Genomic DNA, 144,179 nt, shown 5'->3' with positions numbered 1-144,179 from the left:
CCAGCTTTGAGCATGAATATTGTATCAGGGTCTTGCTTAATGCGAGACGGCTACTCATTTAAGTCAGAGAATAATGGTTGTTCTATTTATATGAGTGATATGTTTTATGGCCATGCACCGCTGGTGAATGGTTTATTCTTGATGAATCTCGATCGTGGTGTTATGCATATTCATGGTGTGAGCTTCAAAAGATGTAAAGTTGATAATGATAGTCCGACATACTTGTGGCACTGCCGCCTTGGTCATATCGGCGTTAAGCGCATGAAGAAGCTCCATACTGATGGACTATTAGAGTCTCTTGACTTTGAATCATTTGACACATGCGAACCGTGCCTCATGGGCAAGATGACTAAGACCCCATTCTCATGAATAATGGAGAGAGCAACCGACTTATTGGAAATAATACATATTGATGTGTGTGGTCCAATGAACGTTGAAGCTCGCGGTGGCTATCGTTATGTTCTCACTCTCACCGATGATTTGAGTAGGTATGGGTATATCTACTTGATGAAGCACAAATCTAAGACATTTGAAAAGTTCAAGGAATTTCAGTATGAGGTCGAGAATCAACGTGACAAAAAATTAAGTGTCTGCGATCTGATCGTGGAGGAGAATATTTGAGTCACGAGTTTGGCACACACCTAAGGAAGTGTGTAATCGTTTCACAACTGACGCCGCCTGGCACACCGCAACGCAACGGAGTTTCTGAATGTTGTAATCGCACTTTATTAGATATGGTACGATCTATGATGTCCTTACCGACTTACCGCTATCATTTTGGGGATACGCATTCGAAACTGCTACATTCACTTTAAATAGGGCACCGTCTAAATCCGTTGAGACGACACCGTATGAACTATGGTTTGGCAAGAAACCTAAGTTGTCGTTTCTTAAAGTTTGGGGCTGCGATGCTTATGTGAAGAAACTTCAACCAGAAAAGCTCGAACCCAAAGCAGAGAAATGCATATTCATAGGATCCCCTAAGGAAACTATTGGGTATACCTCCTATCTTAGATCCGAAGGTAAAACCTTTGTTGCCAAGAATGGATCCTTTCTAGAGAAAGAGGTTCTCTCGAAAGAAGTAAGTGGGAGGAAGGTAGAACTTGATGAGGTAATTACACCCCCTCTCGAACAGGATAGTAGCGCAGCGCGAGAAGTTGTTCCTGTTGCGCCTGCACCAACTGAAGAGGAAGTTAATGATAATGATCATGAAGCTTCGGATCAAGTTACTACTGAACCGCGAAGGTCCACAAGGGCACGCTCCGCACCAGAGTGGTACGACAACCCTGTGATGGAAATCATGTTGTTGGACAACGGTGAACCTTCAAACTATGAAGAAGCGATGGCGGGCCCGGATTCCAACAAATGGCTTGAAGCTATGAAATCTGAGATAGGGTCCATGTATGAGAATAAAGTATGGACTTTGGTGGACTTGCCCGATGACCGGCGAGCCATAGAAAATAAATGGATCTTCAAGAAGAAGACTGATGCAAATGGTAATGTAACCGTTTATAAAGCTCGACTTGTCGCAAAGGGTTTTCGACAAATTCAAGGAATTGACTATGAAGAGACTTTCTCTCCCGTAGCGAAGCTGAAATCAGTCTGAATCATGTTAGTGATTGCCGCCTTTTATGATTATGAAATTTGGCATATGGACGTCAAAACAGCGTTCCTTAACGGGAACCTTAAGGAAGAGTTGTATATGATGCAACCAGAATGTTTTGTCGACCCTAAGGGTGCTAACAAAGTGTGCAAGCTCCAGGGCTCCATCTATGGGCTGGTGCAAGCATCTCGGAGTTGGAACATTCTCTTTAATGAGGTGATCAAAGCGTTTGGTTCATACAAGTTTACGGAGAAGCCTGTGTGTACAAGAAAGTGAGTGGGAGCTCTGTAGCTTTCCTCATATTGTATGTGGATGACATATTATTGATGCGGAACAATATAGAGATGTTGGAGAGCATAAAGGCCTATTTGAACAATAGTTTTTCAATGAAGGACCTTGGAGAAGCTGCATACATATTAGGCATCAAGATCTATAGAGATAGATCGAGCCGCCTCATAGGTCTTTCGCAAAGTACATACCTTGACAAGGTATTGAAGAAGTTTAATATGGAAAACTCGAAGAAAGGGTTCTTGCCAGTTTTGCAAGGTATGAGATTGAATAAGACTCAGTCGCCGACCACGGCAGCAGATAGAGAGAAGATGAGTTATGTCCCCTACGCTTCAGCCGTAGGCTCTCTAATGTATGCCATGATGTGTACTAGACCTGATATAAACCTTGCCATAAGTTTCGTAGGGAGGTACCAAAGTGATCCCGGTGTGGAACACTGGGCATCGCTCAAGAATATCCTTAAGTACCTGAAAAGGACTAAGGAAATGTTTCTCGTTTATGGAGGTGACGAAGAGCTCGTCGTAAAGGGTTATGTCGACGGTAGCTTCGACACAGATCTGGATGACTCTAACTCACAGACCGGATACATATATGTTTTGAATGGTGGGGCAGTGAGCTGGTGCAGCAGCAAGCAAGAAGTCCTGGCAGCGTCTACATGTGAAGCGGAGTACATAGCTGCTTCAGAAGCGGCTCATGAAGGAATTTGGATGAAGGAGCTCATCACCGACCTTGGAGTGGTTCCAAGCGTGTCGGGTCGAATGACACTCTTCTGTGATAACACTGGGGCCATTGCCATTGCCAAGGAGCCCAGGTTTCACCGGAAGACCAAGCACGTCAAACGCCGCTACAACTCCATCCAGGACCATGTCCAGAGTGGAGTAATAGATATTTGTAAAGTACACACGGATCTAAATATTGCAGACCCATTGACTAAACCTCTTCCACGAGCAAAACATGATCAACACCATAATTCTATGGGTGTTCGATACATCACAATCTAACTAGATTATTGACTCTAGTGAAAGTGGGAGACTGTTGGAAATATGCCCTAGAGGCAATAATAAAATGGTTATTATCATATTTCCTTGTTCATGATAATCGTCATTTGTTCATGCTATAATTGTATTAACATGAAACAGTAATACATGTGTGAATAAATAGATCACAATCTGTCCATAGCAAGCCTCTAGTTGGCTAGCTCGTTAGTCAATAGATTATCATGGTTTCCTGGTCATGGGCATTAGATGTCATTGATAACGGGATCACATCATTGGGAGAATGATGTGATGGACAAGACCCAATCCTAAGCATAGCACTAGATCGTATTGTTCGTATGCTAAAGCTTTTCTAATGTCAAGTGTCTTTTCCTACGACCGTGAGATTGTGCAACTCCCAGATACCGTTGGAGTGCTTTGGGTGTATCAAACGTCACAACGTAACTGGGTGACTATAAAGGTGCACTACGGGTACCTCCGAAAGTATCTGTTGGGTTCGCACGAATCGAGATCGGGATTTGTCACTCCATGTGACGGAGAGGTATCTCTGGGCCCACTCGGTAGAACATCATCATGAGTTCAATGTGACTAAGGAGTTAGTCACATGATGACGTGCTACGGAACGAGTAAAGAGACTTACCAGTAACGAGATTGAACAAGGTATAGGTATACCTACGATCGAATCTCGGGCAAGTTCTATACCGACAGACAAAGGGAATTGTATACGGGATTGATTGAATCCTTGACATTGTGGTTCCTCCGATGAGATCATCGTGGAGCAAGTGGGAGCCACCATGGGTATCCAGACCGCACTGATGGTTATTGGCTGGAGAGGTCTCTCGGTCATGTCTGCCTGTCTCCCGAACCCATATGGTCTACACACTTAAGGTTCGATGACGCTAGGGTTATAGGGAATTGTTATACGAGGTTACCGAAGGATGTTCGGAGTCCCGGATGAGATCCCGGACGTCACGAGGAGCTCCGGAATGGTCCAGAGGTAAAGATTGATATATAGGATGGATGGGTTTGGAAGCCGGAAATGTTTCGGGCACCACCGACAAAGTGTCGGGACCACCGGAAGGGTTCCGGAGGCCCATCGGGAGGGGCCACAAGCCCCGAAGGGCTACATGGGCCAAGTGTGGGAGGGAACCAGCTCCTAGGTGGGCTGGTGCACCCCCCACACCCAGCCCATGCGCACCAGAGAGGGAGGGAGGGGAAACCCTAGGCACAGGGGAGGCCCAAGGCCCACCTAGGGCGCCCCCCCCCTTTCCCTGCCCTGGCCGCCGCCCTCCCTCTCCCATCAGGTGGCCGTCGGCCCCTAGGGAGGGAACCCTAGGGGTGGCGCAGCCCTCCCTCCTCCTCCCATAAATAGAGAGGGGTTTTGGCCATTGGGGGACACACTTTTCCCTCTCCCTCGGCGAGGCCCTGCCCTTCTTTCTCCTCCTCTCTAACGGTGCTTGGCGAAGCCCTGCCGGGAGACCTCGTCTCTCCATCGGCACCACGTCGTCGTGCTGCTGGAGTTCTTCCCCAACCTCTCCCTCCTCCTTGCTGGATCAAGGTGCGGGAGACGTCACCGGGATGCACGTGTGTTGAACGCGGAGGTGCCATAGTACGGCACTAGATCGGAATCACACCGTGATCTCAATCGCCGCGAGTACGACTCCATCAACCGCGTTCTAGTAACACATCCACTTAGCGATCTTCAAAGGTATGAAGATGCACTCATCCCTCTCTCGTTGTTGGTCTCTCCATAGGAAGATCTCAATATGCGTAGGAATTTTTTTGAATTTCTGCTACGTTACCCAACACTTTTTACCCACAACTCGATGGCAACAACATGATGTGTGACTTGCTACCCCTTCTGTCATTGGGTAAGGTCAGCGCACGATATGAACCCAAAACCAAGGACGTCTCCCATTGCAAGAATCATAGATCAAGTTGGCCAAACAAAACCCACAACTCGAAGAGAATTACAAGGATGAAATCATGCATATAAGAGATCAGAAGAAACTCAAATAAGATTCATAGATAATCTGATCAAAAATCCACAATTCATCGGATCTCGACAAACACACCGGAAAAGAAGATTACATCGGATAGATCTCCATGAAGATCATGGAGAACTTTGTATTGAAGATTCAAGAGAGAGAAGAAGCCATCTAGCTACTAGATATGGACCCGAAGGTCTATGGTGAACTACTCACGCATCATCGGAGAGGCAATGGTGTTGATGAAGAAGCCCTCTGTATCCGAATCCCCCTCCGGCAGGGCACCAGAACGTGCCCTAGATGGGATCTTGCGGAGACAAAAGCTTGCTGCGGCGGAAAAGTATTTTCATGGATCTCTCCCGTGGTTTTGGATTTTTCGGGGATTTATAGGCGGAAGAAGTAGGGCAGAGGAGCCACAGGGGGCCCACAAGCGTGCTAGGCGCGGGCCCCCATGCCGCGGCTAGGGGTTTGTGGCCTCCCCTGGCGCCCTTTGCCTTGGTTCTCAAGCTCCCTGCGTATCTTATGTTCTGGAAAAAATCTTTTCACAAGTTTTGTTCCGTTTGGACTCCATTTAATATTCTCCTCTGAAAAGGGTGAAAAACACGGAAAAAAAAGGAACTGGCACATGGTACTGAGTTAATAAGTTAGTCCCAAAAAAGATATAAAAGGCATACAAAACATCCAAAGTTTGACAAGATAATAGCATGGAACCATCAAAAATTATAGATACGTTGGAGACGTATCATGGCTCAACTATACAGAGACAGGCATACATAACCCAGCAAAGCAGGTGTCAGTCATCAGTGAGTGTAGACGAGTCGTAGCAAGCTACAAGGACTCCATTACACCGTGTGACATTTCCCCGTAGGGACAGACACAACAACTAAGAAGGATACATGCCGGTCAACCAATGTGTCCGGAGCAGTAGCTAACTACCAAGGCTTGGTGGACACACAAAGGGGCATTTATCTATATAGAGAGCTACTAAGGGCCTACGACTAGGTGTGGAACCCCATACATATCACAGTACATCACACGTACGCATGACATACTCGATAAGCATAGATACAACAATGGCATCACAACAAAACCATACAACATCACAACATTTATGTAGAAGACTCGGAAGAGTCTTGCATAATAAGTGCATACACGTAGGGGTCACATGACCCAACACTCAATTCGTACAAGCCATGCAGAAGCATTAAGGCTGTCTGAGTAGAGACAGACGAAAGGAAAAAAGGCATAAAGCCTGAGTATCTACAGATCCCTTCTGAAAGGGCCACGTCGTGGCTGGGACACCAGCTACTCGTCATCATCGACGTCTAGATAGAACCCACCTGTTGGCTCGTGGGTCTCTTCTGCAACATTTATTAAGAAAACATGACTACAAAGGTACTCAGCAAGAATTTAGAACAGATATATCTACTCATGCACATGTATCAATAAAGGGGGTTGTGGGGTTTCATGGAACAAGCCAGCTTTGACTCTTGGCTAGTCTATACTACAACTTTAAATAGTTTTAAACAACTTTGATAAGTCGTACACGAGTACACTACCACCACAACAATACACTATCATGGAATTCCAGTCGCCCTATGAGAATGCCATACATGATACTCACACTTATCTTGATACTTTTATGAGTAGCCATTAAAGTTATCTATGAACAACATATGTCTCCAAGTAGTCCATATCCACGGACGCGGCTATTCAAATAGATCATAACCCTGCAGGTGTGTACATCTTCACACACGCTCTTGCCACTTATCTCCATATGCACTTTACGCACCTCGCGAACCTTCAGGCGGAAGCCTAGCAAGGGATTCGGTCACGACCGTTAACCACACTAATACCTAGTCCAGGTTTATCGCCTATTTGAGAGTGAACCCGCATGGAAGTCCGGCCAAAGTTTCCACTACAGCCACAAACGATGTGTGCAGGGTTCCCAAGCACACCATCCAGGTGCCACTTGGTACACCGTGCCACTACCTACCGCGTCACTGCCCACCTCTAAGGTGAGCACTATGCACGGCCTCCAGCATGACTACAAACAACAGAAACTATTTGCAACTCCTGGACCGACTACTAGGCGACTAATAAGTTTACCGGGGTCATATTTCAGGGCCCAGCATATGGTAGTAACTAGTCTTGGATTACATACACGGAACTTAGTTCCTAAGGACGGTTCCAATGAAACAACAAGCCATGTACTCCTACATAGCCTTTCATCGGTACCTTTACCAAATCAGGTTCCACACTTATTCTTTTGTCACTAGAACACATTCTTCCATTCCTGTTCATCACCCAGACGAAACAGACCTGACACAACTCTAGGCATAGCAAGCATAGCAGGATAAGACACATCATGGCTCAAGCAACTACCAGGTATGCTAGGTTGCAAGGTTTAGCTATTTACTGTGACAATGACAGGTCATGCAAAGGAATGGGTTCAGCTACTGAAGTAAAGCATTTGAAATATTTTGTCCTAATGCAATAAGTGAGAGAAGGAGCGGGAACATGGGATTTTATCGGGATGATCAAAAATGGTGCTTGCCTTGAAGATCAGAGGAAGGATACAAACTGTCAGTCGGAAATTTAGATGTATCCGGCGGGGCAGAGCCTACCGAAATAATAGCAACAATCAATATCATACAAATGCAACAATATGATGCATGATCAAGGCATGAAATGAAATGTAGCATGAGCTAGTGTGGCTATCAAAACCTTGGTTTGATGCTGATTTGAATTCAAAGTTCAAATATTATTTAAAGTAAGACATTTATTAAATCCCTTTAATTGATTTGACCTGATACTATTTCATAACTTAGTTTGTCATGCATGAAAATAGCACCATCGGATTCTTTGGATTTTTCTGATCATTTTTCATAGATATATTATTTTAATCTGAGTTACACATTATTTTCTATTATTTTTTGAAGTTTAGTATATTTTATGGAATTATTTTAAATCACATAAACTCATTTAGTGTGTCATGTGACGTCATTGGGTCAACACGCGTGGGTCTGGTCAAACCTGACTAGTGTGGGGCCACTGGTGAGTGTTACACGGGATAATCCCGCGCTAACCAGCCACTAAATGGGTATGACCCACATATAGGGCCCACTGTGAGTGGTTGTTATTGCTAATTAGCAGAGGATTCGGGTGGCCACGTCACCGCCCGCCCAAGGCTGACCGAAGGCGACCAAATCCGTGACGGAGGGCTCGTCAGAGATGGCCTAAATGCGTTGTGTTGCTCCGAGAGAACTGGAACAAAGCCCAGGCTTGGCCTCATCCGACAAAGGCGGCTAAAAGGGCTAGGGTGGCCGGAGGGGCACCCGCGACGGGCCGTGGCGGCTGCCGGAGCTCGGCCTCACGACTAGCTAGCTAGGGGGCGCAAGGAGCTCGACTAAATGGGGGGAAACAAACCTCAGCTCACCGCGGAGCTGTTGGAGGCAACGGAAACGGAGAAGGAATTCGGGGTCGGCTGGGTCGACGGCGAAGCTTTGGTCGCCGGAGATGGGGAACGGCGCCGGTGGGGCAATCCAGGGCTCGGGGGCTCGATTCCGTTGGCGTAGAGGACGGACTCGATGAGGCGGAGGTGATGAGACGCTCGGGGAAGCCTTGCTATGACCAGAGAGCTCGGTTGCCTCGAGCTCAAGCTCCTCCAATGGCGGCAGGAAGAGGAGAGGGAGGAACTGAAGGGGAGAGGAGAAATGGAGAGAGGGAGAGGATAAGGGAGTCCCTGGGGGTTTCATTCACCTTCTCGCGCTGTCATGGGAGCATCGGAGGGCGACACGGCAAAGCAGGAGGTGGAGGAGGCCGCCGTGCTTAGTCTCTCCTCTCCTAGTAGGCAGAGGAAGAAGACGACCGTGCCCCTGGTGGGTTGGGCCACGTGAGCGCTAGATAGGTTTCTTCTTTTTTTCTTTTTTCTTTTTTGTTTACAATTCTAACATTTGTTTCATTTATTTTTTTTTGGCTCCAAACTATTCCTAATATATTGAACACACTTGTGGAGTTTTAGTTGGAATATTTCCAAGCTCCACAAAATGTTTCAACATTTTATAACTCCCTGAACTAATTATAATAGTTGTTTGGGTATTTATGAGTGGATTTTATGGATTAATTAATATTCCAAAAGTATTTTAAAAATAATATCCACCCGTGTAATATTGTTTCCATTATTTATCAAAATGGATGGGATTTTATGAAGGCCATTTATGGTTCATTGAAATCACACACTGTTTAAATTAGTTTAATAAAGGTGAGGTGCTAGGGTTTCTTTAAATCCCTATTTCATTTTAAATGCAAAAAATAAAACATGAGCACAATCTTGCTAAACAACAATAAGAATTCTAGGGATGTGACAACTCACCCCCACTCAAAAGAATCTCATCCCGAGATTTGGAAGTCGTCGGGAAGAGCGCGGGGTACTCAAGTCGGAGACGATCCTCTCTTTCCCATGTTGCTTCTTTTTCAGAATGATTTGACCATTGAACTTTAAGAAACTTGAGGTTTCGACTTCGAGTGGTACGCTCATATTGATCGAGAATACGGACAGGGTATTCTCGGTATGAAAGGTTGTCCTGGAGATCAAGCATTTTGTGGTCCACTTCACGGATAGGATCCGAGAAGCAACGCGTGAGTTGCAAGACGTGGAAAACATCATGAACCTTGGAAAGATGCGGACGAAGTTCCAATTGGTAGGCAACTTCTCCTTGTTGGCAAGAATGCAAAAAGGATCAATGTAACAAGGAGCCAATTTGCCTTTGATACTGAATCAATGGGTACCCTTCAAAGGTGTAACCCGAAGGTAAGCCTTCTCGTCAACTTCAAAGGTCACAGCCTTATGATGACGATCATATTGGCTCTTTTGACGAGATTGGGCTGTTTTCAACTTTTCACGAATAATGCGAACTTGCTCTTGTGCTTCCTGGATCATATTCGGACCAAAGAGTTGCCTCCCTCTGGTTTCTGACCAATTAAGAGGTGTTCGACATCTTCTTCCATAGAGAACTTAAAAAGGGGCTTTGTCCAAGCTTGATTGATAACTATTGTTATAAGCAAATTCGACGAATGGAAGACACTTCTCCCAATTCATACCGAACGATATAACACAAGCTCGAAGCATATCTTCTAGGATTGGATTGACTCTTTCTACTTGACCACTTGATTGAGGATGGAAAGCAGTACTAAAAGAGAGATGGGTCCCCATGGCATTTTGAAAGCTTTCCCAAAAACGAGAAGTAAAAATACTTCCACGGTGTGAATTAATCTCCAAAGGAACACCATGAAGAGACACTATTCGAGAGATATATAACTCTGCTAGCTGGCTAGCTGTTATACTCTCACGAACTGGAAGAAAATGAGCTACTTTGGACAAACAGTCAATGACCACAAAGATAGCATTATTCCATTTCTTGGTCGTGGGAAATCCGGTGATGAAATCAATACTAACTTTATCCCATTTCCATTCGGGAATAGCTAAAGGTTGAAGGGTGCCAGCAGGCCTTTGATGTTCCGCTTTAACTCGACGACAAACGTTGCAGTTCGCAGCGAACTCAGCAATTTCTCTCTTCATCCTAGTCCACCAGAACCTCTGGCGTAGGTCCTGATACATTTTGGTACTACCAGGATGAATCGTGAGAGGAGATTCATGAGCCTCCTTAAGGATCAACTGCCTCAGATGTGGATTCCTAGGACTAGACGGTTCTGGAAGAACACAAAATCTTGATCATTCATAGAGAATTCCTTAGTGTTTCCGCTAGTAATATTCTCCTTGATCCGTGATATAACCTTATCACGCTTTTGGCCAGCTATGATTTGATCCCTAAGAGTAGGTTTCGCCACCAGGGTAGAAAGGAATCCTTGAGGAACAATGTGGAGGTTCAACTTTCGGAATTCCTCATAGAGATGTGGTTGACCTCGTTGTAACATCAGATTGTTACAATAAGACTTACGACTTAGTGCATCAGCCATGACATTGGCCTTCCCCGGGGTGTAAGTTATTCCTAAGTCGTAACCTGTGATCAACTCGACCCACCGTCTTTGCCTGAGATTCAATCCGGCTGGGTGAAGATATATTTCAGACTTTGGTGATCAGTGATCGCCGGGTTTTTAGTGAATGGACTATCGCTGCAAGCTCAAGATCATGCATGGGACAATTATCCTCTTGTGGACACAACTGTCGAGATGCGTATGAAATCACATGACGATCCTTCATGAGAATGCAACCTAATCCTTGTCGCAAGGCATCGCAATAGATAACAAAATCCTTAGAGAAATCTGGTGGTAGCAACACAGGTGCGGAAGTGAGGCATCTTTTCAGTTCTTGAAACTATGTTCACACTGTGGTGTCCACTCGAACTTTTTATCTTTCTTGAGGAGTTCAGTTAGACGCTTTGCAACCTTGCAGAAGTTCTCGACAAAGCTGCGACAATAGCTCGCTAGACAAAGAAAACTCCTAACTTGCTTAATCGATTCAGGTTGAGTCCAATCAAGGATGGCTTGAACTCTCCCGGGATTGACAGCAATACCTTTACGAGAGATTACGTGGCCTAGATAGGTCACTTCTGGTAACCAAAATTCACATTTTGAGAACTTGGCATAAAGACGATGCTCTCAAAGTTTCATCAATACCAGCCTTAGATACTTGGCATGTTCTTGTTCGTTCTTTTTGTAGATGAGAATATCATTGAGGTATACCATGACGAAATTATCAAGATACTCCATGAAGATCGAATTCATCAAGCGAGAGAAGGTGGCTGGGGCATTGGTTAAAGCGAAGGACATGACGGTGTACTCGTATTAGCCATAACGAGTGACAAAGGCCGTTTTTGGAATGTCCCCGTTCCTGATCTTGATTTGATGGTATCCCAACCTCAAATCCATTTTGGAGAAGACTGAGGATCCAATGAGCTGATCATACAGATCGTTGATCCTGGGGAGCGGATACTTGTTCTTTATAGTGCCCAGATTAACTCGTCGATAATCTACAACCATCCGGTCCATTCCATCCTTCTTCTTGACAAAGAGGACGGGACAAGCCCAAGAAGAAGAGCTAGGACGAATGAAACCTTTATTCAAGGCCTCATCTAGTTGTTTCGTAAGTTCGGCTAGCTCTAAGGGTGCCATCTTATAGGGTCTTCTGGCTATTGGGACAGTTCCCAGAACAAGATCTATCACAAACTCTACATCCCTATCAGGTGGAACTCCTGGCAGTTCTTCTGGAAAAACAGCTGGAAAGTCACACACTACCGAAATGTCTTCAAGTTCTGGAAGAGGACTAGCATTGAGGGAATAGAGTTGGCATTTGGCAACTCGAGTTGAGACATTAACTATCTCACCCGATGGATGGGTAAGCTGAACATTCCTAGAATGGGTATCAATTTTGGCGTAATGAGCTGACATCCAGTCCATACCCAAGATGATAATGATACCTGAGGATTTAAGGGATATCAATGATGCTAGAAAAACTAGCTTGTCTACTAGAATTTCATTGCCATAACTTATCCTAGAAGTATTCCATTTACTAGCAGGAGTTTGGACCACTACTGGAATTGGCATATCACAAAAGGACATGTTATGCAACTGCGCATAACTTTTGGAAATGAAGGAATGAGATGACCCAGTATCAAAAAGAACGGACGCTAGGTGACGATTGACAAGGACCATACCCAAAATGACGTTGAGATCATCTGCAGCTTCTTCTGCTGAAACATAATTCATGCGGCCACGCGTAGGAGTTGGATTCACATAATATGCCTTTCCCGGCTTGCCTTGCCCAACAGACTTCCCAGGTTGCTTGGCAGCGTTATTCCGAGGACACTCACGCGAATAGTGACCTAGTTCTCCACACTTGTAATAGATCACCTGATTGGCACATGATGCAGCATTGGTAGCTGGACCACCATAGGTCTTGGCTGGAGGGTTGGTCTGGTTTTCCTGAGGCGCCACATAGGATGGCCTCGGGGTATATCTTGGCGGCACAAAAGTATTTGGGATCCACACCCGGCGCTTCTGAAATGCTGAACCAGATGAGGAGCCAGGATCACGAGAGTGCTTCTTTGTTGCTTCATAGTCGGTATGACCAGTCTCAGCACTGATCGCCTTGCTAACAAGAGCTTGGAAACTGGTACATTCAGAAGACGCAGATCACGAGGAACTTCGGGGCTCGGTCCCTTGTGAAACCTTGCCTGCTTATTGGCGTCAGTTGACACCTCTTCAGTAGCATAGTGAGCGAGATTTCCAAACTCGCAGTTATAAGCATCCACAGTCAACTCTCCCTGAGTGAAGGCACAAAACTGCTCTCTCTTGCGGTCCATCAGACCCTCTGGAATGTGATGCAGACGGAAAGCTGCGGTGAAATTAGCCCAGGTGGCTGCTGGTCCGGAAGGACGCATAGCTTCATAATTCTCCCACCACAGATTGGTGGGGCCTTCCAGAAAGTAAGCAACGAAGGTCACCTTGTGAGCCTCAGCAACGTTGGCGGAACATATCTTGCGTGATATACTACACAACCAGTCATCAGCGTCGAGAGGATCTACGGAATGATGGAACTTAGCTGGATTGAGCTTCACAAAGTCATTGAGGGACAGTGAGTCATTTAGCGGTTGACGAGCCGTATTCTGCTCAATACGCTCTAACAGATGGTTGGTATTTCTCTTGTTCCTTTCTGCCTCCAGCATAACCTCCGCCAGAGAAGGCGGGTGACGTAGGTCCTCCTGAGCTGCTTGACTACCCTCTCCCTGCTCATGGCTAGGGGCACAATTGTGCGTGGTGAACACCATCCTGGCAAACAAACTCAAAACTTAGACTAGATCAACATCAATACTAGCTATGGATTAAGAATGCACTGAACAACATGGAATGTGGAAATGAACATCCGAACAACAGGGTAACAAGGAAACTGCTATATATACACCATGGTTCATACACACCATAACATAGTTCAGTACAACCTCAAACTGAAGAGCAAACTACTGAAAAGATGATACTACTCATCAGAGGCTTTTCAAGCTTCCTATACATTATTTATCTATGCCTCCGGAACTCATCTCACAACATAGTCATATTCCACAAGACACACATGACTGTGGAAATATAACTACTACAATACTACTGTTCCACTCACGAACTCAAGCATCCGCATAGAACATCTCATACAGGTTTCCTCCGTGACCTCAGAGATGAACCTGTGGATGTGGAAACACTCTAGCCTGAGACCCCTGGGAACCGTAAGGACACAGATGTGGCCTAGATCCACTGACTGGTGGCAACAGAGGTCCATGAAGAGGGGTGACACCTCCAATAGCAGGCCAGTCAACATGAGCTGGTAGATGAGTCCTAACTGGGTTCAACATCTCCATGTCTCCATAGCCTATCTGAACTACAGGTGCCAGCTATGTCAAAGTTATCCACAAACGGGCACGAGTAGCATAAAGCTCCATACGAAGGGCACGAGCATCTCGGTCTCTATTCTATAACATCTGAGTGGTAATGTGCAGCAGGGGATCCTCCAAAGAAGAATCAAAGTAGACTCCACTGAGATATCCTTCTTCTCCTGGCTGAGAAGCTGGAACATAACAGAACTCTGAATTCTGCAGTAGTGCATGTCTGGCTCTCGTGATGGTCAACATTGAATAGGCGGCATCTTGTACTGCCATGTCAATGGTTACCCCCAATCCATAAGACCGATGGATCAGCTCCTCGGCTCCAGGGTAATCTGGGAATACCCTAACAGTGTAGATGTACTGAATTTGGTTGAAATATTGGTACTGCTCCTCCACTGTATACTCTAGGCACCAGCGATAACCGGCTACTGACACCATCCTGACCAACATGGCCATGTGACCCGGTACATCGATGCACCTAGTCAGACGGACCACCTGACGAAAAGGACGGGCAGGCATCCGAAATAGAGAATAATGCAAAGGCATTAGAGCTCTAGAAATGAAATTGGGCAGCATAACGGTTGTAAATGCTCAAAAACAATTTTGAGACAACCAACAAAAGATTGGATAGCATAACCACTCAACTATCAAGTTTAAATTCCATGGTCAACAAATACTTATTTTTTTCCTTGGAACAAAAGAAAACTCGGATTGACTCTCAAACCGCTTCCCTACATTCTATCGGTTAGTAACACGCGATCGTGAGAGATAGATAAGAAACCTAGTTCTTAATACCCGTAGAAAAGATGAGGATGACCAAAACAGAATGACTTGAGAAGAGAAGCAAGAGCCTTATGTTCCCTTTGACAAACAATTCCCTTACATATAACTAAAGCATTTCTAGACTCGACTTCGACCAGTTTGGCTTGGTAATCCTACAGTCAGTCAGGCTCTGATACCAACGCTGTCGGGACCCCGATCCTAAGCCAAAGGAACCCAGCCAGTAACACATCACATCCCTTTGCGGTCTCACGCACGGTTAACCCCACGGCTGCCACCTTACATTAGCCGGGACCGTTTGTGCCTTTTGACTCACGTATGCAATTGTGTCGCTAGCATTCCAATGTCAAAGAACACGGGTCGACATAACTAGTCGTAAACTCAAGTGGCTCAACTGTACAGAGACAGGCATACATAACCCAGCAAAGCAGGTGTCGGTCATCAGTGAGTGTAGACGAGTCGTAGCAAGCTACAAGGACTCCATTACACCATGTGACATTTCCCCGTCGGGACAGACACAACAACTAAGAAGGATACATGCCGGTCAACCAATGTTTCTGGACCAGTAGTGAACTACCAAGGCTCGGTGCAAACACAAACGGGCATTTCTTTGTATATAGAGCTACGAAGGGCCTACGACTAGGTATCGAACCCCATACATATCACAGTACATCACACGTACACATGACATACTTGATATGCATAGATACAACAATGGCATCACAACATAACCGTACAACATCACAACATTTATTTAGAAGACTCTGAAGAGTCTTGCATAATAAGTGCATACAAGTAGGGGTCACATGACCCGACACTCAAGTCATACAAACAAAGTCATACAAGCCATGCCGAAGCATTAAGGCTGTCTGAGTCCAGACAGACGAAAGTAAAAAAGGCATAAAGCCTGACTATCTACATATCCCTTCGGAAAGAGCCAGGTCGTAGCTAGGACACCAGCTACTCGTCATCATCGACGTCTAGATAGAACCCACCTGTTGGCTCGTGGGTGTCTTCTACAACATTTATTAAGCAAACATGAGTACAAAGGTACTCAGCAAGACTTTAGAATAGATCTATCTACTCATGCACATGTATCAATAAAGGGGGTTGTGGGGTTTCATGCAGCAAGCCAGCTTTGACTCTTGGCTAGCCTATATTAGAACTTTAAACAGTTATAAACAACTTTGATAAGTCGTACACGAGTCCACTACCACCACAACAATACACTATCATGGATTCCTTCCCGTCTCCCTGCGAGAATGCCATACATGATACTCACACTTATCTTGATACTTTTATGAGTAGCCATTAAAGTTATCTATGAACAACATATGTCTCCAAGTAGTCCATATCCACGGACGCGGCTATTCGAATAGATCATAACCCTGCAGGGGTGTACTTCTTCACACACGCTCTCGCCTCTTATCTCCATGTGCACTTTACGCACCTCGGCAACCTTCAAGCGGAAGCCTAGCGAGGGAGTCGGCCACGACCGTTAACCACAATAATACCTAGTCCAAGTTTATCGCCTATTTGTGAGTGAACCCACACGAAAGTCCGGCCGAAGTTTCCGCTACGGCCCCAAACGATGTGCGCAGGGTTCCCAAGCCCACCATCCGGGTGCCACTTGGTACACCGTGCCACTGCCTGCCACGTCACAGCCCACCTCTAAGGTCAGTACTATGCACGGCCTCCAGCATGACTACAAACACCAGAAATTGTTTGCAACTCCTGGACCGAGTACTAGGCGATTAATAAGTTGAGCAGAGTCATATTTCAGGGCCCATCATGTGGTAGTAACTAGTCTTGGCTTACATACACGGAACTCAGTTCCTAAGGACGGTTCCAATGAAACAACCCGCCATGTACTCCTACATAGCCTTTCAACGGTACCTTTACCAAATCAGGTTCCACACTTATTCTTTTGTCACTAGAACACATTCTTCCATTCCTGTTCATCACCCAGACGAAACAGACCTGACACAACTCTAGGCATAGCAAGCATAGCAGGATAAGACACATCATAGCTCAAGCAACTACCATGTATGCTAGGTTGCAAGGTTTAGCTATTTACTGTGACAATGACAGGTCATGCAAAGGAATGGTTCAGCTACCGAAGTAAAGCATTTGAAATATTTTGTCCTAATGCAATAAGTGAGAGCAGGAGCGGGAACATGGGATTTTATCGGGATGATCAAAAATGGTGCTTGCCTTGAAGATCAGCGGAAGGATACAAACTGTCAGTCGGATATTCACATGTATCCGGCGGGGCAGAGCCTACCGAAATAATAGCAACAATCAATATCATACAAATGCAACAATATGATGCATGATCAAGGCATGAAACGAAATGTAGCATGAGCTAGTGTGGCTATCAAAACCTTGGTTTGATGCTGATTTGAATTCAAAGTTCAAATATTATTTAAAGTAAGACATTTATTAAATCCCTTTAATTGATTTGACCTGATACTGTTTCATAACTTAGTTTGTCATGCATGAAAATAGCACCATCGGATTCTTTGGATTTTTCTGATCATTTTTCATAGATATATTATTTTAATCTGAGTTACACATTATTTTCTATGATTTTTTGAAGTTTAGTATATTTTCTGGAATTATTTTAAATCACATAAACTCATTTAGTGTGTCATGGTGACGTCATTGGGTCAACACGCGTGGGTCTGGTCAAACCTGAGCAGTGGGGGCCACTGGTCAGTGTCACACGGGATAATCCCGCACTGACCAGCCCCTAAGTGGGTTTGACCCACCTCTATGGCCCATTGTGAGTGGATGTTATTGCTAATTAGCACAGGATTAGGGTGGCCACGTCACCGCCCGTCGGAGGCTGATCTGCCGCGACCAAATCCACGGTGGAGGGCTCACCGGAGACGGCCTAAACGCGTTGTGGTGCTCGGATTGGAGCGTCGAGAGCACTGGGACGAAGCCCGGGCTCGGCCTCATCCAACAGGGGCGGCTAAAAGGGCTAGGGTGGCCGGAGGGCCACCAGCGACGGGCCGTGGCGACTGCTGGAGCTCGTCCTCACGGCTAGCTAGCTAGGGGGCATGAGGAGCTCGATTAAATGGGGGGAAACAAATCGCAGCTCACCGCGGAGCTGTCGGAGGCAACGGAAACTGAGAAGGAGGTCGGGGTCGGCTGGATCGACGGCGAAGCTTCGGTGGCTGGAGATGGGGAACGGCGGCGATGGGTCGATGCAGGGCTCGGGGGCTCGATTCTGTTGGCGTGAGCTCGATGAGGTGGAGGTGATGAGATGCTCGGGGAAGCCTTGCTGTGACTGGAGAGCTCGGTTGCCTCGAGCTCAAACTCCTCCAATCGCGACAGGAAGAGGAGAGGGAGGAACTGAAGGGGACAGGAGAAATGGAGAGAGGGAGAGGATAAGGGAGTCGTCGGGGGTTTCATTCCCCTCGTCGCGCTGGCCTATGAGCGTCGGAGGTCAACATGGTGAAGCAGGAGCTGGAGGAGGCCGTCGTGCTCAGTCTCTCCTCTGCGAGTAGGCAGAGGAAGAAGACGACCCTGCCCGTGGTGGGCTCGGCCACGTGAGCGCTAGATAGTTTTTTTTCTTTTCTGCTTACAATTCTAACATTTGTTTCATTTATTTATTTTGGCTCCAAACTATTCCTAATATGTTGAACACACTTGTGGAGTTTTATTTGGAATATTTCCAAGCTCCACAAAATGTTTCAACATTTTATAACTTCCTGAACTAATTATAATAGTTGTTTGGGTATTTATGAGTGGCTTTTATGGATTAATTAAAATGCCGAAAGTATTTTAAAAATAATATCCACCCCTGTAATATTGTTTCCATTATTTTTCAAAAAGGGTGGGATTTTATGAAGGCCATTTTGGGTTCATTGAAATCACACACTATTTAAATTGGTTTAATCAAGGTGAGGTGCTAGGGTTTCTTTAAATCCTTATTTAATTTTCAATTCAAAAATAAAACATGAGCACAATCTTGCTAAACAACAATAAGAATTCTAGGGATGTGACAGTCGGTTCTATTTGAGTGCTTCCTCCATGAATGAGAGGCTGGTGAAGGGTATATATCGACATCTCCAAAAATCCAACCGCTATAGCATTATTGCCCAACTTAGTGAAACCAAAGTAAAAACTCGGTTGCACTGACTAGTGGAAAATGTGGCAAATTTAGGCTTTTTGGTGAGACCGATATATGAATCTCAGAGGGTCCGATTTTGGCTGTCCTAGGTAGTTACCAAACGCGGTTGTACCAATTTCCAAAACGAGGAGATTCTGATTTAGAAAATGGCTATCGAGGGAGTTGGCCACTATTTTTCGGTCAAACCAAAACCAAACTTGCTGGTCCCGAGATGTTAGGGTTTGGCATAGGATTTGTCTAGGGTAAAATTCGGTATTGCCGATTTGAAAATATTTGTGGCACCGAATTTGACTTTGGGGTTTTGGACAAAATATTTGTGGGAGAATTTCATGAGTATTTTTTGTGGCTAATCTCTAAGCACTTTAGCAACTAGATCATCATAGACACCTCATCCCCTTTTAATAGCATTGGCTTTCCTATGGACTCAAATGTGATTTCTCACAAAATGTAAATTGTATAGTCTTGAAGCTTGTTGCCAATAGATGCTCCTTGCATCTAGGGATTCTCCTCTTAATCCTTAGCCAATCCATCATTGAACTTATCCTGAAATATGCTAGATAGAATCATTATCCCAATGACATATATGTTGTTATTAATTACCAAAAGCACCTAGGGAGAAGTTGTGCTTTCAGGGTGGTCACCGAACCCATACAAATGGCAACCCTTGCGTCCGGTCCCGAACCCGTACACTTTGGAAACCCTTGTGCGCGGTCACTCGAACCCGTGCAAATTTCTCGAGGCAATCTGCACAACCCTAATTAGAGACCTCAATGCTTGCCCGAAGCTTTACACCATAATGATTGAGCTCCGAGACAGCACCAACCGTCTAGGGCACCAAAGCATCCAAGAGGCACAAGCTCTAGGGTGCCCAAAGACCCAAGAATAATAAGCTTCTCAAACTTCACTTCCACGTATCACCGTGGAGAACTCAAACCTATGCACCAAATGCAATTGCAAGGACACACAGAGTGCCCAAGTCCTTTTCAAATCCCAGCGCAACAACTAATGATATGGAGGAAAACGAGAAGAAGAACGAAGAAGATAACAGAAAGAACTCCAAGATCTAGATCCAAGGGGTTCCCCTCACATTGTAGAGAAATTGATTTTGTGGTAATGTGGATATAGATCTCCTCTCTCTTTTCCCTCAAGAATTAGCAAGAATCATTGGAGGGATTCAGAGTTAGCAAGATCAAAGAAGCTCAATAATGGGCGAAGAACATGAGATCAAGGGATAAGAACCAGTGGAGAAAAAACCCTCTCAAATAGGCCCTCTCAAATCCAAATGTTATGCTCACGGCCCGCACATAGGCGGTACTACCACTTCGAAGAGTGTTACTACTGCTCGGATGGTAGTACCAACAAAGTAGTGCAATGGCTAGGAGCCACGAGGCGGTAGTGCCGCCAGAGCGTTACCACCACTCGCCATAGTGGTACTGATGCTGGGCTTGCTTCTCACGGGCCTATGGAGATAGGGCAGGGAAATGGAGTGTGGCAGTACCGCAACAACGGTACTACCGTTGAGTGTGAGCGGTGTTACCACTTATAAGTTGTAGTACCGCGCACCCAGTGACACCCTACAACCACTGAGAGCGCGATAGATGCAAAAGCGACTAGATAAGCAAAAGTGGAGCGGTAGTGGACAGGCGGTACTACCGCTCATACTACGAGTCTACTGCCATGCAAACCCGACACGAAAAGTAGAGTACCGAGAAGCAGCGGTGGTACACGTGGTGCTGGACATCAGAAGTACCAGTTATAAGCGGTACTACCGCTTCCCAGAACGGTACTACCATGAGAGTGCTGCAAAGAAGCCCAAGCAAATATATGGACAGACTAAAACCTGAACTTCCATAGCTTTCGCATACGAGCTCGGAATTGAACAACCTCAAGCTTGCTTGGATAGAGGATGACAAGAGTTATCCAACAGCAATTTGCAATAAATGCCACTAGGATAAGGAATATGGCCATCCCAAATATTATTCTGCAAAATCTCCAACATCGAAAACACAAAGATGATGCATGGATAGTGGACAACAAGAGAAATCCATTTTTGATGAGCTTGAGTTTGACAAGAAGATGAACATAAACTCAAAAACCTTCCAAAGAGAAGAGTTAAATAAAAACCAATAAAGATGATGCAAGGATGCAATGGCTCAAGCTCTTTACGAACGATACGACCAAGCTACTTACTTGAGAGCCCCCTTTGATAGTACGATAGTCGATCCTAACACGGTATCCCAACTACCAACATGAGACCGGTAAAATAGAAAACCTATCTAGGGCAAACCTTTGTCTTGTGCATTATTCACTTGACTTGGATGATAACTACCGCAGGAAGGTCCTAAGGCGACACATCAATCACACACCCTTCAACCAAACTGTGTGCGGTCCATCAATCGCAAACGTGTAGTTCTAGCTCCGTCGCTAATGCAACAAACTGTGTGGGATGGGAGATCCATCAAATATAGTTTAGATGGGACTTGTGTGTGTGATGCATGACATATAGTTGGTTCTTATTATCTGTTTGCAATTATCCAAGATAACACATATGGTTAACAAAATACATATGTGTGCAAAGTATGGCATATAATTCACTCGAATAAATTGTTTGTGCTGATCGAGTAGAACACAAACGAGTTAGCATAAGAAGGTGTGTGTGAGACCCTGCAAATATTTCATTCATCATAATTGTGTGGGAAGACCAATAATAACCCTAACGATTAATCCTCACAAGCTGTGTGTGTTGTGGATACACGGTTGCTGCTAAACAATTATTAACGATTGATGAAATCATTAGCGACGCAACATAAGGAAGTGTCGTTTGCGTGTATTAATATCATGTTTTATTATTCTTACACGTCTACCTACTCATCACCCCATCCTCCTCTCTCACATTTTGTCATCATGTTGCCGCCCGAGGTTTCAAATTCATGCTTCAGCACCCCACAAGCGTTTATTTTGGCCATGCATCGGCTCGATGAGCCCGTTTCCGTGCACAACCGCAAAGGTACCCGCACAGAAAACCGCGCTACGGCTCTATATTCCTGCCCGGCTCAGCAAAATCCCCCAAAACCCCAATGTTTGTCGGTCTGCTACATAAAGACCCACGGTCAGTGACTCCACATTGCCTTCATATTCTACTTCCCCATAGCTTATCTAGTTTGCTTCTCTTCCAATCACCAATGGCACCGGCTGGTCGTTGTCGCTCATCCACTCTGCGAGAGGACAACTCCAGCTGGGAGATGATACGTCTCAAACGTATCTATATTTTTTGATGGTTTCATGTTGTTGTCTTGTCAACTTTGGATGTTTTGTATACCTTTTATATCTTTTTTGGGACTAACTTATTAATTCAGTGCGAGTTCCTGTTTTTTCTGTGTTTTTGACTCTTTTCAGATCTGATTTTGGAATGGAGTCCAAACGGAATAAAATCCCTGAAATAATTTTTTCCAGAATGGAAGAAGATCAGGGGACTTGAGGGCCAAGGCAGGAGAGCCACAGAGGGTCCGCAAGCCCTGTAGCCGCCACCAGGGGGGCGGCTACCAGGCTTATGGCCTCCCTCGCGCCCCCTGCCCTAGCTCTTTCGCCTATATATTCCCAAAAATCCAGAAAAAAATGAGGGAATCCACGAAAACACTTTTCCGCCGCCGCAAGCTTCCGTTTCCGCGAGATCTCATCTGGAGACCCTTCCCGGTGCCCTGCCGGAGGGGACTTTGGAGTTGGAGGGCTTCTACATCAACATCATCGCCTCTCCAATGACTCGTGAGTAGTTCACTTCAGACCTATGGGTGCGTAGTTAGTAGCTAGATGGCTTCTTCTCTCTCTTGGATCCTCAATACAAAGTTCTCCATGATCTTCATGGAGATCTATCCGATGTAATCCTCTTTGGCTGTGTGTTTGTCAAGATCCGATGAATTGTGGATTTGTGATCAGATTATCTATGAATTATATTTTAGTCTTTGCTGATTTCTTATATGCATGTTTGATATCCTTGTAAGTCTCTCCGAGTCTTGGGTTTTGTTTGGCCAACTATATCTATGATTCTTGCAATGGGAGAAGTGCTTGGTTTTGGGTTCATACCGTGTGGTGACCTTTCCTAGTGACAGAAGGGGCAGCAAGGCACGCATCATGTTGTTGCCATCAAGGGTAACAAGATGGTCTTTTATTGTAGATATGAGATTGTCCATTCTACATCATGTCATCTTGCTTAAGGTGTTACTCAGTTCTCATGAACTTAATACACTAGATGCATGCTGGATAGCGGTCGACGTGTGGAGTAATAGTAGTAGATGCAGAAAGTATCGGTCTACTTGTTTTGGACGTGATGCCTATAGATATAATCATTGCCTTAGATAACGTCACGACTTTGCGCGGTTCTATCAATTGCTCGACAGTAATTCGTTCACCCACTGTCTACTTGCTTTCATGAGAGAAGCCACTACTGAACACTACGGCCCCCGATTCTATTCACAACTATCGTTTCCACTTTCACTTCTACTTTGCTTTGTTTTCTTTTTGCTTTCAGTTCTCACCTTGCAAACAATCTATAAGGGATTGACAACCCCTTCATAGCGTTGGGTGCAGGCTCTTTGTGTTTGTGCAGGTACTTGTGACTTGACGCAATCCTTCTCTGGATCGATACCTTGGTTCTCAAAACTGAGGAAAATAATTACCGCCGTTGTGCTACATCACCCTTTCTGCTTCGAGGGAACACCAACGCAAGGATCCAAGGACACGGGGGAATCCTTTGCATATTTGCCAAGGAAGTCCCTAAAGACGTAGCCGTAGCAGAAGGATTCCTGTCGCCGTTGCTGAGGAGTATCAAGACAAGCATAGTCTCCCATCAACACGCTAATTTCTGGCGCCGTTGGAAGGTGTTTTGTTGTAGTAGGAAAAGTATTGCTGGCGCCGTTGCCGGGATAGGAGAGATCTATACAAGTAGGTGTCACAAACTCATCTCTTGCATTTACCTTTTTTGCCAGTTGCCTCTAGTTTTCCTCTCCCCCACTTCACATTTGTCGTTTTCATTTGCCTTTCTCCTTTCTCGTTTCCTTTTGCCTTTTTGCTGTTTTCCTTTGCCGTTTTCCTTTGCCCTTTTGCCGTTTTCCTTTTCCAATTTTCTTGCTTGCTTGTGTTCTTGTTGGTTTGTTGAAGTCATCTTGGCTGAAAACACAAAACTTTGTGACTTCTCGAGTACCAATAATAATGATTTTATTAGTACTCCGATTGCTCCAGCCACTAGTGCGGAATCGTATGAAATCAATGCAGCCTTGCTCAATCTTGTTATGAAAGAGCAATTCTCTGGCCTTCCTAGTGAAGATGCCGCATCCCATCTCAATACCTTCATTGAGCTTTGCGATATGCAAAAGAAAAGAGATGTGGATAATGACGTGATTAAGTTGAAGCTTTTTCCTTTCTCGTTGCGAGATCGCGCAAAAACTTGGTTTTCTTCTTTGCCTAAAAATAATATCGATTCTTGGGATAATTGCAAAGATGCTTACATATCCAAGTATTTTCTGCCGGCTAAGATTATCTCCCTACGTAACGATATCATGAATTTCAAGCAACTTCATCATGAACACGTTGCACAATCTTGGGAGAGGATGAAGTTAATGATTAGAAATTGTCCTGCTCATGGCTTGAGTTTGTGGATGATTATACAAATCTTTTACGCTGGTTTGAATTTTGCTTCTCGCAATATATTGGACTCTGCCTCAGGTGGAACGTTCATGGAAATCACGTTAGGAGACGCTACAAAACTCCTAGACAATATCATGACCAACTACTCTTAGTGGAACACTGAAAGGTCACTGCTAGCAAAAAGCTACACACTATAGAAGAAATTAACTCGCTTAGTGCTAAGATGGACGAGTTGATGAATTTGGTTGCTAGTAGAAATGCTCCTTTAAATCCTAATGACATGCCACTATCTTCCTTGATTGAGAGTAGCAACGCTAGTTTCGACGTTAATTTTGTTGGTAGGAACAATGTTGGCAACAACAATGCTTTTAGAGGAAACTATGTTCCTAGGCCTTTTCCTAGTAACTCCTCTAACAATTATGGCAATTCCTACAACAACACTTATGGTAATCACAACAAATTACCCTGTAATTTAGAGAGTAATATCAAAGAGTTCATCAACTCTCAAAAGATTTTCAATGCGTCCATAGAGGAAAAACTACTCAAAATAGACGATTTGGCTAAGAGCGTTGATAGGATGTCTTGTGATATTGATGCTTTGAAAGTTAGATGTGCTCCTCCCAAGCTCAACTTGGATGAAACTTTAAAAGCTATGCATGTATCCATGAATGAGAGCAAAGAAAGAACCGCCCAAATTCGCGCTAGGCATGAATGGTTTAAAAGGGTGCGTTCTAGTGATGCAAATCACGAAGATCTTAAAGTGCTTGGTGTGACTCCTCTTGAATCTTTGTTTTCACATGTCAAACCTATTGATGAAGGGGATGGATATGAATCCACTTTTCTTGAAAAACGCCCCAATGATTCGGAGTCCACCTATCTTGATGATAAAGGTGTGGAGAGTGGAGTAGAAGAAATCAATATTTTGGGTAGTAATGAAACTCCCACTTTGGATTTGAAGGAATTCAATTATGATAGTTGCTCCTTGTTTGAATGCATTTCTTTGATGCAATCCTTTGAATACTCTCCACATGCTTATAGCCAAAGAAAAGCTTTTACCGCTCATATCGTAGATGCTATGAAGAAATCTCTTGAAGAGAAGCTCGAACTAGAAGTCTCTATACCTAGAAAACTTCATGATGAGTGGGAACATACTATCAAAATCAAGATAAAAAACGATGAATGCAATGCTTTGTGTGATTTGGGTGCTAGTGTTTCCGCGATTCCAAAGTCTTTATGTGATATTCTTGGTTTTCATGAGATTGAAGAGTGTTATCCTAATTTGCATCTTGCGGATTCTACTGTCAAGAAACCCATGGGAAGGATCGATGATGTTCTTATTGTTACAAATAAGAACTATGTACGAGTGGATTTTATTGTACTTGACATAGATTGCAATCCTTCATGTCCCATTATTCTTGGTAGACCTTTCCTAAGGACTATTGGTCCTATCATCAATATGAAGGAAGGGAATATTACATTTCAATTTCCTCTAAAGAAGAGCATGGATCATTTTCCTAGAAAGAAAATAAGATTTCCTTATGAATCTATGATGAGGGCTACTTATGGTTTGAGCACCAACGATGACTATACGTGATTCCATAACCTTTTTCCTAGCTAAGGGCGTTAAACAATAGCACTTGTTGGGAGGCAACCCAAAGAATATATCCTTTTTCATTCTGTTTTGTGTTTTCCACACTTTCATAATTCTGTTATGATTGTGTTTTTTGTGTTTCTTTTTGCGTTCGTGCCAAGCAAAACCATTATGATTAGTCTTGGAGATGATCGTTTGGTCATGCTGGAAAAGACAGAAATTTTCTGCTCACTAAACGAATTTTCATTTCTTCTGTAAGAGCTTTTGAGTTGATTCTTTTTGCTTCTGATTTCTACGCAAGTTCTTCAGACATTCGTAATTTTTCAGCATTGTTGAAGTACGAGAAGTATACGAAGTATACAGATTGCTACACATTGATCCGCTGTTAACAGAATCTGTTTTCGTTGAGTTGGTTGCTTATTTTGATGAAACTATGGATAGTATCGGGGGGTATTAGCCATGGAAGATTGAAAATACAGTAACCCAACATCAACATGAGTAGAATTTAAGTTTTCTACAGTACCTAAGGAAGTGGTGGTTTGCTTTCTTATACTAATGTTATCACGAGTTTCTATTTAAGTTTCGTGTTGTGAAGTTTTCAAGTTTTGGGTGAAGTTCTTATGGACAAAAAGATAAAGAGTGGCAAGAGCTCAAGCTTGGGGATGCCCAAGGCACCCCAAGTTGATTCAAGGATGTCGTAAAAACCTAAGCTTGGGGATGCCCCGGGAAGGCATCCCCTCTTTTGTCTTCAATCCATCGGTAACGTTACTTGGGGCTATATTTTTATTCACCACATGTTATGTGTTTTGCTTGGAGCGTCTTGTATCGTAGGAGTCCTTTATTTTTGGTGTGTCACGATCTTCCTTGCTGCACACCTAGAGAGAGATACATGCACTCACCGTGATTTTGTCGAGCTTCACTTATATCCTTTGGTAGACAATTCAGCTCACATGTGCTTCACTTTTATCTTTTGAGCTAGTTGATTTTGCTCTATGTGCTTCACTTATATCTTTTAGAGCACAGAAGCGCGTGGCTTGGTAGTTGATCTATGCTATGAAAGTAGTCTCAAAAGGGGTAGTTATCCAAAGAGATATGAAAACTCCGACCTTCATGTGCATTGAATAGTTAGAGAAGTTTGATTCATCTCAATTAGTTTTGAGATGTGGTTGTGGTAATATTGAAGTTATGTTAGTAAGGTGTTGTGGATCTAGAAATACTTGTGTTGAAGCTAGTGATTCCCGTAGCATGCATGTATGGTGAACCGCTATGTGATGAAGTCTGAGCATGATTAGTCTATTGATTTTCATCCTTTGTGTGGCGGTCGGGATCGCGCGATGGTTTATACCTACCAACCCTTCCCCTAGGAGTATGTGTTGAATGCTTTGTTTCGATTACTACTAAAACTTTTGCAACAAGTATATGAGTTCTTCATGACTAATGTTGAGTCCATGGTTTAGATGCACTTTCACCTTTCACCATCACTATCTTCTTTAGTGTCGTGCAACTTTCGCCGGTGCACAAAACCCACCATATAGCCTCCCTCAAAACAGCCACCATACCTACCTACTATGGCTTTTTGAAAGCTATTCCGAGATATATTGCCATGCAACTACCACCATGACATGTGCCACCACTTCTACATTTCCATTGCATGATCGTAAGATAGCTAGCATGATGTTTCCATTGATGTGCATGCCATGCTAGATCATTGTCACGGTACACTACCGAAGGCATTCCATATAGAGTCATCATTGTTCTAAGTTTTGAGTTTTAAGTGTGATGATCATCATTGATGGAGCATTGTCCCATGTGAGGAAATAAAAGAGGCCAGCGAAGCCCATATACAAAAAGAGGCCAAAGATGCCCACCAAAAAAGAGAGGCCAAAGAGCCCACCAAAAAAATGAGAGAAAAAGAGAGAAGGGACAATGCTACTATCCTTCCACACTTGTGCTTATTAAGCACCATGATCTTCTCTCGTTTTGTCAAAGAGGCCAAAGATGCCAAAGATGCCCACCAAAAAAAAGAGGCCAAAGAGGCCAAAGTCTCTCGTTTTGTCACCACCATATAGCTAGTGGGAAATTCTCATTATATAACTTGGCTTGTATATTCCAATGTTAGGCTTCCTCAAATTTGCCTTAGGTCTTCGTGAGCAAGCAAGTAGGATGCACACCCCCATTTTTCTTTAAGAGCTTTCACTTACTCTTAGCTCTAGTGCATCATTTGTATGGCAATCCCTACTCATTCATATTGATATCTATTGAGGAGCATCTCCATAGTTCATTGATATGCCTAGTTAATGTGACCATCTTCTCCTTGTTTGTCTTGCAACCTCCACCACACTCCATTCCTCTTATAGTGCTAAAACCATGGCTCACGCTCATGTATTGCGTGAGAGTTGAAAAGGTTTGAGAAAGTAAAGGTGTGAAAACAATTACTTGGCCAATACTGGGGTTGTGCATGATTTAAATTCGTTGTGCAAGGATGATAGAGCATAGCCAGACTATATGATTTTGTAGGGATAACTCTCTTTTGGCCTTGTTATTTTGAAAGTTCATGATTACCTTGCTAGTTTGCTTGAAGTATAATTGTCTCCACATCAATAGCAAACTATTGTTTTGAATCTAATGGATCTGAACATTCACGTCACATAAGAGGAGTTACAAAGGACATCTATACTAGGTTGCATGAAAGCATCAAAAATTCATTCTTTATCACTTCCCTACTCGAGGATGAGCAGGAGTTAAGCTTGGGGATGCTTGATACGTCTCGAACGTATCTATATTTTTTTATGGTTTCATGTTGTTATCTTGTCAACTTTGGATGTTTTATGTACCTTTTATATCTTTTTTGGGACTAACTTATTAATTAAGTGCCAAGTGTCAGTTCCTGTTTTTCTGCGTTTTTGACTCTTTTCATATCTGATTTTGGAACAGAGTCAAAACGGAATAAAATCCCGGAAATAATTTTTTCCAGAAAGGAAGAAGATCAAGGGACTTTAGGGCCAAGGCATGAGAGCCACACGGGGCCCACAAGCCCTGTAGCCGCCACGAGGGGGGCGGCGGCTACCAGGCTTGTGGCCTCCCTGGCGTTCTCCTGGCCTAGCTCTTTCGCCTATATATTCCCTAAATTCCAGAAAAAAATGAGGGCATCCACGAATACACTTTTCCGCCGCCGCAAGCTTCCGTTTCCGCGAGATCTCATCTGGAGACCCTTCCCGGTGCCCTGCCGGAGGGGACTTTGGAGTTGGAGGGCTTCTACATCAACATCATCGCCACTCAAATGACTCGTGAGTAGTTCACTTCAGACCTACGGGTCCGTAGTTAGTAGCTAGATGGCTTCTTCTCTCTCTTGGATCTTCAATACAAAGTTCTCCATGATCTTCATCGGGATCTATCCGATGTAATCCTCTTTGGCGGTGTGTTTGTCGAGATCCGATGAATTGTGGATTTGTGATCAGATTAGCTATGAATTATATTTGAGTCTTTCCTGATTTCTTATATGCATGAGTTGATATCCTTGTAAGTCTCTCCGAGTCTTGGGTTTTGTTTGGCCAACTAGATCTATGATTCTTGCAATGGGAGAAGTGCTTTGTTTTGGGTTCATACCGTGTGGTGACCTTTCCCAGTGACAGAAGGGGCAGCAAGGCACGCATCGTGTTGTTGCAATCAAGGGTAACAAGATGGGCTTTTATCGTAGATATGAGATTGTCCATCTACATCATGTCATCTTGCTTAAGGCATTACTCTGTTCTCATGAACTTAATACACTAGATGCATGCGGGATAGCGGTCGACGTGTGGAGTAATAGTAGTAGATGCAGAAAGTATCGGTCTACTTATTTTGGACGTGATGCCTATAGATATAATCATTGCCTTAGATAACGTCACGACTTTGCGCGGTTCTATCAATTGCTCGACGGTAATTCGTTCACCCACCGTCTACTTGCTTTCATGAGAGAAGCCACTAGTGAACACTATGGCCCCCGAGTCTATTCACAACTATCGTTTCCACTTTCACTTTTACTTTGCTTAGTTTCCTTTTTGCTTTCAGTTCTCACCTTGAAAACAATCTATAAGGGATTGACAACCCCTGCATAGCGTTGGGTGCAAGCTCTTTGTGTTTGTGCAGGTACTTGTGACTTGACGCAATCCTTCTCTGGATCGATACCTTGGTTCTCAAAACTGAGGGAAATACTTACCGCCGTTGTGCTACATCACCCTTTCCGCTTGGAGGGAACAACAACGCAAGGCTCCAAGGCCACGGGGGAATCCTTTGCATATTTTACAAGGAAGTCCCTAAAGGCGTAGCCGTAGCAGAAGGATTCCTGGCGCCGTTGCTGAGGAGTATCAAGACAAGCATAGTCTCTCGTCAACACGCTATTTCTGGTGCCGTTGGAAGGTATTTTGTTGCAGTAGCAGGAGAATTCACCGTGTGGGTGCAATAATCCTCTGAAACGTGTTGTCCACATGGAACCCTCGGTGGGATTGCACACGCCACCGAGTACACGCTCCGCCATCACTACCCAAAGGCAGCAGCTGTCGATGGCCGCCGTGGCCGCCACCCCGTCAGCAGCCGCCAGGGCTGCTACCCCATCGGTAGCCACCAGGGCCGCTACACCATCGGCAGCAGCTAGGGCCGCCACCCTAGCAGCGGTCGCCCTGGCCGTCACGACACCATCGTCCACCTTCATCGCGACACCACCGTCAGACGACGTAGTCATCACCAGCTCCGCCACCGCGGCCCGAATGCGGGAGGTGGAGGCCACCAAAGGCCCACCAATGGGCTTCCACGTTGCAAACCTTGCGTGCTACATCTACTTCCTATAGAAACAGGTGGAGCATCACGTCACGCATGTGAAGAAGTGCACCAACATTTTGGCCTCAAGAGAAGGCACAATGATGATATCCCACAAGTATAGGGTATCGCAAAACTTTTCGAGGGTAGTGTATTCAACCCAAATTTATTGATTCGACTCAAGGGGAGCCAAAGAATATTATCGAGTATTAGCAGCTAAGTTGTCAATTCAACCACACCTGAAAGACTTAATATATGCAGCAAAATATTTAGTAGCAAAGTGATGACCCACAAGTATAGGGGATCAATCGTAGTCCTTCCGATAAGTAAGAGTGTCGAACCCAACGAGGAGCAAAAGGATCTGACAAGTGGTTTTCAGCAAGGAAATATCTGCAAGCACTCAAATTGTCGGTAACAAGTGATTGTGTGGTGAGATGACTCGTAGCAAGCAACAAGTAACAAAAGTAGCAACGGTGCAGCAAAGTGTCCCAATCCCTTTTGTAGCAAGGGACAAGCCTGGACAAAGTCTTATAGGGCGAAAAACGCTCCCGAGGACACACGGGAATTTCTGTCATGCTAGTTTTCATCATGTTCATATGATTCGCGTTCGTTACTTTGATAGTTTGATATGTGGGTGGACCGCCGCTTGGGTACTGCCCTTACTTGGACAAGTATCCCACTTATGATTAACCCCTCTCGCAAGCATCCACAACTACGAAAGAAGAATTAAGACAAAGTCTAACCATAGCATTAAACTAGTGGATCCAAATCTGCCCCTTACGAAGCAACGCATAAACTAGGGTTTAAGCTTCTGTCACTCTAGCAACCCATCATCTACTTACTAATTCCCAATGCCTTCCTCTAGGCCCAAATAATGGTGAGGTGTTATGTAGTTGACGTTCACATAACACCACTAGAGGAAAAACAACATACAACATATCAAATTACCGAACGAATACCAAATTCACATGACTACTATTAGCATGACTTATCCCATGTCCTCAGGAACAAAAGTAACTACTCACAAAGCATAATCGTATACATGACCAGAGAGGTAATGATTAGCATCAAGCATCTGAACATAAACTCTTCCACCAAACAATCCAACTAGCATCAACTACAAAGAGTAATCAACACTACTAGCAACATTACAAGTACCAATCGAAGTCGCGAGACGGAGATTGGTTACAAGAGATGAACTAGGGTTTGGAGATGAGATGGTTCTGATGAAGATGTTGATGGTGACGAATCCTCTCCGATGAGAGGAGTGTTAGTGATGACGATGGCGACGATTTCCCCCTCCGGGAGGGAAGTTTCCCTGGTAGGATCATCCTGTCGGAGCTCTAAATTGGTTCTGCTCAAGTTCCGCCTCGTGGCGGTGGCGAAACCACGAAAAAGCTTCTCCTTGATTGTTTTTCCAGACGAAACCCTTCATATAGCAGAAGAGGGGGGCAAGTGGGCCAACAGGTTGCCCACAAGCCCTCATGGCGCGGCCTAGGGGGGGGATTGCGTCGTCCAGGCTTGTGGCCAACCCCTGGCGCCCCTCTGGCACTTCTTCGGCCCAGTATTTTTTATAAATCGGGAAAAAAATCCTCATTGATTTTTACGGCGTATGGAGTTGCGCAGAATAGGTATCTCAACTTTGCTACACTTTCAGGCCAGAATTCCAGTTGCCGGCATTCTCCCTCTTCATGTAAACCTTGCAAAATAAGAGAGAAAAGGCATAAGAATTGTACCATGAAGTTAAATAACAGCCCAAGAAGCGATAAATATCAACATGAAAACATGATGCAAAATGGACGTATCACAAAGTAGTATGGAAGTAACGGTAACGGTGGCAAACGTGACAGTAGCAGCTTTGTAGTGATTGTAACAATAGGAACGAAAAAGTAACTTAGCAAAGATCAATATGTGGAAAGCTCGTAGGCAATAGATTGGTGATGGATAATTAAGTCGGATGGCATTCATCATGCAACAGTCATAACATAGGGTGATACATAACTAGTTCCAATTCATCAATGTAATGTAGGCTCGAACTCCATAAAAAGTCAGACGTGCTTATGGAAAAGAACTTGCATTACATCTTTTGTCGTACCCACCCGTGGCAGCGGGGTCCTAATGGAAACTAAGGGATATTAAGGCCTCCTTTTAATAGAGAACCTGACCAAAGAATTCACACTTAGTGAATACATGAAATCCTCAAACTACAGTAATCACTTGAAAGAATCCCAGTTATTGTCACCCTGGGGGATGCGGATCATAACTCGTAGTAGGTGTCTACAACTTGCAAGTTGGATCAAGAACACATATATATTCATGAAAACATATTAGGTTCAGATGTCAAATCATGGCAATCGGGCCATAGTGACAAGCATTAAGCATAGCAAAGTCATAGCAACATCAATCTCAGAACATAGTGGATACTAGGGATCAAACCCTAATAGAACTAACTCGATTACATGGTAAATATCATCCAACCTGTCGGGGAAAACCAACACCTACGGGAAAGTCGAGGAGTCCCTTGACCGTTTGGCGGAGAGAGAGTGGTATGCGCCGAGAGCAGAACTAGCGATCAACACCGGCAAGGTTCTTTTTTACCGAGGTTCGTGCCGCTGGACGCGTAAAACCGTACTCCTGCTTAGTTTGTATTGTGGGCTTACTGTAGGTTCATGTTGCAACAGTAACTTAGATGGTGATAAAGTAGTCTCTGATCCCCAAAAGTTCCAACCACTAAGAATGAGATTTGGGCCTCCTTTTATAGGCAAAGGGCTCACGAACGGTGTGCTCACAGGATGTACAGTGAACAGTGTTCACCGCTCTAATTTTTCTGTGGTGTTAGGGGCAGTAAATGCCTTGTATGGCCCCTGACCTGCCACAAGATGGTTGCGACACGTACCCAAGTGAATCGACACGTGGGCCTTGCGCTGGCATACAAGGGGTGTGCTAGAGCGGTCGGATTGTGGTAGAAACTCGTGGGGACACCTCGCGGGCGAACATGGATTCATCGGCCTCGAGTCTTCTTCGGGTGACTTGGTCACCTTCCCGGCAAGGAAGGCTTGCCGGAGGCTTGTATACTTTCCTAGTAAGGAGGGATTGCCGGGGGCATCGAGTCTTCCCGGCAAGGGAAGCTTGCCGGGGTCTTGCTGATCTTCAGGTAGTCTTCCCGGCAAATCGTGCCTGTCAGGGCCTTGGGAGTCGTCTCGGTAAGGAGGGCTTGCCGGGGCCTTGTGTCTGGAGCCCATGTATCCCACGCCCCTGGAGAAAGGGTAAGGGTGTGTTCTTGGCGGGTCTTGGATTGCCTCCCTGCTGTCTTCCCGGTACACTGCTACCGGGGGCGTTGCCGATGCCCGTGCGCAAGTCTAGGGCACAAGGGATCCTAGTCTCTAGTGCACCAACAGGAGCCCCCGGGCCTAGGACACACACATGCGTGGGGCATTGCTGATCCAAGCCCAAAGTACTGCACGGGCTTCCCTCGAAGGGAACTCTGTAGTCTTGGAGCCATTGTAGGCGGCCCTTCCCCACGTCGCGCATTGATCGCTCGATGAGGAGAAGTGCGCGCATAGTAGCCTCCCCACCTCCTGATGCGTTACTGCCACGCGTGAAGCATGCGCAGTAATGGTTGGGCAAGTGGCGTTTGTGGCCATAATGACCGCAGTCGTGGCAGGACCCGCCCCCGCGTGCATTGGTGCAGCGGGGTGGTTCCCTGTTCGCCCGTGATCACGGGTGGCTGGGCAGAAGGGGTGGCGGTTTCTGGAGTGATGGGTGTTAGCTCTCCGCGCCTTGCCCTATAAATTAGGGAGTTTGTGGAGGGGGGTTTTCTCATCCATCAGCTCCTCGAACATCACCACTCCTAGCTTTGGATCTGTAGAATCTTTTCTAACTCTACATTGCACCCGCCCCTAACCATTGCTAGGGGATGAGGGAGGCCACCGTCGGCCGCCAGGGCGGGAAGTGGATCCCACTCGGATCATGCCAAAGCTTCAGCGGGTGCAGCTGCGGAGGGCGACACGAGCGTCCGTGGTGGCCAAGGGGCGAGGAGCCGCGGTCACCGCAGAACCCGTGATCGAGGGAGGCAGAGTGCTACTCCAGCATCTCCGCCTTCTCCTAGGCTTGGCGGGCACTCGGACGGGACCACGCTGGAGTTCATCGTGGATTTGCACGACGTCCCACGGGGCCCTTTGCATCTCCCTCGCCCTTCTGCTAGGGCGATGGAGGCCGCCATGCCACTTGTCTTGTGGTTGCGGGTGTACGGCTGCTCCCACGGCGCTATGCAAGTGCACGTTGAGTACCCGAAGCGCCGCTCCATGTTGCTCAGGCGGGGGTGGAAAGACTTCACATGCGCCCACAACCTCGAGGATGGGCATATCCTCTGCATCAAGCTAGCGGAGGATAATATGCTATTTGTCAAGTTTTACGGGCGCTCGGGTGCGCGCCTCGGCTGCTGCGAAGAGATCTCGAGCGGCACCGAGTGTCCCTCCTCGAGCGATGGTGACGATGAGGACAGCGGCGGTAGTGGCGCTCTTGGCAGGTCAGGATCTCGGGGGGTCAGCTCGGAGTACGACTCCCCGAGCTCCGACTTACTAACAGCCCTGCCGCTGGGGCCCGCTCACGCCTCTCCCCCGCCCGGCGGGGTTACCTTGTTGGAGCTGGCGTTGGTGCCTCGTGTTCGAGGAAGAGGAACCTCCGCAAGCTCTAACTTCTCCAGCTCCCTCGGGTCGCCCTGTCTTCTACCCCCGTTCTCCTCTGCGCAGCGCTCGTCCAGGAGGAACCAGCCTGGGTTGCACCGGGGGTTGTCCCGCTCTTTGTCTTCTTGAACTTATGTCCGGCGAACATGTCCCTTGCCAAAAGTCAGTGCAATAGGTTAGAGTAGCAAAAATCATTCATGTAATATGTCTGAGTTTGTTTCAAACAAATGAATGAAATGTTGTTCCCCTTGTGTCTGATTCTTCTCCTTGTATGATAGGCCTTTTGCTTTTTCCGGCAGCTTGCTGGCGTGACTGGTCCTGTCGCTAGTGCTTTGAGGAACGGATCCTTAGCAGTCGCTTGAGGTTTTGTTACCGGCAAGGCTCCTTGCCGCATTCAGTGCAACCATTAGATTGTCGAGTGCGGCTCGAGGCGAATATTGGTGCTATGCAGCCACTTAGACTATTGAACAAGTTCGAAATAGTGTGAAGGCGCTCTGTGGTTGTTCAGGTTGTTGAACTAGTTCGAAACAAAACTAAGGCGCACTGATCCTGACAAGGTTCCATCTACGCGCAGGGTTCTCAAACAAGGTTCGGGATATTTCAGGAAGGGGACAACCTATCTACTCTGAAATCCCAATCTGAAATATTTATCACTTATCTCCATGGCGCTTGGGTATTTTGTCGGGGCCTGAGATCCCCGCCAAGCAGGAGGCTATACTCTTCCGGCAACTTGCCCTCCGGCAATGGTATTTGCCAACAGTTTCTCGACTGTCGTATAGAAGGGGGTGCCGGAGTATAACTCATTTTCCTATTTTGCCTGGCCATGCTGACGGAGACCCCGAGTGCACCTTTGGCGAAGACGTGGTGCTCTGGGGGGGAGTGCTCGGCTAGAGTGCGTGCCTGGGTTCCGGAGTATGCGTCGGAGGCCTCGCCGGAGCCCCAGGCACACCCTCGATAGCAGCGCACTATCCCGAAGCGGCATGTCAGCCTGGCGCCTTCGAGCTCGAGGTCTCCGCCCCCTATCCTGCGTTCGCGCAGCAGGCCACTCGCGCAGGCATCAAGAGGCCGTTGGCAAAATAGAGCGACCACCGATGCGCCTTGCTTCGAGGGTCCGGAGTAGTGTGCTCCACCTCCCAAGATCTGACGTGGAACTTGCTTGAATCCGTGAAGAAGCTCTCAACCATCGAACCCTCCCTACGTGGCGCGCCAAAGATGTCAGGGAAAATCAACACTATGAGAAACTCGAGGAGTCCCTTGATCGTTTGGCGGGGAGATAGAGGTATGCGCCGAGAGTGGAACTAGCGATCAACATCGGCAAGGTTCTTTTTTACCCAGGTTCGGGCCGCTTGGCGCGTAAAACCCTACTCCTGCTTAGTTTGTATTGTGGGCTTACTGTAGGTTGATGTTGCTAAAGTAACTTAGATGGTGATTAGGGAGTCTCTGATCCCCAAAAGGTCCAACCCCTAAGAATGAGCTTTGGGCCTCCTTTTATGGGCAAAGGGGTCACGAACAGTGTGCTCACGAGATGTACAACGAACAGTGTTCACCGCTCTATTTCTTCGGTGGTGTCAGGGGCAGTAAATCCCTTGTCTGGCCCATGACCTGCCGCAAGATGGTTGCGACACGTACCTAGGTAAATCAACACATGGGCCTTGCGCTGGCACACGAGGGGTGTGGTGGAGCAGTCGGATTGTGGTAGAAACTGGTGGGGACACCTGGCGGGCGAACAGGGATTTGCCGGCCTAGAGTCTTCATCGCGTGACTTGGTCACCTTCTCGGCAAGGAAGGCTTGGATACTTTACCAGTAAGGAGGGCTTGCCGGGGGCCTCGAGTCTTCCCGGCAAGGGAAGCTTGCCGGGGTCTTGCTGATCTTCGGGTAGTTTTCCCGGCAAAGCATGCCTGCCGAGGCCTTGGGAGTCGTCCCAGCAAGGAGGGCTTGCCGAGGCCTTGCGTCTGGAGACCTTGTATCCCACGCCCCTTGAGAAAGGGGAAGGGCGTGTTCTCGGCGGGTCCTGGATTGCCTCCCTGCTGTCTTCTCGGTATATTGCTGCCAGGGGCGTTGTTGATGCATGTGCACAAGTCTGGGGCACAAGGGACCACAGTCTCTAGTGCACCGACACAACCTATCACTGTCCAGCAAGCCTATGATGGAATTACTCACGAACGGCAGAGAGCATCATGAAATTGGTGATGAAGGATGGTTGGTGATGATGGCATCGTCGATTTCCCCTCTCCGGAGCCCAAATCAGCCTGCAGATCTGCCCTCGCGAGGAAGAACATGAGGTGGTGGCGGCTCCATATCGTAAAACGCGATGAACTCTCCTTCTTGATTTTTTTTCCTTCTTGAATAGGAATATATAGAAGTGGAAACGAGGTCGGAGGAGCCACAAGGGCCCCACAAGACAGGGGGCACGCACTAGGGGGCGCCCTGCATGATTGTGGCCAGGTGGTGGCCCCTCTCTAGTTCATTCTTTCGCCAATATTTTTTATTAATTCGAAAAATAATATCCGTAAATTTTCAGGTCAATCCGAGAACTTTAATTTCTGCAAAAAATAACACCAAGGCAATTCTGTTGAAAACAACGTTAGTCCGGGTTAGTTCCATTCAAATCATGAAAATTATAGTCCAAAACTAGGACACACGTGTTTGGAAAAGTAGATACGTTGGAGACGTAGCAACTCCCCAAGCTTAAACCTTTGCTTGTCCTGAAGCAATTCAGTTGATAAACTGAAAGTGATAAAGAAAAACATTTACAAACTCTGTTTGATCTCGCTGTTATAAATATGTCTAACTGATGTTCAGATTTTCATCAAATATTATAGAATAACCACATTCACAATAATATTTAGGTCTCATATTTACTTATATCCATGGCATAATCAACTAGCGAGCGAAAATAATAAGCCTTGGATGACAACAATTTTATCAAAACAATCATAATACAATATGATATACTAGTATCTTGCTAGCCCTTTCTGAGACTGCAAAACATAAATGCAGAGCACCTCTGAAGAACAAGGACTGACTAGACATTATAATTCATGGTAAAAGACGTACAGTCATACTCATTCTCAATATCAGTTGATAACAAAGCATACAAATGACGGAGGTGCTCTCTAACTGGTGCCTTTTTATAAGAAGAGTATGACTTAACAGTAAAGTAAAATAGATAGGCCCTTTTGCAGAGGGAAACATTGATTTATAGAGGTGCCAGAGCTCGAGCTTTTAAAACAGGGATGAATCAAAATTTTCGGTGGTATGCTTTCATTGTCAACATAACAACTAAGAGAACTCAATATCTTCCATGCTAGATACATTATAGGCGGTTCCCAAACAGAATAGTAAAGTTTTTACTCCCCCTCCACCAATCAATCACACTCCACGGTTGGCCGAATCCACGGGTACCGTCCATACAAACAACAATCCTGGGGGAGTTCTGTTTTATTATACTATGATTTGACTTTTGAGCATGGAACTGGCATCCCGAATACCAGCCACTTTCTCATGAACGATAGTGAATCAACAAATATCGTGAGAATAACCCACCTAGCATGGAAGATACTGACAACCCCTAGTCATTACATCAGCGATTCGGGCATACAAAACAGAATATTTATTTGACGGTTTAGAGTATGCCACATGCAAGTTTACTTGGGACGGCTGGTAAATACCACATATAGGTAGGTATGGTGGAATCATATGAAACAACTTTGGGTTTATGGAAATGGTTGCACAAGTAGTATTCCCGCTTATACAAGTGGAGGCTAGTAAGATACTGGGAAGCGACCAACTAGAGAGCGACAACAATCATAAACATGCTTTGAGATTAACCAACATTGAATGCAAGCATGAGTAGGATATAAATCACAATGAACATAAACATCGTGGAGGCTATGTTGGTTTTGTTTCAACTACATGCGTGAACATGTGCCAAGTCAAGCCCCTCGAATCATTCGGAGGAGGATACCATTCTATCATACTACATCACAACCATTTTAATATGCATGTTGGCACTCAAGACAAACCATTATTCACTCCTAGCTAATTAAGCGTGGCATAAGTAACTATAATCTCTAATTGTCATTCCAAACTTGTTCAATCCATAACGAGATGAATCTAGAATGATAAGATAATCATATTTACAAAAGACAAAATAGGTCTAGTTCATACCAACTTTTCTCCATCTCCGTCACTTCATCATATATCGTCATTATTTCCTTTCACTTGCACGACCGAACGGTGTGAATAATAATAATAAGAGTGCACGTGCATTGGACTAAGATGAATCTGCAAGCAATAACTCAAAGGAGAATACAAGGTAATATGGGCTCTCTGATAGATAAACGATAATGCATATGAGGGCCACTCAGCATGTCATCGCCGCCTTCTCCTTACGACTCAAAGAAGAAAGAAAAACTATTTACACGGGAAAGCCTCCAACAAGCGAAAGAAGGACGAAAAATATTTTTGGGTTTTCTTTTAACACTACAACTAAACAAACTAGAAGGTAAAGCTAGAACTAATTTTTTTGGATTTTCTCAAGGTTAATGAAACACACAAGAAGAAAACAAAAATAAAAATAAACTACCATGGATGGTACAATGAAAAAGTATGAACACCGACAACTGGAATGAGTGGGTGAACATGAATGTAATGTCGGTGAGAAATACGTACTCCCCCAGGCTTAGGCTTTTGTCCTAAGTTGGTCTAGGGCCATGGCTGGAAATAACCTTCTCGTGGATATTCCGGAGGATACTAGTCACACTTATCATTGAGGAAGTCGGTGGTGCATGCATTTTCTGCTAGATAGTAGAAATCTTCATAAATTCTCGCTTGAAGAACCTCTCAACAATCTCCTCATCTTTTCTTTCTCTGAAAAATAAATCTGAAATTTTTGGTGAATCCACAAAAAATGAACAAAACTCAATCAAAACTTATATCAAATACTCCCACAAGTGCCTAGAAGCTATATCATGCATCAAAAACCACTTGGGACCCTACAAGTTTGGCATGCAAGCTCAAGAACAAGGTCACCACAACATCAAAAATTTGCAACATATAAAGCACTAGAACAAAAACTAATTGTACCATTGGAGGAGTCACATACCGATGAACAATCCCCTAAAACAGTTTGGCAAATGGAGCTTCGAGCAAGGAGATCAAAAATGGCAGCAAGATGAGCTAAAACACGGGTTTGAGCAATGGTGGGATTTTTTTCTCGAGGAAGACGAAGTGGATGGGTACTGGAATACGTGAAGGGGCCCCAAGTGGGACCCACAAGCCAGGGGCGCGTCCAGGGGTGTGGCCGCGCCCTGCGGGCTTCTGGCCCACTAGTGCAGCCCCCTGATGTGTTCTCAGGGCCCAAAATCCTTAAATATTCAGGGCGTTCTGAGAACTTTTATTTTCAGATCATTTTTCTATTGCATGGATAAAACGGAAAACAGAGAAATAATAGCATTTTTACTAAACTGAAACTAAGGAACAGAAAATAAAAGTTGGGTACACAAGGTTGTGCTTTCTAAATTCATCCTTCTCATGCCCGTCAAAAAGAATCCATCAATAAGGTTGATCAAGTCTTATTGACAAACTTTTTTGAATGACATGGAACCAGAGAACTTTCGAATAACACTAGGTTACCAGAATGGGGATACGCATGTCCCCAACAATAAGTATATCATATTATTTTTGACAGTAGGGAGACGGAATTCAAAGTATCCAATAGTAAACGTTGGAATTTTTTCACTGGAGTTGATACTATGAAATTGAGGTTGTTTCTTCAGAAAGTGTACCGTATGCTCATTACCATTAACATGAAAAGTGACATTAACTTTGTTGCAATCAATAACAGCCCCTGCAGTACTCAGAAACTGTCTACCAAGGATGATCGACAAACTATCGTCCTCAGGAATATCCAGAATAACAAAGTCTGTTAGGATAGTAACATTTGCAACCACAATAGGCACGTCCTCACAAATACTGATGGGTAAAGCAGTTGATTTATCAGCCATTTGCAGAGATATTTCAGTAGGTGCCTACTTATTAAAATCAAGTGTACGATATAAAGAGAACATCATAACACTTATACCAGCTCCGAGGTCACATAAAGCAGTTTTAACATAATTTCCTTTAATAGAGCATGGTATAGTAGGTACTCTGGGATCTCCTAGTTTCTTTGGTATTCCACCCCTAAAAGTATAATTAGCAAGCATGGTGGAAATCTCAGCTTCTGGTATCTTTCTTCTATTTGTAACAATATCTTTCATATACTTAGCATAAGGAGACATTTTCAGAATATCAGTTAAGCGCATATGTAAAAAGATAGGTCTCGGCATTTCAACAAAGCACTCCAAATCCTCATCATACTTCTTCTTGGATGATTTAGAAGGAAAGGGCATGGGTTTGTGAACCCATGGTTCTCTTTGTCTACCATGCTTCCTAGCAATAAAATCTCTTTTATCATATCTCTTATTCCTAGGTTATGGGTTATCAAGATCAACAGCAGGTTCAATCTCCACATCATTGTCATTACTAGGTTGAGCATCGACATGAACACCATCATTATATTAGCACTAGGCTCATGTTCATTACCAAATTGTGTCTCAACATCAGAAATAGAGATATCTTTTGGGTTTTCATGTGACTCTACAACAGGTTCACTAACAGCATGCAACGTCCTATCGTCGTTCTTTTTTCATTTTATTAGAAGGACCAGGTGCATCAATATTAACTCTCTCAAAATCTTGCTCAATTCTCTTAGGATGGCCCTCAGGATACAAAGGTTCGTGAGTCATTATACCACATCTAGTCACAACTCTAACAGAATGATCATTGTTCTTACTAATCATCTCATTGAGCAAATCATTTTGTACCTTAAGTACTTGTTCTACTTGAGTAATTACTATGGAAGCATGTTTATTAATAAGCCTAAGTTCATTAACAGCTCTACTCATATAATCACCCAAGGAATCAAGCATGTAAGCATTATGTTTCAATTGTCTACTAACATAAGCATTGAAATTTTCTTGTTTAACAACAAAGTTATCAAATTCATCCAAGCATTGTGTCGACGTTCTGGGAATGGGGGTACCCAGACCTCCCTGCCTGTGTCCCAGGGCTGGCCCACTTCATCAAGCAAGCACAACCAGGCACGTCACCACTCAGGGAAAGACCCTCGCGAGGGCCCGAGCCTCGCGAGGAGGAGCAGCACCAAGACCCGCACGGGGGCTCCTTAGGACCCTTCTAGAGCGGTGGAGATTCCGAGGCGATACACGGCCTCATGAGTCAAGGATGATGCAGGGAAAGGATAGGCGAGCAGCGGATTGCAGGATGGTGCACTTTCCCCTTTCGTGCAAAGGAGGGAAGGACGTACGCGGGTTTTCAAGGCATCTTCCAAAGGTTTCCATTCTCATGCAACAAGGCCATCGCCGCCCACCAGCAGGACGGACGTCATCCCTGGACCTGTCCCTACAGCGTTGGCAACCACTTTGCACGCGAAGACCACCTTTGGACAGGGGGAGCATGTTCCCCTGTTCCCTTACAAAATTGGCCATTGTGGGATCCCTTCCCGCCCGTGCGATAAGGGAAGAGGACCCGGGCCGCCGCTATATATAGAGGATAGGTTACTTCGTAGAGGGGACCCCAAATCCATTCATTCACACACCCACACCACACGAAGCCCACCCAGCTTCCGCAGGCCCTCAAACACAGTACTAGTTCATCCATAAACCTCCACGAGAGGCAATCCACCAAAGCAGGGGTAGGGTATTACGCTTCTCAGCGGCTCGAACCTGGGTAAACTGCCGTGTTCTGCGTCTTCCTTGCCAACGAGTGAATTGTCTACCATCCCAAGTGAGTAGCGAGCTAGGTGAGGCGAGCCCGAGAGATCTACGTACACGCCCCTGAGTTCGATTCTTTAGGGTTTTACTGAGCCTGAAATCCGACATTTGGTGCACCAAGTAGGGGGCGTGTCAAGGTTTCCTCCAAGCTCCGTCTTCACCAAGATTCACCGCTCTGATGGCTCGCGCTCTCCCAGCTCGCGCCGAGCGCCGCGCCACCCGCGTTGCTCAGACGACGCGCGCCGGTCAGCATCGCCCATGGAGAACGCCGCCACAGGCCCCGACGCTCAAGAACAGCAAAGTTCCTCCCAGCCGGCTACCGAGCAGGCCGATGGCCACACCGCCACTCCGTCACTCGTCCAGGCTTCTGGGTCGGCCTCACGGGCCCGGCCGGAGATGCCGCATGACTAGCGGGCGCTTGCCATGGCCACCGAGCTGCTTTGTTACCGACCCGCCCCTGACCGCCACAATGACTGGCTCCAGCGCATCGAGGAGCTCGTCACCGTTGCCGGCGATTTCGCGGCGTTCTCCTGCTCGTTTCGACCCCAACCATCCTTGCCGAACAGCGAGGAGAAAGACGCGCCACCCCCACCTCTGCTGTGTGGCGCGCACCCCGAGCCTATGCAGGAAGTGCATCCCCGCGGCCGACCTCACAAACCCAGGGCGGGGCCAGGAGATGAGGCAAGCTCTCAGGTGGTCCCTCGGCCACGCGCCGACGCGCGCGCGTTCCTGGCGCTGTAAAATCCCGTGCCGCGAGCATGCCCCGCTCGAAGCTGACCCAATGGAGCACCAGGACCAAGTCGCCCCCGCGCGTGCTGCCCCATCGGGCCGGTGGGGTGCCTCGCCATCGCCCCCGAGCTCTACCCAACTGCGTAGCCCTGCAAGTTCAAGCCCGACCTACCCCCGGGCTATGACGACACCCTCGACCCAGCCGAGTTCCTACAACTCTACACGCTGAGTATCAGGGCGGCAGGAGGGGGCCGACAAGGTCATGGTGTGTTGGTTCCCCATGGCGCTCAAGGGCGGCACACTCTCTTGGCTCCTCAATCTCCGAAGGGCGTCCATCACCTCCTGGGATGGTCTCCGCGAACGCTTCATCGCCAATTTCCAGGGCACCCGTGACCGCGCTCCCACCGTGAACGACCTATGGCGCATCAAGCAGCAGGAGGCACCACTGGAATCCAGTTCTTTGCCGTCAGCTAGTTCTTTGTCGTCTGTTGGCTGATGGCAAAGAACATCTTTGCCGTCAGTTGACGCAAGGCAAACGACAAAGGGCTGACTGATGGCAAAAATACTATTTTCCATGTGTCGGTCCTTTGCCGTCTGCCAGCAGACGGCAAAGAGACCCAGGGCAGACGGCAAAGAGGACGGGTGGGTCCCATGCCTGCCGTGTCCGACTTCCGGGGGCCTTTGCCGTCCGCCGAGGGGGCCTTTGCTGTCGGGGGGCGGACGACAAAGGGGTCGCCCCTATAACGGTCATCAACCCCCTCCTCGCTCACAATCTCCCCCCCGGCCAGTGTCTCTCTCCCCTCACCCCACTTGCCCCGCCGCCCTCCCTCCTTGCACCCCTCCCCTCCACCTTGCAGCCCTCCTCCACCACCCCCGCGGCGACCCCCTCCTTGCGGCGACCCACCCCTGCAGCGACCCATCCCCGAGGCGACCCACCCCCCGCGGCGACCCACCCCCGCGGCGACCCACCCTCGCGGCAACCCCCTCCCCGCGGCGAGCCCCTTCCCGTGGCGACCCCCTCCCCGCGGCCCTCCCGTCACTTCGGCCCTCCTCCCCCACCACCACACAGTGAGTTCATTTTCTTTCATTTTTTCCTTTTTTTCATTTCATTGCATCTGTTAGTTTAGGTTACTGTCGGTGTTAATTAGATTAATGTTAGTTTAGGTTAATTTGGTTAGGTTAATTAGGAGGACAAAAAAGAATAATAGCTTAGGTTAATTAGTTTAGGTTAATTAGGTTAATGTTAGTTTAGGTTAATTAGGTTAATGTTAGTTTAGGTTAATTAGGTTAGGTTAATTAGTTTAGGTTAATGTTAGTTTAGGTTAATTAGGAGGAGAAAAAAGAATAATAATAATAGTAATAAGATGATAAAGAAAATGAAGAAGAAGAAGAGGAGGAGGAGGAGAGAGGAGAAGAAGAAAGAAGAGAACCCCGACCCCCGACCCCCCCCCCCCCCGCCCACGACCCCCCAACGACCGACGCCACCGACCCCCGTCGCCCGACGCCCCCAACCCCGACCCTCGACCCCGACCCCCGACGCCACTGACACCCGACTCCCGACCCCCGACGCCCGCCACAACTGACCCCCGACCCCCGACACCCGACTCCCAACGCCCGACGCCACCAACGCCCAACGCCCGACGCCACCAACCCCCGACCCTCGACCCCCGACCCCCGACGCCACTAACACCCGACTCCCGACCCCCGAAGCCCGACACCACTGACCCCCGACCCCCGACTCCCGACGCCCGACACCACTGACCCCTGACCCCCGACGCCCGACACCACTGACCCCCGACCCCCGACCCCTTACACTATTGACCCTCGACCCCCGACCCCCGACCCCCGACGCCACTAACCCCCAACCCTGGGCCCCCGACACCTCTTTGGCCTCTTGTTGATCGAAAAGACCCAACCCCCGACGCTAGTGACCCTCGACCCCCGAAGACACTGACCCCCGACCATCGACGTATTTAACCTGACTACCGACCACCGACACCCGACACCACTGACCCTCGATGGCACTAAGCCCCGACCCCCGACACCTCTTCTACTTACTGTTGAACGAGAAGGTGCTTTTCGGCCTTCTAGAGGCCCACGGGATCATAGTTTCGTAAATTATGAGTTAGGTCACATATTTTCCGATTATGTTAATTATAAAAACATCATATTTGTGTTGATCGTGTGAATTTCAATGTGCAGTTGTTCGACGACCTCCACGTGCGTTGGACGAGCTCCGCCCTTGCGTTTGTTGGTGAGTACAAATGACTTCTCCTCCTACCCCCCTAATTTGCTCTGTCCCGGTCTTCGTGCCGATGAAACTTGCTAGCTATAGGTTTCTTCAATCATGAGTATGCGTGACCAGTATGCGTCTCCCGTTCAAAAGGGCGACATCTATAAATATGCATTTCTTTGCATATTTATAACCGCCATACTTTCGAATTGTCCAACATTATCCATGTATAGCCCGAGTATGTGTAGATTGGGTTCGTTTTCCCGTATGGTGTGCTCTGGATCTGATGCAGAATTTCGTCAGTGCCTCCCTGTTGTTCTCCGGGTACACATCCTCTCTGCTTATTGCCGAGACGTGTATGAGGAGAACAGCGGGGAGGTGTTGCCGAAATTATGCGTCGCATCCGGAGCAGAGCATGGGAAAACGAACCCAATCCACACATACTCGGGTGGGATTAGGACCTATCTTTACCTATTAGCGTGTAGGTTGCATGGACGTAATAAAACTGACAAACTTGATTAGCGTATGAATATAGATGATGAATTATACATTTATTTCTTGTGCGACCATAGGTAGCTAGGCAACATGAGTGATCGTGGTTGGATGTACACTGGTCACCCTAGTCAGAAATAAATGACCCATGAATGGTTAACAAAAACCAGGGGGTTTGTGAGACCCGCATTTGCAAATGGCCAGCAAAAAACATTGTGCCCCTGTCCCAACTGCGACAACTGGAAAAAGTAGACATAGCTTGAAATGGGTAAACACCTGCAGAAGTGGGGTTTTATGCCTAATTATACGGTGTGGACTTTTCATGGTGAGTCTGACCAACGTGCCAGAGCTGAGGTGATTCGTCGTTGCACCGACGAGCATGGTACCGGGATTGAAGACATGGCGCAAGACTTTGATGATGCTCGGGATTCGGACGATGAGATGGAGGAATCTGCAAAGGCCTTCTATGAAATGTTGGAGTGTTCAAAACGTCCTCCCCACGAGCAGACTGAGCTTTGTCAGCTGGATGCCATCGCGCAAGTAATGGCTCTGAAGGCTCAATTCAACCTAGGCAGAGAATGCTACAACGCGATGATGACGATATTTGGATGCTTTCTACCCAAAGGCCATGTACTGCCTGCAAACCTATACCAGTCAGAGAAAACCCTCCGTGTACTTAAGATACCCTATGAGAAGATATATGCGTGTGAGAATGGATGTGCCTTATTTAGGCTTGAGTATGCGGCCTTGAACTATTGCCCCATTTGCAATTCTTCCATGTATATTGTGGTAGACAACGGTATGGGTGAGAAGAATCAGACCAAAATCCCCATTTGTGTTCTTCGGTATCTGCCAATCGTACCAAGACTTCAACGTATTTTCATGGTCGAAGAGAAGGCCAAACAGATGACATCACTACAGGAAACACCTTCTTTGCCGTCTGCCATCACGGACGGCAAGGACAAATACCCGGACGGCAAAGACAGTACCACAGACGGCAAAGATTGTCACGGCCGGCAAATTTTTTGCGTCAGCCTACGACGGCATAGGACATTCTTTGCCGTCAGCCCCCTCAAAGCGGACAGCAAAGCTCTTTGCCGTCCGCTTCCCTGAGGAGCAGTCGGCAAAGAGCTTGAGACGGCAGCCGAGAGGCGTTGCGTCCGTTAGGGGTTAACGGAGGCTCTTTGCCGTCTGCCTGGTGGTCAATCTTTGCCGTCTGCCTGGTGGTCAATCTTTGCCGTCTGTCGTGTCCTCCCCTCCCCCTCTCTCCACTCCTGCCCCTCCTCTGTGCCCTCTTCTTTGCCGTCCGCCCCCCCAGCAGCAGACGGCAAAGAGCCTATATGGGTGCCGAGGAAGCACAGCTGGGTGCCATGTGGCACCTTTGCCGTCTGCTGGCTGATGGCAAAGGCCTTTGCCATCAGCCAGCAGACAGCAAATAGCCCATATTGTCACTGTTTTGTTTATTTTATGTTATTTCACAGCAATAATATATATAATTCATAGCACATATATGATATATAGTTCACAACACATATATGATATACAGATAAAGTTCACCAATGTCATTTGTTCATCAATGGACATCCATATATCGAAAGAAACCAACATATACAAAGTTTCATCCATATATATATACATATAGTTCCACATATATTGTTCATCAACGCATTGTTCATCAACACATACAAAGAACCAACACATTGTTCATCAACTCAAATAAAAAAGGAAACTAAAGCACTCCAACGCCAGCTTCCATGCATGTAGTACATCCAATCTGCAAAATGGGAATAAGAAAGTAAGTTCAAGAAGAACAACAACATATATGACAAATAAGCTAAATTGAAGAAGAAAGAGAAGAAGCAATAAGAGAACAAGGAGAAGAAAAACAAGAAGGAGGAGGAGGAGGAGGAGGGGAAGGGGAAGGAGAAGGAGAAGGAGGAGGAGAAGAAGAAAAAAGAAGAGAAGAAGAAGGAGAAGAAGGAGGAGAAGAAGGAGAGAAGAAGAAGGAGAAGAAGGAGGGCTCCTTCTCCTTCTCCTTCTTCTTCTCCTCCTTCCTTCTCCTTCTTCTCTTCTTCTCCTCCTCCTTCTTCTTCTTCTCCTCCTCCTCCTTCTTCTTCTCCTTCTCCTTCTATTCTTCTTCTCTTCTTCCTCTTCTTCTTCCTTCTCCTTCTTTTTGAGCTAAATATTCCAATTATGTCATTTTAGAGGAAAAGAAGCTAAGTATATAATATTCATGAGCTAACCAAGGTTCTTATGCCATTTTGAGCTTATTACGGTATTTTGGAGCTAAATGGGCTAACTATGTCATTGTTGGGTTAATTAAAGCAAGGATAATATGAAAGAGGAGAAGAAAGAGGAGGAGGAGGAGAAGAAGAAGAAATCAAGAAGGAGGAGGAGGAGGAGAAGGAGGAGGAGGAGAAGGATAGAAGGTCCTTGGCCTTCTCCTCCTCCTCCTCCTCCTCCTCCCCCTCCCTTCTCCTCCTCCTCCTCCTCCTCCTTCTCCTTATTCTCTTCTTCTTCTTTCTTTTCATTTTGAGCTTATTATGGTAGAAGAAGAAGAAGAAAGAGGAGGAGAATAATAAGAAAGAGGAGGAAGAGGAGAAGAAGAAGAAATCAAGAAGGAGGAGGAGGAGGAGGAGGAGTAGAAGAAGAAGAAGAAATCAAGAAGAAGAAGAAAGAGGAGGAAGAGGAGAAGAAGAAGAAAGAGGAGGAAGAGGAGAAGAAGAAAGAGGAGGAGGAGAAAGAGGAGGAGAAGAAGAAGAAGAAAGAGGAGGAGGAGGAGAAGAAGAAGAAAGAGGAGGAGGAGGAGAAAGAGGAGGAAGAGAAGAAGAAGAAAGAGGAGGAGAAGAAAGAGGAGGAAGAGAAGAAAAAGAAAGAGGAGGAGGAGGAGAAAGAGGAGGAGGAGAAGAAGAACAAAGAGGAGGAAGAGGAGAAGAAGAAGAAATCAAGAAGAAGAAGGAGGAGGAGGAGGAGGAGGATAAGGATAGGCCTTCTCCCCCTCCTCCTTCTCCTCCTCCTCCTCCCTTCTCCTCCTCCTCCTCCTCCTCCTCCTTCTCTTCTTCTTCATCTCTTCTTCTTCTTTCTTTTCATTTTGCCTATTTCTTCTCCTCTTCTCCTCTTGTTGGAGCTAAATTACCTAATTATGTCTTTTTTGAGCTAAATATTCCAATTATGTCCTTTTAGAGGAAAGGAAGCTAAGTATATAATATTCATGAGCTAACCAAGGTTCTTATGCCATTTTGAGCTTATTACGGTATTTTGGAGCTAAATGGGCTAACTATGTCATTGTTGGGTTAATTAAAGCAAGGATAATATGAAAGAGGAGAAGAAAGAGGAGGAGGAGAAGGATAGAAGGTCCTTGGCCTTCTCCTCCTCCTCCTCCTCCTCCTCCTTCTTCTCTTCTTCTTCATCTCTTCTTCTTCTTTATTTTAATCTTGTGCTGGCATAGAGTGGGACTAATGCCCTTAAGATCATCAAGAGTATATCCAATAGAAGCACGGTGCTTCCTCAGAGTTTTCAATACCTTATTTTCTTCATGCTCTGAGAGGCTAGCACTAATAATAACATGATATATCTCCTTTTCATCAAGATAAGCATACTTAAGAGTATCAGGAAGCTGTTTAAGCTCGAACGCAGGATCACCCTTTGGTGGGGGTGGATCCCCAAGCAGTTCAACAGGTAGATTATTCTTAAGGATAGGATATTGTTCTAAGACAACTCTATCTATCTCATCCCTTTCATCCATATGCATATAATTTTCATGCTCAAGCAAGTATTGCTCTAAGGGATCAGTAGGAGGCACCACAATAGAAGTTAAGGAAATAGTTTCATCCTTACTAGGCAACTCCTTTGCATGAGGTTGTCTACCAAACTTGGAGAAATTGAACTCATTTGACACACCTTCAAAGCCAAGAGTGACAATTTGCTTCTCACATTCAATATGAGTATTGACGGTATTGAGGAAGGGTCTGCCAAATATGATGGGACAAAAGCTATCTTGTGCGGTAGCAAGAACGAGGAAATCAGCAGGATACTTTGTTTTACCACACAAGACTTCAACATCCCTAACAATTCCCACAAGGCAGATAGTATCTCTATTGGCAAGCTGAATAGTGACATCAATAGGTTCTATCTCAACAGGTGCAATCTCATCTTTGATTTCATCATATAAGTATTGCGTTATTGCACTAACACTAGCACCCACGTCACATAAACTATGATAACAATGATCTCCTATCTTAACAGAAACCACAGGCATGCCAACAACATGCCTATGTTTGTCTCTAGCGTGAGGTTTAGCAATTCTAGCAGCATCTGCACACAAGTGAATATTATGTCCCTCAACTTCTTCAGACAGAATATCTTTGATAATAGCAATGCTAGGTTCAACTCTAATTTGCTTAGGGGGTGTAGGTGTTCTAATGTAGCCTCTACATATCATAGTTGAAGCTTTAGAATGATCCTTTATCCTAATAGGGAAAGGTGGTTTCTCAATGTACGCACTGGGAACAACAGGATCATTATAGGCAATGACTTTCTCTTCAACTAGAATGGGTTTAACTACATTGACTTCTAAAGGAGGATGATATTTAAACCACTTCTCTTTGGGGAGATCAATATGAGCAGCAAAGGATTCACACAATGAAGCTACTATCTCAGAGTCAAGTCCATACTTAGCACTAAAATCACTAAAGGTATTTGTATCAACAAAGGATTTAACGCAATCAAATGTGAAATTCATACCTGACTCCTTACCTTTTTCAAGCTACCAATCTTCAGAGTTGTGTTTAATTCTCTCCAATAAATTCCCTTTGAAGTCAATATCTCTCCTCATAAAAGAACCGGTACAAGAAGTGTCAAGCATGGTGCGATCACCATGAGAAAGCCGAGCATAGAAGTTGTGAATGATAATTTCTCTCGAGAGCTCATGATTGGGGCATGAATATAGCATTGACTTAAGCCTCCCCCAAGCTTGAGCAATGCTTTCTCTGTCATGAGGCCAAAAATTGTAAATATAATTCCGATCACGATGTACTAAATGCATAGGATAAAACTTTTGATGAAATTCCAATTTTAACCGATTGTAGTCCCATGATCCAGTATCATCACAAAGCCTATACCATGTCAATGCCTTATCCTTCAAAGATAAAGGAAAGACCTTCTTCTTGACCTCATCCTGGGCACACCTGCAAGCTTAAATAAACCACATACTTCATCTACATAGATCAGATGCAAGTCTGGATGTGATGTTCCATCTCCTGCGAAAGGATTAGCCAGTAGTTTCTCAAGCATACTGATAACCGACATGTATAGGGGATCAATTGCAGCCTTTCTCGATAAGTAAGAGTGTCGAACCCAACGAGGAGCTAAAGGCAGGACAAATATTCCCTCAAGTTCTATCGACCACCGATATAACTCTACGCACACTTTACGTTCGCTTTACCTAGAACAAGTATGAAACTAGAAGTACTTTGTAGGAGTGATAGGATAGGCTTGCAAGAAAGTAAAGAACACGTAAATAAAACTAGGGGCTGGTTAGAAAAAGAAACAAATACGAGTGTTTAACGAGTGTGGAAATGTGGTGGTAGGAGTTGCTGAATTGTCCCTAAGCAATTGACTACGTTACTAGATCGATATAAAGTATTATGTGGGAGAGGCCTCTGCCAGCATGTCATCCCTTACTTGGAATTCTATGCACTTACGATTGGAAGTATTAGCAAGCGTTCGCAACTACTAACGTTCATTAAGGTAAAACCCAACCATAGCAATAAGATATATTGGTCCCCCTTCAATCCCATATGCATCAATTTCAATGCTAGGTCTGAAGCTTCTGTCACTCTAGCCGGCCAATACATAGTCCTATCAACATACAACTAACCCTATGGTGTGATCCACGTGCGCGATCATATGATGGGCACCAAAAGGACAACAACATAACCACAAGCAAATTAAACCAACCATAGCAATTCATCAATCACCGATAGGACAACGATAATCTACTCAGACATCATAGGATAGCAACACATCATTGGATAATAATATGTAGCATAAAGCACCATGTTCAAGTAGAAGGTACAGCGGGTTGCGGGAGAGTGAACCGCTGAATATATATGGGGGAAGATGATGGAGATGTTGGTGAAGATGACGGAGGTGTTGGTGTAGATCGCCATCACACGATGATGTCGCGGGCGGCGTTCCGGCGCCGTCGGGAGAGAGGGGGAGAGAGCCCCCCCTCCTTATTCTTATTCCTTGTCCTCCTCCCTAGATGGGAGAAGGGTTTCCCCTCTGGTCCATGGTCTCCATGGCGGCGGATTGGCGAGAGCCCCTCTGAGATTGGATCTCTCTCTCTCTGTGTCCTTCTGTTTCTGCGCTCCCAGATTCTGCGTTTCACCATTTCTTAAATTCCCGGAGATCCGTAACTCCGATTGGGCTGAAATGTTAACACGATTTTCTTCCGGATACTATCTTTCCTGCGGCGAAAGAAGGGCTCCAACAGCCTTAAGGAGTGGCCATAAGCCTGCCGCGGGGCCCACCCCCTGGCCGCGGCGACACGGCTTGTGGGCACTCCGTGTATCGCCTCGCGTTGATTCTTCTTCCCAAAAATCATAAATATTTCAAAAAAATCCCCGTAAGTTTTTATTACGTTTGTACTTCTTTTGGTATGGATATTCTGCGAAACAAAAAACATGCAACAAACAGGAACTGACACTGGGCACTGGATCAATATGTTAGTCCCAAAAATAGTATAAAAAGTTGCCAAAAGTATATGAAAGTTGTAGAATATTGGCGAGAAACAATCAAAAATTACAGATACAACCGAGACGTATCAGCATCCCTAAGCTTAATTCCTACTCGTCCTCGAGTTGGTAAATGATAAAAAAGATAATTATAATGTGGAATGCTACCTAGCATAATCTTGATCATATAATCTAATCATGGCATGAATACTAAAACATGAGTGATTCGAAGCAATATTCTATCATTTGACATAAAGACAATAATATTTCAAGTATACTAACAAAGCAATCATGTCTTCTCAAAATATCATGGCCAAAGAAAGGTATCCCTACAAAATCATATAGTCTGGTTATGCTCCATCTTCCCCACACAACATATTTAAATCATGCACAACCCCGGTTTCAGCCAAACAATTGTTTCATACTTTAGTGTTCTCAAACCTTTTCAACATTCACGCAATACATGAGCGTGAGCCATGGACATAGCACTATAGGTGGAATAGAATATGGTGGTCGTGGAGAAGACAAAAAAGGAGGAGATAGTCTCATATCAACTAGGCGTATCAACGGGCTATGGAGATGCCCATCAATAGATATCAATGTGAGTGAGTAGGGATTGCCATGCAACAGATGCACTAGAGCTTATAAGTGTATGAAAGCTCACAAAATAAACTAGTGGGTGTGCACCCAACTTGCTTGCTCACGAAGATCTAGGGCAATTTTGAGGAAGCCCATCATTGGAATATACAAGACAAGTTATATAATTAAAATTTCCAACTAGTATATGGAAGTGACAACATAGGAGACTCTTTGTCATGAAGATCATAGTGCTATTTGAAGCACAAGTGTGGAAAGAGGATAGTAGCAATTGTCCCTTCTCTCTTTTCTCTCATTTTTTTGTGGGCTCTTTGGCCTCTTTTTATTTATTTATTTTGGTGGGCATCTTTGGCCTCTTTTTTGTAAATGGGCTTCGCTGGCCTCTTTTATTTCCTCACATGGGATAATTCTCTATTAATAATGATCATCACACTTACAACTCAATACTTAGAGCAATGATGACTCTATATGAAATGCCTTCGGTAGTGTACCGTGACAATGATCTAGCATAGCAATGACATCAAAAAATGGACAAGCCATGGAAACATCATGCTAGCTATCTTACGATCATGCAATGGCAATATGGAAGTGGTGGCACATGTCATGAGATGGAACGGTGGTAGTTGCATGGCAATATACCTCGGAATGGATATGAAAATGCCATAATAGGTAGGTATGGTGGCTGTTTTGAGGAAGGCTATATGGTGGGTGTAATGCACCGGCGAAAGTTGCGCGGTACTAGAGAGGCTAGCAATGGTGGAAGGGTGAGAGTGCGTATAATCCATGGACTCAACATTAGTCATAAAGAACTCACATACTTATTGCAAAAGTCTATTAGTCATCAAAACAAGGTACTACACGCATGCTCCTAGGGGAAACGTTGGTAGGAGTTAACCATCGCGCGATCCCGACCTCCACAAAAGGATGACAATCAATAAATAAATCATGCTCCGACTTCATCACATAACGGTTCATCATATGTGCATGCTACGGGAATCACAAACCTTAACACAAGTATTTCTAAAAAAACACAATTACTCACTAGCATGACTCTAATATCACATATTCATGTCGCAAAACTGTTGCAAGGAATCAAACATATCATATTCAGTGATCTACAAGTTTTATGTAGGATTTTATGACTAACCATGTGAATGACCAACTCCTGTTAACTCTCTAAATAGGTATAAGTGAAGCATGAGAGTTTAATTCTTTCTACAAAAGATATGCCCCGCTCTAACAAATATAAGTGAAGCAAAAGAGCATTCTACAAATGGCGGTTTTCTATGTGTTGGGAAACAGGCAATCCAAACTTCAAATGATATAAGTGAAGCACATGAAGCATTCTATAAAGCCAACCAAGGACTATCTCATACCATCATGGTGCATAAAGAAAAAGGAAAAATAAACACAAAAGACGCTCCAAGCATTTGCACATATCATGTGATGAATTAAAATATAGCTTCGAGTAAAATAACCGATAGATTGTAGACGAAAGAGGGGATGCCTTCCGGGGCATCCCCAAGCTTAGACGCTTGAGTCTTCCTTGAATATTACCTTGGGGTGCCTCGGGAATCCCCAAGCTTAGGCTCTTGCCTCTCTTATTCCTTCACCCATCGTGCTCTCACCCAAAACTTGAAAACTTCAATCACACAAAGCTCAACAAAACTTCGTGAGATCCGTTAGTATAATAAAATAAATCACCACTTCAAGTACTCTTGTGAACTCATTCTAAATTCATATAAGAATTATATCTACTGTAATCCAACTTCACCATAGTTCATACCCCCCGATACTACCCATAGATTCATCAGAATAAGAGAACAATGCATAGAAAACAGAATCTGTCAAAACAGAACAGTCTGTAGCAATCTGTATATTCCGTATACCTATGATATCTCAAAAAATCTGAAAAATTACGAACGTCGGGAAAATTTGCATATCAATCAGCAGAAAAAATAATCAACTCCAAATCTCTTCTAGAATAAAAATGTAAATTAATTTCTTGAGCAGAAAGTTTCTGTCTTTTCTCAGCGTGATCAAACAACTATCACACAAACTAATCGTAAAGGATTTGCTTGGCACATTATTTTTAAAAAAACAAAGTAATTGTACAAGTGGATAATTATTTTTGTGAGAAACTTCCATGAAAAATTCTACATTGTTTCCATGAGCATGAATACAAGTGTTCATGGTCGACCCTCACTTCCACAGTGCATCACCTTTCAATCACTTCTCTTTTTGAAAAAGTTTTAAGTTCCCCTCTATATTTTTTTTTGTTTTTAAACTAAATAAAAGCACTCAACAGAAATAAATGACTCTCTAAAACTTCCGGGTTGTCTCCCACGCAGCGCTTTCTTTAAAGCCATTAAGCTAGGCATAAAGTGCTCAAGTAATGGATCCACCCGGATCCCAAGGTATATCAAAGCCAATTTTAATTAGCAAGGATTTGAAATTTAGTAGTGAGCACAAGGTAACATATATCATGCAATGACGAGGTCTAACTCTCTTACTATGCATTGGCATGTCATAAAAGAACAATTCATGCACATCAAGTAAAGGCCAATACATAGCATAAGCAGTTTCTTGCAATTTTATCGTATTGGAAACATAGAGAGGTGGAGATGTAGTTCCTCTCTCATAATAATTGCAAGTAGGAGAAGCAAGCACATGCATATTATATTCATCAAAATCATCATGTGTAACACAAGGAACTATAGCTAGCTCATCTTCAGAAGCATCATTCATATTGGCATCATGGCCACAAGCATAGCAAGCATCAAGTTCATCAAAAAGGGATATTTCAAATGAATCCAAGGGATCATAGCATTCATCCTTCGGTAAGAACGAAGGGAAATTAAATAATGTATGAGTAGAAGAGTTACTCTCATTAGAAGGTGGACACGGGTAGCTAGTCCGCTCTTCCTCCTTTTGTTCTTCGCTCTCCTCTTCATCTTTTTCATCTAATGAGCTCACAATTTCAGCATTTTCTTCGTCCATAGTTTCCTGCAAAATAATATTCTCTTCTTGGGCAGCCTAGAATTTCTCCTTAAATCGTTCAACATGGGCATTATATTCATAATTAGTATAACAATAACGAAGCATAGCCAAATTTTCAGATCGGTAAGGAGCATCATCATTATCATCACACCTTTTAAACAGAGCCTCAATTTCATAAGCACCCATAAAAGAAACAAACTCTTCTATTTGATCCACATCATAGTAATCAAATAACCATTAGAATAAGAAGCCAAGGTTCTATGATCATTAAACTCACAAGAAAAGGGAAGGTGTGGAGCCTTCATCCTAGAGAAACAAGTAACACCATATCTCTTGCATAGTTCCCAAGCATACCATTTCAACAAATGGATTTGATCCCATAAAAGTTTCCCTTTTTGAGTCAAGCGATAATCCCTAAAGTATTCACGTTGATCCAGTGTGTATCCCATTATATAATTGAATGGGGCTTTCTCAGGATTATTAAAGAAGTGCATAATATTTTCCATATAACGAGCCTCGAGGGTTTTAGGAGGTTCCCCATCTCCATGAGTAGCAAGTAAACCTAATGTATTTGGTATTTCGTGTTCCATATCCATAACTAAAGATAGAGAACAACTTAGAATAGCAAATAAATCTACTTAGTGATAAAGAAAACAAGCACACACGGGGATATTCACCCCACGCTATTGCTCCCCGACAATGGCGCCAGAAAAAGGTCTTGATAACCCACAAGTATAGGGGATGAATTGTAGCCTTTCTCGATAAGTACGAGTGTCGAACCCAACGAGGAGCTAAAGGCAGGAGAAATAATCCCTCAAGTTCTATCGACCACCGATACAACTCTACGCACACTTTACGTTCGCTTTACCTAGAACACGTATGAAACTAGAAGTACTTTGTAGGAGTGATAGGATAGGCTTGCAAGAAAGTAAAGAACACGTAAATAAAACTAGGGGCTAGTTAGAAAAAGAAACAAATACGAGTGTCTAACGAGTGTGGAAAAGTGGTGGTAGGAGTTGCGGAATTGTCCCTAAGCAATTGACTACGTTACTAGATCGATAGCAAGTATTATGTGGGAGAGGCCTCTGCTAGCATGTCATCCCTTACTTGGAATTCTATGCACTTATGATTGGAACTATTAGCAAGCGTCCGCAAATACTAACTTTCATTAAGGTAAAACCCAACCATAGCAATAAGATATATTGGTCCCCCTTCAATCCCATATGCATCAATTTCTATGCTAGGTCTGAAGCTTCTGTCACTCTAGCCTGCCAATACATAGTCCTATCAACATACAACTAACCCTATGGTGTGATCCACGCGCGCCATCATATGATGGGCACCAAAGGACAACAACATAACCACAAGCAAATTAAGCCAACCATAGCAATTCATCAATCACCGATAGGACAACGATAATCTACTCGACATCATAGGATAGCAACACATCATTGGATAATAATATGTAGCATAAAGCACCATGTTCAAGTAGAGGGTACAGCGGGTTGTGGCAGAGTGAACCGCTGAATATAGATGGATTAAGATGATGGAGATGTTGGTGAAGATGACGGAGGTGTTGGTGTAGATCGCCGTCACACGATGATGTCCCGGGCGGCGTTCCGGCGTCGCCAGGAGAGAGGGGAAGAGAGCCCCCCTCCTTATTCTTCGTCCTTGACCTCCTCCCTAGATTGGAGAAGGGTTTCCCCTCTGGTCCGTGGTCGCCATGGCGACGGAGGGGCAAGAGCCCCTCCGAGATTGTATCTCTCTCTCTATGTCCTTCTGTTTCTGCGCTCCCAGATTCTTCGTTTGACCGTTTCGTAAATTCCCGGAGATCTGTAACTCCGATTGGGCTGAAATTTTAACACGATTTTCTTCCGGATATTAGCTTTCCTGCGGCGAAAAAGGGATCCAACAGCCTTAAGGAGTGGCCACAAGCCTGCCTGCCGCAGGCCCACCCCCTGACCGCGGTGACAGGGCTTGTGGGCACTCCGTGCATCGCCTCGCATTGATTCTTCTTCCCAAAAATCATAAATATTTCAAAAAAATCCCCGTAAGTTTTTATTACGTTTGGACTTCATTTGGTATGGATATTCTGCGAAACAAAAAACATGCAACAAACAGGAACTATCACTGGGCACTGGATCAATATGTTAGTCCCAAAATAGTATAAAAAGTTGCCAAAAGTATATGAAAGTTGTAGAATATTGGCAAGAAACAATCAAAAATTATAGATACGACCGAGACGTATCACATACCCGAAGGAAATTCAAAGCAAATATTTTTAGTAGGTGCAGCAGGTTGAGGAGCAACTCTTTGTGCTTCCGTTCGAGGTGAAGATACCCCGAACAAGCCCATCAAAGGATTAGTATCCATAGTGACAAGTGACAATAAATTTCAGCACACTATATGAATGTTTCCTTACCAAGTTCCACTTACCAAAGGCGCTTCACTCCCCGGCAAAGGCGCCAGAAAAGAGTCTTGATGACCCACAAGTATAGGGGATCAATCGTAGTCCTTTCGATAAGTAAGAGTGTCGAACCCAATGAGGAGCACAAGGATCTGACAATTGGTTTTCAGCAAGGTAAAATCTCCAAGCACTGAAATTGTCGGTAACAAGTGATTGTGTGGTGAGATGATTCGTAGCGAGAAACAAGTAACAAAAGTAGCAACGGTGCACCAAAGTGGCCCAATCCCTTTTGTAGCAAGGGACAAGCCTGGACAAAGTCTTATAGGAGGAAAAACGCTCCCGAGGACACACGGGAATTTCTGTCATGCTAGTTTTCATCATGTTCATATGATTCGCGTTCGTTACTTTGATAGTTTGATATGTAAGAGGACCGGCGCTTGGGTACTACCCTTACTTGGACAAGCATCCCACTTATGATTAACCCCTCTCTTAAGCATCCGCAACTACGAAAGACCAATTACGACAAAGTCTAACCATAGCATTAAACTAGTGGATCCAAATCAGCCCCTTACGAAGCAACGCATAAACTAGGGTTTAAGCTTCTGTCACTCTAGCAACCCATCACCTACTTACTACTTCCCAATGCCTTCCTCTAGGCACAAATAATGGTGAAGTGTTATGTAGTCGATGTTCACATAACACCACTAGAGGAAAAACAACATACAACATATCAAATTACCGAACGAATACCAAATTCACATGACTATTATTAGCATGACTTATCTCATGTCCTCAGGAACAAAAGTAACTACTCACAAAGCATAATCATATTCGTGACCAAAGAGGTAATGAGTAGCATCAAGGATCTGAACATAAACTCTTCCAGCAAACAATCCAACTAGCATAAACTACAAAGAGTAATCAACACTACTAGCAATCTTACAAGTACCAATCGGAGTCGCGAGACGGAGATTGTTTACAAGTGATGAACTAGGGTTTGGAGATGAGATGGTGCTGATGAAGATGTTGATGGTGACTAGGCCCCTCCGATGAGAGGAGTGTTGGTGATGACGATGGCGATGATTTCCCCCTCCGGGAGGGAAGTTTCCCCGGCAGTATCGTCCTACGGGAGCTCTAGATTGGTTGTGCTCACGTTCCACCTCGTGGCGGCAGCGAATCCACGAAAAAGCTCCTCTCTGATTTTTTTCCTGGACGAAACCTTTCATATAGCTAAAGAGGGGGGCAAGTGGGCAAGCAGGCTGCCCACAAGCCCTCATGGCGCGACCTAGGGGGTGGCCACGCCGTGCAGGCTTGTGGGCACCCCGTGGCGCCCCTCTGGCACTTCTTCGGCCCAACATTTTTGATAAATCCGGAAAAAATCCTCGTTGATTTTTATGGTGTTTGGAGTTGCGCAGAATAGGTGTCTCAACTTTGCTCCACTTTCAGGCCAGAATTCCAGTTGCCGGCATTCTCCCTCTTCATGTGAACCTTGCAAAATAAGAGAGAAAAGGCATAAGAATAGTACCGTGAGGTGAAATAACAGCCCAAGAAGCGATAAATAACAACATGAAAACATGATGCAAAATGGACGTATCACCTCACCCAGTGACAGAAGGGGTAGCGAGGCACGCATCGTGTTGTTGCCATCAATGGTAAAAAGATGGGGTTTTCATCATTGGTTTGAGTTTATCCCTCTACATCATGTCATGTTGCTTAAGGCGTTACTCTGTTCGTCATGAACTGAATACACTAGATGCATGCTGGATAGCGGTCGATGTGTGGAGTACTAGTAGTAGATGCAGAAAGTATCGGTCTACTTGTCTCGGACGTGATGCCTATATGTATGATCATTGCCTTATATATCGTCATGACTTTGCGCGGTTCTATCAATTGCTCGACAGTAATTTGTTATCCCACCGTAATATTTGCTATTTTGAGGGAAGCCTCTAGTGAACACTATGGCCCCCGGGTCCACTCCACACCATATTTTCAACCTTACACTTTTTCTTCGTTGCACTTTCCGCCTTCAGATCTCACTTTGCAATGAATCTTTAAGGGATTGACAACTCCTTTATAACGTTGGGTGCAAGCTCTTTTGTGATTGCGCAGGTACTCTGGACTTGACGAGATTCTCCTACTGGATTGACGCCTTGGTTCTCAAACTGAGGGAAATGCTTACTGCTCCTGTGCTGCATGACCATTTCCTCTTCAAGGGAAAAACCGACGCACGCAAGAGAAGTAGCAAGAAGAATTCCTGACATTGCCGGGGAAGGACTTTTGTTGCCGTAGCAGAAGAATTTCTGGCGCCGTTGCCGGGGAGGATCAAGTCAAGAACTCATCCAAGTAAGTGCCGCAAACTCATCTCTTGCATTTAATTTGTTTGCAAGTTGCCTCTCGTGTTCCTCTCCCCCACTTCACAATTTGCCTTTTTTCGGTTGCCTTTTCCGTTTGCCTTTTCGTTCGCCCTTTTTCTCGCTTGCTCTTTGTTCGCTTGTGCTTGCTTGCTTGCCGAAGTCACCATGAATGAAAACACCAAACTTTGTGACTTCTCGAACACTAATAATAATGATTTGGAAAAAGTCCAATTTCAACCTTGAATTTGTATTGGTCAGACGTAATAAACCCTCAACTCAAAATCCCGGTCGATTGCATCCTGAATATGCAATCCCGGTCTAAATCAAACCCTCGCACCATGTTAACCGGGATTTATTTTTTGGGCCGACCCGTTTTAAAATCACGAACATATTTAATATTTTTAGAACATATTTCAAAACGGACAACACATTTCCAAACAAATATTTTTTTCCTGAAACACGAACATTTTTTATAATATGTGAACCATTCTATAAAATCTCACAAAAATAGAAACGTGATTTTTTTCAAAATCGGAACATTTTTCAAATTCAAAAATATTTTTTGGATGCGCGAACATTTTTTCTTGTAGTTGTGGAGTGAAGCATGCATTTGTTCTTGTAGTTGTGAGTATATTAAGAATGTAGCTTAAGCTCTACCTGTCAGCATTTTTTTAAATTTGTTAATCTTTTCCAAAAATGACGAACCTTTTTCAAATATTTCTTATAGCGTGTTGGGACAAATCCGGTCGACGATGAACGTCGAATAGCCTACAGGTAGGCATAATATACACCATGACAACTCACACATACACGTACATGCACATGTAATATATAATAAATATTTTAACGACACACAATGAACTCTATATAATATAAGAGAAAATAAACACTAACAAAAAAAGAAAAAAAGAAATCAAAAAGTATAAAAGTATAAAATAAAAATTGAAACAGAAAATAAAAATAAAAATAAAAACAAAAGGGAAAAAAGAACCAGAAAACAAAAATATAAAAAACAATTAACAAATGAAAACCTGAAGCAAAACAATGTGTAGCACGCATTGCCGTGAAAAGGGAGCTTCATTGTTTGAAACTAATGTGTCGGGAATGTACACGGTCATTAATTGATGACTGTAAAACAATGTTAGAGCCAACGACCTAGCGCTGAGGTTCAAAATATATTTCAAAATTATAAAAATATACATGAGTGTAATTTTAAAATTATTGCATTTGGAAAATGTTCATATATTTCAAAAAAGTGTTGGGGACGATTAAAAAAATGTATATGATGTATTATTATTTTTAACATGTATTTTAAAAAATGTTCATCATATGTTAAAAACCATTTTAAGGTGCTTCCTACGTACTATAAAATAACCTGTGGACTTCACAAAGTTTTTGAAAATACCTGAATTTTAATTTTGAAAATCCATTTACTTGTTTTCAAAATCGTTGAACTTCTTTTATATCCGTGGTTATTTCTTCAAAATTCGTGAACATTTTTTCTCACTTTTTTAATTCGGTAAATATTGTGATGTCCGATAGCGAGATGGGCCTGACTGGTCTGGCCCAGTCTTTTCCGCACGTGCACATCCCAATCCCGGTCAAGTCAGCAATCCCAGTTTGTCAAACGAATACAGGGTTCTTTTTAGACCAGGATTACATAGTTCAGGGTGCAATCGACAAGGATTTTGAGTTGGAGGTTCATTTCGTCGAACCTCTACAAATTCACGGTTCAAAATGGACTTTTTCCTAATGATTTTATTAGTAATCCGATTGCTCCCGCCACTAGTGCAGAGTCATACGAAATCAATGCCGCTTTGCTGAATCTTGTTACGAAAGAGCAATTCTCCGGCCTTCCTATTGAAGATGCCGCATCCCATCTCAATACCTTCATCGAGCTTTGCGATATGCAAAATAAGAAATATGTGGATAATGATGTGATTAAATTGAAGCTTTTTCCGTTCTTTTTGCGAGATCGCGCAAAAACTTGGTTTTCTTCTTTGCCCAAAAATAGTATCGATTCTTGCGATAAGTGCAAAGATGCTTATATATCCAAGTATTTTCCGCCGACTAAGATTATGTCTCTCCATAATGATATCATGAATTTCAAGCAACTTGATCATGAACATGTTGCACAATCTTGGGAGAGAATGAAATTTATGATTAGAAATTGTCCCGCTCATGGCTTGAGTCTTTGGATGATTATTCAAATCTTCTACGCTGGCTTGAATTTCGCTTCTAGAAATATTTTGGACTCCGCCTCAGGTGGAACGTTTATTGAAATCACGTTAGGAGAAGCCACAAAACTACTAGACAACATCATGACGAACTACTCTCAGTGGCACACTGAAAGGTCACCTACTAGTAAGAAGGTACACGCTATAGAAGAAATTAACTCGTTGACTGCTAAGATTGATGAGTTAATGAATTTGGTTGCTAGTATAAGTGCTCCTTTAGATCCTAATGATATGCCCTTGTCTTCCTTGATTGAGAGTAGCAACGCTATCTTGGACGTTAATTTAGTTCATAGGAATAATTTTGGCAACAACAATGCTTTCAGAGGAAACTATGTTCCGAGGCCTTTTCCTAGTAACTCCTCTAATAACTTTGGCAACTCCTACAACAATACTCATGGAAATTACAATAGATTACCCTCTGATCTAGAGAGTAATATCAAAGAGTTCATCAACTTACTAAATATTTTCAATGCGTCCATAGAGGAAAAACTACTCAAAATTGACGATTTGGCTAAGAGCGTTGATAGAATGTCTAGTGATATTGATGCTTTGAAAGTTAGATGTGCTCCTCCCAAGATAAATATGGATGAAACTTTGAAAGCTATGCGTGTTTCCATGATTGAGAGCAAAGAAAAAACCGCCCAAATTCGTGCTAGACATGAATGGCTTAAAAAGGCGTGTTCTCGTGATAAGAATCACGAAGATCTTAAAGTGCTTGGTGTGATTCCCATTGAATCTTTGTTTTCTTGTGACAAACCTAATGATTATGGGGTTGGATATGAATCCACTTTGGTTGAAAAGTTCCCCGATGATTCGGAGTAGAAGATATTAAAACTTTGAGTAGTAATGAAATTACTACCATGGATTTCAAGGAATTCAATTTTGATAGTTTCTCCTTGATTGAATGCATTTCCTTGATGCAATCCATGTTAAACTCCCCACACGCTTATAGCCAAAACAAGGCCTTTACCGATCATATCGTCGAAGCTATGATAAAATCTCTTGAAGAGAAACTTGAATTGGAAGTCTCTATCCCTAGAAAGCTTCATGATGAGTGGGAACCTACCATCAAAATCAAAATCAAAAACTATGAATGCAATGATTTGTGTGATTTGGGTGCTAGTGTTTCCGCGATTCCAAAGTCTTTATGTGATGTTCTGGGTTTTAATGAGATTGAAGAGTGTCCTCTTAATTTGCATCTTACGGATTCTACTGTCAAGAAACCCATGGGAAGGATCAATGATGTTATTATTATTGGAAATAGGAACTATGTACCTGTGGATTTCATTGTGCTTGACATTGATTGCAATCCTACATGCCCTATTATTCTTGGTAGACCTTTCCTAAGGACTATCGGTGCTATCATCGATATGAAGGAAGGGAATATTAGATTTCAATTTCCTTTAAAGAAGGGCATGGAACACTTTCCTAGAAAGAAAATAAGATTACCTTATGAATTCATAATGAGGGCCACTTATGGTTTGAGCACCAAAGACGACGATACGTGATTCTATCGCTTTTATGCCTAGCTAAGGGCGTTAAACAATAGCGCTTGTTGTGAGGCAACCCAATGAATTTATCTTTTTTCTTTCTGTTTTGTTGTGTCCACACCATCAAAATTCTGTTGTGATTGTGTTTTTTGTGTTTCTTTTTGTGCTTGAGCCAAGCAAAACCTTTATGACTAGTCTTGGTAATGGTTGTTTGATCCTGCTGGAAAAAGACAGAAACTTTTCACTCACGAGATGATTTTTCATTTTTATTCAAAAAGAGATTTTGAGTTGATTCTTTTTTCTTCTGGTTGATATGCTTTTTTCCAAGGCAGTCTTAATGTTTCAGATTTTTTGAGGTACCAGAAGTATACAAAGTATACAGATTGCTACAGACTGGTTTGTTTTTGACAGATTCTGTTTTTGTTGAGTTGGTTGCTTGTTTTGATGAAACTATGGTTAGTATCGGGGGGTACTAGCCATGGAAAAGTGAGAATACAGTAGACCAACACCAATATAGATGGAATTCAAGTTTGCTACAGTACCAAAAGAAGTGGTAGTCTGTTTTCTTGTGCTAAGCTTATTACGAGTTTCTCTTTAAGTTTTGTGTTGTAAAGTTTTCAAGTTTTGGGTGATGTTCTCATGGACAAAGAGATAAGGAGTGGAAAGAGCTCAAGCTTGGGGATGCCCAAGGTATCCCAAGCCAAATTCAAGAACACCAAACAGCCTAAGCTTGGGGATGCCCCGGGAAGCCATCCCCTCTTTCGTCTTCAATCCATCTGTAACATTACTTGGAGCTATATTTTTATTCACCACATGATATGTGTTTTTCTTGGAGCGTCTTGTATCGTAGGAGTCTTTTATTTTTGTTGTGTCACAATCATCCTTGCTGCACATCTTTTTGAGAGAGAGAGACATGCACTCATCATGATTTTGCTAGAATGCTCATAGTGCTTCACTTATATCTTTTGAGCTAGATACTTTTGCTCTATGGGCTTCACTTATATCTTTTAGAGCACGGCGGTTCGTGACTTGGTAGTTGGCTTATGCTATGAAAGTAGTCCCAAATGTGATAGGTACTCAAAAAGGATGCAAAAACCTCCATCTTCATGTGCATTGAGTAGAAAGAGAAGTTTTGATTCCTCTCAATTAGTTTTGAGACGTGGATTTGGTAATATTGAGAGGTATGATAGTAGGGTGTTGTGAATCTAGAAATACTTGTGTTGAAGTTAGTGATTCCCATAGCATGCACGTATGGTGAACCGCTATGTTAGGAAGTCGGAGCATAATTGATCTATTGATTGTCATCCTTTGTGTTGAGGTCGGGATCGCGCGATGGTTAACACCTACCAACCCTTCCCCTAGGAGTATGCGTTTAGCACTTTGTTTGATTACTAATAAAAACTTTCGCAACAAGTATGTGAGTTCTTCATGACTAATGTGAGTCCATGGTATCGATGCACTTTCACCTTCCACCATTTCTAGCCTCTCTAGTGTCGTGCAATTCTCGCCGGTACACAAACCCACCATATGCCTTCCTCAAAACAGCCACCATACCTACCTACTATGGCATTTTCATAGCCATTCCGAGATATATTGCCATGCATCTCCCACCGTTCTGTCTCATGACTTGTGCCGTCACTCTCATACTGCCATTGCATGATCGTAAGATAGCTAGCGAGATGTTTTCAACGTCATACGCCATGCTAGATCGCTGCACATCCCGGTACACTGTCGAAGGCATTTCCTATAGAGTCATCATCATTTTGAGCTTTGAAGTTGTGAGTAAATAAAAGTGTGATGATCATCATTATTAGAGCATTGTCCCATGTGAGGAAATAATAAAAAAAGGGGCCAAAGAGCCCAACAATAAAAAAAGGAGAAAAAAGAGAGGCCTAAGAGCCCAAATGAAAAAAAAGAAACGAGAGAAAAAGAGAGAAGGGACAATGCTACTATCTTTTTCCACACTTGTGCTTCATAATAGCACCATGTTCTTCATTATTGAGAGCTTCTTGCTTTGTCACTACCATATGCTAGTGGGAATCTTCATTATAAAACTTGGCTTCTATATTGCAATGATGGGCTTCCCCAAAATTGCCCTAGGTCTTCGTGAGCAAGCAAGTTGGATGCACACCCACTAGTTTTCCTTTTGAGCTTTCACATACTTATAGCTCTAGTGCATCTCTTCTATGGAAATCCCTACTCATTCACATTGATATCTATTAATGGCCATCTCCATAGCCCTTTGATAGACCGAGTCAATGTGACCATCTCCTCCTTTTTGTCTCACAACCACCACCACACTCTATTCCACTTATAGTGCTATATCCATGTTTCACGCTCATGTATTGGGTGATAGTTATAAAAAGTTTGAGAAAGTAAGAGTGCGAAAACAATTATTTGGCCAATACCGGGGTTGTGCATGATTTACATTAGTTGTGTGAGGATGATGGAGCATAGCCAGACTATATGATTTTGTAGGGATAACTTTCCTTGGCCTTGTTATTTTGAAAGTTCATGATTACCTTGCTAGTTTGCTTGACGTATTATTGTTTTCATGTCAATAGCAAACTATTGTTTCGAATCTTACGGATCCGAACATTCATGTCACGTGAAAGAAGTTGCAAAGGACAACTATATATGCTAGGTAGCATTCCACATCAAAAATTCATTCTTTATCACTTCCCTACTCGAGGACGAGTAGGAGTTAAGCTTGGGGATGCTTGATACGTCTCCAACGTATCTATAATTTTTTATGGTTTCATGCTATTATCTTGTCAAACTTTGCATGTTTTGCATGCCTTTTATATATTTTTTGGGACTAACTTATTAACTCAGTGCCAGGTGCCAGTTCCTGTTTTTTCCATTTTTTTGACCCCTTTCACAGGAGATTTTGAAATAGAGTCCAAACGGAAGAAAATCCCCGAAAAGATTTTTTCCTTAACCGAAGAAGATCGGGAAGCTTGAGAGCCAAGGCAGGGGGCCCAGGGGCCCCACAAGCCCCCACCGCGTGGCCAGGGGGAGGCCGCGGCCCACAGGCTTGTGGGCCCCGTGGACGCCCTCTTCCCTAGGGGTTGCGCCTATATATTCCCTAAAAATCCCAAACAAATAAGGAGATCATCGAAATTACTTTTCCGCTGCCGCAATCTTCTGTCTCCGCAAGATCCCATCTAGGGCACCTTCTGGTGCCCTACCGGAGGGGGATTCGGATACGGATGGCTTCTTCATCAACACCATGACATCTCCGATGATGCGTGATTAGTTCACTATAGACCTGCAGGTCCATAGCTAGTAACTAGATGGCTTCTTCTCTCTCTTGGATCTTCAATACAAAGTTCTCCGTGATCTTCATGGAGATCTATCCGATGTAATCTTCTTTTGCGGTTTGTTTTTCGAGTCCGATGAATTGTGGATTTATGATCATATTATCTACGAATCTTATTTGAGTTTCTTCTGATCTCTCTTATGCATGATTTCATATCCTTGTAATTCTCTTTGAGTTGTCGGTTTTGTTTGGCCAACTAGATCTATGATTCTTGCAATGGGAGAAGTGCTTGGTTTTGGGTTCATACCGTGCGGTGACCTCACCCAGTGACAGAAGGTGTAGCGAGGCACGCATCGTGTTGTTGCCATCAAGGGTAAAAAGATGGGGTTTTCATCATTGGTTTGAGATTATCCCTCTACATCATGTCATCTTGCTTAAGGCGTTACTCTGTTCGTCATGAACTCAATACACTAGATGCATCCTGGATAGCGGTCGATGTGTGGAGTAATAGTAGTAGATGCAGAAAGTATCGGTCTACTTGTCTCGGACGTGATGCCTATATGTATGATCATTGCCTTAAATATCGTCATGACTTTGCGCGGTTCTATCAATTGCTCGACAGTAATTTGTTTACCCACCGTGATATTTGCTATTTTGAGAGAAGCCTCTAGTGAACACTATGGCACCCGGGTCTACTCCACACCATATTTTGAGCCTTATACTTTTACTTCGTTGCACTTTCCGCCTTCAGATCTCACTTTGCAAACAATCTTGAAGGGATTGACAACCCCTTTGAAGCGTTGGGTGCAAGCTCGTTTGTGTTCGCGCACGTACTCTGGACTTGACGAGACCCTCCTTCTGGATCGATACCTTGGTTCTCCAACTGAGGGAAATACTTACTGCTCCTGTGCTGCATCACCCTTTCCTCTTCAAGGGAAAAACCTACGCAAACAAGAGAAGTAGCAAGAAGAATTCCTGGCGTTGCTTGGGAAGGACTTTTGTTGCCGTAGCATGTACCCCCTCCACTTATTCTAGCTCCCATCTGCTTCTCCTACCTCCAGAAAAAATCGTTTCGCAGCTCAAACCCGTGTTCTTGCTCTTCTTTGCTGGGATTTTCGATCTCCTTGTGCAAAGCACCATTCACCAAGCTGTTTTGGGGAAATTGCTCCTTGGTATGTGACTCCTCCATTGGTCCAATTAGTTTTTTCTCTAATGCCTTATACATCGCGTATTTTTGCTGCCTTGGTGACCCTGTTCTTGAGCTTTGCATGCTAATTTTAGCTGGTTCCAAGTAGTTTTGATGTGTGACATAGCCTCTAGGCAATTGAAGGAGTAGTTGCTACGAGTTTAATTGAGCCTTGTTCACTTTTCCTTTGAATCACTAAAAATTTCAGAATTTTTCAGAGATAGAAAAAGGAAAAGATGAGGAGGTTCTTAAGAGGCTCTTCAAGCCGTCACCCCAAGGATGATGGAAATGAGAAGAAGAAACCCAAGTATCCGGTCCCCCGAGTTGCAGAAGTTCGAGTATGCGAGTGGCCAAGTGATGTGTTCTTTCGCGCCGCCAGACTTTATGAGGACTTTCACTACTTGGTGGAAAGCGCGCCTTCGTTGAAGATAAGTATCGGCAATACCTCCTCCTCACTAATATTTTCGTGAAAAGCTTTAACTTCTATCCAAGGAAGAATCCTCCTATGGTTGAGTTCAAATTATATGATATTCCCCAGCGCATGTCGCTTCAAGATTTTTGCAATGTTTGCCAATTACCTTATGTTGGGGATATTCATGAACCACCTCCATGGGACATGGAGGCTTTCATAGATACTATTGTTGTAGGACAGGAGAGAGGACTGTCTTGCGCTAGAGCTACTAGCATACATTTTCCCGTGCTTCGGTACTTCTCATTATTTGTGGGAAAATGTTTGATTGGCCGTGGAAAAGCTGGGGCCCTTAGCTCTCCAGATCTTGCGGTTTTGCGCGAAGCCCTTTATAATGATAAAACTTATAGCTTGGGCGTTATAGTAGCTCAACAGTTGAACACGAACCATTCTCAAGGCGTTGTCTATGGAGGTATCTATGCTACTCGTCTTGCTAGACATTTTGAGATACCCATTAGACTGGACGAGGAAGAAGAGATTCTTCTTCCTGAGAGATATCTAGATTATGATAGCATGGTTCGCCATGACTTTCTTGATAGAGATATAAATAGAAGGATGATTTATAACCTGGTATTTAGTCAGGGTACTCGTGAGACTATTACTTTGCCTGCTCCTTCTTTGTTCAATATTCATACAGGCAGGGACATTATTATGCCCTCGGACATCTACGCATATTGGGGCGTAGCCCAACCACAGGGGCCCGTGCCCGTGCTACCACTTGAGTACCAGACGTCAGTTTATCAGTGGGAGCCAGAGGAGCTCAGGACAGCAGTGGCATCCTCAGTCCACTCCAGAGTACTCCGGAGCTGGTTATTTCCCTCCTTGGGAGTAGACCAACTTAGGCCAAAAGCCTAAGCTTGGGGGAGTACGTGTTTCTCACCGACTTTATATTCTTGCTTACGCTTTCACTTTGATAGTCAGTGTTCACACTTTGCCACTGTATCATCCATGCTAGTTTATTTCTTTTTCTTGTTTTCTTTTTGTGTGTTTGTCTAGTTTGAGAAAACCCAAAAAGATTTTCTGTTCTTCTTTTTCTTGTTGGGAGCTTTCCCGTGTAAATAGTTTCCTTTTTCTTTGGGTCAAGGTAGAAGACCATGGTTACAATGTTTAGTGGCTCTCGTATGCATATCTGTTTATCTGTCAAAGAGCCATATTACTTTGTCTTCTCTTTTGTGTTTGCCTGCAGATTCTAGCTTAGTCCAATGCACGAGCACTCTTATTATTGTTCACATCATTCGGTCGTGCAAGTGAAAGGCAATAATGATGATATATGATGAAGTGACTGAGCATGGAAAAGCTGGTATGAACTCGATCTATTTTGTTTTTATAAATATGACTAGCTCATAGTTCCTAGTTCAGCTTTGTCGTGAGAGAAACATGTTTGCAATGAAAACTTAGAGATCATAGTTTCTGATGCCATGCTTAATTAGCTAGGAGCTTATAATGGTTTGTCTTGGATGCCAACATGAATTTTGAGATGACTATGATGTAGTATGATAGGATGGTATCCTCCTTTGAATGATTCAAGTGGATTGACTTGGCGCATGTTTATGCATATAGTTGAAACAAAATCAACATAGCCTCTATGATATTCATGTTCATGGTGATGTATGTCCTACTCATGCTTGCACTCAATGTTGGTTAATCTCAATGTATTTTGATGACTGTTGGCGCTCTCTAGTTGGTCGCTTCCCAGTATTTTGCTAGCCTTCACTTGTATTAAGCGGGAATACTGCTTGTGCATCCAGTTCCATAAACCCAAAGTTGTTCCATATGAGTCCACCATACCTACCTATATGCGGTATCTACCTGCCGTTCCAAGTAAATTTGCATGTTCCACTCTCTAAATCTTCAAGAAATAATCTGTTTTCCATGCCCGAACTGCTCATGTGGTGACAAGGGGCGATCAGTATCTTCCATGCTAGGCATGTTATCCTCAATATGTGTTTATTCACTATCATTCACGAGAAAGGGGCCGGTAATTGGAATGCCCAGTTCCATGCTCAAATCGAAAAGATAATTGCAAACAAAACTCCCCCTGGATTGTTATTGGTATGGACGGTACCCGAGTATTCGGCTAGTCGTGGAGTGTGATTGATTGGTGGTGGGGGAGTCAAAACTTTACTTTTCTATTTGGGAACCGCCTATAGCATGTGTAGCGTGGAAGATGGTGAAAACTCTTGGTCATTGCATTGACAACGAAAGCATGCCACCCAAAATTATTGTTTCTGTTTCAAAGCTTGAGCTCTGGCACCTCTGCAAATCAATGCTTGCCTCTGCGAAGGGCCTGTCTATTTTTGTTTCTGTTGAGTCATCCTCTTCTTATAAAAGCACAAATTAGAGAGCTCCTTTGTCATTTTTATGCTTTGCTTTTAATTGTGATTGAGTATGACTGTGGCTGGATCTTCTTTGCCATGAATTACAATCTTTAGTCAGCCCTTGGTCTTTGAAGGTGCTCTGCATTTATGTTTTGCAGTCTCAGAAAGAGCTAGCGAGATACCATACTTTCGTACTGCTTCATGATTGTTTTGATTGAAGTGTTGACGTTTGAAACTCATTATTATTGCTCGCTAGTTGATTATACCATCGATATGAGTTTACCATGAAACCTAGATGTCATTTGCTTATGTGGTTTGCTTGTGTTCTTGCTGAAATTATGGTTATGAGTCACACATAGTTGCAACAACAAGATCAAACAGAGTTCGTAAAAGTCTTACATTTGTGTCTTTCAGTTTGTCAACTGAATTGCTTGAGGACAAGCAAGGTTTTAAGCTTGGGGGAGTTGATACATCTCCATCGTATCTACTTTTCGAGACTCTTTTGCCCTTGTTTTGGACTCTAATTTGCATGATTTGAATGGAACTAACCGGGACTAACACTGTTTTCAGCAGAATTGCCATGGTGTTGTTTTTGCGTAGAAATAAAAGGTCTCAGAATGACCAGGAAATTTATGGGGATTTTTGTGGAATATATAAAAAATACTGGCGCAAGAATCAACCGGAGGGGTGGAGCCGAGAGCCCACAAGCCCACCAGGCGCGGCCCCCCTGGCCGCGCCTGGCAGGCTTGTGGGGCCAACGTTGCTCCACTGCCTCCAATCTCAGCTCTCTTTAGTCCCTTTCGTCCGGAAAAAAATCAAGGAGAAGATTTCATCGCGTTTTATGATACGGAGACGCTGCCACCTCCTGTTCTTCCTCTGGAGGGTAGATCTGGAGTCCGTTTTGGGCTCCGGAGATATCGTCGCCATCGTCATCACCAACCTTCCTTCATCGCCAATTCCATGATGGTCTTCACCGTTCGTGAGTAATATCATCATAGGCTTGCTGGACGGTGATGGGTTGGATGAGATCTATCATGTAATTGAGTTAGTTTTGACGGGGATTGATCCCTAGTATCCACTATGTTCTGAGATTGATGTTGCTACTACTTTGCCATGCTTAATGCTTGTCACTAGGGCCTGAGTGCCATGATTTCAGATCTGAACCTATTATGTTGTCGCCAATATATGTGTGTTCTTGATCCTATGTTGCAAGTTGTAGTCACCTACTATGTGTTATGACCCGGCAACCCCGGAGTGACAATAACCGGAACCACTCCCGGAGATGACCATAGTATGAGGAGTTCATGTATTCACTAAGTGTTAATGCATTGGTCCAGTTCTTTATCAAAAGGAGAACCTTAATATCCCGTAGTTTCCATTAGGACCCCGCTGCCACGGGAGGGATGGACAATAGATGTCATGCAAGTTCTTTTCCCTAAGCACATATGACTACATACGGAATACATGCCTACATTACATTGACGAACTGGAGCTAGTTACATATCTCTCCATGTTATAACGGTTGCATGATGAATACCATCCGGCATAATCATCCAGCACCGATCCAATGCCTACGAGTTTTTCCTACTGGTCCTTGCTACGTTACTTTGCTGCAGCTACCGTTACTCTGTCGCTACTACTGTCACTGCTGCTACTCTTACTTTGCTGCTGCTACTGGCTACTGCTGCTACTGTTGCTATCACACTACTTTGCTACTGATACTTTGCTGCAGATACTAAATCTTTCAGGTGTGGTTGAATTGACAACTCAACTTCTAATACTTGAGAATATTCTTTGGCTTCCCCTTGTGTCGAATCAATAAATTTGGGTTGAATACTCTACCCTCGAAAACTATTGCGATCCCCTATACTTGTGGGTTATCAGTGCTTGCACGTACACGAGCTCACCCGGGTCCATGGTCACCTCGCTAATGCCCGCAGTTTCCACCATTGCGATGATGCTCGACGACCAGTCCGTCAATGGCACAAGGATGGTTGATGACTGATACATCTCTAACGTATTGATAATTTATGAAGTATTTACAATGTTTTTATATGGTTTTGATGCACTTTATATGATTAAATTAGAACTAACCCGGATTGATGCTCTTTTTAGCAGAATTACCGATATGTTGTTCTTTGTTCAGAAAATAGAATTTCCCAAAATAGGCCGAAACTTTTAAATGATTTTTGGAGAAAATAAAAATATTAGAGCGAAGAAACAACAGAGGACGGCCACCAGTTGCTACCAAGCCAACAACGCCACCCCTCCCGGGCGCGCCCTAATGGCTTGGGACCAGCTCGTGGCTCCGTTTAACATGATTCTAACGCTGAAAAATCCTATATATACACAAACCCTCACAGATAAACCTAGAACAACCGCTCCACCGCCACAAGCCTCTGTACCAAAGAAAACTCATCGAGAGCCCTATTCCGGCACCCTGATGGAGTGGCCAACCGTCATCGGAGGGCATCTTCATCATCTCGACAGTGTCCACGACAAGGAGGGAGTAGTTCACCCTCGGGGCTGAGGGTATGTACCATTAGCTATGTGTTTGATCTCTCTCTCTCTCTCTCTCTCTCTCTCTCTTGTTCCTGAGATTTCATGATCTTGATGTATCATGGGCTTTGTTAATGTAGTTGGATCATATGGTGTTTGTCCCTTGCAATCTTGATGTGATGAATTGAATGTTTCCCTTTGATATTTTGTTATGTTGGATTGAATATTGGATTTGAGATCAATTGATGTATGTCTTGCATATGGATACTAATATGTCTCCGTCGTATCTACTTTCCCAATGCTTTTGCTCTTGTTTTGGACTCTAATTTGCATGATTTGAATGAAACTAACCTAGATTGACGCTGTTTTCAGTAGAACTGCCATGTTGTTGTTCTTGTGCACAAATAAAAGTTCTCAGAATTGGACAAAACTTTTTGGAGAATTGTTTTGGGATAAAAGAAAAATACTGTAACCAAGACCCACTGGAGGGGGCGGATGCCCACTAGGCACCAGGGTACGCCACCTCCCTGTGACGCGCCCGGGTGGGTAATGGGGTCCACAAGGCTCCGTTGACCCTAATCTAGATACTATGAATTCCTATTTTCCAAGAATAAAAATAGGAGAGGAAGCTTCATCATGTTTTATGATATGGAGCCACCGCCACCTCATGTTCTTCATCAGGAGGCCAGATTTGGTGTCTCTTCTGGCCTCCGGAGAGGGGGATTCGTCGTCATCGTCATCACCAACCATCCTCCATCACCAATTTATTGATGCTTACCCCCAGGAATGAGTAATCTTTTCATAGGCTTGCTGGATGGTGATGTGTTGGATGAGATTTATCATGTAATCAAGTTAGTTTTCTTAGGGCTTGATCCCTAGTATCCACTATGTTGTGAGACTGATGTTGCTATGACTTTACTATGCTTAATGCTTGTCACTATGGCCCGAGTGCGAGGATTTCAGATCTGAACCTTTTATGTTTTCACTGATATATTTGTGTTCTAGATCCTACCATGCAAGTTATATGCACCTATTACGTGTTATGATCCACATAACCCATGGCGACAATAATTGGGATTCTTTCTTGGGATGACCATAGTTTGAGGAGTTCATGTATTCACTATGTGTTAATGCTTTCTTACGGTTCTCTATTAAAAGGACAACTTAATATCCCTTAGTTTCCTTGTGGACCCTTCTGCCACAGGAATGTACGACAAAAGATGTCATGCAAGTTCTTTTGCATAAGCACGTATGACTATATACGGAATACATGCCTACATTATATTGATAAATTGGAGCTAGTTCTGTGTCGCCGTAGGTTATGATAGTTACATGATCAATATTATCCGAAGTTATCACCTATCCAATGCCTACGAGATTTTCACATATTGACCTTTGATAAGTTACTACTACTGCTTCTACGTTTTCAATTTCTACAAAATTGCTACTGTTACCGTTACCGTTACTATTGCTACCATTACTATTGCTATCAAACCATCATACTATTGTGCTACTGATCACTCTGATGCAAATATTTAGTCTCCAGGTGTGGTTGAATTGACAACTCAAATCCTCATACTTACAAATATTCATTGGCCCCCCTTGTGTCGAATCAATGAATTTGAGTTGAATACTCTACCCTCGAAAACTGTTCTGATCCCCTATACGTGTGGGTTATCAAGACCTTTTTCGGGCACCGTTGCCGGGGAACATAGCTATATTTGTTTAGTCACTTTGGATTTATATATGTTTATCACTATGAAGAATCTTAAGGATGATAGAACCAAGATCGTTCCCTCTAAGACGAGGGGAGGTAAGGAACTATTATCTAGCTCTGCACTTGATTCACCTTCTGTTTTAAGTAAACTTGCAACACCACCACATGCTATTATTTCTCATATGTCACAAGTAATTGATGATGCCACTTCTGCTATGCATGATGCTAGGAATGATGCTATTGATGGTGCTAGTACTTTGCTTTATAAGACATTGCCACCTAGTGAATTCCTTGATGGACAACTTGCTAAAGCTAGAGAAATCGAGAATGCTGAAAGTGATGAAATTACTGAAACTGGAAATTATGATTCACCTATTGGAACTAGTGCTCCTAGATATGAACTGCGTGAGATACCTGAGGGTTATGTTATGGATGGAGAAGAGCGGGAGACTTTCTTGCTTGCAAGGATATAGATGATATTAAGAAATTACTATGCAAGCTGAAAGAAAAAAAATCTTTGAATGCTAGAATGAAATACGATCCTAAGTTTGCTACTTCATATATCTTTATTATTGATAAGCATTACCAATTCTCTATCGACCCACAATTAATTACTTTGGTTGAATCTGATCCTTTCCATGGCTATGAAACTGAAACTATTGTGGCACATCTCACTAAATTAAATTAAATAGCCACCCTATTTGCTAATGAAGAAAAAATTCGCTATTACGACATTCTTAAGTTGTTACCCTTTTCATTAATGGGTGATGATAAGATATGGTAAAATATTCTTAGTCTTGTACGTGCGCGTACTCCCTAGGATATGATTTGTTACTTTTCTGGAAAATATTTTCCTGTTCATAAGAAACAAGCTGCCATACAATAAATATTTAACTTTGTGCAAATTGAAGAAGAGAGTCTCCCACAAAACTGGGAAAGGCTTCTCCAATTACTTACTGCTTTGCGTCATGACCCTCTTAAGAAAAATAAAATACTTGATATCTTCTATAATGGACTAACCAATGATTCTAGGGACTACCTACATAGTTGTGCTGGATGTGTTTTCAGGGAAAAAACTATTGAAAAACCTGAGGAATTATTGAACAATATATTGGATAATGATAATGATTGGACACTTCCTGAACCACCACCTAAACCCACTCCTAAGAAGAGGGGTATCTTATTTCTCAGTCTCGAAGATATGCAACAAGCAAATAATTGTATGAACAAAAAGGGTATTAAAGCTGGAGGTGTTAAGAATTTACCACCTATTGAAGAAATACATGATATTGACACACCACCACGGGTGCTAGAGGTAAATTATTTTACGAAGATTGATGAAGGTGATATTCCTTACAATAAACATCCTAGTCAATGCTTGTATGAGTTTGACAATTATATTACAAAGCAAGACCACTTCAATGCAAATTTTATGAAACAATTGAAACAAAATTCTAATATGATTGAATGACTAAGTTACTTATTGTTTAGAATTGTTAATGATGTTAGAGGTGTTAGTAAACATGTTTCTATATTTCAAACTCAGTTAGAGCAAGTTGCTAAATCTCAAAGTGAATTGCTTAATAGAATTGACAATAATATGAATGATCATGGTGTTAGAGTAATGACTAGAGGAGGTAAAATGTCTCAGGAGGCACTTTATCCTAAGGGACACCCTAAAAGAATTGAACAAGATTCTCAAAGAACTAATGTTGATGCACCTAGTCCATCCAAAAAGATAAATAAAAATGATAGGACTTTGCATACTTCTAGTGAACGTGGGGTAGAAAAACCTTCTAAGGATAATAATGGTGCTCTATTTCTGATGCTGAAACACAATTTGGTAATGAACATTCACCTAGTAATAATGAAAATGAAAATGATGATGTCCATGTAGATGCTTAGCTAGATAATGATAAAGAACGTGACAATGAAGTTGAAATAGAACCTATTGTTGATCTTGATAACCCACGTGCTAAGAATAAACTTTATGATAACAGAGAATTTGTTGCTAGGAGACACACTAAATAAAGAGAACAATGGGTTCACAAAACCATACCCTTTCCACCTAAACCATCTAAGAAAAAGGATAAGGAGGAATTTCAACGCTTTGCTCGAATGCTTAGCCAGACTTTTTGCATACTCATTCGACTCATATTTTGAAAATGGACGCTTATGCTAAATAGATGAAAGATATTGTTACTGATAAAAGAAAAATACCTGAGGCTCAAATATCCACCATGCTTTAAAATTATTATTTTAAGGATGGAGTACCTAAGAAATTAGGAGATCTAGGAATACCAACTATACCATGATCTATCAATAGAAATTATGTCAAAAGTGTGTTATGTGATTTAGGGGATGGTGTTAGTGTCATGCCGTTCTATTTGTATAAAAGAGTTGTTTTAAATAAACTCACACCCACTGAAATAGCTTTGCAAATGGCTAACAAATCAACTGCCATTCCTGTCGGTATTTGTGAGTATGTGCCCATTGTTTTTGCAAATGTTACTACCTTAAGAGACTTTTTTTACACTTGAGATGCCTGAGGACGACAACATGTTGATAATCCTTGGTAGAACCTTTTTGAATACTATAGGAGTTGTTATTGATTGCATCGAAAGCAATATTACTTTTCATATTAATGGTAATTAGCATACAGAGCACTTTCCGAAGAAACAATTTGAAGAAAATGGTTTTAACATTATTGAAAAGACTCCAACATTGATTATTGGTAGTTTCCGACTTCCCCTTCCTACTACCGAAAATAAATACGAAATACTTACTATTGGGGGTATGGATATCCCCGTTGACTTGACGTAACTTAGTGTTTTACGAAGATTCTTCGGGTTCATGCAAATCGAAGGTGGTTGTTAATAAGACTTGATCAACCTTATTAATTGATTACTTTCGAGAGGCATGTGGTCGATGAAGTTAGTAAGCACAACCTTTTGTTCCTACATTTAGTATATGTAATTTTAGTGAAAGCAATAAAATTCCATGTTTACCATGCTTTCTAAATTATTTGTGCAATAAAAATAGCCCAAAAAAAGTGCTCAGGATGTCACAAAAATTTTACATGATTGTTTTCTAAATATTTGAGAATTTCTAGTACTGAAAAAGTCAGAGGGTGGTGCCCCAAGTGCCCACTAGGCACCATGCCGCGCCACACCCACCTGGCATGCCCTAGTGGGTAGTGGGCCCCATGAGCATACACTCACTCACTCCTTTAGCTCACTTCGTCACTACCTCCAAAAAATCCCTATAGCCCTCTCCCTCTCTCGTGTTCTTGCTCCCAAAGTTGAGATTTACGATCTCTTTGCTCGGAGCTTTGTTTCCAAAACTGTTTTGGGGGACTGCTACTTGGTATGTGACTCCTCCATTGCTCAATTAGTTTTTTCTCTAGTGGGTTATATTTTGAGTAATTAGCTTCTCTTGGTGCTACTGAAAATGAGCTTGCATGTTGGATTCTTTGAGCTCCAAGTAGTTTGAATGCTTGATATAGCCCCTAGACATCCATATGAGTAGTTGCTAACAATTTTGTAGAGTTTTATTGATATTATTTTGTGTCTTCAGAATTTTCAAAACTTGGTCGCAAATTAAAATGCACCTATATAGGAGGAGTTCTTCGAGGTGGAGGTCCACTGAGGCATCGTTGAGTGAAAGCTCGATACGCCAAGACTATGTTGAACCAACGGCAAGCTCGACACAGGATACCGAAACCAGATCATGCTTACGTTCGTGTGATAAGTTTATGATAGGTGGTGGTATTAAATAAGAATTTGATCAGGTAAAGGAAGATATTACATTTTTGAGAGAGAGGTCCATGAGTAAAATATAACAGTGGAGGTTGCCCGTTTGGCTGAGGAGGCTGCACCTAGAGCGTCCATGAGTTATCACTTTTATTATTATCCAAGCCGGGGATGGTGATTACTAACTTAGGCCAAAATCCAAGAAGCTTGGGGTGTATGTATTTCTACCGACATTACATTCATGTTCACACATTTCATTCTAGTTGTCGGTGTTCATCCTCTTTCATTTGTGTTATCCATGTTATATTTATAATCTCACTTTCTTCTTATGTGTTTGAAAAACTTTGAGAAAATTCAAAAACATTTATTGCTTATTTTTGGTTTTTATTTCTATTTTAATTATTTGTGGTATTAAACAAAAAACCAAAAAGATTTCTTGTTCTTCTTTTGCTTGTTGGGTGCTTTCCTGTGTAAATAGTTTTCTCTTTTTTTGTTTTCCTTTGTTAATTTGTTTTCTTCAAGAAAAACAAAAAACTCAAAAAATATTTCAGTATGTTTCTGTGACAATCTCTTCTTGTGTTGATTCATACTAAGGAGAAAACTTATAACCCACAAGTAAAGGGGATCACGACAGTCTTCATAAGTAGTATTTCACCCTAATTTTATTGATTCGACACACGGGGAGCCGAGGAATATTTATAGGCCTTAAAAGTTGAGTTGTCAATTCAACCGCACCTGGGATATCTTTCTGCAGTAAATTTTAGTATCATCGCAAATGATAGTAGGAGCAATATCAGTGATATCAACAATTTTGGTAACAACTGTAACAGTGGCAATAGAGTAGCACGTGTAACAGTAATAACAAAAGTAGTAACTTAGCAAGATTTAGTGTATGTAAAGCGTAGGCACATGGATCAACGATGGAAAGATATGGATGACATCAATCATGTAACAGTTACACACTAGAGCGACCCAGAACTAGCTCCAATTCATGAATATAATGTAGGCATGTATTCCATATATACTCATACGTGCTTGCGATAAGAACTTGCATGCCATCTTTTGTCCTACCCTCCCGTGGCAGCGGGGTCCTATTGGAAACTTTGGGATATTAAGGCCTTATTTTAATAGAGAACCGGAACAAAGCATTAACACATAGTGAATACATGAACTCCTCATACTACGTCAATCACCGGAAATAATCCCAATTATTGTCACATTGGGGTATGCTTATCAAGACACGTAATAGGTGACTACAACTTGCAATATAGGATCCACATCACTCATATATTCATGAAAACACAATAGGTTCAAACTGAAATCATGGCACGCGTGCCCTAGTGACAAGCATTAAGCATAGCAAAGTCATCCCAACATCAATCTAAGAACATAGTGGATACTAGGGATCAGGCCTTATCAAACTTAACCCAATTACATGATCAATATCATCCAAACCTCATGACCATCTAGCGAGCCTACTAAGGAATTAGGCACTCCTAGTGGTAAGCATCATGGAATTGTTGATGGAGAATCGTTCTTGATGACGACAGCGACAAATCCCCCTCTCTGGAGCCCCAAACAGACTTCAGATCAGCCCTCATGAGGAAAAAGAGGAGGTGGCGGCGGCTCCGTCTCGTAAAACATGGTCAAATCTTATCTTTTATTTTTTTCACCGAAGATGTCAATTTAAATGGCTGGAATTAGGGTCGGAGGAGCCACGGTGGCCCCATAAGCCATCAGGGCACGCCTACTAGGTGGGTGCGCCCTGTTGTCTTGTGGCCCACTGGTAGCCCTCCTTCGGCGGATCTTTGCTCCATAATTCATTATATATTTTATAAATAATTCACAAAAAGTTTCATCCAATTCTCAGTACTTTTATTTCTGCACAAAATAACACCAAAGTAGTTGTGCTGAAAACATCGTCACTCCGGGTTAGTTCCATTCAAACCATGCAAATTAGAGTCCAAAACAATTTAAAATTCTATGGAAAATTAGATATGTTGGAGAAGTAGAAACTCCCCCAAGACTAACTCATTGCTTGTCCTCAAGCAATTCAGTTGATAATCTGAAAGAGATAAAGAAAACTTTAAGAAACTCTTTTGTTCTCGTTGTTATATATATGCTTAGCTAGTGTTCATGTTTTCAGCATAAATCATAAGTAATCATATCCATGATAATAATTAAGCATCATATTCAACCAGGGCAATACATAACCAACTAGCAAGCAATAATATGATATCTCACATACCAACAATTTTTCAAAACAATCATGATATAATATGGTGACATGGTATTTTGCTAGCCCTTTGTGAGACCGCAAAACATAAATGTAGAGAACCTCTCATGTTCAAGCAGCGATTACACATTGTTATTAAGGGTAGAAAAGATCCAGTTCATGCTCACACACAACATTAACTAGACTCAATGCATAAGAATGAGAATAGTGCTCTTCAGTTTCCTGCTTTTAGTAACAAGGTGATGACTCAACATAAAAGTAAATAGATATGCGCTTCACACAGGGAAGCATGGATTTGCAGAGGTGCCAAAGCTCAAGTTCTAAAACGGGATTGCAAATATAGTTTTTGGGTGGTTCTTTACTGTCAACGTTACGACAAAGGTTTTCAGTATCTTCCATGCTGAACTCATTATGGTGGTCCCAAACAATTGCAAATTTTACTCCTATCCACCATCCATACACAAACCATGGTAGCCGAATTCATGGGTTGTAACATCCCAAATTTTGGAATGTTAATAAAATTATTAGATTGATTGTTCGTTTGTTCGAGTGATTGAAACTAGAGTGAAATTTGAAAACTTTTCAAAACTTTTGAATGAGAGGGAATAAAATGACTTTCCCCTTCTCCGGTAAATTCAAATTGATCCAATTGAAAGCAATGAGAGAAGAAGACATGACTTCTTCAACTATAAAGAATTTGAACGGAGTTTTGCATTTGAATTCTTTCAAATATTTTCCCTTGCTTCTTTATTTTTCTTCCCCGAGAAATACCCCGAAAAATAATTTCTTGCAAGCAAGAAAGAGGGGAGGAATATGACCCTCCAAAATGACCAGGGGCACTTTTGATATATTTTGAGCCAAGGAAACACAAACTTTGTGGAGAAAATAATTTCACAAAAAAAGCCTTAGGGATTTTTCTTAAAAAACATTTTTTAAAAGTTTTTATTTTGGTGTTGGAAAAATCATAAGCGAGTAGGAAATATTTTTCTAAAAATTTTGGTATATAATACCACATATAAATCTTTTTATTTTGTTTCCTTTTATTATTTTTCCCTTGCTGTTTTAAAATACAAATTCGGGAGATTTTTTTTTTGGGCCAGATCCCCCATCACCAGGGCCCCCTGCGCCAACCGCCACCAGCCAGAGCGCACCCCCCTTTTTTCTTCCTTTTATTTTTCCTTTCTTTCTTTCCTTCCTTCTCCTTCCTCCTACCTTTTTCTCCCGTGAATCTTTCCTTCCCAGCGCCTCGGCCACCCTTCCATGGCGTGATCCCCTGGATCACGGGATCCCTTCCTTCCCTCGTCCCCCTTCCTTCTCGAGCCCCCCCTGCTCCTATATAAACCACGCCTCCAGCCCCCCTCGGCCCCCTCCTTCCCCACGCCAGAGAACACCCCTCCTTCCCCACGCCAGAACGCTGGAGCCAGGCTCCAGTAGAACCGCCACCACCACCCCATGCCACTACCGCACCTCCCCGCCATCAACCGACGCCGCCACGAGGTCCCCCACCGCCCCCGCAACCCATTTTCCCCATTAGCCCGAGCCCTCGCCGCCTCCTCACCACCCCACGCCTCGCCGGAGTTCGGCCGTTCGAGGAGCCCGAGAAGCTCGAGCACCACGCCCGCCCCCGACCTCTCGCCTCGCCGTCGCCGCCATCCGTCGGAGGAGCCCCTCCGCCATCCTCTGGTGCACTCGGCCTCGCCGGAGACTTGCCGGAGATGCAGCCCCGACCTCGCCACCTTCTCTGCCTCGCCGGAGGAGAAGCACCAGCAGCCCCACGGTGAGCTACACCCCATCTCTCCCTCCTCCGTCCGATCTGTTTTAGATGGCTAGGATTAGATACCTTGTACCCCTTCGTTTTTAGTTAAGATCGAGCCGGTTTTACTTCACTTACTATTTAGCCGAGAGGTTTTACTTACATAGCGGCCGTTTGCTAGAAAGCCCCGTAGCACAGACCACCTAGGCCAACCAGAAGCTGCCACGTGTAACCTGTCCGATTAGAAATCAGTTTTCCTTTTTCTTTTTTAATTCCAAAACAGAGAAAGTTGCAATCTTGTTTTGATCATAGCTTTTGATCCAGAATTCCAATGAGGTTTATTCGTATTCTAGTAGATCACAAGTTTTCTGTAGTTTTTAAAAACATATAATTTGTCTATGTTTGAAATTTGGAAATTTGAATTAGATCAGATATAGTTTAAACCTTGTTTTGCTTATTCCAGGAGTTTAAAAAATGATTTTTATTTGATTCTTTTTGGTACTGTTTCCTAGTGATTATATATTACTGTAGTATAAGTTTCAAATTTTGTTAAATATTTTTTCTTGGGATTTTAACAGAAACAATGTCTGCCTTAGTTAGGTGAAGTGAATTCTTTCACTTTATGCCATAGCTACTTTATGCTTGTGATGTTATTTTACTTGTTGATGATTGTAGTGCTTATGGTGTGTATTTCTTTCTATCGGTAGATCACCCGGAGTGCGAATCTTGTTACTTAGAAGCGCTCGATCAAGACAACTATCATCAAGGCAAGTCATTTGATCATGTATCACCTATGTTTTATGCATCGTAGTTCTACCATCCTATGCCCAATTGCATGCTGACTAGGTACTTGGAAATTATGGTTACATATTGTAGTATCATGTGGTAGGAACCCAACAACCCCGTTACTAGGCCCGGGACAACAAATTTCATATTGCTATGCTTGAGTAGACGGGATTCTGGTTGAGAGTTTATCACGAGTGATGCGAGGATACTTTTAATAACCAAGACCGGTTAAGTCAAGACTTTTCAAGACCCGGTGATGCAATGCAACTCTGGGTGAAGGACGGTTGACCGGCTCTCTGGAGAAACCAGTGGATGACCCGGGATGCTGGAGACGGCCATGACATCTTGCGGAAAGCTTCACCCAGGCTCAAAGAGACGGACGGATATTTTCAATACCCAAGGCTTACCTGCACAACCACAAGTCATTATGGGCTCTAGCTTGGTTGGACAACGCGGCGACTCTGGACAGGCGGTGCTAGCAGATGTAGAAGAACGATAGGATTGGATGGGTACCAGCAGGGATTCAGAGGGACCCGTTGAAAGACCATGTTTTGATCATCCGGTATTCAAATACCCTGAAGTGCAAGGACATACACGGAGGCGATCAAATCTTGTGGGGAACGTGTGCAAAACTCTGCAGAGTACTCAAACCTAATCGATTAGCCGTGTCTATGGTCATGGACAAACTTGAGCCAAAGGAACTGAAGTTATCTGAAATTCTCAACACAAATAATAATATTGATGTGGGTATTATTGACAACATGGGTACGAGAATTGGTTGGTGGAACCATCTCGTTAACAACCAACAATGTAGTAACATTTTGCTTTTAGCCCTCTCTTAATGTAGGAGAAAACTTGCTTTTCGCTAAAAACATATAGCCCCACCTGCCATATATGCATATAGTATAGATGATTACTTTTCACCCCTCTCTTATGTGACTTGCCGGCATATTCAATATGCTGACCTACACGGCTGCAATGTCTTATGTTGCAGATATTTTTCTTCGACGAGTAAGAGTACGATTCAGGGTTATGGTCTACACTCAACTTGCCGTTGGTGTTTATTGGGACTCCTCTCCCTTGACTGCTTCTGCTGAGATATTTAAGGTATATATCAGGTTTACGCTATTTCCATGTGATTGCACTTTGATATATACATTGATGTACTGTGTGTGCCAGCATACTGATCCAGGGATGGCACAGATACACAGAGGCTTGACTCGTTTTGAGTCGGGTCGCTACAGAAATGGTATCAGAGAACATGTTGACTGTAGGACGTGACCCTAGAAACTGGAAACTTCTTAGGATATGATCTCTCGAAAATATTATTTTCGAAAACACCTTTCACTTCTCATATCTTCTGATTTCATCGAATGTTCTCTCTCACCTCAAATAGTCATACAATCCCCTTACCCCTTCGACCTCATGAAGAATCAACAGAGTTCTACTTCAAAGTAAAGAGGATTTCACCATGCATTTGAAGAATTGAAGCTACACCCATTGATGACTCCCAAGACCCGAAGAATTCAAAAACCCCTGAAGCGTTTGAATATTTATATGACCATTAGAAGTCCAAACCCCTGTTATATACCCACGTTAGATACGATGATTTGTGAGACGTCATTGGTGTGTGTTTTCCGACGGCCACAACTAAAACCTATTCTCAAAAATATTGTTTGTCCTGTGTGTATCTTCCTCCCTCTCTTACCCGTCCCATCCCCAAAACCTCAACCCTACCAGATGGAGTATGAAGCTGGACTTGTAGTCTCTGGACCAATGACCCAGCTGGAAGCTGAGATATGGATTCGGAACATGGAGAACAACTTCGGGAGCAACTTGATCTCAAGGAAGTATAAACTGGAACACGCTCTTCAGTACTTTACCCAAAGTGCTGCTATCTAGTGGAAAATGCACCATGCCATACAAGGATTTAGTGGAGCAAAAACCTGGGACGAATTCAAGAAGACTTTGTTAAGATCCTGTCTTATTCAAAAGTGCTATGATAATCCGAAGGAGAAGACTTGTGCATGCAAGATCTGTGGAGAAACATGACACACCCAGGAAGAACACAAGGATAGATGCACTCATTGTGAAGGAAATCACCCAGCTGAGGAGTGCCCAAGTAGTCAGGTGACTTGTTTCCTTTGTGAAGGAACCACCCACTACCCAGCTCAATGTCACATTTACCCCAAGGTACAACAATTTGTCCAGCAGAAGAAAGAAGCAATGAAGGAAACTCTCAAGAATAAGATTCTAGAAGAGCCGGTGATGAACGAAAATATTGAAGACCCTGCTGGACAAGGTCTGACCAGATTTTTCTCCAATGCATGCTACTCATGTGGAGAAGAAGGACATTATTCACAGGATTGCACGAAGGGAAGCCAAGAGTATCTGGGAAACTTCCCGACGGAAAAAGCGGAGATTGATCCACTTGAAATAGAAGAACTGGCCAAAATAAAGGAGTCCGGAAAGAAGAAAAAGTACCCTCGGAAGAGCCAAATCTCTGCAGATATAGACCTGAGTCATGTGAGATGTTACAAGTGTATGGAATTTGGCCACCACAAATACATGTGCCCAGGAAGGAAGCCGGAAACCCAAGGAGCAAAAGCAAACACTAAGACGCCTCGAGACTTGTCAGAACTCATTTGCTTTCGTTGCAAGGAAGCAGGACATTTTGCTAGTGATTGTCCACAAAGGAAGAAAGCTAAAAAGGAGTAGTTAAGTTTTGACCGCGGCAATTAGTGTAATCTGAAGAACTCTTGTTTTTCATGAGATCATGGAGTGAATTTTTTGTAACAGAAATCCCTAAGATTGTAATAACATCATGAATAAATGGAATTTATTGTTTCATGATTGCCTATGTTGAAAACGTATGCGTTGTTTCTCTTCGAACAAAGATCTCTGAACAATTATGAGGATATGAGAAAATATGGTCTATGCATGCATGAGTATAATTCATTTAAGTGTGGTAGTAATCGGTAAACCCACAGGATCCACTGAGTAGGAGAGTACCATGATTACCAAGGGGACACATACATTCCTCTGAGTACCTATTTAGTGACACCTGCAGATGACAACTCTCTACGAGTCATTCCTCAAGGGCCCAGAAACGATCATGACCCTGACCAGTGATCATGATTACCAGAAAAATCCTACAGGACATGATGAAGCACATTCATCTTGAAGGAGATGCAGTCTACAAGGGCTACCCATTCATGGAAAGTGGAGTAGAACTTTGGTATGTGGAAGTACACCTCCACCATGTGAAAGGAGTTTGTCCAAAGACTATGGGGCAACACTTTTTCATTTCACGTGTACCACGAGCAACCTTCTTTGATGCTGTTCGTGAAGCTGCCATGGAAGCCATACGTCAGATTGGAGAAATACTTGAAGCAAGACTCCGTCATACCCAGGAATACCTGAGTGAGGTACGTGCGGAGATGATGGAGATGCAGCTCACGACCACCATGATGAAGCTAAAGATGGATGATTTCAAGGAGCACATTGGAATGTTCCAGTGGAACTAAAGTACCTCCAAGAGAGACGAATGAATAATGTTGGCAGAAATGCTCGACCATACCGAACAATCTGGATGGCAGCATTGTAATAGAGTACTTTTGAATTGAAGTTTTGAGAAGAAATTAAGGATGTAATAAAGGATTGATTATGAAATGAGTATGATTTATGGATGAACCAATACATTTTCATGGTAAACACACCAGCGGAAAGCATCCCACAGAGTGGAGTGTGTACCAAAAATAAGTCTGAGAATTATTATTATATGATGGTTACCCCAAGAATATGATGGATTGAAACACTATGGAATTTAAAGGCGGAGTAATTCCAAGTATGCCTGAAAACCCACAGACCCCGGGACTAACAAGGATCAAGTACTATCTTTTTGGAGAAGGAAACTTGTTTCAACAAACGTTTTCTTAGGAGCATACAAAAACCTGAGAGTTGTGAATTTACGATAGATGTTTTGTTCCGCATGCAGAACCAATGGATTATTTGAACTTCGTTCGTGGACAAGAGGAATTCTGCAATGCTTGTGAGGATGCCCAAGTGTTAGAATACGAGATTCACTAAGCCTTATAAAAGGTAATGATTTCAGTGCGACATGGCTTGGCCACCATGACGACTTACTATTATCATTCTCTTGCTATTCGGAATGGTAAATCTGAGAGACTTACCCATAGTGAGAGACGACGTTCTGTGAAGCTTTTGTTTAAGCCTTAGAATGGTATGATGAAAGCCCCATGTACATGGCATTTGTTGTCACGCGTTGGAAATTTTACGGTGAGGATGAAGACAAGACCCCTCTCTCTGCAGGATAACCACAAATGGTAGACCACCATGAGAACCATCGATAGGTTATTTAGAATTGACCACGAGACTGTCAGTTAAAGAAGACCCAGTAACGGAAGAAGCTTATATCCACAGAGCAACCCTCGATTTTGATGGAAACGTTATGAATATAACGGGAGAGCATCACCAAAGGATTTAATATGAAGACTGTGCAAAGTCAGTTGCCAAAACCCCAGAGGATCGTTAAAAGATTTTGAGGGAGAAGTAATCTTCATTTTATGTTTGGTAGCATCCCACTTTGCCGGAAGTTGGATTTGTTAGAAGATCCCCAAACCCTAACCTTTCTTTCTAGCCCCTCCGAATCTCGAGGATGAGATTCATTTTAAGTGTGGTAGGTTTGTAACATCCCAAATTTTGGAATGTTAATAAAATTATTAAATTGATTGTTTGTTCATTTGAGTGATTGAAACTTGAGTGAAATTTGAAAACTTTTCAAAACTTTTGAATGAGAGGGAATAAAATGACTTTCCCCTTCTCCGGTAAATTCAAATTCATCCAATTAAAAGCAATGAGAGAAGATGACATGACTTATTCAACTATAAAGAATTTGAATGGAGTTTTGCATTTGAATTGTTTCAAATATTTGCCTTTGCTTCTTTATTTTTCTTCCCCGAGAAATACCCCGAAAAATAATTTCTTGCAAGCAAGAAAGAGAGGAGGAATATGACCCTCCAAAATGACCAGGGGCACTTTTGATATATTGAGCCAAGGAAACACAAACTTTGTGGAGAAAATAATTGTAAAAAAAACCTTAGGGATTTTTCTGAAAAAAACATTTTTTAAAAGTGTTTATTTTGGTGTTGGAAAAATCATAAACGAGTAGGAAATATTTTTCTGAAAATTTTGGTATATAATACCCCATAGAAATCTTTTTATTTTGTTTCCTTTTATTATTTTCCCCTTGCTGTTTAAAAAAAATTCGGGAGATTTTTTTTTTGGGCCAGATCCACCATCACGAGGGATCCAGATCCCGTGCGCCAACCGCCACCAGCCCGAGCGCACCCCCCCTTTTTTCTTCCTTTTCTTTTTATCCTTTCTTTCTTTCCTTCCTTCTCCTTCCTCCTACCTTTTTCTCCCGTGACTTTCCTTCCCATCGCCTCGGCCACCTTTCCATGGCCTGATCCCCTGGATCACGGGATCCCTTCCTTCCCTCGTCCCCCTTCCTTCTCCAGCCCCCTGCCCCTATATAAACCATGCCTCCAGCCCCCCCCCCCTCGGCCCCCTACTTCCCCATGCCAGAGAACACCCCTCCTTCCCCACGCCAGAACGCTGGAGCCAGGCTCGAGTAGAACCGCCACCACCACCCCACGCCACTACCGCACCTCCCCGCCCCCAACCGACGCCGCCACGAGCTCCCCCACCGCCCCCGCAACCCATTTTCCCCATTAGCCCGAGCCCTCACCGCCTCCTCACCACCCCACGCCTCACCAGAGTTCGGCCGTTCGAGGAGCCCGAGAAGCTCGAGCACCACGCCCGCCCCCGACCTCTCGCCTCGCCGTCGCCGCCATCCGTCGGAGGAGCCCCTCCGCCATCCTCTGGTGCACTCGGCCTCGCTGGAGACGCAACCCCAACCTCGCCGCCTTCTTTGCCTCGCCGGAGGAGAAGCACCAGCAGTCCCACGGTGAGCTACACCCCATCTATCCCTCCTCCGTCCGATCTGTTTTAGATGGCTAGGATTAGATACCTTGTACCCCTTCGGTTTTTAGTTAAGAACCGAGCCGGTTTTACTTCACTTACTATTTAGCCGAGAGGTTTTACTTACATAGCTGCCGTTTGCTGAAAGCCCCGCAACACACACCACCTAGGCCAACCAGAAGCTGCCACGTGTAACCTGTCCGATTAGAAATCAGTTTTTCTTTTTCTGTTTTAATTCCAAAACAGAGAAAGTTCCAATCTTGTTTTGATCATAGATTTTGATCCAGAATTCCAATGAGGTTGATTCTTTTTCCAGTAGATCACAATTTTTCTGTAGTTTTTAAAAACATATAATTTGTCTATGTTTTAAATTTTAAAATTTGAATTAGACCTGATTTAGTTTAAACCTTGTTTTGCTTATTCCAGGAGTTTAAAAAATGATTTTTATTTGATTCTTTTAGATACTGTTTCCTAGTGATTATATCCTACTATAGTATAAGTTTAATTTTTTTTAAATATTTTTACTTGGGGTTTTAACAGAAACAATTTCTGCCTTAGTTAGGCGAAGTGAATTCTTTCACTTTATGCCATAGCTACTTTATGCTTGTGATGTTATTTTACTTGTTGATGATTGTAGTGCTTATGGTGTGTATTTGTTTGTATCGGTAGATCACCTGGAGTGCGAAGCTTGTTACTTAGAAGCGCTCGATCAAGACAACTATCATCAAGGCAAGTCATTTGATCATGTATCACCTATGTTTTATGCATCGTAGTTCTACCATCCTATGCCCAATTGCATGCTGACTAGGTACTTGGAAAGTATGGTTACATATTGTAGTATCATGGAATAGGCACCCAACAACCCCGTTACTAGGCCCGGGACGACAAATTTCATATTGCTATGCTTGAGTAGACGGGATTCTGGTTGAGAGTTTATCACGAGTGATGCGAGGATACTTTAATAACCAAGACCGGTTAAGTCAAGACTTTTCAAGACCTCGTGATGCAATGCAACTCTGGGTGAAGGACGGTTGATCGGCTCCCTGGAGAAACCAGTGGATGACCCGGGATGCTGGAGACGGCCATGACATCTTGCGGAAAGCTTCACCCAGGCTTAAATAGATGCACGGATATTTTCAAGACCCAAGGCTTACCTGCACAGCCACAAGTCATTATGGGCGCTGGCTTGGTTGGACAACGCGGCGACTCTGGACAGGCGGTGCTAGCAGATGTAGAAGAACGGTAGGATTGGATGGGCACCGATAGGGATTCAGAGGGCCCGTTGAAACACCTTGTTTTGATCATCCGGTCTTCAAACACCCTGAAGTGCGAGGACATACACGGAGGCAATCAAATCTTGTGGGGAACGTGTGCAAAACTCTACAGATTACTCAAACCTAATCGATTAGCCGTGTCCACGGTCATGGACAACTTGAGCCAAAGGAACTGAAGTTATCTGGAATTCTCAACACAAATAATAATATTGATGTGGGTATTATTGACAACATGGGTACGAGAATTGGTTGGTGGAACCATCTCATTAACAACCAACAATGTAGTAACATTTTGCTTTTATCCCTCTCTTGACGTAGGAGAAAACTTGCTTTTCGCTAAAAACTTATAGCCCCACCTGCCATATATGCATGTAGTATAGATGATTACTTTTCACCCCTCTCTTATGTGAGTTGCCGGCATATTCAATATGCTAACCTACACGGCTGCAACGTCTTATGTTGCAGATATTTTTCTTCGACGAGTAAGAGTACGATTCAGGGTTACGGTCTACACTCAACTTGCCGTTGGTGTTTATTGGGACTCCACTCCCTTGAGTGCTTCCGCTGAGATATTTAAGGTATATATCAGGTTTACGCTATTTCCATGTGATTGCACTTTGATATATACATTGATGTACAGTGTGTGCCAGCATACTGATCCAGGGATGGTACAGATACACAGAGGCTTGACTCGTTTTGAGTCGGGTCACTACATGGGTGACCTCTAACATATCAACTCTCCCAAGGAGTTTTGTTTAATTTTATTTTTATTATGCAAGACTGGGCATCCTTTTTACATACCTCTCTCGTGCAATGACGGAAAATAAATGACCGTCTTGAGAATAACTTACTTAGCATGGAAGATACCGACCACCCCATCGATACATGAGTGGTACGATTGCACAAAACAAATGTTTGTTTGAATATTTAGAGGTGGCACATGCAAATTTAATTGGAACAACAGGGTAATACCATACATAGGTAGCTATGGTGGACTCATGTGGAATAACTTGGTGTAAGGATTTTGGATGCACAAGCAACATTCCCGCTTAGTACATGTGAAGGCTAGCAATAGATCGGAAAGCGACCGGCTAGAGAGAAAAATGGTCGTAAACATGCATTGTGAATAATGAACATTGGACATCAACATGTGTAGGATATGAACACTCTGAATTTAAACATCATGAAGGCTGCATTGGTTTTGAATCAACTACATGCTTGCACATGGGCCAAGTCAAGCCGCTCGAATTACTTAGAGGGAAATACAATACTTCCATACCACATCATGACTGTTTTAATGCATGTTGACATATAAGATAAATCATTATACACTCCTTGCCATTTAAGCATGGCATGAGAAATTATAATCTCGAATTGTCATCATAAACATGTCCACTCATGATATAGTGAATCTAGATCGATCGAGCTAAACATATTAAAAACAGAAAACAAGAAGGGTTCATACGAGTTTCATTTACCACGATCACTTCATCTAATATCGTCATTATTGCCACTCACTTGCACGACCGAATGCTGTGATAATGATAATAGTGCATGTGTCATGCACTAAGCTGGAATCTGCAAGGTATTTGTGCAAAGGAGAAGACATGGTAATATTGTCTTTTGCTTAGATCAACAATGAAGCATATGACAGCCACTCAACATTTTCATCATGGTCTTCCACTTTCAACGACTCAAAGAAAAGAGAAGCAATCTAGAGAAACACACTGAAATATTTTTGGAGTTTTTGATTTTTTTCTCAAGAAATCAATCAAACAAAGGGATAAACAAAAGCGAGAACAACTATTTACATGGGAAATCTCTCATCAAGTAAACAAAATATTTTAAGGTATTCTTTTTAGTACAATAGGTAAATAAACAGAAAAGGAAAACCGAAAAGAAGAGAGAAATATTTTTTGGATTTGCTGAAGTTTTTCAAACACTCAATACGAAAGCGGAAAAATAAAACTAACATGGATTTACAATGAAAGAGGATGAACATTGACAATTTATTTGAAGTGCGTGGACATGAATGTAATGTCCGTGAGAACTACTTACTCCCCCAAGCTTAGGTGTTTGCCTAGCTTGCTGATAACCACTGATAGTAGTCGTCAGGTCTAGGAAAATATTGTTGCTCAGGCACGTGAGCAACCCATGCCAAGGCCTCAGCCTCCGCAGCAGGCAACTCGTTCTGATAAGCAAATATATCTACTGCCATGATGGTGTACCTGTGCCTGGCATGATAGTTAAACAAATAAGCTGCAGGCAAGACAATAATATCAAAAGTCTTCACACTAAATATTAAGCTATAACGAATGTTATGTGGTGGCCAAGGTTTCTCAATGAACTGGTGCTCTATCGTAGACTAGTGATCAAGATAAACCTTAGGCAATAAGTAGTCAGTGGGGCGTAGGGCAACATTAAAATGCTTTGCTACGCGTGGCAAAAATACCACCATGAATTTTGTCTCTAATTCGGTTAAGATGCAAGCGGCGTGCAAAAATAGCTCTTAAGTTGTAAGTGTTATCACCATAAAGTACGCGGTGCAAAATAGCAAGCTAGGGGCACTTAGACTGTCACCCTGCTCCATAGCAGCTATGCATTTTACTATAAACAAGGACAAATAGTGCACACATCGAAAATGCAAACTAGTGCCCTAGCGTTTGATATGCCCCTAGTTCATCCCATAGTTAAGGTGAGGAGGAAATCCTCGAATTCCTCAGGCTTAGAATCACGCATTCCTCCATCAAAGGGAAGCAAGCATATTTCACAAAATTCAGCGAGCGGTAACTCATAATGTTCACCATATAAATCAAAATGAACCACGTGAGCATTGGACGTATTAATTAAGTAGAAAATTTTCACAAAGGAATTAGTAAGGAGATAGTATTGGTCATACTCTTCCACGTGGAAGTTGGTTAACCCAGTGATACGTCCATTTTGCATCATGCTTTCATGTTGAAATTTATTGCTTTATGGGCTGTTATATTACTTTGTGGTACCATATTTATGCCTTTTCTCTCTTATTTTGCAAGGTTTATTTTTAGAGGGAGAATTCAGGCAGCTGGAATTCTGAACTGGAAAAAGGAGCAAATCTTAGTCCACTATTCTGCACATCTCCAAATGCCCTGAAAAGTTACGTGGATTATTTTTGGGATTATATAAAAAATACAGGGCGAAAGGAGTACCAGAGGGGGGCTGCCAGGGCGCCACAAGCCCTGCAACCTCCAGCACCCACCTGGTGGCGGAGTGGGGGCTTGTGGGCTCCCTGACGGCCCACTAGCCCCCCTCTTTTGCTATATGAAGGGTTTTGGTCCACAAAAAATCATTCGGGAGCTTTTTCGTGGTTTCGCCGCCGCTACGAGGCAGAACTTGAGCAGATCCAATCTAGAGCTCCGGCAGGACGATCCTGCCGAGGAAACTTCCCTCCCGGAGGGGGAAATCGTCACCATCGTCATCACCAACACTCCTCTCGTTGGAGGGGAGGCATCTTCATCAGCACCATCTCCTCTCCAAACCCTAGTTCATCTCTTGTAACCAATCTTTGTCTCGCAACTCCGATTGGTACTTGTAAGGTTGCTAGTAGTGTTGATTACTCTTTGTAGTTGATTCTAGTTCGATTACTTGGTGGAAGAGTTTATGTTCAGATCCTTGATGCTATTCATTACACCTCTGATCATGATTATGATTATGCTTTGCGAGTAGTTACTTTTTTTCCTGAGGACATGGGATAAGTCCTGTTAATAATAGTCATGTCAATTTGATATTCGTTCGGTATTTTGATATGATGTATGTTGTCTTTTCCTCTAGTGGTGTTATGTGAACGTCGACTACATAACACTTTACCATATTTGGGCCTAGAGGAAGGCATTAGGGAGTAGTAAGTAGATGATTGGTTTCTGGAGTGACAGAAGCTTAAACCCCAGTCTATGCGTTGCTTCGTGAGGGGCTGATTTCGATCCACTAGTTTAAGGCTATGGTTAGACTTTGTCTTAATTCTTCTTTTGTAGTTGCGGATGCTTGCGAGAGAGGTTAATCATAAGTGGGATTCTTGTCCAAGTAAGGGCAGTACCCAAGCACCAGTCCACCCACATATCAAACTATCAAAGTAACGAACGTGAATCATATGAACATGATGAAACTAGCATTAGAGAAATTCCCGTGTGTCCTCGAGAGCGTTTTTCCTCCTATAAGACTTTGTTCAGGCTTGTCCCTTGCTACAAAAGAGATTGGGCCACTTGCTGCACCGTTGCTACTACTTGTTACTTGTTCCTCTTTGCTTGCTACGTTTCACCTCGCTACACAGTCACTTGTTACCGCTACTTTCAGTGCTTGCAGTTATTACCTTGCTGAAATTCGTTTATCACAGCCTTTTGCTCCTCGTTGGGTTCGACACTCTTACTTACCGAAAGGACTACGATTGATCCCCTATACTTGTGGGTCATCAAGACTCTTTTCTGGCGCCATTGCCGGGGAGTGAAGCGCCTTTGGTAAGTGGAAATTGGTAAGGAAACATTTTTATACTATGCTGAAATTTATTGTCACTTGTCACTATGGAAACTGTTCCTTTGAGGAGTTTGTTCGGGGTATCTTCACCACAAACGAAAGCACGAGGAGTTGTTCCTCAACCTGAAGTACCTTTTGAAAATATCTTTTATGAAATTCCTTCGGGTATGCTTGAGAAACTGCTGGCCAATCCTTTTACGAGAGATGGATATTCACATCCAGACTTGCATATGATCTATGTAGATGAAGTTTGTGGTTTATTTAAGCTTGCAGGTTTGCCCGAGGATGAGGTAAAGAAGAAAGACTTTCCTTTATCTTTGAAGGATAAGGCGTTGACATGGTATAGGCTATGTGATGATACTGCATCATGGGGCTACAATCGGTTGAAATTGGAATTTCATCAAAAGTTCTATCCTATGCATTTAGTACATCGTGATCGGAACTTTATTTATAACTTTTGGCCTCATGACAGGGAAAGCATAGCTCAAGCTTGGGGGAGGATTAAATAATGCTATATTCATGCCCCAATCATGAGCTCTCAAGAGAAATCATCACTCAAAACTTTTATGCTCGGCTTTCTCATGAAGATCGTACCATGCTTGACACTTCTTGTACCGGTTCTTTTATGAAGAAGGATATTGATCACAAGTGGAATTTATTGGAGATAATCAAACGCAACTCTGAAGATTGGGAGCTGGAGGAAGGTAAGGAGTCAGGTATAAATTTCCAGTTTGATTGCGTTAAATCTTTTGTTGAGACAAACACTTCTAGAGATTTTAGCGCTAAGTTTGGATTTGACTCTGAGATAGTAGCTTCTCTATGTAAATATTTCGCTGCTCATGTTGATCTTCCCAAAGAGAAGTGGTTTAAATATCATCCTCCCGTAGAAAGCAACATAGCCAAAACCAATATAGTTGAGGAGAAAGTCATTGGTTTTAGCGATCCTGTTGTTCCTTGTGCTTACACTGAGAAACCACCATACCCTGCTAGGATAAAGGATTATTCTAAAGCTCCAACTGTGATACGTAGGGGTTAAATTAGACCACTTGCACCCCCTTAGGAGATTAGAGTTGAACCTAGTGTTGTTATTATCAAAGATCTCTTAGCCGAAGACATAGATGGACATGTTATCAAATTCTTTGAGGACTCCGCTAGAATTGCTAAACCTCACGCAAAAGACAAACATGGACCTGTAGTTGGCCTGCCCGTTGTTTCTGTCAAGATAGGAGATCACTGTTACCATGGTTTATGTGATATGGGAGCTAGTGTTAGTGCAATACCCCGTTCTCTATATGATGAAATCAAAGATCAGATTGCACCTGCTGAGTTAGAACCCATTAATGTCACTATTATGCTAGCTAATAGAGACACTATCTCCCCTCTAGGAATTGTGAGAGACGTCGAAGTCCTGTGTGGTAAGACGAAGTATCCTACTGATTTCCTCGTCCTTGGTACTGCACAAGATAGCTTTTGTCCCATCATATATGGTAGACCCTTTCTCAACACTGTCAATGCTCACATTGATTGCATTAAGCAGACTGTCACAGTTAGTTTCAAGGGGGTGTCTCATGAATTTAACTTCTCCAAGTTTGGAAGACAACCCCATGAAACAGAGTCGTCTAGTAGGGATGAAATCATTACTCTTGCCTCTATTGCCGTACCTCCTACGGATCCTTTAGAGCAATATCTTCTTGAGCATGAAAATGATATGCATATGGAGGAGAGAGATGAGATAGATAAAATTGTCTTAGAACAATATCCTATTCTCAAGAATAATCTGCCTGTTGAACTGCATGGGGATCCTCCCCCACCAAAGGGTGATCCTGTGTTTGAGCTTAAACAGTTGCCTGATATTCTTAAGTATGCCTATCTTGATGAGAAGGAGATATATCCTGTCATTAGTAGTGCCCTCCTCTCAGAGCACGAAGAGAAGAAGTTACTAAGAACTCTGAGGAAGCACCGTGCTAGTATTGGATATACTCTTGATGATCTTAAGGGTATTAGTCCTACTCTATGTCAACACAAGATTAAAACCGATCCTGACTTTAAACCAGTTGCTGATCATCAAAGGAGATTGAATCCTAAGATGAAAGAGGTCGTTAGAAAAGAAAGTTTAAAGCTTCTGGAAGCAGGAATCATTTATCCTGTTGCTCATAGTGATTGGGTAAGTCCAATACATTGCGTACCTAAGAAGGGAAGTATCACCGTCGTTCCTAATGATAAGGATGAACTAATCCCACAAAGGATTATTACCGGCTATCGGATGGCGATAGACTTCCGGAAACTGAACAAAGCAACCAGGAAAGATCATTATCCTTTGTCGTTTATCGACCAAATGCTAGAAAGGCTATCAAAACACACACTTCTGCTTTCTAGATGGTTATTCAGGTTTCTCGCAAATACCTGTTGCACAATCTGATCAGGAGAAAACCACTTTCATCTGCCCCTTCGGTACCTTTGCTTATAGACGTATACCTTTTGGCTTATGCAATGCACGTGCCACCTTTCAAAGATATATGATGGCTATATTCTCTGACTTTTGTGAAAAGATTGTCGAGGTTTTCATGGATGACTTCTCCGTTTACGGGTCTTCCTTTGATTATAGCCTCAGCAACCTTGATCGAGTCTTACAGAGATGCGAAGAAACCAACCTCGTCTTGAATTGGGAGAAGTGCCACTTTATGGTTAATGAAGGTATCGTCTTAGGACAAAAAATCTCTGAAAGAGGCATTGAAGTTGATAAGGCTAAGGTTGATGCAATTGAGAAAATACCTTGCCCCACAGATATCAGAGGTATACGAAGTTTCCTAGGTCATGCTGGTTTCTATAGAAGGTTCATTAAAGACTTCTCTAAGATTTCTAGGCCTCTTACCAACCTCTTGCAGAAGGATGTTCCTTTTGTTTTTGATGAGGATTGTGAGGAAGCTTTCGAAATACTTAAGAAGGCTTTGATAACCGCACCTATTGTTCAACCACCTGACTGGAACTTGCCCTTTGAAATCATGTGTGACGCTAGTGATTATGTTGTTGGTGATGTTCTAGGACAAAGAGTTGACAAGAATTTGAATATCATTCACTATGCTAGTAAAACTCTAGACAGTGCCCAAAGAAACTATGCCACTACGGAGAAGGAATTTTTAGCAGTCGTGTTTGCTTGTGAAAAGTTCAGATCTTACATAGTTGACACCAAAGTCACTATTCACTCTGATCATGCTGCTATTAAGTACCTTATGGAGAAGAAGGACGCTAAGCCTAGGCTAATCAGATGGGTTCTCCTGCTACAGGAATTTGATTTGCACGTCGTTGACCGAAAGTGTGCTGATAACCCTGTAGTAGATAACTTGTCTAGGCTAGAGAATGTCCTTGATGACCCACTACCTATTGATGACAGCTTTCCTGATGAGCAATTAAATGTCATCCGCACTTCACATAGTGCACCGTGGTATGCTGATTATGCAAATTATATCCTAGCCAAATACATACCACCCAGTTTCACCTATCAGCAAAAGAAGAAATTCTTCATTGATTTGAGACACTACTTTTGGGATGATCCTCACCTTTATAAGGAAGGAGTAGATGGTGTTATTGGATGTTGCGTGCCTGAACATGAACAGGGACACATCTTGCAGAAGGGTCATTCCCAAGCCTATGGAGGACACCACGCTGGAGATAGAACTGCCCATAAGTTATTGCAATCAGGTTTCTATTGGCCCACTCTCTTCAAGGATGCCCGTAAGTTTGTCTTGTCTTGTGACGAATGCCAAAGAATAGGGAATATCAGTAAGTGTCAGGAAATGCCTATGAACTATTCACTTGTCATTGAACCATTTGATGTCTGGGCTTTGATTGTATGGGACCCTTCCCAAGTTCCAATGGGTACACTCACATCTTAGTTGCTATGGATTACGTCACTAAGTGGGTAGAAGCTATCCCCACTAAAAATGCTGATCACCACACCTCTATTAAGATGCTTAAAGAAGTCATATTCCCAAGATTTGGAGTCCCTAGATATTTGATGACTGATGGCGGTTCACACTTCATTCATGGTGTTTTCCGCAAGATGCTTGCTAAGTATGATGTCAACCATAGAGTTGCATCTCCTTATCATCCTCAGTCTAGTGGTCAAGTGGAGTTGAGTAATAGGGAGATCAAGTTGATCCTACAAAAGACCGTCAATAGATCTCGAAAGAATTGGTCTAGCAAACTTGACAATGCACTATGGGCTTGTAGGACTGCTTATAAGAATCCCATGGGCATGTCACCGTATAAAATGGTTTACGGTAAGGCCTGTCATTTACCTCTTGAGCTAGAACACAAAGCTTATCGGGCAATCAAAGAGCTCAACTTTGATTTCAAACTTGCCGGTGAGAAGCGGTTGTTTGATATCAGCTCGTTAGATGAATGGAGGGCCGAGGCATACGAGAATGCCAAGTTGTTCAAGGAAAAGGTTAAGAGATGGCACGACAAACGAATACAGAAACAAGAGTTCAATGTAGGTGATTATGTCCTGCTATACAATTCTCTCTAAATGGGAAGGTCCTTATGTTATCGAGGAAGTTTATCGTTCCGGTGCCATCAAAATCAATAACACGGAAGGAAATTTTCCTAGAGTGGTAAATGGGAAAAGAATCAAGCATTACATCTCTCATACTCCCATAAATGTTGAGACCAATATCATCAATATGATAACTCGAGAGGAGTACATAAGGGATGTTTATCAGCCTGTTTCAGGCCCTGAAAACGAAGAGGTATCTGTTTCGGTAAGAAATTGGACTCCAATGTTTTTCCAATAGGAAATTTCCTCCGTGTTGAAATTTTTGGAAAATTAGAAAAATAAAAAGCAGTCCGGAGAGCGAACAAGGCAGCCACAAGCCCTGCCACCACCCCCTACCCCCCTGGTGGCGGAGGGCAAGCTTGTGGGCACCTCGTGTGCCTTCCGGACTCCGTTTTCTTGCGGAGCATTCCTTCTGGTCCAGAAAAAATCAATATATACTCGCCCGAAGGTTTTGATCTCTGTATCATGCATTTTTCGTTTCGAGCTTGTTTCTGTGACAGATCTAGATCATCATGACTTCCCCAAACGCTTCTAGGGACAAGATCTTCGAGAAGGTCATCAATCCCTACCTCACGGAATTGCTTAAACACCCTCAATCTATCAAGATGAGCGAGGGGATGTTGCACATACGTGATGTTGAGGGGCCTAAGAAGACCGGAAGCATCGAGACGAGGCTCAAAGCAATAGAGCAACAAGTCTTCAAGTGCCAAGGGATGGTGGAGTGTGGACTCAACGCCAACCACACGATGATCACGGAGTTCACCAGCAATCACAAGATGGATGCCATTGAAATTGGGAAACACCTCTCAAGGCTCTATGACAGGGTTGATCAACTTCAGGGCCAGATCTATGACCTGCAGAACCAAAACTGTGAGTATGAGTACATATTTAAATCAATAAGGTTGGCTGTAGATTTGAGGATTCCGGCTACTCATTCATCCTGCCATGATGGAGCAACTATGCCTTGGAAGACGGAGGATCAGACTACTCCAACAACACCACCATCACCACCAAAGGAAGACAACTAAGCATTGGTATGGGCAATCCCCTTGGCTTCTGCCAAGCTTGGGGGAGTTGCCCTGGTATCATATCACCTTTATATCTTTTGCTTTTACCATTTTTTAGTTCTTTCCTTTTTAGTTTTTATTTCTTCTCTTAGAGGAATAAGTCTTTAGTTTTTAGTTTGAGTCTTTTGCTTTTGCCTCTCCCCCGATGTATTCGAGATTCTAAGCTATATAATAAATAGTATCTTAGTCAAGGGCTTTGCTTTGTGCCATGACCAAAAGTATGAAAAGAACGATAGCATGAAAGATCATGAGACGATCTTATGAAAACTGATAACTTCACTTATGACACGTATGATGATTGAAACTTGTTGAGAACAAATCAACATAGACCTCAGTCATTGTTGCAATTAATAAGAAGTAATAAGGAAAGAGAGGTTCACATATAAATATATCATCTTAGACACTTTTTACAATTGTGAGCACTCACAAAACTATTACATGCTTAGGAGTAGATGTTGGACAAGGAAGACAACATAATGAATTGTGTTTGCTTGGTTGCAAACAATGTTATATGATTAGAGATCCCTTAGCATGTGACGATTTCTTCCACCTCATATTAGCCAAAACTCCCGCACCAAGTAGAGATACTACTTGTGCATCCATAAACCTCCAGCCAGTTTTGCCATGAGAGTCCACCATACCTACCTATGGATTGAATAAGATCCTTCAAGTAAGTTGTCATCGGTGCAAGCAATAAACATTGCTCTCTAATATGTATGATCTATTAGTGTGTGGAAAATAAGCTTTGTACGAACCTGTGATGAGGAAGACATAAAAGCGACAGACTGCATAATAAAGTTCTTTATCACAGGAGGCAATATAAAATGACGTTCCTCCGCACTAAGAGGACACACATTCAAACCTCAAAAGTGCATGACAACCTCTGCTTCCCTCTGCGAAGGGCCTATCTTGTACCTTTACTTTTTGCCCTTGTAAGAGTCATGGTGATCTTCACCAATTCCCTATTTTTTCCTTTGTCTTGGCTACCGTCACATGCTTGGGAAACATCTATATTCATATATCAACTTGGAGTTGAGTACTCATGCTTTATTATTGTTGAATTTACCCTTGAGGTAAACCGTTGGGAGGCAAAACCATAAGCCCCTATCTTCCTCTGTGTCCAGCTGAAACTTTGACACCATGCGTACCACATGAGTTGTAACAATTGTGGAAAATAAAAGAGATGATTGAGTATGTGGGTTTGCCTTACAAGCTCTTATTTGACTCTTTCTGATGTTGTGATAAATTGCAATTGCTTCAATGACTATGGACTATTGTTGGTTACTTCTCGGTAAGGTTTTTGCTTCATCCTTTGCTTTGTGAAGGAATTGTTACTTTCCCATAAGAGTCTTTATGATGTATTGCTGTCCTATGTTTGATCATGATGCCCTCATGTTTGTAATATTTTTTATCGACACCTTCGTCCCTAAACATGTGGACATGTTTCTGGAACTTGGTTTTCGCTTGAGGACAAGCGAGGTCTAAGCTTGGGGGAGTTGATACGTCCATTTTGCATCATGCTTTCATGTTGATATATATTGCTTTATGGGCTTTTATATTACTTTGTGGTACCATATTTATGCCTTTTCTCTCTTATTTTGCAAGGTTTATTTGAAGAGGGAGAATTCAGGCAGCTGGAATTCTGGACTGGAAAGGAGCAAATCTTAGTCCACTATTCTGCACATCTCCAAATGCCCTGAAAAGTTATGTGGATTTTTTTGGGATTATATAAAAAATACTGGGAAAAAGAAGTACCGGAGGGGGGCTGCCAGGGCGCCACAAGCCCTGCCACCGCCACCACCCCCCTAGTGGCGGAGTGGGGGCTTGTGGGCTCCCTGACGGCCCACTAGCCCCCTCTTTTGCTATATGAAGGGTTTTGGTCCACAAAAAAATCATTCGGGAGCTTTTTTGTGGTTTCGCCACCGCCACGAGGCGGAACTTGAGCAGATCCAATCTAGAGCTCTGGCAGGACTATCCTGCCGGGGAAACTTCCCTCCCGGAGGGGGAAATCATCGCCATCGTCATCATCAACACTCCTCTTGTTGGAGGGGAGGCATATTCATCAACATCTTATTCAGAACCATCTCCTCTCCAATCCCTAGTTCATCTCTTGTAACCAATCTTCGTCTCGCAACTCCGATTGGTACTTGTAAGGTTGCTAGTAGTGTTGATTACTCTTTGTAGTTGATGCTAGTTGGATTACTTAGTGGAAGAGTTTATGTTCAGATCCTTGATGCTATTCATTACACCTCTGATCATGATTATGATTATGCTTTGTGATTAGTTACTTTTGTTCCTGAGGACATGGGATACGTCATGTTAACAATAGTCATGTGAATTTGATATTCGTTCGGTATTTTGATATGCTGTATGTTGTCTTTTCCTCTAGTGGTGTTATGTGAACGTCGATTACATAACACTTCACCCTATTTGGGTCTATAGGAAGTAGATGATGGGTTGCTGGAGTGACAAAAGCTTAAACCCCAGTCTATGCGTTGCTTCGTGAGGGGCTGATTTGGATCCACTAGTTTAATGCTATGGTTAGACTTTGTCTTAATTCTTCTTTTGTAGTTCCATATGCTTGGGAGAGAGTTTAATCATAAGTGGGATGCTTGTCCAAGTAAGGGAAGTACCCAAGTGCCGGTCCACCCACATATCAAACTATCAAAGTAACGAACGCGAATCATATGAACATGATGAAACTAGCATGACAGAAATTCCCGTGTGTCCTCGGGAGCGTTTTTTCCTCGTATAAGACTTTGTTCAGGCCCGTCCCTTGCTACAAAAGGTATTGGGACACTTGCTGCACCGTTGCTACTACTTGGTACTTGTTACTCTTTGCTTGCTACGTTTCACCTCGCTACACAATCACTTGTTACTGCTACTTTCAGTGCTTGCAGTTATTACCTTGCTGAAATCCGTTTATCAGAGCCTTCTGCTCCTCGTTGGGTTCGACACTCTTACTTATCAAAAGGACTACGATTGATCCCCTATACTTGTGGGTCATCACCCAGCATTTGTAATCAATAGCATGAACTCTTGAGGAAAACATGCCTCACTCATGAAAGGTGTATGTGGCCATTCACACGGCCTAACATGTGTGTTGCAAGGGATGTTGACATCTTGGTCTGGGGTCCGTGCAACACCTTCTTCGGAGCTCCGGCTCCAAGAACCTCTCGTGAAGAATTTTATTTTCCTACGAACAAATTTCTGAAATTTTTGGACCTCAAAATTATGTCAGTAAAACTTTGCGAGATTGATAGCAACTACTCATATGGATGCCTAGAGGACATATCAAGAATTCTACTACTTGCAATTCAAAAAGTTAGATATTCAAGATAATTTTTAGTAGCAGAAATGCAGCAAAATATGAAAAATATAAACCACAAAAGAAAAAACTAACTGGAGGAATAGGAGAGTCACATACCAAGGAGCAATTCCTTAAAAGAGTTTCGGAAATGGAGTTCCGAGCAAAGTGATCGACAATTTCAGTTTCTAGAGGGAGAATTTGACAAAGAGAGGGCCAGGCAATTTTTTTTGGAGGTAAGTGATGAAGTGAGCTGAAGGGTTAAGCCATGAGGCCCTATGGAACCCACAACCATCAGGGCGTGCCTAGGGGGCTCGGCGTGCCCTGTTGGCTTGTGGCCCACATGTGCACCTCCCTACTATGATTTTTGCACCAAAAATTCTTAAATATTCCAGTCTAAAATTTTTGTGGCATTCTATGAATTTTTTTGGGTCATTTTTCTATTGCACGGAAAACTCGGAAAATAGGACAATCATGGCATTTTATTTTTCTTAACTAAGAACAACAGAGAATAAACTTGTGATACAAAGAGTTGTGAATACTTAATTCATCAATCACATGTCTTTGAAAAGGGACCCATTAATAAGGTTGATGAAGTCTTATTAACAACTGTTTTCGATTGACATGAAACCGAAGAATTTTCGTATAACACTAGGTTACCTCAATGGGGATTTCCATCTCCCGAACAACAAGAGTATAATATCGTTTCTTGGCAGTAGGTAGAGGGATTTTAAAATCTCCAATGATAACCGTGGCACAAGGCTCAATGACATTAATAATATTAACCAAAGTTTGCTTCTTCAGAAAATGCATGGTGTGTTGCATGTCGTTGACATGAAAAGTAACCTTGCTTTTGGTGCAATCGCTAACAGACCGTGCATTATTTAGAAAAGCTCTACCAAGGATGATCGACATATTGTCGTCCTAAAGCATATCAAGAATAACAAAGTCTGTTAAGATAGTAACATTTGCAACCACAACAGGAACATCCTTGCAAATTCCAATGGGTAATATAGTGGATTTATCAGCCATTTGCAAAGATATCTAAGTGGGTGTAAGCTTATTCAAATCTGGCCTTTTATATAGAGAACAAGCCATAACACTAACACCGGCTCCTAGATCACATAGAGTAGTTTTAACATAATTTCTTTTAATAGAGCAAGGTATTGTGGGTATACCAGGATGTCCCAACTTCTTAGGTACTCCACTATCAAAATAATAATTAGCAAACATAGTAGCAATTTCAGTTTCAGGTATTTTTATTTTGTTGGTAATAATATCCTTCATATACTTAGCATATCGAGGCATATTCAATATATCAGTCAAGGAAGTGTGCAAAAAGACAAGTCTAATTATTTCAGCAAAGCGTTCAATTCTTTGTCGTCCTTACTTTTAGAAAGCTTACGAGGGAAGGGCATGGGTTTCTGAACCCATGGCTCTTAGTGTGGGTTGTCAAGATTTTCAGTAGGTTCTATTTCCACATCATTATTAGGTTCTTTTATACTATCTGGTGGATCTTCTACATGAACATCATTACTATCATTGTCATTATCACTAAGTTCATTTTCGCTACCATATTGTGTCTCAACATCAGAAATAGAAATATCATTATTTTTTCAACAGGTTCACTAGAAGTATTCAAAGCCCTGTCATCTTTCCTTTCCTTTTTATTTTCACGTGAGTTAGGTGCATCTCAAATAATTCTCTAAGAGTATTGTTCAATTATTTTAGAGTGACCCTGAGGATAAATAGGTTCCCGAGTCATCCTACCTCCTCTGGTCATTATTCTAATAGCATGATCATTCATATTATTATTTATTTCAGCAAGCAATTTTTTTTGACTTAGCAACTTGGTCTAGTTGGGTGCGATTCATAGAAGCACATTAACCTAGACCTTTCACATCATTAGCAACTCTAAACATCAAGTCACTTAAGCAATCTATTATCATGGCATTACATCTTAATTGATTCTTATCATAATTATTAAAGTGCTTTTGCTTAATAATGTAATTATCAAATTCATCCATGCATTGACCCGGAGTCTTAGTATAAGGTATATCAATTTCATTAAAGGAATGGATAGATTTTACCTCTACTACCTGTGTTGGGGTATAAAGTCAATGAATTTCTTCAATAGGTAGTAATTTCTTGACATCTTCAGTTTAATTGCTTTTCTCTTTCATATATCTTTTTTCTTCTTGCATATGTTCAGGGCAGAGGAATAGAATAACTTTCTTCTTTTGAATAGGTTCTAGTGGTGGTTGAGGGAGTGTCTAACCATCAGCGTTTTGCAATATGGTATTCAATAATTATTCAGCTTGTCGAGTAGTTCTATCCCTGAAATCACATCCAGCAGAACTATCTAGGAAGTCCCTAGAAGCATCGGTTAATCCATTATAAAATATATCAAGAATATATTTTTTCCTAAGACGATGATCACGCAAATCTCTAAGTAACTGGAGAAAGCCTCCCCCAAGCTTGAGGGAGATTCTTTTCTTCAATTTGCACAAAGTAAAATATTTTCTATAAGCCAACTTGTTTCTTATGAGCAGGAAAATATTTTGCAGGAAAGTAATAAAGCATACCCTGGGGACTACACATACAACGAGGAGCGAGAGAAAGGAACCATTCCATGGCCTCGCTTTTTAGCAAGAAAGGAAAAAATCTTAAGGATGTAATAGTAGTGTACCTTTTCATCATTAGTAAACAACACAGCGATATTTGTCAGCTTCATGAGGTGTTCGACAAAAGTTTCATTTTCATAGCCATGGAAAGGATCAAACTCCACTATAGGAATCAATTCAAGGTCTATAGAGAATTCATAATCCTTATTAGAGACAAATATAGGAGAAGCACAAACTTATGATCATGTTTCATTTTTTCCATCATAGATTTTTTTGTTAGTTTGCATAGTAGTTTCTTCAAATCATCTCTACCTTCACAAGCAAGAAAGTCACTATCTACTTCCCCATCCATAGCATAACCTTCAAGTACATAAGGCAGTTCATATCTATTAGGAGAGCAAGGTGTAACAGGTGATTCAAATCTTCATTAGTTTCAACATTTTCAAGTTCTCTATCTTTAGGAATATGAGCAACAAGTAATTCGTTCAGTTGCACAATTTTAGTTTCATAAAATATAGCAGTAGTAGCATGATTAATTTTGGAAGTTGCATCATCAAGCTCATGTGACATATCAGGACGAGCAACAGGTGGTGGTGTAACAAGCTGATTCAAAACAGTAGGTGAGTAAAAAGTAGAGCTAGATGGTAGTTCCTTACCTCCTATCATGCGAGAGGGGATGACTTAGTTCGAGTATATTTCAGATTCTTCATAGTAGCAATTGGATATCCTCAATTTAACACAACAGTTATATCTATGCTCTCCGGCAACTACGTGAGAAAAAGGTCCTGATAACACACAAGTATAGGGGATCTTGACCGTCTTCATGGGTAGTATTTCACCCCAATTTATTGATTCGACATAAGGGGAACCAAAGAATATTTATAGGCCTTGGCAGTTGAGTTTTCAATTTGACCGCACCTGGGTTATCTTTCAGCAGCAAAGGTTTAGTAACACGACAAATGATAGTAGTAGGAGTAAGAGTGATAACAGCAATTTTGGTGACAACAATAATAGTAGCAATTGAGTAGCATGTGTAGCAGTTACAACAACAGTAGTAACTTAGAAAGATTCTGTATATGTAAAGCATAGGCACATGGATCAGCAATGGAAAGATATGGATCACATCAATCATGTAACAACTGCACACTAGAGCGACATGGAACTAGCTCCAACTCATCAATAAAATGTGGGCACGTATTCTGTATATAGTCATACATGCTTGCAATAAGAACTTGCATGACATCTTTTGTCCTACCCTCCTCTGGCAGCGGGGTGCTATTGGAAACTTAGGGACATTAAGGCCTCCTTTTAATAGAGAACCGGAACAAAGTATTAACACATAGTGAATACATGAACTCCTCATACTACGGCAGTCACTAGAAAAGAATTACAATTATTGTCATGTTGGGGTATGCAGATCAAGACACGTAATAGGTGACTACAACTTGCAAGATAGGATCCAAATCACTCTTATATATATGAAAACATAATAGGTTCAGATGTGAAATCATGGTACTCGGGCCCTAGTGACAAGCATTAAACATAGCAAATTCATAACAACATCAATCTAAGAACATAGTGTATACTAGGGATGAAGCCTTATCAAACTTAACTCGACTACATGATCAATCTCATACAAACCTCATCAGCATCCAGAGAGCCTACTAAGGAATGACTCACTCCCCATTGTGAGCATCATGGAATTGTTGATGGAAGAATAGGTGGTGGTGGTGGCTCTGTCTTGTAAAATGTGATCAAAATCATCTCTGTGATTTTTTTTCTCCGAAGATGTGAATCTATTGGACTAAACTAGAGTCGAAGGACCTACGTGGGCTCCACAAGCCATTAGGGCGTGCCTAGGAGAGTGGGCGTGCCCTGTTGGCTTGTGACCAATAGACAACGCTCCTCTGATGGATGTTCACTCCATAATTCATTATATATTCCAGAAACGTTCACAAAAAGTTTTGACCAATTCCGAGAACTTTTATTTCTACACAAAAGTAACACCAAGGTAGTTGTGCTGAAAACATCGTTAGTTCGGATTAGTTCCATTCAAATCATGCAAATTAGAGTCCAAAACAGAGCAAAATTGTTTGGAAAAGTAATACATTGGAGACGTATCAAAGACCACAATGAAAATGTTGAGTGGCTCTCATATGCATTATTTTTGATTTAATAGAGAGGTCATACTACCTTGTCTTCTCCTTTGAATAAAATGTTTGCCGATTCCATCTTAGTCCATGACACTCTTGCACTATTATTATTTTTGTATCATATGGTCGTGCAAGTGAAAGTCAATAATGATGATATATGATGAAGTGGTTGGGGCAAAGAAAGGCGGGTATGAATTCAACTTTTTTTTCTTTTTGTAAATATGCTTTAATGAGTATCCATGATTTAGCATATTATGACTAAACATGTTTATGATGACAATTACAGATTATAGTTTCCTATGCCATGCTTAAGTAGCTAGGAGTGGATAATGATCTATATTAGGTGTCAACATGCATTAAAATGGTTGGGATGTAGTGTGATGATATGGTATTGGTAACCCACAAGTATAAGGGATCGCAACAGTTTTCGAGGGTAGAGTATTCAAGCCAAATTTATTGATTCGACTCAAGGGGAAGCGAAAGAATATTCTCAAGTATTAGCAGTTGAGTTGTCAATTCAACCAGACTTGAAAGATTTAGTGTCTGCAGCAAAGTATCAGTAGCAAGGTAGTATGATAGCAGCAGTAGCAACAGTAATCAGTAGCAGCAAAGTAACAGCAGGAGCAGCAGAGTAACAACAGTAGCAGCAGTGACAGCAGTAGCAGCAAAGTAACGTAGCAAGGACCAGTAGTAAAAGACTCGTAGGCATTGGATCGGTGATGGATGATTATGTCGGATGTGATTCATCATGTAGCAGCTATAACACGGAGAGATAAGTAACTAGCTCCCATTCGTCAATCTAATGTAGGCATGTATTCCATATGTAGTCATACGTGCTTAGGGAAAAGAACTTGCATGACATCTATTGTCCATCCCTCCCGTGGCAGCAGGGTCCTAATGGAAACTACAGGATATTAAGGTTCTCCTTTTAATAAAGAACAGGACCAACGCATTAACACTTGGGGAATACATGAACTCCTCATACTATGGTGATCTCCGGGAGTGGTTCCGGCTATTGTCACTCCGGGATTGCTGGGTCATAACACATAGTAGGTGACTACAACTTACAAGATAGGATCTAAAACACACATATATTGGCGACAACATAATAGGTTCAGATCTAAAATCATGGCACTCGGGCCCTAGTGACAAGCATTAAGCATGGCAAAGTAGTAGCAACATCAATCTCAGAACATAGTGGATACTAGGGATCAATCCCTGTCAAAACTAACTCGATTACATGATAGATCTAATCCAACTCATCACCGTCCAGCAAGCCTACAATGAGATTACTCATGAACGGTGAAGAGCATCATGGAATTGGCGATGGAGGAAGGTTGATGATGACGATGGCGACGATTTCCCCTCTCCGGAGCCCCAAACGGACTCCAGATCTGCCCTCCAGATGAAGAACAGGAGGTGGCGGCCCCTCCGTATCGTAAAATGCGATGAATCCTTCTCCCTGATTTTTTTCCGGGCGAAACAGAATATACAGAGCTGAGATTGGAGGCGGTGGAGCTCTGTGGGCCTTGCTTGTCCTCAAGCAAGTCAATTGACAAACAGAAAGAGACAAAAGTAAAACTTTGACGAAATCTGTTTGATCTTGTTGTTGCAACCATGTCTAACTCATAACCAGAATTTCAGCAAGATCACAAGCTAACCACATAAGCAAATGACATCTAGGTCTCACGGTAAACTCATATCAATGGCATAATCAGCTAGCGAGCAAATAATAATAAGCCTCAAATGTCAACACTTCAATCAAAACAACATGAAGCAGTACGAACAGATGGTATCTCGCTAGCTTTTTCTGAGACCGCAAAACATAAATGCAGAGCACCGTCAAAGACCAAGGACTGACTAAACATTGTAATTCATGGCAAGGAAGATCCAGTCACAGTCATACTCAACACAGCTAAAAGCAAAGCATAAAAATGAGAGAGGTGCTCCCTAATTGGTGCTTTTATAAGAGGAGGATGACTCGACAGGAATGTAAATAGACAGGACCTTCACAGAGGGAAGCATTGATTTGCACAGGTGCCAGAGCTCAAGCTTTTTAAAACAGAGATAATAATTTTGGGTGGCATGCTTTCATTGTCAACGCAATGACTAAGAGTTCCCACCATCTTCCACGTTACACATGCTATAGGCGGTTCCCAAACAAAAAAGTAAAGTTTTGACTCCCCCACAACCAATCAATCACACTCCACGGCTAGCCGAATCCTGGGGGAGTTTTGTTTGCAATTATCTTTTCGATTTGAGCATGGAACTGGGAGTTCCAATTACCAGCCCCTTTCTCATGAATGATAGTGAATAAACACATATCGAGGATAACACGCCTAGCATGGAAGATATTGATAGACCCCTGTCACCACATGAGCGGTTCGGGCATGCAAAATAGATTATTCTTGAAGATTTAGAGAGTGGCACATGCAAATTTACTTGGAACGATAGGTGGACTCATATGGAACAACTTTGGGTTTATGGAGGTGGATGCACAAGCAGTATTCCCGCTTAGTACAAGTGAAGGCTAGCAAAAGACTGGGAAGCGACTAACTAGAGAGCGACAACAGTCATCAAAATGCATTGAGATTAACTAACATTGAGTGCAAGCATTAGTAGGACATAAATCACCATGAACATGAACATCATAGAGGCTATGTTGATTTTGTTTCAACTACATGCGTGAACATGCGCCAAGTCAAGCCACTTGAATCATTCAAAGGAGGATACCATCCTATCATACTACAACACAATCATCTCAACATTCATGTGGGCATCCAAGACAAACCATTATAAGCTCCTAGCTAAGTAAGCATGGCATCAGAAACTATGATCTCTAAGTTGTCATTGCAAACATGGTTCTCTCACAACAAAGCTGAATCAGGCACGATGAGCTAGTCATATTTACAAAAACAAAATAGATTGAGTTCATACCAGCTTTTCCAGGCTCAGTCACTTCATCATATATCGTCATTATTGCCTTTCACTTGCACGACCGAATGTTGTGAACAATAATAAGAGTCCTCGTGCATTGTACTACGATGGAATCTGCAGGCAAACACAAAGGAGAAGACAAAGTAATATGGCTCTTTAACAGATAAACAGATATGCAAGCGAGAGCCACTAAAGATTGTAACCATTATCTTCTACCTTGACCCAAAGAAAAAGGAAACTATTTACACGGGAAAGCTCCCAACAAGCAAAAAGAAGAAAAAGAAAATCTTTTTGATTTTTCTCAAACTAGACAGACACACGAAAAGAAAATGAGAAAAAGAAATAAACTAGCATGGATGATACAATGGCAAAGTGTGAACACCGACGAACAAAGCGAAAGCATAAGCAAGAATGTAAAGTCCGTGAGAACACGTACTCCCCCAAGCTTAGGCTTTTTGTAGCGACCCGACTCAAGACGAGTCAAGCCTGTGTGTCTCTGTGCCATACCTGGATCAGTATGCTGGCACACACAGTACATCAATGTATATATCAAAGTGCAATCACATGTAAATAGCGTAAAACTGATATATACCTTAATTATCTCAGCGGAAGCGGTCAAGGGAGTGGAGTCCCATTAAACACCAACGGCAAGTTGAGTGTAGACCGTAACCCTGAATCGTACTCTTACTCGTCGAAGAAAATATCTGCAACATAAGACGTTGCAGCCGTGTAGGTCAGCATATTGAATATGCCGGCAAGTCACATAAGAGAGGGGTGAAAAGTAATCATCTATACTATATGCATATATGGGAGGTGGTGTTGTAATTTTTAGCATAAAGCAAATTTTCTCCTACAACAAGAGGGGCTAAAAGAAAAATGTTACTACATTGTTGGTTGTTAACGAGATGGTTCCGCCAACCAGTTCTCGTACCCGAGTTGTCAATAATTACCCTCATCAAATATATTTCATGGTGTTGAGAAATCCAGATAACTTCAGTTCGTTTGGCTCAAGTCGTCCATGACCGTGGACACGGCTAATCGATTAGGTTTGAGTACTCTGCAGAGTTTTGCACACATTCCCCACAAGATTTGATCGCCTCCGTGTATGTCCTCGCACTTCAGGGCGTTTGAAGACCGGATGATCAAAACATGGTCTTTCAACGGGTCCCTCTGAATCCCTGTCGGTGCCCATCCATTCCTACCGTTCGTCTACATCTGCTAGCACCGCCTGTCTAGAGTCGCCGCGTTGTCCAACCAAGCCAGAGCCCATAATGACTTGTGGCTGTGCAGGTAAGCCTTGGGTCTTGACAATATCCATCCGTCTCTTTGAGCCTGGGTGAAGCTTTCTACAGGATGACATGGCCTCTCCAGCATCCCGGGCATCCACTGGGTTTTCCAGGGAGCCGGTCAACCGTCCTTCACCCAGTGTTGCATTGCGTCCGAGGTCTTGAAAATCTTGTCTTAGTCCGGTCTTGATTATTATATCAACCTCGCATTCACTCGTGGTATACACTCAACCGATAACCCGTCTACTTAAGCATAGAAACTATAACATTGTCGTCCCGGGGCCAAGTGTCGGGGTTGTTGTGTTCCTACCACATGATACTACAACTATACTAAAGTTTCCAAGTACCTAAGCAGCATGCAAATTGGTCAAAGAAGGTGATCTACTATGCATCAAAAACATAGGTAAAATAACATGATCAAAGATGACTTGCCTGTGATGTTGACGAAGAAGAATTTCTCGAGAAAATAACTTGATAAACTACTCGTCACTCTCCGATGAAATCTATATAACAACATATCATCCACATAAGCACACATACTAGCAATCATTCTAGCAATCAAACAAAAGAGAGAGAGCGAAGGAGAAACCGAAAGAAACTTCAAATAGAACTAAAGAGTCTTCTACTACGTCAACCACTAAATAGTTTTGTCTAACAGAAAATAATACAAGGAACTAAGATATAAATCTAACTAAGATAAAATAGAGTATTTTTCACAAAACTATTTAAAAGTATTTCCAAACGGGATTTGAAACTATGGAGAAACCAATTGCAAGTTATCAGGGAACTAGAATTGATTTCATGATAACAAATAAAATAAAAATAAAAACTTGTTGAGAACCTACTGTTTAACTAACAGAAACTAAACATAAACTTTCTAAAATATAAAAGAAATTAATTTAAAAACAAATATAGAAAAAGAAATAGCTATAATCCTAAAAGAACTAAAACAGAATCTGTTTTGGTAAAAAAAACCCAATTAAAAATATTTTAAAACAATTGAAACATAAACTACTGAAAGATATGATCAATAGGAAGCAGCAGCAAAAAGAATCAAATTAAAAGCTATTTAACTCCCGGCATAAGCAAAACAAGCTTTAATTGAAATCTGATCTAACTCAATTTTTATAAATCCAAACATAGACAAATTATATATCTACGGAAACTGCATAAATTTTTTGATCCAACGCAAAAAGAATCACCTAATTCGGAGTTACAGACTAATAGATATGAATTTTCTAAGATTGCAATTTTCTGAAAAAACTGCAATACGGGATTTCGTGAATCTCACCGGAGTTAGTCGCCGGAGTTGGAGTAGACGACGGGAAGGTGGCTCCGGTGGCCGGCCGAGGCAACGGAGGGGTCCAGGCGGGGAAGGAGGGCTCCGGCCGAAGGTTGGTGGTGCCGGCGGGGCGTGGGGCGACGGGAGGAGGCAACAGGACCTACGGCGAGTTCCTGTTGAAGATGAACTCCGGCGAGGCGGAGGCTGCGGCTAGAGGCGAGGAGAGGTATGGTTCTTGGGGAAAATGGATAGAGGAGGGTGTGGGGGTTCATATAGGGGCGACGGGAGGTGCTGGGAGGGAAAGAGCTTCGCGAATCCCGGAGGTGGGGATTCTCCTCTCCATGGAAGGCTAGTTTTTCCTGTACGTGAATAGAGATGGAGGTAGGAGATGATGTCTGTTGGGCCAAAATAGGGAAAGGTTTTAATGGGCCACGAGGTATTCCTAATAAAAGTGATTTCCTTCCTATTTTCAAAACTAGGAAACTAAAACGTTAAAAGGAAATCAAATCAATTCGGAATAAAGAGATTTTATATACTAAAATTATCAGAAAAATAAAATATAGATGATGGGCATTTTTCCACGGCAAAAATAAAAACTTCAGAAAAAATTATTTTCACAAAGTTGCCAAAAAGGTTTATTTTCTTTTGCAAATAATTTTCGAATGACCCTCTAAGTTTTAGGGTGCAAATAACTTTCAAAATGCCCGTGGGTTTGAGGGTCATGTTCCTCCTCTCTAGAATGTATTTCCCGGCATTTCTTGCACGAAGAAAACGAATGGAAATGCAAAAGAATTCAAATGCAAATATCTCCGTTCAAATTATTTGTAGTTGAAGAAGTCATGTCATCTTCTCTCTTTGCTTTTAAAAGATTGAATTTGAATTCATCGGAGATGGGGAAAGTCATTTTATTCCCTCTCATTCAAAAGTTTCAAAAAGTTTCAAATTTCACACAAGTTTCAACCACTCAGGCAACAAACAAACACTCTAATAATTATATTAACATTCCAAAATTTATAATTTTGGGATGTTACACTTTTGGCCTAAGTTGGTCTACTCCCAAGGAGGGAAATAACCAGCTCCGGGGTACTCCAGAATGGACTGAGGATGCCACTGCTGTGTGAGCTCCTGTGGCTCCCACTGATAAACTGGCGTCTGGTACTCGACTGGTGGCTCGGGCACGGGCACCTGTGGTTGGGCTACGCCCCAATGTGCATAGATGTCTGAGGGCATAATAATGTACCTGCCTGCATGAAGATTGAACAAAGAAGGAGCAGGCAAAGTAATAGTCTCACGAGTACCCTGACTAAATACCAGGTTATAAATCATCCTTCTATTTATATCTCTATCAAGAAAGTCATGGCAAACCATGCTATTGTAATCTAGATATCTCTCGGGAAGAAGAATGTCTTCTTCCTCTTCCAGTCTAATAGGTATCTCAAAGTGTCTAGCAAGACGAGTGGCATATATACCTCCATAGACAATGCCTTTAGAACGGTTCGTGTTCAACCGTTGAGCTACTATAGCGCCCAAGCTATAAGTTTTTTCATTATCAAGGGCTTCGTGCAAGACTGCAAGATCTGGGGAACTAAGTAACCCAGCTTTCCCATGGCCAATCAAACATTTACCCACAAATAATGAGAAGTACCGAAGCACGGGAAAATGTATGCTATCAGCTCTAGCGCAAGACACTCCTCTCTCCTCTCCTACAACAATTGTATCTATGAAAGCCTCCAAGTCCCGTGGACGACGTTCATGAATATCCCCAACAAATGATAGTTTGCAAACATTGCAAAAATCCTGGAGTGACATGCGCTGGGGGATATCATATAATTTGAACTCCACCATAGGAGGATTCTTCCTTGGATAGAAATTAAAGCTTTGTACGAAGATATTAGTGAGGAGGAGGTATTGCGGACACTTATCTTCAACGAAGGCGGTAAGCCTGCGTTCTCCACCAAGTAATAAAAGTCCTCATAAAGTCCGGCAGCGCATAAGAACACATCGCTTGGCCACTCGCACGCTCGAACTTCCGCAACTCGAGGGACCGGATACTTGGGCTTCTTCTCACTTCCATCATCCTTGGGGTCACTGCTTGAAGAGCCTCTTAAGAACCTCCTCATATTTTCCCTTTTATATCTCAAGGAGTAATTTCCCCAAAACAGTTTGGAGAATGGTGCTTTGAGCAAGGAGATCAAAAATCCCATCAAGAAGAGGAAGAACACGAGTTTGAGCTGCAAAACGATTTTTTTAGGTAGGAGAACCAGATGAGAGCAAGAATGAGTGGTGTGGGTGCACGTGGGCCCCACAAGCCTGGGTGGCACGGCCAGGGGAGTGCCCGCGCCTCCAGGGCTTGTGGCCCACTGGTGCAGCCCCCAGACAAGGTCTTCGTCTCAGTATTTTTCAAAAAATCCAGGAAAAAATCATACTTGATTTTCAGGACGTTCAGAGAACTTTTATTTTCGGGGTACTTTTCTACCGGACGCTAAAACCGAAAACAGGGAAAACTAAACTAAATCTATCATTTTTCTTCTAAGCAACCGAAGGTGAAAGCTTGGAACACAGGTTCGTGACTCCTCGATTCATCCATCTCATGGTCATCAAAAGAAATCCGTCAGTGAGGTTGATCAAGTCTATTTGACAAACCTTTTCGAATTGCAAAAGAGAACGGAGAATTTTAGAATAGTCACTAGGTCACCTCAATGGGGATGTGGATCTCCCCAACAAGCAAATCATACTTCATCTTAACAGGAGGTATAGAGCATTCAAAGCTCCCAATAAGAATCGATGAAGTTTTTTCGATAGCATTGATGCAATGTACTCAATATTGTTTCTTCGGAAAGTGCACCGTATGCTCATTACCGTTGAAATGGAAAGTGACATTACCTTTATTGCAATCTATAACAGCCCCTGCAGTGTTTAAAAAGGGTCTTCCGAGGATGACCGCCATGGCATCGTCCTCGGGAATATCCAAGATAACAAAGTCTGTTAAGATAGTGACATTGGCAACCACAACAGGCACATCCTCGCAAATGCCGATAGGGAAAGCAGTTGATTTGTCGGCCATATGCAGAGAGATTTTAGTGGGTGTCAACTTATCCAGTTCAAGTCTACGATAAAGAGAGAGAGGCATAACACTAACACCGGCTCCAAGGTCGCATAAAGCAGTTCTCACGTAGTTACCTTTAATGGAGCAAGGTATAGTGGGCACACCGGGATCACCTAGTTTCTTAGGAGTTCCACCCTTGAAGATATAATTAGCCAACATGGTGGAAATCTCAACCTTAGGTATCCTGCTCTTATTAGTCACAATATCCTTCATGTCCTTATCATACGGAGACATTTTGAGCATATCTGTCAAACGCATTTGCAGAAAGACAGGTCTAATCATTTCAACAAATCGCTCAAAATCCTCATCATCCTTTTTCTTAGATGGTTTGGGAGGAAAGGGCATGGGTTTCTGAACCCATGGTTCCCTTTCTTTACCGTGCTTCCTAGCAGTGAAGTCATTCTTATCGTATCTCTTATTCTTAGGTTGTGGGTTATCGAGATCAACAGGTTCAATCTCCACATCCTTATCATTGCTAGGTTGAGCATCAACATGAACATTACTATTGATATTATCATTAGGCTCATGTTCATCACCAGATTGTGTTTCAGCATCAGAGACAGAGGCATCGTTTGGACTCTCAGGTGTAGCAGCAACAGGGTTGCTAGCGTGTGCATCGCGATCATCTTTCTTCTTCTTTCTAGGATGACTAGGTGCATCAGTGCTAACTCCTTGATAATCTTGTTCAATTCTCTTAGGATGACCCTCAGGATAGAAAGGTTCCTGAGTCATTCTACCGCCTCTAGTAACAACTCTAACAGAATTGTCATTCAACTCGTTGAGCAAGTCATTCTGAGCTTTAAGTACTTGTTCTACTTGAGTAGTAACCATAGAGGCATGTTTACTCAGGAGCTTAAGATCATTGACATTTCTGTCCACACAAGCACTTAAATGACTAAGCATACGAGCATTCTGTTCCAATTGTCTTCTAATATAATCATTGAAACTCTGTTGTTTGGCAACAAAGTTATCAAATTCATCCAGGCATAATCTAGCAGGTTTATCAAAAGGAATATCACTCTCATCAAAACTACGCAGAGAAATTACTTCTACTACCTGTATCGGGTTATCGAGACCATGGATCTCTTTGATAGGTGGTAGATTTTTTACATCTTCAGATTTAATGCCTTTCTCTCGCATAAATTTCTTGGCTTCTTGCGTATCTTCAGGACTGAGGAATAGAATACCTCTTTTCTTCGGAGTTGGCTTAGGAGGTGGTTCGGGAATAGTACAAGCATTCTCATTGCACAAGATATTATTCAATAGGATCTCAGCTTGTTCTATAGTTTGTTCCCTAAAAACACAACCAGCACAACTATCTAGGTGGTCTCTAGAAGCATCGGTAAGTCCATTATAGAAGATATCAAGTATTTCATTCTTCTCAAGAGGGTGATCGGGAAAAGCATTCAGTAGCTTGATGAGCCTCCCCCAAGCTTGTGGGAGACTCTCTTCTCCAGCTTGAGCAAAGTTGTATATTTCTCGCAAGGTAGCTTGCTTCTTATGGGAAGGAAAATATTTCTCAGAGAAGTAGTAGACCATATCCTCGGGGCTACGCACACAACCAGGAGCAAGAGAAGTGAACCAAGTCTTAGCATCATCCTTTAGCGAGAAAGGAAACAACTTGAGGATATAGTAGTGGCGGATCTTTTCCTTACCAGTTTGGTAAGATGGGCTACCGTTTCAGACTCATAACCGTGAAAATGATCAGATTCGACCAGAGTGATTAACTCAGGGTCGACAGAGAATTCATAATCATTATCGGTGTCAAAGATTGACGAAGTAGCAAACTTCGGATCGTATTTCATCCTAGCGTTCAGAGACTTTTCTTTCCACTTGAGCAGTAGTTTCTCAACATCATAGCTATCCTTACACGCAAGATAGTCGTCAGCTATCTCTCCTTCCATAACAAAACGTTCAGGCATAATAGTAGGTTCTACTTCAATAGTATCAGCAATTTCAAAAGTATCATCACATCTAGCAGCAACTCTAGCAATTTGTGCATCAAGGAATGCACCTAGTGGCAAAGCAGTGTCAAGCATAGTATCATCAGGCAAAGCAGTATCAAGCATAACATCATCATAAGCATCATGGGCAGCATAAGTAGCATCATCAAGAACATGCAACATATCAAGATTTCTAGCAGGAGGTGATGTCGCAAACTTACTCATAACTGAAGGTGAATCAAGTGCAGAGCTAGATGGCAATTCCTTACCTGTCCTCGTAGTTTAGGGCAAGACTTTAGTTCTTGGATCTTTCGGATTCCTCATAGTGACCAGCAGACGTTAATCCCAAGTGACTCAGAGAATATAGCTGTGCTTCCCCGGCAACGGCACCAGAAAAATGTCTTGATAACCGACAAGCATAGGGGATCTCAACAGTTTTCGAGGGTAGAGTATTCAACCCAAATTTATTGATTCGACTCAAGGGGAAGTGAAATAATATTCTCAAGTATTAGCAGTTGAGTTGTCAATTCAACCACACCTGAAAGATTTAGTGTTTGCAGCAAAGTATCAGTAGCAAGGTAGTATGATAGTAGCAGTAGCAACAGTAACCAGTAGCAGCAAAGTAACAGCCGGAGCAGCAAAGTAACAACAGGAGCAGCAGAGTAACAGTAGCAGCAGTGACAACAGTAGTAGCAAAGTAACGTAGCAAGGACCAGTAGTAAAAGTCTCGTAAGCATTGGATCGGTGATGGATGATTATGTGGGATGTGATTGATCATGTAACAGCTATAACACGGAGAGATAAGTAACTAGCTCCCGTTCGTCAATCTAACGTAGGCATGTATCCTGTATGTAGTCATACGTGCTTAGGGAAAAGAACTTGCATGACATCTATTGTCCATCCCTCCCGTGGCAGCGGGGTCCTAATGGAAACTACGGGATATTAAGGTTCTCCTTTTAATAAAGAACCGGACCAACGCATTAACACTTGGTGAATACATGAACTCCTCATACTATGGTCATCTCCGGGAGTGGTTCCAGCTATTGTCACTCCGGGGTTGCCGGGTCATAACACAAAATAGGTGACTACAACTTGCAAGGTAGGATCTAAAACACACATATATTGGCGACAACATAATAGGTTCAGATCTGAAATCATGGCACTCGGGCCCTAGTGACAAGCATTAAGCATGGCAAAGTAGTAGCAACATCAATCTCAGAACATAGTGGATACTAGGGATCAATCCCCGTCAAAACTAACTCGATTACATAATAGATCTCATCCAACTCATCACCATACAACAAGCCTACGATGAGATTACTTACGAATGGTGAAGAGCATCATGGACTTGGTGATGGAGGAAGGTTGATGATGACGATGGCGACGATTTCCCCTCTCCGGAGCCCAGAACGGACTCCAGATCTGCCCTCCAGATGAAGAACAGGAGGTGGCGGCGCCTCCGTATCGTAAAACGCGATGAATCCTTCTCCCTGATTTTTTCCGGGCGAAACGAAATATATAGAGCTGAGATTGGAGGCGGTGGAGCTCTGTGGGCCCCAGAAGCCTGCCAGGCGCGACCAGGGGGGTGGCCGCGCCTGGTGGGCTTGTGGCCCACTGGCTCACCTCCTTCGGTGGATCTTTGCGCAGATATTTTTCATTAATTCCAGAAAAATGCTCCGTAAATTTTCAGGTCATTCCGAGAACTTTTATTTCTGCACAAAAACAACACCATGGCAATTCTGCTGAAAACAGCATTAGTCTGGGTTAGTTCCATTCAAATCATGGAAATTAAAGTCCAAAACAAGGGCAAAAGAGTTCGGAAAAGTAGATACAACGGAGACGTATCAGGTATCCTCCTTTGAATGTTTTGAGTAGCTTGACTTGGCACACGTTCACGCATGTAGTTGATTCAAAACTGACATAGCCTCCACGATATTTATGTTCATGGTGTTTATATCCTACCCGTGCTAGTATTCAATGTTAATTATTCACAATGCATGTTTATGACCTTTTTCACTCTCTATATCGTCGCTCCTCAACCTATTTGCTAGCCTCCGCCTTTACTAAGCGAGAATACTGCTTGTGCATCCAAATCCTTAAACCAAAGTTATTCCACATGAGTCCACTATATGTACCTATATGCTATATAACTCTGTCGTTCCAAGTAAATTTGCATGTGCCACCTCGAAAAATTCAAATGAACATCTATTTTGTTTGCCCATACCGCTCATGAAGTGACAGGGGGTGGTCAGTATCTTTCATGCTAAGCGGGTTACTATCATGATGAGTGTTTATTCATTCGCCCTTTCACGAGAGGGCTTGGTAATAGGGATGCCTAGTCCCATGATCAAAATTGCAAATAATTAATCAAGACTCCCCAAATTGTTGTTGGTATGGAGGGCACCCAAAGATTCGGCTAGCCATGGCTTTTGTTTATTGCTGGAGGGGGAGTAAATTTTACTTTTACCACTTAGGAACCACCACTAATTTGTTTAGCATGGAAGATATTATAAGTCTTGGTTGTGACGTTGACAAGAAAGGTGCACCTCCAAAAATTATATTTATCTGTGATTTAAGGTACAAGCTCTCACACCTCTCCAAATCACTGCTACCCTTTTTGAAGGGCCGATCTATTTACTTTTATATTATTTTTGTTTTGTTATTGGGTCATCACCGTCTCACACAAGCACCATATGGGACTGGTAGAAGAGGTGTCTAGAGGGGGGTAAATAGACTACTTGCATAAATTAGAATCCTAGCCTTTTCCCAATTTTAGTGGCTGGTAGATTTTAGTATTTCTAACAAGTCTAGTGCACCCTACACATGCTAGTTAACAAATATGGCAGCGAAAAGTAAAGGCTTTGCACATGTAGTAAGGAGTAGAATTTAGGAATATCAAACACAGAGAAGTTGGCACGACGATTTTTGGCATGGTTCCGATAGGTAGCGCTCTCATACTTCCACGTTAGTGGAGACTTCAACCCATAGAGGGTAACGGTTGAGAGAGTCCACGAAAGGCTCCAACCACAAGGAGTCAACGAAGAAGTGGCCTTGTCTATTCCACCATGGTTTCCGTCCTCACAGGACTAGCCTCACTCACAGTAGATCTCACGAAGTAGGCGATCTCCTTGCCCACATAAACTTCTTGGTTCAACTCCACAACATGAAGTAGGCATCTCCAAGTGACACCTGACCGATCTATGAGGCACCACCCTTCAAAAGGTAATAGATGTGGTAGAACGATGAACTCCTTGCTCTTGTGCTTCTAAATATAGTCTCTTCAACACTGTATCACTCTGTCACAGATTTGGCATGGGTAGGAGAGATTGATTTTGTGGAAAGCAACATGGGGATGGTTGAAATCAAGGTTCAAATGGTTGGAATGGAATCTCTTAATCTCAACACATGAGTAGGTGGCTCTCTCTCAGAAAAATGGATATGGCAAGTGTAAGCGTGTTTTGAGTGCTTCCTCTATGAATGAGAGGTAGGTGAAGGGGTATATATAGGCATCCCCCAAACTCCAACCGTAAAAAAATTATTGCCCAACTCGGTGACACTGAAATGAATCTGTGTGGTACCGAGTTGCACTAAATGTGGCAACTTTTGAATTCTCGGTGAGACTGATATAGGAATCTTGGTGTTACCGATATGATGACCAAGACCAGTTTCCAAATCTCGGTGAGACTGATTTCAAACTTAGAAATTCCGATTACTGAAATCTTCTCAACATAAAGTTGGTCAATGAATCTCGGTAGCACCGATGTGAAATTTGGTTGTACCGAGATGGTAGGGTTTGGTATAGGATATGTCAAGTGTAAGATCGATCGGACTGAATGGAAATAGTTGGTGGCACCGATTTTGGAGGTTTATCTTTGGACAGAGATATTTTGTGGGAGAATGGCTGAGTATTTTTGGTGGCTGCCTCTAAGCACTTGAGCAATCAATTCATCATAATACCTCACCCCCTTTTAATAGTATTGGCTTTCCTATGGACTCAAAGTGATTTCTCACAAATGTAACATGAAGAGTCTACTTGCTTGAATCTTGAGCCAATCATATTCCTTTCCTTGCATCAAGGGGCTTATCCTCACAATCCTATAGCCAAGGCTCTTCGTGGACTATACATGAAATATACTAGGTAAAAGTGTTAGTCCAAGAGACAAAGTATGTTATCATGAATTTTTAAAACCACCAAGGGAGCATATGTGCTTTAAATCTCCCCCTTTATGGTAATTGATGACAACATACAATGGAAGCTTCAAATAAAGATAAGCATTAGAATATAATAGCTCTAAAAGATACATGACTAGTACAAGCTCCCCCTAAATGTGTGCAATCCCTTTTTAAAGGATAGTTGCTTTGGACTGCATGGGCATACACATGGTAGAAAGGACAAGACAAGCCATATAGATCTTGGCTATATGCATGAAACACATGTGAATAAAGAACTTCCATGTTCAAGACTCATTTTTGCAAACAATATGTGCAAGAGACAAGAGGTCATCCTGAACAAGGATATGATGCATATACTTACCTTGAGGTTCTCGAGCGTCTTAGCAGTAGGTGTACACTTGGGAAAACAAATGTTAGATAACACAAGAGTACTCTATTGTAAATATGCAAAGTGCTTCAAAAGTACCAAGATATCGAAGACATATTGAAAATAGAATTTGATGATAGATATGTCTCCAAGAGAATTTAGAATTTTCTCACCTAAGGATGAATATGTACAATTTCCTCCCCCCTCCCCTTAATCATAGCATGTAGATATTGGGAGTAGATAGTGTGAGACAAGTTCAATCCAAAAATAGCAAAAAATAATAATTATATCTGAAACAAATTTATCTCTGTCCCCCTTAATGGTATTTTCCCCCTTAATATGTAAGGTTTCATACATCTTCCCTTTGGCAGATCACCCTTAGGAACATATATCTCCCCTCTTGATATGTCTCCCCATTATGTAAGCTTTTTTGAATCTTTTATATTTCTCCCCCTTTGGCATTAATTTCCAAAAAGGTCACTAGGTAAGGTCTCATTGAGAACAAGGGATCCTCGATTCTTCTCTTTTGATGAGGGTTCCTCGAATTTGACCTTTCTCCCACTTAAGAACTGATAAGAGTTCCTTGAACTATCTCCCCCTATATTAGAGATCCTAGATGCTGCTCCCTCTTATATTGTATGGGATCACTGAGGTTTTCTCCCCCTAGAGAAGTTTTCTCCTCCTAGAAAATAACGAGAATCAAGATTATATCATCCTTCGGCAAAAATGGAAATATTCAATACCATCTTAGGAGGTAATAAAATTGGGATCATTGACAATCTTTTTTCCCCTAAGGAAAAAGTCAAGAAAATATTTGAAAATGATAGGCAGTGATAAATTTTGGAGTCACTGAGGCAATATGGTTCGGTATAACCGAGAATGATAGCATTCCTCTGGGAGAAATCGGTTGGACCGAGTTTTCCAGATCGGTGAAACCAAATTGCAATGAAAATCCTCTGCTTAACTTAAAATAGACAAAAAATATCCACAAACTTTGAAAAAGGAAATATCTGAATATTTAAAAATAAATAAATGATTTTTTTAAAATATATACATACATATAGATGAGAGTTGAATGGTTCTAAGAAAGCATGCAATGAAAATGTGAACCATACAAGAATCTCATCTAGATGTCGGGCGGTGACTAAGTCACCAATATTAGAGTATTTGACTTGAGGAGTCAAGCAAGAATGTGTCATCATAGGTCATACTCATCGTTAAGGGAAAAATGGGGTTACCATTATTCGATTAAGCTTTATAATGTCTTTATATAACTTGAGTTGCTTTACCTCATGACTTGGTGCAAAGCTTTATCAAGGATATGAGTACATACCTTCGGATGATGTTGATGACGTGGGATGTAGGTGAACTTGTCATGGATTCTCAAAGTTGATGATGATCATCTTGAGATGGGAGCTATCCATGTCGATTTGGTTCACTTTTCACCTACAATGGTTAGTCATGCAAGGAAGAACATAATATATCAAATTTACATGAGTGATTGTATTAATCAAATAGTTGTCAAGGATATGATTTTGTTGTCTTCTTCCTCCATCTCCGAAGAGAGCATTGTCGATACCAGGCTATGCCAAGATTGATTTAGATGTGATTTGATGGCAATCTTGTGGAGTGTAGTTATTCCAAGTACCTACAAAATGGTTAGATGCAATACAAGGGAGCATAGTTTTCCAAGATATAAGATAGAATCAAGTCAATGGCAACATGGAGTAGACAATCAAGCTCATGCCCTTGCATGCATCCGAGTGAGTCTACCTCAAGTTTGAAGCATCAATGATGTTCAACTCACTCCTCAAATAACAAAATACTTTCTCATCAAGTAGTTTGGTAAATATATCAGCTAATTGTTTGTTGGTACGAACATGCTTAAGATCTATACCTCCTTTACCAACACGGTCATGAATGAAATGATGTCGCAGTTGAATATGTTTTGTTCAAGAATGTTGCACACGATTATAGGCAATTTTAATAGCACTTTCATTGTCACACAATAATGGAAAATTTCTCACATGGATGCCATAATCCTTAAGAGTTTGTGTCATCCATAGTAATTGTGCACATCATGATCCAGCGGCAATGTATTCTACTTTGACAGTAGATAAAGATACAGAGTTTTGTTTCTTGGATGACCAAGACACAAGAGATCTCCCTAGAAACTGACATGTACCTGAGGTGGATTTTCTATCAACCTTGTCTTCGACATAGTCCGAGTCAGAATAGCCAACAAGATTAAAAGAATATCCCTTGGGATACAATATGCCAAAGTTTGGTGTATGTATCAGGTATCTCACGATTCTTTTCACAGCCAATAGACGACACTCTTTACGTGTCACTTGGCATCGGGCACACATGCAAACACTCAACATGATATCGAGTCAGGAGGGGCATATATATAGCAATGAACCGATCATTGATCGATAGACCCTTTGATCAACCGCTTTGTCCTCCTTAGTGAGGTCAATATGTCCACTAGTAGGCTTTGGGGTTCTCATACCTTTGCACTCTTACATGTTGAACTTCCTGATTAAGTCCTTAGTGTACTTGGTTTGAGAGATAAACATACCTTCTCTTGATAGTCTAATTTGCAATCCATGGAAGAAGTTTAGCTCGCACACCATAGACATCTCATACTTCTCTGACATCAACTTTCCAAATTTCTCACTAAAATGTGAGTTAGTAGAACCAAAGATAATATCATCCACATATATTTGGCACACAAATAGTTCTCCATTAACTCTTTTAGTGAATAAGGTTGTGTCAATTTTACCAATCTAAAATCCATTTTCAATGAGAAACTTTGTTAGGCATTTGTACCATGCTCTAGGGACTTGTCTAAGACAATATAAGTCTTACGAAGTTTGTAAACATGATTAGGTTTTTTGGGGTTCACAAAGCTGGGAGGTTGTTTGACATAAACTTCCTCCTCAATTTCACCATTTAGAAAAGCCTTTTGATATCCATTTGGTAAAGAGTAGTATCATGGTGATTGGCATAAGCGATAAGCATATCAATGGCTTCAAGTCTAGCAATGGGCATAGCTCTCACTATAGTCCACACCTTTGACTTGCGTGTATCCTTGGGCTACGAGACGGTCCTTGCTGCGTACAACTTGTCTATCTTCATCTTGCTTGTTCTGATACACCCATCTTGTACCGATGATGCTGTGCTTGTCTTCGGGCTTTTGAACAAGTGTCCACACTTGATTCCTCTCGATGTTGTGTAGCTCTTCGTGCATGGCATTCACCCAATCTGGGTCTTGAAGGGCTTCTTCTACCTTCAAAGGTTCAATGCTAGAGATAAATGAATAATGCTCGCAAAAGTTAGCTAAACGAGAATAAGAGTGAGTTATTCTCCTGGTTTGTATGTCACCAAAGATTTGATTCAGCGGATGATCTTTGTCCACTCTTGCTCGAACTTGTGATAGCTTATTCTTGTTGGATGGTGGAGCTCGCTTATCATCATCTTCTTGCACGTGCTCAATGACAGTATCATCTCCTTGCGGTGGTGATGAGGAAGGTTGAGGTCGATCATCACGATGTACTTCTTCCTCTTCATCATCATGTCGTGTACCGCTTGTTTATGCCTCCATGTCGTTTTGTGGTTCGCCTTGATGAGAAGTAGGAGCTTCCACTTGAGTTGATGAAGTATTTTCCTTCACCTCCATGGGACGAATCTTGCCGATAGGTACATCTTGGATGGATTCCGAAGGTTCCTTATCTCCTACATCATTTGGAAATTGTTTGACTTGTGAACCATTAGATTCATCAAACTTCACATCTACCATCTCTTCAACTTTTTGAGCGAAGCTATTGTAGGCACGGTAAGTGCGAGAGTTTGATTCGTAACCGAGTAGGAAACCATCATGAGATTTAGGAGCAAATTTAGTACTTTGAGCCAAATACTCGAAAGTATCCAACTTGGGGTTTGTTACTGGTGAGTAGCTCGTATGTCGTTTTACCAAGAAGCTTGTGCAAGTAGAGTCGGTTTAGGGCGTGACAAGTTGTTTCCACGGCTTGTGCCTAAAATTTTCTTGTTGTCTTGTATTCGTCAAGCATCATTCTAGCCATAATATGAGAGTCCGGTTCTTCCTCTCAACAAATCCATTTTGTAGGTGTGTACTTCGCCGAGAACTCATGTGAGATACCCTCTTCGTCAAGGAAAGTATCCACATTTGTGTTCTTGAATTCCATTCCGTTATCGCTCCAAAATTTCTTGAACTTCACTTTGAACTGATTTTGGGCTTTCCGAGCGAAGTTCTTTAAGATATTTTGTACCTACGACTTATCATCAAGAAATAGTACACACCTAAATCTGGAAAAATGATCAACAATGATTAAACCATAAGAATTTCCACTGAGGCTCTTGTAAGCATTGGGACCAAAGAGATCCATGTGTAGCAGCTCGAGTGGCCTTCTTGTAGTCATGATGTTCTTCATGGGATGACTTCTGCTACCTCTTGAGCTTGCGTTGGTTTTTTCCCTTGAAGAGGAAATGGTGATGCAGCACAGTAGCAGTAAGTATTTCCCTCAGTTTTGAGAACCAAGGTATCAATCCAGTAGGAGTATCAAGATGAAGCACCGATGTACCTGCGCAAAAACAGCAAACTTGCACCCAACACTACAAAGGGGTTATCAATCCCTTCACGATTGATTGCAAGTTGAGATCTGAAGGCGGAAAGGGCAACAAAGTAAAAGTGTAGGGCTGAAAATATGATGTGAAGTAGACCCGGGGGCCGTACTGTTCACTAGAGGCTTCTCTCAAAATAGCAAATATTAAGGTGGGTGAACAAATTACTGTCGAGCAATTGATAGAACTGTGCAATGTCATGACGATATCTAACGCAATGATCATACACATAGGCATCACGTCCGAGACAAGTAGACTGATACTTTCTGCATCTACTACTATTACTCCACACATCGACCGCTATCCAACATGCATCTAGTGTATTGAGTTCATGACAAACAGAGTAACGCTTTAAGAAAGATGACATGATGTAGAGGGATAATCTCAAACCAATGATGAAAACCCCATCTCTTTACCCTTGATGACAACAACTCGATACGTGCCTCGCTACCCCTTCTGTCACTGGGTGAGGTCATCGCACGGTATGAACCCAAAACCAAGCACTTCTCCCATTGCAAGAATCATAGATCAAGTTGGCCAAACAAAACCCACAACTCGAAGAGAATTACAAGGATATGAAATCATGCATATAAGAGATCAGAAGAAACTCAAATAAGATTCATGGATAATCTCATCATCAATCCACAATTCATCGGATCTCGACAAACACACCGCAAAAGAAGATTACATCAGATAGATCTCCATGAAGATCATGGAGAACTTTGTATTGATGATCCAAGAGAGAGAAGAAGCCATCTAGCTACAAGCTATGGACCCGAAGGTCTATGGTGAACTACTCATGCATCATCGGAGAGGCAACGGTGTTGATGAAGAAGCCCTCCATATCCGAATCCCCCCTCCGGTAGGGCACCAGAACGTGCCCATATGGGATCTTGCGGAAACAGAAGCTTGCGGCGGCGGAAAAGTATTTTTGTGGATCTCTCCCATGGTTTTGGATTTTTCAGGGATTTATAGGCGGAAGAAGTAGGGCAGAGGAGCCACAGGGGGCCCACAAGCCTGCTAGGCACGGGCCCCCTAACCGCTCCTAGGGGGCTTGTGGCCTCCCCTGGTGCCCACTGCCTTGGTTCTCAAGCTCCATGCGTATCTTCTAGTCCGGAAAAAAAAATCTTTTCGGAGGTTTTATTCCGTTTTGGACTCCGTTTAATATTCTCCTCTGAAAAGGGTCAAAAACACGGAAAAAATAGGAACTGGCACATGGCACTGAGTTAATAAGTTAGTCCCAAAAAAGATATAAAAGGCATACAAAACATCCAAAGTTTGACAAGATAATAGCATGGAACCATAAAAAATTATAGATATGTTGGAGACGTATCAAGCATCCCCAAGCTTAACTCCTGCTCATCCTCGAGTAGGGAAGTGATAAAGACTGAATTTTTGATGTGGAATGCAAGCTAGAATATTTGTCCTTTGTAACTTCTTTCATGTGACATGAATGTTCAGATCCGTAACATTCAAAACAATAGTTTTCTATTGACATGAAAACAATAATACTTCAAGCAAACTAGCAAGGTAATCATGAACTTTCGAAATAACAAGGCCAAAGAAAATTATCCCTACAAAGTCATCCCCACACAACTAATTTAAATCATGCACGACCCCGGTATTGGCCAAGTAATTGTTTTCACACTCTTACTTTCTCAAACCCTTTTCAACTCTCACGCAATAGATGAGCGTGAGCCATGGATATATTACCATAGGAGGAATAGAGTGTGGTGGAGGTTGTGAGACAAAAATGAGGAGATGGTCACATCGACTCGGCGTATCAAAGGGCTATGCAGATGCCCATCAATAGATATCAATGTGAAATAGTAGGTATTACCATGCAATGGATGCACTTAGAGCTATAAGTATGTGAAAGCTCAAAAAGGAGAACTAGTGGGTGTGCATCCAACTTGCTTGCTCATGAAGACCTAGGGCAATTTTGAGGAAGCCCATCATTGGAATATACAAGCCAAGTTATACAATAAAGATTCGCACTAGCATATGGTGGTGACAAAACAAGAGACTCTCAATCATGAAGAACATGGTGCTATTATGAAGCACAAGTGTGGAAAAAGATAGTAGCACATGTCATGAGACGAAACGGTGGGAGTTGCATGGGAATATATCTCGGAATGGCTATGAAAATGCCATAATAGGTAGGTATGGTGGCCGTTGTGAGGAAGGTATATGGTGGTTTTGTGTACCAGCGAGAGTTGCACGGCACTAAAGAGGCTAGCAATGGTGGAAGGTAAAAGTGCATCTATACCATGGACTCACATTAGTCATGAAGAACTCACATACTTATTGCGAAAGTTTTTATTAGTAGTCAAAACAAAGTCCTAAACACATACTCCTAGGGGAAGGGTTGGTAGGTGTTAACCATCGCGCGATCCTGACCGCAACACAAAGGATGACAATCAATGAATCAATTATGCTCCGACTTCCTAACATAGCGGTTCACCATACGTGCATGTTACGGGAATCACTAACTTCAACACAAGTATTTCTAGATTCACAACACCCTAGTAACATAACTCTTAATATTACCAAATCCATGTCTCAAAACTAATTGAGAGGAATCAAACTTATCTTTCTAATCAATGCACAAGAAGATGGAAGTTTTATTGTATCCTCTTTGGGTGCCTATAACCTTTGGGTCTACTTTCATAGCACAAGCCAACTACCAAGTTACACAGAGAGAGCACTCTCAAAAAGATATAAGTGAAGATCGAGAGTTCTTATGTAACACCCCAGTTTTTGGCTTTCCTGACTAACTAACTTATTTCAAAATTTAGGACCAATTAAAATTTTTGTGAATGCTTGTGATGCTTGGAGTGGCTATTGTCTGCTTGTTTGTTTAATTGCACGTGATTGATCCCCATTAATTCTTTCCATCCTCCTAATCACCTCCTCACTCCATGATCTCCTACCTAATGATCATACCATGTGTGTAGGACAAATATCTATTTTTACCAAATATTATTTCACCAAAAAGCTTTTCTTTGAATTAAACTTTCAAACCCCTGAGATGAGGTTCGTACTACAAGTCCTCAAATTAGGGAGTTTCTTTTGCACCAATTGTTTTATTTAAAACCATTATGAAAATGAATTACAAAAACCACCATATTATTCTTTTAAAAGTTATTTTATTATTTTATTTAAAAGCCTTTGTGTGAGGCCAGAAATGGTCTCATATGAAGGAAAGTTATTTTTATTGCTTTCAAAATATTTAAGAAAATTTAGGGAAACTCACTGGATATATTTATTCCATATTTATGAGTTTCAACACATGGTCATGTTCAAAATATTGGGCAAACCCCTCCAAAACAATTCCTTCCTATTTCAAGCTTTTGGAATATTTCTATAATAAACATTCTCAATAAATTCCAGTAAAATTCTAGCATGTCATTTATGATATTCTTGATGATCTTGCCAAGTTTCATTTCAATCCAAGTTGATTTGACTCCCCTAATCACTCTAAAACCCAATCTGTCAAGAATCAAATTTGAGCAACTCTACATTGTGAAGTGTCTCCAATTGTGCTCAAATTTGGTGGACATGTTCCAGTACTCCAATGAGGCATCCACACCAAGTGGTACACCAAGGAGAATAGAGGAACTTGTCTTAAGACCCTCAAAACCCTCTCTGTTGATTTCTGACTTTGGTAAACTTTACATTATAAAGTGTCTCCAATTGACCTCAGACTTTTTGTGCATGCCTTAATGCTCAAATAATGCCCCTACACCAAATATTGGATTTGTGCGAATTCATTTGAATAGGGTTCTAAGCATAAACCCATTTCTGCCCATTTCTAGGGTTTTTCAAGTCTACATTGGAAAACTCCTCTAGCAAATCCCAAATTTGGTGTGCAAGCCTATTTTCATCTATTGTTTGACCCTGTTAAGTTTGATAGCCATTGGTATCCATCTGGTAGCCTAACCACAGATCAAACACCTTGTGTGCACTCACTAATTTGGCTTCTTTTGCCCCTTCCACTTTATTCCTTGAGCTCAACTTTCTACCACAGCCTCACCTAGTCATATTTTACCTCCAGTAACTTTCCCATGGCCACTGGTCAATTATTGGGGAAGGACCCTTTGTAACTTTCTCTCATTTTCACCCTTGGTAGCACTGTTTTACCCTTCTTCCCATTCTTCTGCTTAAGCTATCACCCCCACTCTTTCCAGAGCATCTAATATATGCCAAGGCTTCATTTAGAACCAAGGTATGGCATGCTCATGTGGAGAAAATGAGCAGCACCTCCCCAAGTTCATTTCTGGCTGAAAAGTAGCTTCGTACAACAAGTGCTTTCGGAAGGTGTGTAGTCCTTTGGTACCACATGCTCTAGGGCATGGTTTCACCTCCCCTCTCTGCCTGTGAAAACCATTTGTATCAGCCACTAGTTTCTTGCTGAAATGTTCACAGCAGTCAAAACTAGTTCAAACGACTCTGCTAGTTGCCAAACTCCAGAGTTCCCTTGCTGCAGGTATGTCTTACGTGCTAGACATGTTGGACTGGCCATTGGGACCATGTAGACACGGGATGCCATGGTGACCACCACTCTGGCCTGTAGTATGGGCGCTCTGCACCTTGTCTCCTTCCTCCAAACCACACCAAGCCGAACCAGTGTGCCCCAGCGAGTCTGAGAGGCTCCCCTTGACCGTTCAAACCATCCCCCGCCATCAGCTAGCCTCCAAGACCCCTCAGGCATGCGTGGCGACCATGCACCGAGAGCTCCAGAGAGCTCCCGAGCTCTCTCGGCCCTCCCCTCTCCTATCTCCTCTCCCTGAGCCCTCACTTGCTCTCTTTCATTCTCCCTCTCTCCCTTGGACCCTGAGGCACCCCATTTTCTTTTCTCCCATGCTCTGTTCCCCCTCCCATGTCCAAATCTCGCCGGCGGCACCCGTCCCAATTTGACAGGACCGAGGCTTACCCTCGCCCCTAACCTACCCTGCGGGGCACTCCTGCCTGGTGCGAGCCATTCCCCCCTTCCTATGGACCTTCTCCAGGAGGCTTGGACCCCGGACTGAGGAGGACACGGCCGCCACCATTGTCGCTGGAGCCCGCGCTGCTCTGGGCCTCTCCGGCCAACAGGGGCCCCCAGCTGGGCGCAGCTCGTGGCCCTGGTGCCCTCCGGCGGCTGGGCCATAGCCAGAGGTGGCCGGAGGCGTGGGTCACCGGCGGCAAGGCTCCCCTCCTCCTTTGTTGCCCGTTACGGCGGGAGGTTGAAGAAGGGTCACGGGCCCCGCGCGTCAGTGGGTGGCCAGACCGCCAGGTGGACCGCGCCACTTATGTGGCCGCGCCTCGGTGGGAAACCGTCTCCCTGCGCGAGAAGCGCACTTCGGGCAAGGCGCCTCCTGCGTGGCTCCTCCCTGGCCGGATCGATCTGTTGGGCCGGCCGAAGGCCTAGCTAGCGCTCTGTGCGCTAGTTAGCCAAGGGATGAGCTCCCTTTCTCTTTTTCTGTTTTTGCTTAACTTGTAAATTCCCTTATAAAATCATTCTAACTCCAATTCCATTGATTCAAATTTCTGCAGGATCCTAAAAATCAGGCCTATCCTAATAAGTGCTTTGCACATTTTTCCCTACCCACTTTCTGTGGCATTTCATTTATAATCCAGATTTGTCCATATTTGACTCCACTTTGGAAAAATCCTAGAGGATTCAAATAAACTCCAAATGGAGTGATTCAAACTCCTAGAGCCTTCTAAAATCAGTCTCTATTTTTGGGACCCTGGTCAACATTTTTGTGTGACTTACTTCTGTTGCAATAAATATATAGCTCCTATTGCTATTTATTCCTCCTTGTAAAATCTCTAGAATATTCATACCATCTCCAAATCTAGTGAAACAACTTCCTAAATATTTCTAAAATCATTCTCTATTAAATGGGTGCCTCCACTCATTTTTAACAGAATGATTTCTGTTGGCTTTTTCAGTGGCCACCTATTGCTCCTTTCACCTATTCAAAAATCCTTGATGATTCAAATCTCCTGTGAGAAGCTTCAGGTATTTTTCATATGACCAGAGAGGTCCAAGAAAAATAAAACTTCTATTTATAGAACACTTTTATTCTGCTTGCTATATGGCTTACTATAGTTGTTTCCGACGAGAGTTGACGGTAGACGGAGTATTCGGAGTTGGAGCGGAAGACCTCGAAGACCCTGAGAACTTACGTGAGCAAGGCAAGCAGCCCTTTTACCATGACTTAAGCATATGAAATGATGCATGCTAGTATAGCAAGTACTTTTCATTGCATGAGATCACAGTGCCGGTTCATCATTGATGTGATGGTACCGAAAGCTTCACCGAAGCACTTGCATGATAGTGATGTTATTCGTATGGCTCCTCGGAGCACAAGCATGATGAGCTTGACCCTACCATCTATGAGGATCATGCTACTGTCATGTTGACTAGTAGAGTAAGATCATTGCATTGAGCTTGACCCTACCCCTTGAGGGTCATCCTAATACCATGTTCACAAGTAAAGATAGAGCATATTATCATGAGCATGATGATGAGTTAAATAAAGAGTTTATGACAACCCTGTCGGGTGCCACTAATGCCCGAGGGTGGTGATGAGTTGGTGATCACTTTTGGTGAAGTGATGCACCGGTGATTTTGTGTGAGTATGGTTTCGGAAATGGGATTAGATTTATGATGTGTCGACCGTCCCAACCTTACCAGTACGACCACGATACCCCTTTATGGGACGGGGCTTTGTTGATTACTCTGGTCGGTACTAGCAAAGATCCACATTACTAGTGGCGGGAGTGATCGGTGTCACTCTCGTGATGGGGTCGTGCCAGGTAGGACGACTATGGCATTATTATGAGTTCTAGGCACACCGTTGGTCCCCGCATGGTTGATACTGTCCAGAGTCGGTGCTCGTAAGACGTACAACATGTGGGCTGGGTACCAATCGAGTGGACCTCTTTGTCTAGTATCATCAGGGGTAAGATGATGATCGGGTACTTACCTCGGGTATATGTGATATACCGCGAGTCGTGGATGACACGGAAGTTTCCCGTTTCTCGTGGGTCCAGCGTACTACCTGTGCAGAGTGTTAAACTATTCGAATAGCCGTGTCCACGGTCAAGGACAGTTGGGTGGTGCTGCTTAAACTACGTCCAACGTTTCCGCATAAACCAAGAGTGAGTGTGTGGTGTTAAAAATGTGTTGTTATGATAATCACAATAATATGACCAAGTTCAGTGACTTGGCATATAGGGTAAACCCGGATGGTTTAGCCCTCAGTTGATACATTGAGGTTATGACAAGTCCGATGACTTGGCATATAGGGTGAACCCGGATGGTTCAACCCTTAGCGGATATGTTGATATCTGTGACTTGTTCTTCAAAAGTAACTCTTTAACTTGATGCATATTCATGATCATTCCACCCAGATGAGTTACACTAAAGATGCATGATACTGTTAACCTTCACTTTCATTGTTCGTATCATGGGCTGTTTGCGAGTACATTCAAATTACTCATTGGCTTGCCACTGGTTATTTCATTGACCAGGTGTGAAAGACAGGATATGGTGAAGATTAACTCGGTGATGTTCCTGCGATCTAGGACGCTTCCCAGTCAGAATGCATGTAGGTTAAGGCTGATGGCATGGGTTCACGCTTTCAACCAATAATTCCACTATTGGTCTAGTTTGGTGCTAAGGCCCTATGTATGTAAGACTCGACCGAAGTGGTCATTTATTGTATCAAACGGTATGTATGGATGTAAGACTCTATTATTCAGTATCTGTGTTCAGTGAGCATTGATCCTTGGGATCACTGGGCACGGCGATCTCGACTCATAAGTCGGGGTCCCCACATCTTATTTCTCCAAAATATGACACTGTCGTGCTCTACAAGATCTAAGTGAAGCACTTAGAGCAAAGTTATCTATCTCAAAAGATATAAGTGAAGCACATGTGAGCTAAATTGCCTAACTTAAAAGATATAAGCGAAGCTCAAAGAGTATTCTAGCAAATTTACGATGAGTGCATGTCTCTCTCAAAAGGTGTGCAGCAAGGATGATTGTGACACAACAAAAAGAAAAGACTCCTATAATACACGACGCTCCAAGAAATACACATATCATGTGGTGAATAAAAATATAGCTCCAAGTAATGTTACCGATGGATTGAAGACGAAAGAGGGGATGCCTTCCCGGGGCATCCCCAAGCTTAGGCTTTTTGGTGTCCTTGAATTTGGCTTGGGATGCCTTGGGCATCCCCAAGCTTGAGATCTTTCCACTCTTTATCCCTTTGTCCATGAGTACATCACCCATAACATGAAAACTTCACAACACAAAACTTAAACAGAAACTCGTGATATCATTAGCACAAGAAAACAAACTACCACCTCTTGAGGTAGTGTAGCAAACTTGATTTCTATTTATATTGGTGTTTGGTTCCAGTATTCTAACTTTTCCATGACTAGTACCCCCTGATACTATCCATAGCTTCATCAAAATAACTAATCAACACAACAAAAACAGAATCTGTCAAAAATAGACTAGTCTGTAGCAATCTTTATACTTCGTATACTTCTGGTATCTCAAAAATTCTGAAACATTACGACAGTTTGGGAAATTGGCATATCAACCAGAAGCAGAAAGAATCAACTCAAAATCTCTTTCTGGACGAAAATGAAAAATAATTTCGTGAGCGAAAAGTGTGTGTCTTTTTCCAACATGATCAAACAACCATTACCAACTAGTCATAAAATGTTTTACTTGGCTCAAACACAAAAATAAACACAAAAGACACAATCATAACAGAACTATGATGGTGTGGACGCAAGAAAACAGAAAGTAAAAAAGCAAAGATAAATTCATTGGGTTGCCTCCCAACAAGCGCTATTGTTTAACGCCCTTAGCTAGGCATAAGGTGATAGAATCACGTATCGTCGTCTTTGGTGCTCAAACCATAAGTAGCCCTCATCATGGATTCATAAGGCAATCTTATTTTCTTTCTAGGAAAATGTTTCATGCCGTTCTTTAAAGGAAATTGAAATCTAATATTGCCTTCCTTCATATCGATGACAACACCAATAGTCCTTAGGAAAGGTCTACCAAGAATGATAGGACATGTAGGATTGCAATCAATATCAAGCACAATGAAATCTACGGGTACATACTTCCTATTTTCAATAATAAGAACATCATTAATCCTTCCCATAGGTTTCATAACAGTAGAATCCGCAAGATGCAAATTAATAGAGCACTCATCAATCTCATTAAAGCCTAGAACATCACATAAAGAGTTTGGAATCGCGGAAACACTAGCACCCAAATCACACAAAGCATTGCATTCATAGTTTTTGATCTTGATTTTGATAGTAGGTTCCCACTCATCATGAAGTTTTATAGGAATAGAAACTTCCAATGCAAGTTTCTCTTCTAGAGATTTCATCATAGCATCGACAATATGATCGGTAAAGGCCTTGTTTTGGCCATAAGCGTGTGGAGAGTTTAGCATGGATTGCATCAAGGAAATACATTCAATCAAAGAGCAACTATCATAATTTAATTCCTTGAAATCCAAAGTAGTAGTTTCATTACTAATCAATGTTTTGATATCCTCTAATCCACTTTCAATGCTTTTAGCATCAGGATAGATAGACTCCGAATCATTGGAGCGTTTTTCAACCAAGGTGGATTCATATCCAGCCCCATCATCATTAGGTTTGTCACTAGAAAACAAGGATTCAATGGGAGTTACACCAAGCACTTTAAGATCTTTGTGATTCTCATCACGAGAACACGCCTTTTTAAGCCATTCATGTCTAGCACAAATTTGGGCGGTTCTTTCTTTACTCTCATTCATGGAAACACGCATAGCTTTCAAAGTTTCATCCATATTGATCTTGGGAGGAGCACATCTAACTTTCAAAGCATCAATATCAAGAGACATTCTATCAACGCTCCTAGCCAAATCATCAATTTTGAGTAGTTAATTTCTTCTATAGCGTGTACCTTTTTACTAGTAAGTGACTAATGTCAGTTGTGCTTCCCTTGCAACGGCGCCAAGAATAGTCGTGTTGACGGCACCAGGAATACTTCAGCCGCGGCTACGCCTTAAGGGACTTCCTAGGCAAGTATGCAAAGGATTTACCCCGTGGCCTTGGAGCCTGGCGTTGATGTTCCCTCGAAGCGGAAAGGGTGATGTAGCACAGCGGTGGTAAGTATTTCCCTCAGTTTGAGAACCAAGGTATCAATCCGGTGGAGGAGTATCACAAGATCCTGCACAAACACAAAAGCTTGCTCCCAACGCTATGAAGGGGTTGTCAATCCCTTATAGATTGTTTGCCAAGTGAGAACTGAAAGCAACAAAGTAACAGAGCAAACTAAAAGTGGAGGTGTAAACAATGGATGTGAATAGACCCGGGGGCCGTAGTGTTTACTAGTGGCTTCTCTGATGAAAGCAAGTAGATGGTGGGTGAACAAATTACTGTCGAGCAATTGATAGAACCGCACAAAGTCGTGACGATATCTATGCAATGATTATATCTGTAGGCATCACGTCCAAAACAAGTAGACCGATACTTTCTTCATCTACTACTATTACTCCACACGTCGACCGCTATCCAACATGCATATAGTGTATTAAGTCCATAAGAACAGAGTAACGCCTTAAGCAAGATGACATGATGTAGAGGGATAACCTCAAACCAATGATAAAAACCCCATCTTTTTACCCTTGATGGCAACTACTTGATGTGTGCCTTGCTGCCCCTACTGTCACTGGGAAAGGTCACCACATGGTAGAACCCAAAACCAAGCACTTCTCCCATTGCAAGAATCATAGATCTAGTTGGCCAAACAAAACCCAAGACTCGGAGAGACTTACAAGGATATGAAATCATGCATATAAGAATTCAGCAAAGACTCAAATATATATCATAGATAATCTGATCACAAATCCACAATTCATCGGATCTCGACAAACACACTGCCGAAGAAGATTACATCACATATATCTCCATGAAGATCATCGAGAACTTTGTATTGCGGATCCAAGAGAGAGAAGAAGCCATCTAGCTACTAACTACGAACCCGTAGGTCTGAAGTGAACTACTCACGGATCATTGGAGGGGCGATGATGATGATGAAGAAGCCCTCCAACTCCAAAGTCCCCTCCGGCAGGGTGCCGTGAAGGGTCTCCAGATGAGATCTCGCGGAAGCGGAAGCTTGCGGCGGCGGAAAAGTTTTTTCGAGGGTCCCCTGATTTTTTGCTGAATTTTTGGGAATATATAGGCCAAGGATCTAGTTCAGGGGGCGACGAGGGAGGCCACAAGCCCTGACACTGCCGCCTCCCCCTTGTGGCGGTGTGGGGGTTTATGGGCTCCCTGGAGCCCACCTGGCTTGGCCCAAAGTCCCCCTGATCTTCTTACGTTCAGGAAAAAATCATTTCGGGGTTTTTATTCCGTTTGGACTCCGTTCCAAAATCAGATCTGAAAAGAGTCAAAAAACATAGAAAAAACAAGAACTGGCACTTGGCACTGAATTAATAAGTTAGTCCCAAAAAAGATATAAAAGGTACATAGAACATGAAAAGAAGACAAGATAACAGCGTGAAACCATCAAAAATTATAGATACGTTTGAGATGTATCAAGCATCCCCAAGCTTAACTCCTACTCGTCCTCGAGTAGGGAAGTGAAAAAGAATGAATTTTTGATGCTTTCATGCTACCTAGCATAGGTGTCCTTTGTAATTCTTCTTATGTGACGTGAATGTTCAGATCCATTAGATTCGAAACAATAGTTTGCTATTGATGTGGAAACAATAACAATTCAAGCAAACTAGCAAGGTAATCATGAACTTTCAAAATAACAAGGCCAAAAGAAAGTTATCCCTACAAAAGCATATATTCTGGCTATGCTCTATCATCATTGCACAACGAATTTAAATCATGCACAACCTCGGTATTGGCCAAGTAATTGTCTCACACCTTTATTTTCTCAAACCTTTTCAACTCTCACGCAATACATGAGCGTGAGCCATGGTTATAGAACTATAAATGGTGTGGAGTGTGGTGGAGGTTGCAGGACAAAAAGGAGAAGATAGTCACATTAACTAGGCATATCAATGAGCTGTGGAGATGCTCATCAATAGATATCAATGTGAATGAGTAGGGATTGCCTTACAAATGATGCACTAGAGCTACGAGTATGTGAAAGCTCTTAAAGAAAACTAGTGGGTGTGCATCTAACTTGCTTGCTATACAAGCCAAGTTATATAATGAAAATTTCCCACTAGCTATATGGTGGTGACAAAACAAGAGACTCTCAATCATGAAGATCATGGTGCTTAATATGCACAAGTGTGGAAAAAGTGGTAGCATTGTCCCTTCTCTCTTTTTCGCTCATTTTTTTTATTTGGTGGGCTCTTTGGCCTCTCTTTTTTTGCTAGGTTTTTTTGGACTCTTTTATTTCCTGACATGTGACAATGCTCCATTAATGATGATCATCACACTTTCAACTCAAAACTTAGAGAAACTATGACTCTATATGGAATGCCTTCGGTAGTGTACCGTGGCAATGATCTAGCATGGCATAGACATCAATGGAAACATCATGCTAGCTATCTTACAATCATGCAATGGCAATATAGACGTGCTGGCATATGTCATGGTGGTAGTTGCATGGCAATATATCTCGGAATGACTTTGAAAAAGACATAGTAGGTAGGTATGGTGGCTGTTTAAAGGGAGGCTAATGGTGGGTTTTGTGCACTGGCGAAAGTTGCACGACACTAAGAAGATAGTGATGGTGGAAGGTGAAAGTGCATCTAAAGCATGGACTCAACATTAGTCATGAAGAACTCATATACTTTTTGCAAAAGTTTTATTAGTAATCGAAACAAAGCATTCAACGCATACTCCTAGGGGAAGGGTTGGTAGGTATAAACCATCGCGCGATCCCGACCGCCACGCAAAGGATGACAATCAATATACTAA

Source organism: Hordeum vulgare, chromosome 1H, assembly GCF_904849725.1.
Source record: "Hordeum vulgare subsp. vulgare chromosome 1H, MorexV3_pseudomolecules_assembly, whole genome shotgun sequence".
NCBI classification, from domain to species: domain Eukaryota; kingdom Viridiplantae; phylum Streptophyta; class Magnoliopsida; order Poales; family Poaceae; genus Hordeum; species Hordeum vulgare.
This window is presented reverse-complemented; position numbering follows the sequence as displayed.